Source organism: Castor canadensis, chromosome 3 (genome assembly GCF_047511655.1).
Source record: "Castor canadensis chromosome 3, mCasCan1.hap1v2, whole genome shotgun sequence".
NCBI lineage: Eukaryota > Metazoa > Chordata > Mammalia > Rodentia > Castoridae > Castor > Castor canadensis.
In genome coordinates this window covers 5,991,735-6,130,362 of record NC_133388.1, presented here as the reverse complement: position 1 = coordinate 6,130,362, position 138,628 = coordinate 5,991,735, and the positions used below count along the sequence as shown (strand labels likewise).

Sequence of the window (138,628 nt, the reverse complement as noted above, 5' to 3'; positions counted from 1 at the left end):
AACAAATATTAAATAGCCATCAGCTGCACCTCCACATCCACCACTGTGGTCACAGGGAATTTTGTCCTTCCAGAGGCCTCTGTTGGTCTGTGCTGTGCGCTGTAAGTAATCTCACAATGCAACTGCTGTGCTGTGGGTCCATCCAAATGTCATTATTTCTATCAAAACCAAAACATGATTGTATTTCCATGAGCTCTGCCACAATATTTTTAATAGCTACATGACATTAGACTGTATGCGTAAACCAAATTATTTTGGCGGCACTGGGGTTTGAACTCAGGACAATGAGCTTGCTAGGTCCACTTGAGCCATACCCCGAGTCCCCAATTCTTTTTTTCAACAAACCATCTACTGTTGGAAATTCGATCTTTCCAAGGTTGTAGATATCTGAGCAGCTTGAATTTCCAGCACCTTCTAAATGATTGCCTTGAAATGAAGTCTCAGGGCTGCTGCTGCAGGGGCAAAACACATCTTAAAGAGTTTTCAATTTTTTTCCTTAGTTAAATGCCTTCTGGGAAGCGGTGGTTCCAACGGCTTTCTGGTGTCACATTAACAACTGCAGAGGCTGGCAGACACCCAGCTGCAGGAGCATTTCCACTCTAATTCAGAAATAAGGTTATACTGGGTGTGACCCAAATGCAAACAGAATAAACCTCACAGTACGGAATAAATACTGGGCTTCTGCCTCCAGGAAAAGGTGGATCCCACAGCAAGCTCCCCCAGAACAGCCACTGGAGCCCAGCACTTCCTACTGCAGAGGCCACTGTGGCTCTAGGACTGAGCCCAGTGAGTGGAGAACTGTCCTGTGAGTGGTGACCCACAGAGTCTTTTGCCTCCAGGACATTATCCCAGTGGGGTACTAGGCTGAGGGTTGGGCTTGGTGCAGATGAGGTGATGAAGCTTTGGGGGAAAAGATGTTGAGCAATACTTTCCACAGTTACGGGGTGAAAGAGGCAAAGTTGAGCCTTTAGGGGCCTTAAACACAGAGTTGACCCCCTACCCCCAGCCCTAGACATTTGTTAACTGACACAGCACGCAGCAGGAGGGTGAAGCCCAGGGAAACAGAATACTTGCAAGTCTAGCTGCATTTCCTACAGCCTCAGCCCTGTGGAATCCTAGCTGCCTCATCCCTGGCCGAAATCTCAAAAGACAAATCCCCCAGAATTGGACAGGCCAAAGGAAGCCAAGTCTCCCTGAACTACATCCAGTCCTGCCCCCAGGCCTAATCACAGACCCGACCGGTGCACCTGTCTAATTGACTGAGGTTTTTATTCCCAGTAATGGCTCCAATTAGACTAACAGCTACAAATGCTACATGGAACACAAAACCAACTTCTGGATGGCATTAGAGAGTAAACAAACCATCCCATAGGGCTCTGCAGGGTGACTGTAGGATAACTGACCTAGAGACCCAAAGGACAGAGTTTGGGGTGACTACAGTAGCTGAGAAGTGAATGGTAAACCCAGAAAGTAGAGAGCCACATGGAGGGCTCCCCAAACACTGCATGACAAAACCTGCTCCAACATCCGCTGGTCCTGGGGCCGCACAGATCCAGGACAGTCCAAGCCATCCAAGTAGCCAAGCAGAGATTTTACCTGCCCACCACAGTGTTTACAGTCTGAGTTCAGTCAGGTTAATGGCAAAACCAAACAAGTTAATAATCTTAGGAGGAAGATAACAGAATCCCCAGTTTCTACATGTGTAGAATACACCCCAAAATCAATATGCAAAGAAGCAGAAAAGTATAGCCTACAGTCAAGAGGAAGGATTGATGGAGCCAGAGTGTTACTGAAAAGTCAGCCCTCATTTAGATGGCAATGCACAAATAACAGGAGCAGGAGATTTAGGTAAAAGGACATGAAAGATTATTAATTTGTCAGGCAAATAACTGACTACAGAGGACTTAGCATGACAAAGAACTGTAGTACCATCCCAGGGGGGGTGACAGTTCTTAAGGGAAAGCCCAGGAGTTTGGGGGTTCAATGTCTACTTACTTCCTGGCTTCTTGGCACCATTTTCTGAAGCTACAGCTTCCTGTGTCTGGAGCTGAGTGGCTCCAAGGGGAGCATGCTGTGTCCAAAGGTGAAAGAAAGCTAAAAGAGTGCTAAGCTTGAGCTTCCCAGCATGGGGGAAGGAAGAGAACAAAGGTGACAAGTTACTCCTAAGTCATTGAGCAAAGCAGGCTGGCTAGTGACATGACTTAGTTGCAGGATAAAATTACAGCTGTGAGCCTTTTGTAGGTGTCTTTTTCTGTTACATTCTGCCCCCCCCACCGCCTAAATTTTGCTTTCCATTTCTATGGGAAAGGGGTATCGTGGTTGTCTGCTACTTCCTGCTACAGGTGTTAGGGATTCTCCTGATGGAAGGCACGCACCCATCTTTGCCCACCATCCTGGTGGGTTTTAAGGCCCTCAGAGTGGTTTTGCATAGGTATGGTTTGTAACAGAGTGTTAAGTGAAAGAGTGGGCATATTGATCAATGTGAGAGTCGCACTAAAATGAGAGACACTGTAGAATAGATCTGAAATAATCAGGGAAAATAAACTTAAAAGCCAATCAAAGTGGCCCCCAGGAAATCTGAAAAAACAGACCGACTTGTGATGCTCTCGGATTTGCTGAAACCAAGTAGTTCATTGTCTCCTCCAGATGGTAATGGTCAGGTGACAGACATCCTCTGTGGACAAAGATTCTGTTGAGTACTGAATGCCTCTTAACTTCAGGGAGATGACTGTTGTTTTAAAGCAACTCCAGGCAGAGGCTTCTGGGAACCGGGATCGGGATGGTGTGTGTGTGAGATCCTCCGAGGCTGCTGCTGCGTCGGACCTCGGCTGAAAATAAAAGATGACAACAGCAGCAAGGCCAACTTTTGAACCTGCAAGAGGTGGGAGAGGAAAAGGAGAAGGTGACTTGAGCCAACTCTCAAAGCAGTATTCAAGCAGAGACCTTCCCTCTCACACAAAGATAAAATACAGACAAACTACTCAGGATGCCCCTGAAGAGGTTCGTAACCGTGACTTCAGGAGAGAATTGGAAGAGAGAGAGAGAGCTGCTGCACGAGAAAAAAATAGGGATCGTCCAACTCGAGAACATACAACTTCCTCTTCCGCGTCAAAGAAGCCTCGGTTAGACCAGATTCCTGCTGCCAACCTTGATGCAGATGATCCTCTAACAGACGAAGAAGATGAAGATTTTGAAGAAGAGAGTGATGATGATGACACTGCAGCTCTTCTTGCAGAATTGGAAAAGATTAAAAAAGAAAGAGCTGAGGAGCAGGCCAGAAAGGAACAGGAACAAAAAGCAGAAGAAGAGAGGATCCGTATGGAGAACATCCTGAGTGGAAACCCGCTCCTTAACCTCACTGGCCCAGCCCAGCCTCAGGCCAACTTCAAAGTGAAAAGAAGGTGGGATGATGACGTTGTCTTCAAGAACTGTGCAAAAGGTGTGGATGACCAGAAGAAAGACAAAAGATTTGTGAATGACACACTGCGATCTGAGTTTCACAAAAAGTTCATGGAAAAGTATATTAAGTAGTACAGTTTTATGTGCCTAACTAAAGACTGAAGTAGTAAGGTTCACTTGGACTTCTGTTGTTTTTTTCTTTCCCCCCCGTATAAATCGTGTATAGGTTCTCCTAATTTTAAGTTGTAACTTGTCTTCCTTTAGTGATACCGTATTTGATGGTGGACTTGAGAACAGGTTCCACAGTTTCCAGTCTCTGAATGTTTCCAGTTGTATCTTTTCTTATTAATACAGAAAAAGGAATCTGCTTACAATAAATATTTTAATCTAAATAACCAAAAAAATAAAAATAAAAAATAAAGCAACTCCAAATTCCTCACAGAAATAAGATTCTTCAGTTTTTGCTGAACCTGGTTGTTCCTGTTTTGTTGGAAGAACTCAAGAGAAATGGATTTTATTCTTGGAATGTGAATCTGAGAAGCAATCCTTGGATGTGACAGTATCACTGTTTTGAAAACTGAGTCAAGGGCCGAGAGATTTCACCTAATATTGAGTAAGAACATCTAATGCCGTGTCCTGCCTTTGGTTCCATATCGAATGAAAGGCTTGTGTAACTCTGGAATCCCAAGGGCCTGGACAGATGCTAGCAAATCTTTACAATTTTTGAGAGGCTTTGTGTGTGTCCCATCCACTCCTAGTGTTTGCGATCAGATCCTTGCATTGCTCCATAAATGGGGTTTAGCTACTACCCCAACACCAGGGACCTCAAACCTCCAGAACCCAGTCATTCCCAGGTAAATTCAGAGCTATTTTCCTTTTGCCTAAAATCTCTAGGTTTTAGTTATTTTTGGAAGGGTTGGCAAAAATGACTCCATGTCTGCTGTTGGTTTTGGGAGAGGGTTTCACTGTGTAATCCAGTCTACCCGGAACTTGCTACACAGTCCAGGCTGGCCTCAAACTCATGATCCTCCTGTTTCAGCCTCCAAAGTACTGAGATTAGAGGGTGGTGTCACCACACCTGGGGTGACTCCATTTTTATCCTGACAATTTCCCTCCTTATCTCTAGGCAATTTTCTCTAATGACATCACTGATTAATCACTTTGTGACATGGCTTTATTGGCCCCTCATCGGGATGAGTTCTGGTTGGTATGATCTGATAGAGGTTGGGGTGGGAGTGACAAGTAGCTGGGGGTCAGCACCAATGAAACCCTTTTGGCTCAATTTAAGCAACTAAAAGGTTTAGAAGGAATGGTTCTTAGACTGAGCTTACGTGGTCCATTTTTAAGCTTAATTCTGTCTGCTCTATAGACCCTAGCATCCCAAAAATTTGAGTAGGTGACTTTGTTAAAAAGTGTACTTGCAGCTCACACCTGTAATCCTAGCTACTTGGGAGGCTGAGATTGGGAAGTTCTTGGTTTGAGGTCAGGAAAATATTTTGCAAGACCCCATCTCCAAAATAACCAGAACAAAATGGACTGGAGGTGTAGCTCAAGCAATAGAGAGCCTGCTTTGCAAGCATGAAGCCCTGAGTTCAAATCCCAAGTCCCATACAAAAAAAGAAGAAATTGTACTTGCACAGAATGTTAACAGACAGTAAACAAAGTTTTACAAGGAAAATATAAACCAAAACCAACAAAGGCAAATTTTTTTTTAAAAAAACTAATTCATTTAACAAATTAGTACTTGCTGGAGTTGCTTTCATGATTTTGATTATAAATGCTTTAGAGAACTGCTGATGACAAAAGATCTAGGACAGCATGGTTAGAATTTTGAAAAGCAGTTTAGCAATTCACTATTTCCATTGCGTACGTCATTTTAGGATAATAATTATGATTGACAGCATTATCATAGTGCCAATAAATTCTTATCTTCTTAAAGATACATAAATCCCCATTTAATTTCAAGAGTAAATAATCTTTAAAGCAGATACAATGTACTTGTTTGCAGATGGGATCTGCAGTAACCAATGTCCAATCCTTTTCCTTATATGAATGGCATTGCTTTGAGTGCCATGTTTGGACATGTCTGAATGCTGTTGCTTAAACATTACAGTCATGATCCAATTTCCTAATTGCACCCAAGCCTGCAAGAGGCTGACACCACTAACAATCCTGGTTTGGAGGACACCAGCTTGGTGAAGTATTCTCCTAAGCTTCTATACTTGGAGAACATAAATACATTTAAATGTAAAGAAGCAAGCAACTATTAGTATCACAGCTAGAAAGATGTCATATAGAGGACTGGTGGAGTGATTCAAGTGGTAGATCACCTGCCTAGCAAGTGTGAGGCCCTGAGTTCAAACCCCACTACTGATACTGATACTGGATCGTTGATCCCAAGTTCGTCTCCTGGTGAAGCTGATGACTGAAGATACTGGACAAGGAGTTAAGAGTAATGCAAGTACAAAGTTTATTGAAAGGATATCAAGGCACCCTGTGGATGGGACTTAGTGAAAAGAACTAAGCTATAGAATAGCTGAAGTCTAGGGAATAATATAGGGCTCTGCCTGGCTTAGGTCCAACTACTGTACCTTGAAACTGCATTTGTGATTGATGGGTGCCCAGTCATCCTCTCACTGATCTCGGCAGCCTGTCTGTCCCTCTCTTTATTGAACAGAGCATTCCAGGAAGGTCTGGTTAGTTCATCGTGGACTTGAAAGTCTGCCCAACTCGTCCTGGCCACATTGTGCAGCTGCATTTTGTTATGTTGGTAAGGGGTTTGTTATTTATCTAAGAAGCCTGTTGTTTCCCATGCCTCTTTAGATGTCTGCTTTTAAATGCCACTCTTATCCAAAATGGAGTCACCTCTGCCATTGCTGCCCTTACACTCCCCCTCTGCAGAGGTAATGCTGACTTCTGTCAGGGAACGGCAACATTCTCCTGTAACTGCTTTGACCTGATGAGGGGCAATGTGGGGTCCCTGGATAGTAAGTCAGGGCTTCCTCTAAGGTGATGACAGAAGACTGTCCAGGGGTTCATGGTACCAGGACACGGTCTCCGGCATGTGTGGCTTTGCTCCATCACCATCTGGAGCTTGATTGTTTCCAACCTTGAAGAAACAAACTTAACAAGCAAATTAAGGATGCATGAGCCAAAAATCAATGAAGGATCACTTTAGTGTGGCAATGCACCTGTCCAGAGGTGTTGATGTACCTGTAGCAGGAAATGGGGGCTATAGCACATTTCCCAAACGTCTGACCCTGTGAATTCTCTTGTAATGAGTAGGATACCACGGCACTCATACTTTATTAGTAGACAACTCACTTATCTCACAACAGTCTAAATGAGGGGTCTATATGAGTCCAGGAAAAAACTGTTTTTTTAATTCGAAACTAAAAACTTCATTATAAACTAGAATTCAAGAAGGAGTAAAGAACTCCATAAGACTGAATGGACCTATCTGGAGCCAGTGGAAATAGCCAATTTTCCTGTATTTAGGTAGAGGGCCCTACCCAAAAATGTGAGTTTGTCTTCTGTCAGAGGAACCTGGAAGGGCTTTAATGCCAGATAGCCATACATGCATAAGAACCACTTCTTTAAATCTCTCGGCTTTGGTTACTTTTTGGGAGGTCTGGCACAAGTAACTCCATTTGAATTTTGACAGCTTTTCCCCTTGTGTCCAAAGTGTTTATCTTTAAGCAGTCTTCTCTGAAGATTTTTTTCCTTTCTGGTCCCTGTCACCAGGATTAGCTTTCCCCTGGATATTCTGATTCCATCCCACATGGGGTGGGGGAGCAAGTAATGAGCAGGTCAGGTGGGAGTTAGTGCCAACTGGACCCTTTAGCCAAATTTAAGCAACAAAGAGGCTTAGAAGGAGTGGCTCTTAGGTTATGGGTTTAGGATTTAGGACAATACAAAACAAAACTCAGCAAAAGTAGATATTTAAAAAGCTAACTCGGTTGACAGATAAGTACTTGTTAGAGTCATTTTTTATGGATTTGATTGCAAAAGCTTCAAAAGGATCAGAACTGTAATGATAAAATACAGCCAGGTTAGTCATTTTACATACAGAATTTTATAATAGTTATTACTATTGACAGCATTACATCAACACCATTAATTTTTCTTGTTACAGTTAGGAACACATGTCTAAAAACCTGTAAAAGGCTAACATTAAGTTTTAATTTGGAGGGCTGGTAGAGTGGCTCAAGTGGTAGCGTGCCTGCCTAGCAAGCGTGAACCCCTGAGTTCAAGCCCCAGTGCCACCCAAAAAAAGAAGCTTCAATTTGGAGGACACCAGCTTGGTGCAACATTTTTTTTAAGTTTTGTACTTTAGAAGAATTAACTTAGTTGTTACTCTTGGAGTAAAACCTTCAATCCTTTGATGGTAAGATAATAGGTGTATAATACTGACGAAATCCAAAAACCCTAGATTTTTTGTCAGCCAGGAGGCAGCATCAGTGACCCCAAATAGTCAGACACATACAGAGCACCCAAGAAAACTGTTGTTTAACCACAATTAGGAGGTTATCTAGAAGACGTGACATAAACAGACTCTTAGATTTTTATTTAGCTGTAACTTAGTTTTCTCAGTAGTCAAAGCCTTGGCAAAAATCAAGAGAAGAAAGTAAATATTTATGGGGACTAAGTGCAGAGTTAGGAAACCTAATGGCCAAGAGTTATGGCTCAGATATTGATAAGGGATCGCATCCCAGATTGTTGACATAAACAGATGGCTCCTGACATACAGCAGGGTCCTGTGACCTGCATCCTCAAAACTAACAGGCTGAGTCTGACCATTCAAGGCCAAAACATTTCTTCCATCCGTCATGTGGGAGGAGTTGATGATGCATAGCCCAGTGTTTGAGAGCTAGTGACACACACAACCCAGATTTTTTTTTTTTTTTTTTTTAGGAATAACCATTTTTATTTTGTAGACTTCGTGGAAGTCTCAAAACCTCAAGCATAGTGGGGTTTTTGTTTTGTTTTGTTTGTTTTTGTCTTTTTATTTTTTATTTATTTATTTTACAGTAGTAGGGCTTAAACTCGGGGGCCTATACCTTGAGTCACTCCACCAGTCCCTTTTTTATGATGGGTTTTTTTCGAGATAGGGTCTCTCAAACTACTTGTCCAGGCTGGCTTTGAACTGTGATCCTCCTGATCTCTGCCTCCTGAGTAGCTAGGATTATAGGCGTGAGACACCAGCACCAGGCTCTATTTTGTCTTTTTATAATCCCTGCCACAGAGTGTACTCTTGTTTTGTTTTTACTTTGTTTTACATAAATAAATTTGTCTCAACACTTGTATCAGTACAGCAGCACTTAAATTATATCTCAAATTTTATTTATGACAGAGTGAAACAGTCTAAGATCATTTTTTCAAATACCCAAATCCCAAGATTCCTGCTGCAGGCTGCCACCTGAGTTTAAAATGGCCCCTTTTTTTCTCCAGTCTGAACCCTGGTGTTAACCCCTGAATGACTGTAACTTAAGCAGACCTGATTGAAATAAGTTTGACAACTGCTTTTTTTTTTTTTTTAAGTAGCAGTAGAAGAGAGTGGAGAAAGAACGAATCAATAATTTTTTACATTAACTCTACAATAAGAATCATCCTAAAGATGTTTACGTGTGCATGGGCAAAGAAGGTAAGCAGTTTTCAGCAGAGATCTCCAACACAAACCCTGGGTTTTTTGGTAACTTACATTTTCTTTTGTCATTTGTGAGCATAAAATTCTCAAATTACCCCAAATGCTCAGAGAAGCATCTGAACAAAGAATCCAAAATTTCTTGTCAGACGGATGTTTATTTCTCTGTCTCACTAGATGATGGTAAAAAACAGCCATGCTGGCCAGAGTAGAAAGATAAAAAGAGGTCTCTGGAATAAAAGCAATTCCAGCAGCTACAGGGAGCTGATTTGTCTCCATCCAGCATCAATCAGCTGTGGGTGGCCGTCACCTAAATGGCGCATTTTCTCCTGGCGCAGCTCACCAAAGCTGAAACTGGAGTTTTGGAATCAAGGCCCAAACTCCTGAGATTCCATATGCCTGGTCCGGTCATTACCTGTACACCACATAGAGAGGCAGAGAGGTGATTTATTACATCACCCAGGGCACACCATTGAAGAGGCAGAGTAAGCTTTTAGCCCCATCTTTAGCCATCCTTGGGATACAGACATGGCCTATAGGTCTAAATAGACAAAAGAACTGGGGACAGAGACTAAAGCATGTGTGTAGTTAAACAGTCCAGCCACAGCTGTGGTCATTTGCAGTTTGGGGCCTTTACATGGTCACTTTTTCCTCAGTCTGAGAGTCAATTTCCAGTAAGCTTGATTGAAATGAGATACCCAGTTTTTACCTATTATTTTTACACACACACAAAGTTTTAGGCATGCCAAGACTGAAGCGTGAATAAAAATGAAAAAAAAAAACCTTGAAAATCGGCCTTAGTAATTAGTCACTTGTTTTCTGGAAATCCAGGAGCAAAAGAAATTTTTGCCCGGTGTTTGATAGACCAATACACACATTTACCTAATTTTATTAACTTAGATTACTCTTAAACAATTTAACCGTAGACTAGGTATATTTTTTCCTAGGGGGTAACAAGATAGTGAGACGCTCTGCTTTTGGTGAACTGTTGCTTGGATATTTTACTGATTTAAAGAATGTAATATCCCAGTGAAGGCTGGATAAGTTAACAAAACTTCAAAATGACCTTGAACAGCAAACCTTTCAGCACAAGCAAGAAAAAAACTGCAGACAGGAGGAAGAATATGCCAAGAGTCAAAAATCTTTGTTAACCTTCCCGTTGTCATTTTCCTTTTTTAATTTTTCCTCGAGTTTTCTCCAGGAGCTAAAGACTGCAAAGTAGCTAATGACCCCACATCTACATGATGTTTCTTACAGGGCTCAGAATTTCCCTTTAGGACAAAGAACATTTGAATGTAGGGGACCTCACACCATTTGTCTTTCCTCCTGCAAAGCAGGTGTAATGGTAAGGTGGTATAACTGACAGCCCCTCTGCAGGCCAAGCCTCTTCATTTCCCAACTGGAATTAGGCCAGGAGAAAAGCAGAGCTTTTTCTTGAGGGATTGATCAAAGATTTTCCAGTTGTTAAGAACACAACCCAGAGGGGTGTACGTTGTAGAGGTTGAGTCCTTTCCCTCCTGCAGAATTAAGAGAGGACAGATTTCTGTCCCTTGCTGTGCTGCCCCATTTATGTGGATATAGCCTGTCTGGAATTTATCTGCCTGCACCGGTATGGCCCCAACATGCTGTGAGTTCTTCTCCCATCTTTAGTCTTAGCTGCAAGCTCCTTGCCCACTGGGTCACTATGTTGCATTTCCCATTGAGCCAGAAGGCCAAAATTTCCGCCTGAAGGGAGAGAAATTTTGCTTCCATTTGTCCATGTGGGACTGTCAGTCTGCCCCAGCCTTAAAGTTCCAGGCAACCACATCTGTCTGTAAAGTCAAGCTGAGGGTGAGGGCTGAAATATTTTTTCTCCTGGAGTATGAAACATGAACTGTAAGAAATGGGTGAGTTCTTTCTTCTTGTCAAGGCCAGGAAGCGAAGCAGGTCCCTTGAACCAAAAGGTAACATTGAAAATGCCTGACAGCAATGGGGTCTGTCTCAGGAGGCAGAGGCCTCCCCTGAATTAAGTGTTCAAGAAATTGAATCATAAATTTTTGAGGTTCCTTTAGGGGTTTGTTCCACTGGGAAATATAGCCATCTCCAGGGGTGCATTTTATTTTCTTTCAAGTCACATGGAGGGGTGCCAGATTAGGCTCCATAACAGGACAATTCCCTACAGTCCTGCAGTCAGAGGAAACTGCTTGGTAACTATGGAGTTCCTTTTCTATCTCCCTGCTGTTAGGAAAAATGCCACTCACAAAGAAAGCTCACGAGAAAAGTCTCATGTCCAAGAGCAAGGTTTAATGGCAGGCTCCAGCTGCCAGGATGGCCGGGAATAGATGGCAGTGCTGAGTCTGGGCTAGTGGCTTTTATAGAAGAGGGAGCTTGAGGAAGTTAGTGAGTATGCGGGAGTCTCCATTAGGGGTGGAGCTGTCTTAGCGCTCAGCAATTTCTGTTAAGGGTGGAGCTGCCCTTGGGGTTGACGTTGCCTGGGGGGAAGGCTCCATTTTTCAAGTGAGGCCTGAGGATAAAATGGCCACAGATTCACAAAATGGCGACATTATTACTCTGTCACCTGCACCAAGGGCGAGGGGAGGACAAGGAGTGCTTCAAAAGCTTGAGAAGGAGGGTGGGTACCTTCCCTTTGCAATGACATGTAAACAGACAAGTGAGAAGGAGGGCTGTGAGGGCTCTATAGGGAGAGGGAGAGAGAGAGAGAGAGAGAGAGAGAGCTCTCGAGCCAGGAGAACTGTGAAGAAAGTGAGTGATCTGACTGTCTGTGAGGCTCGGGAATAACTCAAGGCGGTCCTACACTTGGTCATCTTTTGGGCTGCCAGGCAAGTGAGGAAGTCACAAGCCCAGTCTTCAGGTCCCACCTGGGAGTTGCCCTGGCCAGAGAGTCCTTCAGCTGTTGAGGGAAACTTTCCTTTTTCACCGATTGTTCTCAGAGCACCTCCTTAGTAAGTCAGATCAGAAGGAAAATCAGAAGTGAAATCAGACCGACAATCCCTCTGCCACACCAGGGGATTGAACTGCCCCATTCCAGAAGCCGCACGCGTTGTGATGAGTGGCAGAGGTTACCGACGTGCACAGTGTGAAATGCACCACAACTCTCTAAAATAATAGTTCTCTTCAACCACAGTTACAAAGTTCCATTTAAAATACTTAAACATAAATGGATATTTATTTATGTATTTATTTTTATTATTCATATGTGCATACAAGGCTTGGGTCATTTCTCCCCCCTGCCCCCATCCTCTCCCTTACCACCCACTCCGCCCCCTCCCTCTCCCCCCCCACCCCCTCAATACCCAGCAGAAACTATTTTGCCCTTATCTCTAATTTTGTTGTAGAGAGAGTATAAGCAATAATAGGAAGGAACAAGGGTTTTTGCTGGTTGAGATAAGGATAGCTATACAGGGCATTGACTCACATTGATTTCCTGTGCGTGGGTGTTACCATCTAGGTTAATTCTTTTTGATCTCACCTTTTCTCTAGTTCCTGGTCCCCTTTTCCTATTGGCTTCAGTTGCTTTTCAGGTATCTGCTTTAGTTTCTCTGCGTCAAGGGCAACAAATGCTAGCTAATGTTTTAGGTGTCTTACCTATCCTCACCCCTCCTTTGTGTGCACTCGCTTTTATCTTGTGATCAAAGTTCAATCCCCTTGTCCTGTTTGCCCTTGATCTAATGTCTGCATATGAGGGAGAACATACGATTTCTGGTCTTTTGGGCCAGGCTAACCTCACTCAGAATGATGTTCTCCAATTCCATCCATTTACCAGCGAATGATAACATTTTGTTCTTCTTCATGGCTGCATAAAATTCCATTGTGTATAGATACCACATTTTCTTAATCCATTCGTCGGTGGTGGGCATCTTGGCTGTTTCCCATAAATGGATATTTAAATGAACTCTGATTTCATTAACTCAGGTTCCTAAATAGTCAGAAGCCTGGTAAAATTAGCAGAAAACACAAAGCCATTATCTTGATAAGACACAAAATTTCAGTCTAAGTCTGGGTTTTTTGCAACTATTACTAAGAGCAGAACATTTTTAACATAGCCTTGTTGCTATAAACAGAGAATTAGCTTTTAGTTTTACATCAATGAATTAGATTGATCTCAAAGTCTTTAGATAACTCTTAAATCATAGTGAATTTAATTATATGCATAGCTTTTTATAAGCTCCATCTCTTATGTACGTTTTAAGACCCACTGAGGCCCTTTTAAGCTCTTTTTAATCCCTCTGGGTCTTAGTTCCTATCCTTTCTTTTCCATTTTGGAATAAACTTTAAGGACAAAAACCTTATTTTATAAAAATTTTTCCTCATTCAAAAGCATTTCTTGTTCCTTTTAATTTTTTTTTTTTTTTTTTTTTGGTGGCATTGGGGTTTTGAACTCTGGGCCTGTGTTTCATAAGCAGAAATTGTTCCACTTGAGCCACACACCCAGCCCTTTCTGCTTTAGTTATTTTTTTAATAGGATCTTGCATTTATGCCCAGGCTGGCCTTAGACACGATCCTCCTATTTATGCATCCCAAGTAGCTGGGATGACAGGCATGAACCAAATATTTGCGAGACCCAATCTCCAAAATAACCAGAGCAAATGGACTTGAGACATGGCTTAAGAACTACTGCTGGCTGGTGGAGTGGCTCAAGTGATACAGTGCCTGCCTAGCAAAGCCTAGCAAGCATGAGGTTCTGAGTTCAAGCCCCAGTACCACCAAAAAAAAAAAAAATTACTGCTTTACAAGCACAAAGACTGAATTCAAACCCAGTCCCACAAAAAAAAAAAAAAACCGAAAAAATAGTGAAATTGATAGCAAAGTGATACCACAGTGGCTCACGCCCAAATCTAGCTACTCAGGAAACAGTGATCAGGAGGATCTCGGTTCAAAGCCAGCCAGGGCAAATAGTTCGAAAGACCAATCTCCAAAACACCCATCACAAAAAAGGGCTGGTGGAGTGGCTCAAGGTGTCTGAGTTCAAGCCCAAGAATCTCAAAAAAAGAAAAGAAAAAAAGAAGAAGAAGAAACTTTACTAGAATAACCACTCTCAGAGGTTAAAGTGGGTTATCTCAGAAAGAGGTTAAGAGCAGTGTCCACCCCAGCACTGGCTGTTTTTGAAGTTTCAAGGGCTTGGAGCATCATGTCCATCCCCAAGACCAGCCTACAGGGAGTGATTGACCCAAAAGTTGTGAAAGATTAAGACGCGTCTCAAGAATCACTCTGTGCAAGGAGAAAATTTAAATGTACAATGAGATTATAATGATATGATAATGGGCAAAAGATAACTCTCAGTTGGTCAAAGTAGCCCACCTTAGCCGGTTTACACCTCGTCATTTGGACCAGGTGTAGGGAGAGACACATTCCAGAGCAAGGTCTACACCAGGCCACCCCTGTGGGTCATATTGGGGTCTCTTTTCTGTTTCACAGGTGCTCCACAAGGATGTGGAGACAAAAGCCTAGATCAAGAAAAGTTTAACTTGCAGCATATAAAGTAGCAGAGCATGGGAAAGACAGAGAGAGCAGGCTCCAACACGTACCAGCTGGGCCAAGGAGTCCCCGTTTCAGGTCACCTCTGCATATCTCCATGCTCGTGTCTAACTGCTACCTGCATTAGAACCATTCTGCAGGTGTTCACTCACCTATACACATATGCACACAACAAAAAATGTTTTGTGTTTGGTTGGGGTTTTGGGCAGTACTGGGAGTTGAACTCAGAGCCTCACGCTCGCTAAGTAGGTTCTCTACCACTTGAGCCAAGCCCCCAGCCCTGTTTTCTGTAGTTATTTTTGAAATAGGGTCTCAATTTAAACCCAGGCCAACTGCACCACAATCCTCCTATCTATGCCTCCTGCGTAGCTGGGATGGCAGGTGTATGTCACCAAGCCCAGCTTATATTGGTTGAGATGGGTTCTCATGAACTTTTTGCCCTGGCTGGCCTCAAATGGTGATTCCCCCTGAACTGTGCCTCCTGCGTAGCTAGGACTATAGGCATGAGGCACTGTGCCCAGGCTAAGAAAAAAAAGTTTTAAGTTAGGCAGGCCAAGAGTGCCAAATTAAGTGTGCATAAATGAGCTCAAAATGAAAACGTGAAGTCATTCTACAATGGGAGTTTTGTGTAGGACCAAGAGCCTCCACTTAACCTTGCTGGCTTAGGTATTTAGTCAGAAGGAGGGCTGGAGTTCCCGTGTCTTGTCTCACTCACAGCGTTGAAGAATGAACTTCACAAACAATGAGAGATAGTAAAGCAGGAGAGTTTTTGAGATAAAAAAGTGTAAAGTGGAAGAATTGAGCCTCCAGAGGTGTGGGGGGAGGGGTTGTCCAAGAGAGGGTGAAGAAAGGCAGAAGCTCTTGAGGCCTGGGAGGGGCCCAGAAAGACTGAGCCATGGCAACTATGTGTGTACAAGTTTTTATCTAGTTTTTGGGGGTTTTTGTTTGTTTGTTTGTTTTGACACGCTTTTTTGGCAGAATTTTCAAGCCCTGGATACAGCTTTCTGATAGGTGAGCCCCCAATTTTTTCCTTCTAGGGTCTTGGCATACTTTTTCTTCCCTTCCCCCTCAACTGTCTTTATCTTTCTCCCTGTCCTGGGCCCAGCTTTGAGGTTAGCTACTTAAAAGTTTAATTCACTCTTCACTTAAGAGTAATTTACATTTTAAGCATCAGCTAGGTCTGACAGGGAGAATTTACACAGGCAGATCTCTCGCTCTCTCAATCTCTCTCTCTCTTTCTCTCAATAAGACAGTGACCCAAACCTAAGAGCTAGATAGAGCAGAGGCTAGGAATTTCAAACAGACTCTCCATCAGTTAGAACAGGATTGGTAGTTTACATAAGCAATCTCTTTCTCATTTAACAAGACAATGACCCAAACCTAGACAACTGTCCCAGGAGCCAAATAAACCCAAAGTTCAAAAAATCTAAAGCCTAACCTATCCTCCTCTCCCTTGATGCCACCCCCCTCAGCCTGTATTCCTTTCCTAATTAACTTTACTATTACTTTTTTACAATCATTGTGTCTTGCTTGAATTTTTCTCCTGCCAGATGCAAAAAACAGATGCTATTTTTCCAGTAACACACTTGCTGGCTTCAATCGCTCCTTTGTGGCCCCTGGCCCTAACTACCTGAGATCATGCTGGCTCCTAACAGTCTGTTTACTGGAATTCCAGGGGCAGGCCAATTTTTGTCCAATGCTCATTAGACTAATACACAAAACAACACAAACAGTGACGTTAATTCCGATTGTACTCTCAGATAAATCTTTCAGCCACAGGTTTGAGTCAGAATTCTCCCTGGGTGTTCATTCCCATTGAGTCCCAGAGGGTGGATCGGCCTGGGCTGGCTTCAGGTACCGTTTCCTGTTTCTGTCTGCAGAGTTCTGGAGAGTTCATCTTGGATCAATGGACCCTGGGGCAGCCATTCCCAGCCTGGCTGGGCAGGCCTCTGGGAACAGCCCTCAGTCTACTCAGATTAACTAGCTGTTCTTTGATCTTTTCTTCCGGGGCGTGGCTATCCTTGCTCACCAGAGTGTTTGACTTTCTTTGGTCAACTTAGTTTCAGACTCTTGTGCAACTACATAAGTGTTTGCACAAAGGAATCTCATCTAATCGATCTGCTTTCTAACAGTGACTGTAAGAGTTAAAGTCATACAGTGACTCAAAGTTCCATTCCAGGACATCTCCCCTCACTTCCAAACATACACATAGGTCAGGCTGTTTTGCAATGAAAGGCTATCCTTTTCTTTACCTTTTTTTTTTTTTTTTTGAAGGGGAGTGCAGAACTAGGGTTTGAACTCAGTACATTGCTACTATTTAAGCCATTCCTCTAGCCCCTCCTCCCCCTTTTTACTTTAGTTATTTTTCAGTTAGAGCCTCACTTTTTTTTTTTTTTTTTGGTGGGACTGGGGTTTGAACTCAGGGCTTTGTGCTTGCAAAATAAGCGCTCTACCATTCAAACCACACCTCCAGTCCATTTTGCTCTGGTTATTTTGGAAGTGGGGTCTGGCTGGCCTCAACCCTCAGTCCTCTCAATTTCAGCCTCCCAAGTATCTAGGATTATAAGTGTGAGCCACAGGTGCCTGATAAAGGTCTCACATTTTTGTCTGGACCAGTTTAGAGTGTGATCCTCCTACTTAGCCTCCCATGTAGCTGGGATGACAGGCATGCAATACCAGGCCTAGCTTTTATCGGTTGAGATGAGTCTTGCTAACATTTTGGCCAGGCTGGCTTTGAACCTGAAGCCTCCCCATATCAGCTTCCCAAGTAGCTGAGAATACAGGCGTGAGACACTGTGCCTGGCTCTCATTCTTTTCTTTTTCACAGGTTTATAATCATCGTAGATGGCCTGCTCTGAAAAGGTTTGGCAAAGGGCTTTTAGATGGAAAAAATAAACATAGAACGCAACCACAAAGTACCCAAACAAACAAAAGGGAATTCCTCCAAATGAAAACTAACACATGAGAACCTTCCACACGCAAAATATAAGGAAGATGGATGTGGGGAAACCCTCTAAATTTTCTAATCCTGCTTAGCATGATGATTTCCAAATGGAAATGACTAGTGGTTTGCAAAAAAAGGGAAGCCCTTCCCACAGGAGCAGATCCATGAGGCCTTCGAACCTAAACTTGCCTGAGGTCATTGCAACTTTTCACCTTTCTCCAGTTATGCAAAAGTCATTACAGGAGCAGGAATCCTGCATCTGTGATCCGAGGGAGAAAAAATACGAGCTCCCTAGAGCTAATTTTAACTCCAGCAGCTGCTCAGATTGTTCCTTGGTCTCTCCCTGTTCTCACACACTGGCACCTCTGCTGGGGTGTCTCAAAGTTTCCGAGGAAGTGGTGCTTCCTACAAACCTCCACTTCACCGTGGCCAGTGCTTGTGAGTGTCCACTGCCCTACACCCTCAGCCTGAACAGGTAGGCCCTGAGAGGCTGCTATACTCCATAGTCCGGAGGAGTTAGAGCGCCAGGCCTATCCCAGGGATTCAGGTGAGGACTCCTGAGAGTCCTAAATTTGTTATGAAAATTCAGTCCCTGGTCTTTGGTGGCACTGGGCTTCATGCTTCCTCCACAGGTGCTCTTACTGCTTGAGCCACTCCACCAAGGCTTTTGGGAGGAATGTGTGATGAGTTTTTTCAACATAAGGTCTCACAAACTATTTGCCCAGGGCTGGCTTTGAACTACTGTCCTTCTGATCTCTGCCTCCTGAGTAGCTGGGATTACAGGCATGAGCACCAGCACTGGCTCTGTCCCAGGTCTAGATGGCAATTCACAAATAACGGGAGCAGGAGATTTGGAGAAAGGGACATATGAAGGATTATTAATTTTCCAGGCAAATAACTGACTTCAGAGGACCTAGCATGACGGTTTTAAGGGGAAGCCCAGGAGTTTGGGGTTCAGGGTATGCTTACTTCCTGGTTTCTTGGAGCCATTTTCTGAAGCTGCAGGTCCTATTGACAAAGGTTTTCTCCCTCCCTCGTGTGTCTGGAGATGAGGAGCCTGGTGGTGCAGCAGGTGGTTGAGTGGCCCCAAAATGGGTATGATGTGTCTGCAGGTGGCTGAAAGAGTGCTAAGCTTGAATGCCCCAGCATGGGAAAGGGAAGAAAACAAAGGTGACAAGTTAAGCCTAAGTCATTGAGCAGAGCAGGATGGCTAGTGAGATGACCTAGTTATAGGATAAAATTACAACATTTTGTAAGTGCCTTTTCCTGTTACAGGAAAAAGGACAAAGGAAAACATCTTCCTTTAAAGTGCTGAAAGAAAAATTCTATACCCAGCAAAAATATCCTTCAAAGGTGAAGTGAAATGAAAACTTCAGACAAACAGAAACCAAAGAGCTTGTCTCTGACAGATCTGGAGTGAAAGGAATACTCAAGGAAGTATATTTATTTTTAATCATTTTCACTATCATATTATTGTACTGGGGGTACACTGTGACATTTACAAAAATGCTTACAATCTATCATAGTAGAATTCACCCCCTCCTTCATTCTCCTTTACCCCCCTCCCTCCATTTCTGGAATCGTTTTAACAGGTCTCATTTTTCCATTTTCATACATGAGTATATATTTTCACTACATTCACCCTCCTTCCTCCCTCCCACTGGTTCCAACCCCCAGACAGGGCCTGTTTTACCTTCCTGTTCTCTATTTTTGAAAAAAGACATTTTTGTTGTGTAAGAGAGCTACACAGGGAATTTCACTGTGACATTTCCATGTACTATATATTTCTATGTATTATAACCCAAGTTGATTCATCCCTCTATTTTTCTTTGTTCTACCTTAGTCCCCTTCATATGGTGATTTCAATAGGTTTAAAATTTCTATATCCATTTCAAGGAAATATGTTTAGGCTAAAAGAAAATGATCCCAGTTATCAATATGAGGGTGAAAAAAATGGGGAATATCAGAAAGGGTAAAATAGGTGGTAAATGTAATTGAACATAAACTGTGCAAAACAATAGCTGTAATACCTTATAGAGTTGTAAATATAAGTAAAACTTCATGCACAACAAACAACAAGGTTGGGGGCATTTGTAATGCGTATGTGCAGCAAAGTGCAAAAGACTTATCCAGAATGTATACAAAGAATGCCTAAAATTGACAAGAAAAGAATAGACAGCTTCATAGAAAATGGGCAAAAAGACCTGAAGACACTTCACAAAAGAGGATGGTCCAGAAGTCAGCAAATATTTTAGAAGGCGCCCAATTTCATTAATTTCATGGAAATTAAAATAACATACTATCACAAAGATTGGTCAGTATGAAAAAGATAAACATTCCAATAATTGTAACAGGATTCATATATGTTGGTGGTGACAATAAAAATTGGCATAACCATCAGGGGAAGGTGTTGGGCAGAGCAAAAATGACAGGGAATAAATGGCAGAAATGACTCTGGGAATGTAAAGGAAACAAATGGCAGAAGTAGTTTTGTCTAAGATAAAGGAGACAGGAGGGCATCCTCAAAAGCAAACATCTAAGGAGAGATGAGGAACAGGCTTCTCACCCAGATAATGAAGTACAGCAGTGTTCCTCCTACAGAAGGGGGACAGATAAAGCTTTCTTAAAGAGAAACATCTAAAGAGATGAAATGTAGAGCCCCTTAGGGAAAGTAATACACAAACTTTCCCCAAATAGCAAAATAACAAGCAGTACTTTTAAAATGTAGATGACAGTTCCCAAGGACAGGATGGACTAACCAGACCCTTTTGGAATGTCCAGTCCAATAAGGATGGGGGGGTGGCCATCCAGATGGTCAGGTTCAACAAGAAGTTTATTTATTTTTTTATTTTATTATTCATATGTGCAAGAAGTTTATTACATAGCTAATTATAGAAGCAGCTTCAAAGTGGAGTAGAGGATGCCTAAGTTGGGCAGAGCCCTATATTATCTCCTAGACTTCAGTCATTCTTTGCCTTAGCTCTTTCACCAAGTCCCACCCATCAAGGTGCTTTGCTATCTTTCCAATAAACTTTGTGCTTGCTTACTCTGAACTTTTGGTCCAGTGTCTTTGATCGTGAACTACGCCAGGATGCAAACTCGGGAATAACACTTCAGTATCACAACTAAAGTTGAACACATGCAGGTCCACTCCTGAGAAGTCCCCAACAGGAACGGATAAGTGTGTGGTTCCCAAAACACATGTGTTGCATAAGGACTGTTTGGTCAATGATGGGGCACAGCAAGGATGGTGTTCCCATGAGATTACATCGCCTTACACTGTCACAGATAGATTCGTTTTTAGTGATAAAATCACCTAACAACACATTTCTCAGAATGCACCCAGTTGTTCAGGTGTACATAATGGTATTAGAAGGTTCAGCACAACACAAAGACAAAGGCTGGAAGCCTCTGGGATGGACAGACGGGACTGTCCATCTGTCCAGGGGACTGTGTGCAGCAATAGACTGGCACCCTCTCATGTCCAGTGCTGCTCCTGAGGACCTCACACGGAGCTGAGGACCCTCTCACTGAGGACACACAGTTTAAAGGGGAGGGGGCAAGTAGTATCCTGTTATCTTAGGTAAGGGACTGACTGGAAAGGGACACGAAGGACATGGAGGGCAAGGGTTGATGCTGGTCTGTGCCGTTTTCAGGAATCTTCACCTGGAGAAAAGCTTCCAGCTGGTGGCTTGTGTCAGATGCACATCTCTAACTTGAGTATACTTCAGTGAGAAGCTGGCCAGCGTGGTTGCTTAACCAGTGTCCTAGAGGATCTCAGAGCTGCGGAGGAAGCCAAGAGGCCCTTGCCAATCCACAAAGGACCAACTGGCCTTGGTGTCTGTGTAAACACAAGGACTCATCCCCTTAATGCCTTTCGGGGCCATTTTAGAAACCAGTATCCTTTGGTCCTGATGAAATATTCATCTGAGGGACTGGTGGAGTGATTCAAGCAGCAAAGCACCTTCCTAGCAAGTGTGAGGCCCTGAGTTCAAACCCCAGTACTGCAAAAAAAAAAATAAAATAAAATCATCTGAAATTCAGCAATCCCTTCCACTTAAATCCAAATGAAGTGCAAGTTGATACTTTATTTTCAAATAAAACATTACTGTGTCAGTCCATTCTGCTCTTCAATTATTTCCAACTCTCCTCTCTCTCTGGAATAAAGGTTTGGCAATTTAATGATCCTTCTTTCTTTCTTTTTTTTTCATTTTAATGATGTATTTTATTTAATCTTATAGGTACCATTATTCTTCAACATGTAATCAATGTAAAAGTTATAAATGAAGTATTTCAGATTCTTTTGCCATGCTAACTCTGAAATTCAATGTGAATGAATGTGAATGCTTACAAGTCCAGCTCAGCTTGGACCGAAATTCCTGAGCAATAGCTATTTAGGCTAGTGGCTACCATATTGGAGAATGGAGTGGTTGCTCAGTGAAGCCCAGACTTCAGTGTCCATCAGAGTCCCCTGAAAAGCTTGTTAAAACATGGATTGCTAGGCTCTAATCTCAGAGTTTCCAATGAAGCAAGTCTGGGATGTTGCCTGCGAATGTGCGTGTTTACCAAGTCCAGGTGATGATGTTGGTCCAGGGCCCACACTTTGAGAATCATTGGCCTAGCCATCCTCTGAGGCAAACAAAAATGTGCTTCCTAGTTTATATCTGCCATTACTATAAGCCTACCGTAATCAAGACAGTATGGTTCTGGCATAAAGACCAGTGGATGGATAGCATAACATCAGAAGTCCAGAAATAAACCTTTGCACATTGTCGATAGGTTTTTGACAAAGATACCAAGACAATTCAATGGGAGAAAAATAGTCTTTTCAACAATTGTTGCTGAGACAACCTGATGACCAAGGCTAAAGGAATGAATTTGGGCCCCTAGTTCACACCATGTAGAAAACTTCATTCAAAATGGATCAAAGACCTAAATGTAAGATCTAGAGCTACAGAACTTTTCAGAGAAAACATAAGTGTAAATCTTCATGACATTGGATTAGGCAATGGCTTCTTAGCTATGATACCCAAAACACATGCAACCAAAGGAAATATTGATCAGTTGGCCTTCATCAAAATGAAAAAGTTATGTGCTTCAAACGACAAGAAAGTGGGAGAAAAATACTTGCAAATCACAGATCTGATAATGGACTTGCACTTAGAATATACTTAGAACAACTCAAAAATAAAAAAGATAAATAATCCAATCTGCATAGACGCTTCTCCAAGGAAGATTATATATATATATAAATGACCAATAAGCATTAGTCATCTGAGAAATGCAAATCAGAGTCTCAATGAGATGCTATTTCATACTTACTGGGATAGCTAGAATAAAAGGATAGATTAGAACTTGTGTTGATAAGGATGTGAAGACTGGAACCCACATGCATTGCTCATGGGAACATAACATGGTATACTGGGTATGGAAAAACAGTTCAGCAGTTCTTTAGAAAATTTTTGTATTGTTTATACATTTATTCATACATATATACAGTGTTTGGGCCACTTCCCCCCCCCGCCCCCCGCCCGCCCCTCTCCTTCCACCACCACCGCCCCCCTGCCCGCACTTCCAGGCAGAACCTGTTCTGCCCTCTTCTCCAATTTTGTTGAAGAGAAAACATAAGAGATAATAAGAAAGACATAGCGCTTTTGCTAGTTTGAGATAAGGACAGCTATACAGAGAGATTGCTAGCACTGCTTCCATGCACAAGTGTGTTACAACCCTAATTGATTCATCTCTACCTGACCTCTTCCCTACTTCCCTGTCATCTTCCCATACTGGCCTCTGTCAGTTTAAGGTCACTTTATTCACTCCTGTGCAGTGGGCACGTCAACCACATTCAAGTTTTAGGTTTCCTTCCCTTTCCCTATTCCTCCTATACGCGTTCTCCCCTTAGTGTGGGACCCATGTCCAATAATATTACTGCATTAGTTTTAGGTCTATAATCTGCATATGAGGCCTTCTGAGCCTGGCTAACTCCGCTTAAGGTGAAGTTCTCCAGGTCCATCCATTTACTTGCTAATGACAAAATTTCACTCTTCTTTGTGGCTGAGTAAAATTCCATTGTGTATAAACACCACGTTTTCTTAATCCTTTCTTAGCTGTTTCCATAGCTTGGCTATTGTGAGTAGCGCTGCAATAAACATGGGTGTGCAGGAGCCTCTGGAATAACCTGAGTTGCATTCCTTTGGGTATATCCCTAGGACTGGTATTGCTGGAATGATCCTTTCTTCTTAATCTTCTTTCTTAATGGTTGAATTGAGTTTACATTAAAGTGACTTCTGGAACTGGAGGCATGGCTCAAGCTGTAGGGTACCTGTCTAGTAAGTGGAAAACCTTGAGTTTAAACCCCCGTACCACCAAAACAAGCAAAACCCAAAACATGAAAAAGTGACTTTTGAAGATTCATTTTTTGTACTTCTTTGCATTAATCAATTTTTCAAAATAATAAAGCTATCTTGTGATCCTGATTTGGTCAGCATTAACTAGGTAGCCTTGGGCAAGTCTTTTAACCTCTCTGAGCCTTGGGATTTACAACTAGAAAATGCAGACAATTCGATTTGTAGGATTTTCATGAGGATTAAATTAGATTATTTCTCAAAGTACCTACAGGGCAAGGAAGTTGTTATTAGTCACAAGACTCCGCCCCAGGACTCTGCACCAGCAGGGTGTGGGGTTCCAGTCAGTGGGGACAGGAGATTGTGGATGGCCAAGCATGTCACAGCCTCTGGGAGCAGGGAACAGCTGAGATGCAGCCAACACATGGGGGGCAGAGGGGTTGGCTTCCTGAGTGATGCTGAGCCAGGGGGAGCCCTGGAGTGTCTGGAACCCCTGAAGTGGGACAGGAGGGAGTCCCCAGAGGCCCCTTAGCTGGGAGTCCTAGTGTAGCCTGTGGGGCCTTAGAAGGCCCTCCTGTTGACTTGCAGGGGCCTCTCTAGAAGCTAGATAGCCTTGACCCCCCCATCCCTCCTTGCATCCCCTCCCTTTCTCCTCTCCTTTCCTTCCCCTCTTCCTCCTCCCTCTCATCTCCCTTCTTCCCTCCTCCCGTCCTCCTGCTTTTCCCAAGGAGGAGACAGCTGGTGGTGGAAACTCTACTTCCTTCATCTTCCGGAGCGTGACTCAGTCCTGCAGCTGTCTCCTCAGCCCCCGCACAGCGGCAGCGTGCAGCTTGTCCCCCTCCCTTGGGGCCCCCAGGGATCCGACCTCCTCCCCAGGAGCTTCCAGAGCTGCCCCCAGCCACTCCATTTGGGGAGCACAGGGCTGCACAGTTGAAAGCCCCTGCCAGGACCCCCAGATCTGTGTAGGAAAGAGTAACCTGAGCCCAGTCTATAAGACTCGTGCTGCCCTCTCAAGGGGACCCTGGAGCACTTCTCCCCCAACCCTAAGGACATCAGAATGCAGTAGGAGGGGCATGTTCAGGGAGGACAGTGTGCTGGCCATGGATGGGGACAGGCAGTGGGGATGCAGCTCCTTTTCTGGGACACAGATATGACATGGTGCTTCCGGTAGTCACTCCAGTACAGGAGAATAAAGGAAGCAGTCAGGCCTGGGAGGAAGCCTGGGGGAGGAACAGCCAGAAAACACAGGGAAACTGGAAAACAAAAGGATTCCAGAAGCAGGAGGTGTGGCCAGTGTGGAATGTTGCAGGAACCAGGCAGACAGGCCTCCACTCTAGTGGAATGTCCCAGGATGAGGACCCCAGGAGCCAGGGCCAGTGCTCCCTTTGCATGTAGACCCTGCCCCAGAGAGCCCCAGAGATCCTCTCAGCACAGGCTGGACCTGAAACCTCCCTCACTGCAGAGTCCACCAGCCTCCTCACTACCCTTCTCCTCCTTCCCTTTTCCCTGCTTGACCCAGGAGAGACCCCAGCCCGAAGCCGGAGTCAAGAGTGTTCCTAAGGTTCCAAGCAGCTGAGGGCCTGCCTCCCCTCCTATTTCCTCCCCCCACAAATCCTGAGTACATACCTCCTCGGGTGATGCACTGGAAGTCACTTCCCAGTCCTGGAAAGCGAGAACCTTCACTACCCTCCACAACCTGTTTCTCCTTCACTACCTTCCTTGCAACCATCAATGACAGCTGTGGAAACTGAGGCTCAGGTCAAGTCCCTTCACCCAGGACCACAGCAGGGTGAGTGGCAGGGTTGGGCAGTGACCAGGACACTGGATCACAGGCAGAGACTCCTGTCCCAACTCTAGAAAGCCTGTTTGTGTCAGGCCTGTGAGGGGACCCAGGGCCCAGGCCTTCTACCAGGAACCTCTGTGAGTGACCTGAACAAACCACCAGAGCTCACAGGTCCAAGTGGGTCCAAGGCCCCCCACCCTCCATTTTTCTTTTTGGCAGTGGCCCCTTTCGTTCCCCCCTGAGAAAGTTTCCCAACACCATGCCCAAGGCCTCATGGCCACACAACTGGACACACTCCAGCCATGTCACTGACTCCTTCCAGGCCTCCTACTTGTCAACTTCTCCCCACCATCAGCCTTGGTTTCTCCATCTGTAGGTTGGGAATAAGAAATCTCCTGCCAACCAGATGCTGGGAGGACTGGATGCAAAGTGAGCCTGATGCTGGCGAAAGCCCAGGTCAGCCAGATGCACTGACGTGGCTGAGGCCTAGAACAAGACCTCAGGCTTTTTAGGTGCCAGATCCAACTGTCCTTAGAGAAGTAACCACATCTGCCAGGCAGAGCTGAAGAAGCCAAGCTGCCTCACCAGGCACTAGCAAGACCCAGCAGCTCTACAATGAATGCTGAGTGCCTACTGAATGGCACTCAGTTCCTACTGAGTGCCTACTGCTGAGCACCCTTCAGGGATGAGGCTTGGAGCTCTGCCTTCTCTGGGAGCTGCCTGCTGCTCATTTTGGGCCAGGGGGAGCTGGCCCACAACCACGTGGGTGAGGGTGAACTACAAAGCCAGGCCCAGCTGAGCTGCCTGAGAGGGCCACAGGCAAACAAAGTTCCCAGTGTCTTAGGCCTGGCCTGGCCTGGCCCTGTGGCTCTGTCCTTTCAGCCTGGGGCCCAAAAAGAGCTGCAGGGGACCAGGCTGCTCTGAAGGGGTCCCAGCCACCTGGCTATGCTCCAGGGGACACAGGCTAAGTAGGGGACTGAAGTTGAAGAGGAAAACAACATTGTAGACAAGACTAGCCCCCAGGATCCCCAACCCTTTGTAAATTGCCAGCTGTCCCCATAAGCCCATGCTTACCTCATCCTCTGCCAAACACCTGCAAGGCTGGCTGCCTCCTCTGTGGGACCCAGCACAGCCAGGGTCTTCCAGGAAGTTGGGGAGCCCCGTGCTGCCCTTTGCAGGCAGCAAGAGAACTAGAATTGGCTCCCCAACTCCCTCCCAACCACAGTATTCAAGTTCATACTTAGACTCTCACTCACACACTACTCACACTCAACACTTAAGCAGTTCCCATTGCTCAACCTCCAGATCACAGCCTTGCAGGCCCTGCCTCCTGCCTCCCTCTTTGGATCCTTAGGCTCTGGCCGAGAGGATCTCAAGGCTACAAACAGCACCTTTCCTCACCTGCCCTGCTCTTGTAAGAATCCCCTCCTTCCCTATCCACTGCACCTCCTGCCCTCAGCCTGTGTGAGGAGCCTCCCTGAGCCCACCTGAAGTGATCCTGCCACTTCTGGCCAATGACCAGGCCATTGGCTGGGCCACCTGCCCATGCCTTGACATTCTGGTCATTTTTACTGACTGCAGCTGGGCACTGTTTGGAGGACTTCACACATCACCACCAATTCTACCCTCCAGCTGTACTCAGAGACTGGACTTATCACCTTTCCTGCTTTGCTAGGGCTGAGGGGCTGCAGCTGTCAGCCTCAAAGGTGCCTGCCCAAAATCAGACAGCTCATCAGGAGAAGAGTCATGGAATGGATCACTGGGCACTCTGCCTACAGGGCCCTTCCAGCCTCTAAGGGCTACACAGACAAGTCAGGCTCTGTGGGTGGAGCTCCAGCAGCACAGAGTGGTGCTCTCCGTGGTCAGTCTGCACCCTGCTCCCCCAGGATCTCCTCCTCCCCACCATGGCTGTAATTCCAGAGGTGGGTGATGACTCAGGCCCTGAGTCAGCAGCTGCAGTGTCCAGAGTGGAAGGCAGCCACTCCTTCGCCAAAACAGGAAGGACCCAGAGAGGCCCAGGCTCTGTGAGCTGATCAGTGGGGATTCCTGTCTTAAACTGACTGGTCACAGCACTGCCCAGGAACTGCAGCCTTGGAGCCACCATCCAGGAACTGCAGCCCTGGAGCCACCTGGCCTTCAGAGATAAAGGGGCTGAACCAACACCAAACTGGGGAAGAGAAACCAGAGCCAATGAGGTAGGGTCTCTGGCTAGGGGCTTACTCTCTGAACTCTACACTGAGGATCAGCTTCCCCACCTGAAGCTCCAGGCAGGCCAAGGCCACTCAGTTGCCACTGACTCACTCTCAGCAAACATCCCAGCTCCCTCTTGGCCCTGCAGGGAGCAAATACCACAAACTGCCACCTGAGGAAGAAATAGAACTGGGACAAGTCCTCCCCCACAAGCCACAGCTAGATGGTTGTCTCTCCACACGCCATTGTAGTGTGGACATTAACTGTGCCCATGTGTTCAATAGATAAGTGCTACCACGAAAACTGAAAGAAGGAAAGAGTGCTCTGGAGGGAGCCAGCCACACCTGGCCTGGTGCAGCCTTCCTCTCCACCTTCCATTCACAGCTGGGCTCCTGGAGCTCAAGCGAGGAGCATCTAGGAAGAACTCACCATGGCAGGTGCCACATGTCAAACCCAGTGGCTGTGCATGGTGATTCCCGGCCACCCAAAGCACCAACAACTGAGGCTCAGTTACAGACTAAGAGCATTGTGTTGACCATGCTCCACTGGGTCAGCCACACTCCTCAGCTAACCCTGTTGTCACGTGAAAGGAGAACTATCTTCTATTTCATTGTGCTAATATGGTCAAGGTAGTAAGGGGGCAGTATGCAGGTGTGGCTGCAAGGAGGATGCAGAGCAGGCATGTAGGAGATCCTGCACCCTGAATACTGGGATGGGAAGCTTGGCGTTGGTGGGGGTGGAGACCTGTCCGAAGGGTTTGGGGAGGATCACTGCTGGCCATAGCTTAAGGAGAACTTCCTCCCTCTCCCACCTGAAGTCGGGAAACTTCAACCAAGGAGAGCGAAGATACAAAAGCACTCTTTTCCCTGAAGGTACAGAAGCTCGAGGATGGCTGAGGTAGGGGTCATAGGTTCCCTGGGGTTGCAACTGCAACCAGACAGGAGTCTGGGGAGAGAAAGGGTTGATGGGAGAAGTGAAGGCCACTGCATAGAGACGGGCAGCAACCCCAAGAGGCACAGGGAAGTCCATTTCAGGCTACAGCGGGCTTCCAGGCCAGATAAGGAAAGAGGCAGACCAGAACTCATCCACAGACAAGGCTGCAGGTCCCATCAAGTCTGGAAACAAGCGTGATGAGGATCAGAGTCTCACCTCCCCCAGCCCAGCGCAAAGCTGAGGAAAGTTGCATAATAACCGGGTGTTCCTAACTCGATTCAGACTGCACATTGGGCAACCAACCAGGCCCTAGGGCATGGCCCAGGTGGCTGCTGACCAGCACCACACCCTTGGGGCATTGGTGGCCCTCCTCTCTTCCAAGTGAGGAACCTGGGATTAGCTCATATGCTGAGCAGGCGATGGTCCACACATACTTTGTACATACCAGTGAGCATCTGAAGCTGTGTGGGTTGGAGAGGTGTGGCATATGTATTGGTGGCTCAGAATCCTATAATGTGGTTGGGTCAGCACTAAAGGCCAGACCAGGAGGGACCATTCCTCCCCTGGGCCCCAGTATCCTGAGAAGAGTGGGGGTCTCAGTGCCCACCTTGCACAGCTGAGAGGGCCAAAGGAGTCAAGGTGTGCCAAGCGCTCAGGACCTCTGGGTGCCTTTGTGAAAGTTACTGTTGCCCCTGCAGATTGGCCACAGGTAACAAGTAGCTGATTTACATTTGTGATTTTAAGAGTAAAGGAATAAAATCACCACTTTTGTAGACTATTAGGATTCTTAAAAGAACTTGACAATCACTATATATAAAGGTTTGACCCATTAAATCCAAGGCTTGGAGTGCTGCTGAGAAAACCACGTGTGTCTCACTCACAAGAGCATTTGAAAACACAAGAGCGGGCCCTGGAATGTGGCCGTGAGAATTTACTAGGTTCATAAGCAGAACAATAAGACTGGTCAAATAAACCCAAATGTTTAAGGACTAAAATGTGACTCTGTGTTACTTTAATAAACTGAAAATTCAAGGCAAGTCCTGAAAGACCTTTGGGGGACAGGGAGAGCTGTGGGGATAGGGGACAGGGGTAGAAGTACCCCTGGGAAATATCATAAACCAGGGCACTTCAGCACCTCATGACCCCTTGGTGGCATCTTCTGGTTTGTTTGTTTGTTCGGTGGGTTTTTTTTTTTTTTTTTGGCAGTACTGGGACTCGAACTCAGGTCTTTGCATTTTGTGAGGCAGGTGCTCTACCACTTGAGCCATGCCTCCAGCTTTCTTGCTGACCTCCTGACAGCCACATGGAATCCAGCAGTACTGCTCGAGCACACCTCCTCCTGCCTCTCCACCCTGGTCCCAAAGACCTGGCTTCTCAGGGTTCCTGGGATATTGACCATGCATGGCAAGGTAGAGAGACAAGTCCCCGATGACCAGGGCCAGTGTGGCTTGTGGGGAGGGAGGGGTATTCAGGGAGACATGACAAGGGGAAACCAAGCTTGGAGGGATGGGGCAGATCACAAGGACTGGGATCTGCAGGGCTGGGTCATTTGGTTCAGTAACCTCATTTACCAATAGTGTGTCATCTCCTCCCCCAAAATGCCTTCCAAGACCTGGAAGCCCAGTCTTGTATGTGTCTACAAAGCAGCCCAGAGGCCAAAGACATGCAACAAGGAAGTCCAGGCTCCATTACATCTCTTGGAGAACATCAGGCAGGATCCAACGTCACAGCCTAAATGCCCTCCACCATTTGCCCCAACCCTCTCTTCATTCCCTGGTCCTGCCCCTGCAAGCCTTCAGGTTCAAGTCCAGGGCAGGGTGAGTAAGATCAGGGCTGGACTCCTCACAGGCTGGGGTTTGAGGCATGAGTGGGACTCAGGCTCAGATCCTCAAAGGAGCACCTCAGGGAATTCCTGTATACCTAGCCCTGCCCCAAATTCTCAGCACCAGGGCTGCAGGACCAGTTCCCACTTTTTTGAGCAAGACCTGATGGGACCCCAGCATAAAACAGCTCAAAGTTAAAGGGCTCTCTACCCTCATTGCACAGAGCAACCTGTGCAGAACCAAGGAGAGGAAGACTTCCAGTTCAGATTCTCAGGAGGCAACCAAAGCCACTTTGGGAGGGGACAGGTGATGGGGGCTCACTGAACGTCAACAGAAAGGCCCAGACTGCATCTCTGGCCATGGTCCCAAGTGCTCCCCAGGCCAGCCACGGCTTGGGGTGGGAAGAGCAGCCAAGGAGCTGGTGAATCCATACACACCCCATCCAGTCCAGAGTCTGGCTGTGAGGTGGCATTGGTAGCACAAGGGAAGAAACCAGGGTCAAAGGTGGCTATCTGGGTCTGTAACCCATGCCAGGCATCCACCCAAGAGCAGAGGTTGGCACCCACCTGGAGATATGTCTAACACCCACAACCACCAGCAAGCAGTACAACCACTGTGTGGGTTATGATATGTTTAGGTGACGGCATATTCACAGCAATGGAAAAGAACAAACTGGGGATACATGGAAGTGCACAATGTCTTCCGTGAAATTCTAGAACCAGCAGAAGGAATCAATAGTGCAGACGTGAGAGAAGAGGTTATCTCTCAGGGGAGGGTGGTGCAAGATGGGGACAGGTACACAATGGTGCTTTCTGGGCCCTGGAAGTATTCCATGGCTAGTCTGGGTGGTAGTTCCATAGGTATAGAAGAAGGTAAGATGCCATGTTACATAAGCAGATTTGGTTCCATGTAGCTAAGTACATACCCAGTGGCGTGTTATTCACAGCAGTTATGTTCCATAAAGCCACCAACTTAGTGAAGACTGAATCACCTTCTGGGGGAAACACAGGGTGAGATGCCTGCAAGCCTCTGGTCACATTTTCCAACAGCCAATCACTACACAACAACCTTGTCATAAGTGTGTTTCTGTTTAAAGACGCCTTATCCAGAACGAGTCTGCTCAGCCACACTGACTCAGGCCTACAGTGCCAGAACTCACAGCCCAGGTCAATCTTCTCCAATGCGTGGGGCGGGGGAGGGGGGGGGTTGTTTGTTTGCTTTTGTTTTGTTTTGTTTTTACAGCAACTGAGGGTTGGGGTGATGTAGCTCAATGGTACAGTCCTTGCCTAACATGTGCAAGTCCCCAACACAGAAAACAAAACAAACAAACAAACCCACAGCAGCTGACTTTTTCATAGTCTTTGCTGACCACTTTGAATTTCTGCCAGGTAGCGAGGGTTGGGGGGAGAGGGAGGAGCAGGGAGGAAGGGAGGGGATGGGGGGAAGGGGGGAGAAATGACCCAAACATTGTATGCACATATGAATAAATAAATAAAATAAAAATAAAAAGCATGCCCCCACAAAAAAAAAAAAAGAAAAGTTTAGATACTGCATACTGGATTGAGAGGAATTTCAGTAACAGCTACAGAAGTTAATAGCTACAAAGCACTGTCCATCCAGACACAATTCTAAGAAAAGAAAACATGAATTATGAATGAATTATATGTGTGCCTACATATACACACTTATTTAATCCTTATGACATATTTACTTTTCACCATTTACAGATGTGGACGCTAAGGAACAATGAAGGCAAATGACTTCATCAAGTCACACAGTAGGACAGCCAGGACTCAATCCAATTACGACTACACAAATTAGCAGGAGGAAAGTATAGAGCATCACATTAGTTATCCAAAGTCATTCAAATCTGGGCTGGTGGAGTGGCTCAAGTGGCAGAGCACCTGCCTAGCAATCGTGAAGCCAGTACTGTCACACTGTCACACACACAAAATCCTGGTGAAGTCATTCAAGCCTGTACATACATGAAAAAGCACATATATGAAGTCCCTACTTTATGCTTTTCAAGTAGCAGGACTAATTCCAGGCTTAGTTCACATTTAAAAATAATGGTTCACAACCCTGGCTGGACATAAAAACCTTCCCATGAGCCTTCTAAGGTCCAGAGGCCCGAGCTGCATCCAATTACCTGCAGCAGTATTTCTGAGAAGCAGGACCCTACAGGCCTCCTCTTTAAACTCCCTAGGGGATTCCAATATGTAGCCAACGTTGAAAAGGATGTTTCAGAAACAAGTGTTCAAAACAATGTACAGGTAAGTACTAATGGGTGATTTCCTACTCTGTCACTATTTTGCTACCTAATGAAAGCAAATGATACTGGACAAGATCAATTTAGGCCTTAGAAAGTTAAACACATAACATTACCAAATTGTCCAGCAATTTCACTCCTAAGTGTATAAAAAAGACCTGAAAACACACGTCCACGCAAAAAAGCATACACAAATTTTCACAGCAATATTATTCCAAATAGCCAAATGAGTGGAAAAAACTCATTGTCCCTACAATGAACTATTATTCCACCATGAAAAAGGAATCAAACGCCAGTGTGAGAGGGCATCCCTATAATCCTGGAAGGCTGGGGCTGGAGTATTGAGAGTTCAAGTCCAGCCTGGGCTACACAGTGAGTTCAAAGCCAGCCTGGACTACATAGCAAGACCTGTCTCTAACAAACAAATGAAAAAGAAATTAGGGAAGTTACATGGTGTATTATATGTTAGTACTGAAAGTATTATATTAAGTAAATGAAAACAGACACTTGAGCTGGTGGAGTGGCTCAAGAGGTAAGAGCACCTGCCTAGCAAGTGTGAGGCCCTGAGTTCAAACCCCAGTGCTGCCAATGAAAAAGAAAACAAACACATCAGATCATATATTGCATAACATCATTTATCTGAAATATTCAGAACAGGTTAAATTTAAATCCACAGAAACAGAAAGAGCAGCAATTGCCAAGAGATAGGGGAAGGGAGAGTTGGGCCCAGATATAACAGGTACAGGATTTCTTTTTGGATTGATGGAGACAGCCCACATCTTTCTCCATAAGTCACAGCATGGCATGACCCTTTGAAAGTAAAATCACCAACAGAAATTATGAAAATGTAAAAAAAAAAAAAAAAAAAGGCACCAAGGAGACAGAGAAAGGTCCCTCATTTACAGGATAAGAGCAGGGCCAAGAAGGCAGAGGGGCCCTTGTCCCATCTCGGCTGGACACCTGCCTATTGGTGAATCATGACTCTGAAAATGACTGTGAAAGTAGCTCAAGTATTGATCTTACAGCTATAGATAAGTTTTAGAGAGTAGGCAAATTCACAGACACAGAATCTACAATATTCAAATAAAGATGGCAGAGGCTTCTGCCTGACACAAGCCCCTGCCTCACCCACCCTCCCTCTGTCCCTTCTAAGAGTTCCTTCCTGGTCCCAGTTCTCACCATCCCTTTCCCAGACCAGGGATGGCCCTGACTGATGTCCACCTCCTACAGCCAGGCACAGACAGGCTGCCACCCTGGTGCTCCTCAGTGTGCATGGAGAAACACAGGAGAGGGGGGTAAATGCCCAGAACTGCCATTGAGGGTTGTCAAGGCTCCAGAAGTCCAGTTTGCCAAGCTACATAGCAGAGGCCAGATGTCAAGGGGCAGTGTCTGCTACTTGTCCAGAGGTGACTATACTGGTCCTGTCCTTTGCAGAATGCCTGCCTGTGGTGCCATAGCTGGATGGTGGCAGGTGGATGGGGAAGTGGGTGAGTGGGTGGGTAGGTAATAGGTAGATGGGCGGTGTGGGGGTAGATGAGTGGGTGGGCAGACACGTTTTCTCTGACTTTGTTCTGTAACAGAGGTCGTCTCAGGGCATCCCACTGGATGCAAAATGAAAAAGGTTTCAAATGGAAAAAGATAACAAGCATTTTAGGAGCTGAGCTGACAAAGAAAATGAAATCCAAGCTCGGCTGCTGCCTGGGGACCCTAGATAAAGTAGCCTCTCTCAGCCCACAGGTGGCCACAGGACACACTCAAGGTCCTCCAGGTTTTGGCACACAGCCCATTCCTGTGTCAGATTTCACTCCTGAAAATGCCCACGCCAGCCTGCCTGTTCCCAGCAGCTCAAGCTGGCAGCACAGAGGCCCACTCCCCCTCATGCCAGTCTCAGTCTCTGCTTCCCAACAAGAGGTAGTGGTGAGTTCTCTGCAGTCACGGCCCAAACATGTCGTTGTGGAGGTGCATGCTCCCCACATGGGTAAGTGTGTGGGCCTCTGCCTGGGTGTGGTGGGGGCCTACATGTACCTTCATGTCCTCAGGCATCTGGTGTCCAGAGCTGTGGGCAGGCATATATATACCTACAGCTCCAAGGACAGACCCAGTTCCCCAGGGTCTGAAAGAACTTTCTGAAGGACCCAGTCTGGGGATAAGGCTGCACTGAGGCCAGATCGGTCCTCCTTTCAACCTCAGGGGGAGGAAATAAACTCAGGATAGGGCTGGGAGTGCCTGGAGGTGCAAGGGTTAGCAGCAGAGTCACTAAAAGAAATGGGAGCTGGGTTTGGTGACCCATACACTTGAGAGGCACAGGCAGGAGGACCACAAGTTCCTGATCAGCCTGGGCTACATAGTGAGGCCCTGATCACAAAACAAATGCAATTAAAAGGGGCTTTACATGTCTCAGAAAGTCACTGATCAAGACAGGAGGAGTTCCAGGAGCTGAGACCCCCATTCCCTTGGCATGGTGAAGCCAAGCCCAAGACCCCAGGGAAAGTACCCTCTGGTTTCAGTATCTATAACCATCCCCTGCCTGACCTCTGACCCCTGACCTCTGAGCCCTGACTCCAGCTACTCATCACCCATCTCACACACACACAAACACACACACACACCCCAAGTCATCCCCATTCAGTGCCCAAGGCCCTCATCTGCTACTCCAAGGACTTCTCCAGCCTCCCCTGATCAAAAGACCCTGCCTCCTCACCCTGCCCTCCTCAACCTGCTCTGGCCCGCATGGTCTCACCCAACCCTGGAGTGCAGCTCTGATGGGTCTCTTCCCGGTTGCCAGTGGTGCCTGGATTGCAGCCTGACCCCTGAGCCGTGCCATCCCCAGGCAGAAGTGCAGGGGTGAAAGCCCTGGGCAGGAGCTAACCCTAGGGACACTGGCTCCTCTCCATCGGGCAGGGGTCCTCACACCTGAGTGTGCTGTGGAAGCACCTGGAAAGGTTAACCAAACACTGCTCCCCACCCAGCCCCTGTGCATTTCTAGGTGAGGCTCAGGTGCATGAAACCTGGAGGTCCAGCCAGTGGAGCAGAGGCTCCACCTAACACTGCTTTCCCAGTTGGGCTATCCTCTCTCCTGAGGTGAAAGGTCACATTCCTCTTTTTGGATCAACAAACACACCCACTGACTAGAGCAGGGCAGCTCAGGACAGAGATGAGATGCCACAGCCAAACAACTGCTGGACTCTGGAGACAGAGGGAGGCCCCAACCCTAGCTCAGAGGAGAGAAGGAAGGTTTCCTGCACTGAGGGTCAGGGAGAGGGGCCAGTAAGCAGGTGGGAGGACCTAGTGGCCTTCCAGGCACAGGCATACTCCTACAGGGACTCCATGCATTCCAAGAATGGCTGAGTCCTGTACAGGAGCAATTGCCCCATCCCAGACTGGAAAGTGTCCAAGAGCCAGTCAGCACAGCCTTGGCGGGCTCCACTGGGCACACCCCACATTCAGGAGCTCTCCTCTGGCACTGCGCTGGTTATTTGGTCCTGAGGCCTAGCCAAGATTTCAGGCCTAACAGTGGTGGGGCTGGGCAGGGGACACCACACAGGGTGTAGACATTTACAGGCCACGAATGGTGAGCTAATCCCACATACTGGAGGGCATTGAGTACCATGAGCACCTGCAGTTGGCCCGGGGCAGAAGTGCCTGCCAGCCTGGGAGGCCACCTGGGCTAAGATCTGAAGAGCCCTTCACTCTGCAAACGGCCACACCAGGCTCTCCATCCCTGGAGAATGGAAAGAGTGATTTCCCACGAAGGACTCGGGACAGGGGACACCAATCCCTTTAACTAGAGCAGGGTCCCTGTGTAGGGGGCCTCAGATGGCGCAGTGCCTACGGTGGTAACCCTGGAGGGTGCTAGGAGTGGTGGAAGGGAGATAGTGGGGATTGGGGTGGGGACTGAGTGAGACCAGAGGTTGGGGAACAGATTCCATCAGTCTCCTAGGCCCCCGGCCCGCATATGTCCCACTTCCCATCTGTACCTATTAGGAGCCAGACGGGCTGGATTGGGAAGGGACCAATGTCCCTAAGGTGCTGCAGGGTGTTCACAAGCGAGTGGAGACGCGTGAGGGCGCCCTCCCAGGCAGTCGGAATGGGAGGCGCCTCTCTGGAGACCCCTCCCCACCCCGCCCCGTCCCGCGCCCGCCCCCCCACAACGTGGCCGCCGGCGGGCGGGGCGGCGCCTCCCCTTCCTCCCGCGCGCCCCGCCCGAGCCGGCGCCAACCCTGTCGGACTCTTCGGAGCGCCGCGGTGGGGCCAGCACCCTGCAGCCCCTGCCCACCTCGGGCGAATCAGTGGCCGCACCATCACCCGGCTGCCGCCCCCCCGGCCCCTGGTAAGTCTGCGGCCTCGGGGCCCGCCAGGAACCCTGGGGGAAACTGAGTCTGGGAGAAGGCAGGGGAGCGTTTGGGGCTGGGGAGGGAACTCCCGGCGGCAGCATCAGGGCTCGGGTGGCAGCGAGCGGACCCGAGGCGCATGGCGGCTGGGGACCCAGTCCTCCGGCAGGCACCAGGGCGCCCCTGGCCCCGCCGGCTCCGCGCGCCCCGCCCTGGACTGCGGGCCCCGCGCAGAGACGCCGCCCGCCCGAGTGCGCACGCCCGCAGGGTGGTGGTTAAGGGTCTTCCGAGCCTCCACCGGAGCAGGCGGGAGTTCCCCGCCTCGCGGCTACCACATCCTGACCGTGAATCAGCCACAGTTAAGAAAATAAACTTCAACTTAGGGTCCGCCGCCCCAGTGGCACAGTGCCTGCCTGCGGCCCCGCCCTAACTGCTCGGTTTCTAGCGGCCCACGCAGGTGGGCGCGCACGGACCCTGGCCCCCCAACTGGCAGGCTCTGTTCCTGGGGCTGGAGCGGTTCTGTGCTCCCGCGGCCGCACCTGTCGATCCCCTTTTCCCGGAGTGGGGGGCGGGATTCAGGAGTGAGTGACCACCTATGCCTCCACTCACCCCCAGTCGCTTCTGGGGAGCACAGGCACGGGGGGGGGGTCTGCCCCCCTGGGCTTCCAACCACTCAGGGCTCCAGGCCACAGCCACAGCCAGACATACTAGGAATCAGAGTGGCAAAGATGGCCCTGACCCTGCCTGAGCCAGAGGTCAGGCACACCCACACCAAAGCCCGTTGCGAAGTTCTCTTCCCACCAGCTCTGTCCCACCCTCCGGCAATGGGATCTGGGCAGGACACTTGCCATCTCTTGCCTCAGTTTCCCCATCTGCACTTTGAAGGGTGGGACACAAGCACAGGCATTGAGGAAGGCAGGGACCCAGAGCAAACGCTTCAGGTTGCTAGCCAGGGCAGAGGACCTAAGAAGAGTGAATGCTTCCGCCCCTCCTAGCAATGTCGGTGTTTGTTCCAGGGCTGGGGCTGAGGCTTCACACCCCTCCCAGTGGATCAGAGCATCTTTTTCTATTTAAAGCCAGCAGGTCCTTCCTGGGACCAGGTTAGAGCTGACCACTGTCCAGGCCTGCCTTCCCCAAGAGCACCAAACTGTGGACATCATGAGCTCTGTTGGCAGACAAAGGGGACATCCCTGGACGGACTCGGGTGGCCAGGAGGGGCTGCCCTCCCATGTTGTCTGCTGTCAAGGGTTCTGAAGCTCCTGAACAGCAAAGAGTTAACCTTCAGGTGAGGCCCCCTACTTTGTGGGGGTGCTGACTGCTGTCGGAGTTAATTGCACACTCCTCACATTCTGGGACCTGGGAGCTCCTTCTTTAAATAGACTCCTTCGCCCTCTATCAAAGTGCAGTCATTCCCTGGATTGAAAAAGTTTTCAGGCTCAGGAAGGCTGCTGGAGGGATGGGGGATGGCTGGATAACAATGGGGGTGCCGCCACAGGTGCAGGCAGGACACTGCTGATCGGGGCAAGGGTAGTGGGTTCTCTGGAGTTGGCTTGAACTGGGCTCTGTGCGGCATCAGTGTCAAAGTCTCCATGGCCTAACTCTTGGCTGCCTGACCTCCTCCCTTACTTTGGTCTTGCATACAGTAGTTGTCTAATAGGCACATAGTTCCAGGCCCAGTGGGCACAGTGTGTTGGAGAGGGCATGCCCACATCTGTTTCTAGACTGTGTCTTAGGGAGATGAGGCAGGAGGGCTGGAAAGTAGAGACTAGGCAGAGCCAGGCCTGGGGCCACCCAATGTTGAAGACAAGAAGATGTCACTGGAAGTGTGAAGTTGGGGTCCAAACATGTAGCCTCCTGTTATGGAGGCCTCCACTCCCACCAGCCTCACTAATAAAGAGGGTCCTGCTCCTGAACACCCAGACACCCTTGTCCTGAGCCAGCATGGGGTCTGTCCACTTCTGTCCTGTCTACCCAGCACCCAGGCACAGGCCAGCCCATGGTGATCACCAGCTATGCAGGAACTAGGCAGGGAGCAGGCAGAGGCACAACTGAGCTTGTCCTCCCTTGCAGCTCCTCCCTTTTTTTTTTTTTGGCAGCACAAGGGTTTGAACTCAGAGCCTCATACTTGTTAGGCAGGCACTCTATCACTTGAGCTACTCTGCCAGCCCTTTTTTTGTGTGTGTGTTGGGGATTTTTGAAATAGGGTCTCTTGAACTGTTAGCCCGGGCTGGCCTCAAACTGTGTCTGCCTCCCAAGTAGCTTGGATTACAGGAATGCCCCACAGGTGACTGGCTTCTTACAGCCCTTTCTAAGCTGTGATTAAAGAAGGAATGGGGTGGAGGCTGCTTAGGGTCTCTCTGCCACTCAGGTCTCCCCTCTGCTAGGGCTACATCAGCCCCCAAGCACTGGCCCTGAGCCTGGCCTTTCTCTCAGCACTCCTGGCATCTGAGTGGTCTGTGTGCTCAGCATGGACAAACAAGGCACTGAACAGTGAATGTGGGTGCTGCAGTCCATTCAAGCAGGAGGACCTTACAAACCCCTCGCTGTAGGTATCTATTCTCCCACCCCTCACCCCTCTGGGGGACAGCACTCAGTACTGTGCCGGACACACATAGGGCACTTCCTAGATCTTCCCACCCACTCCCAGCATCCACACTGTTCCCACTGCTAGGTGGCTTGGGGCTGGACATCACAGCAGCTCTGGGAATACAGTGGCTTTTGTTTTGGTAAGATAGCCCCTTCTGGGGCTTGGGGCAAGGCAGGCCCCTTCTTTGGGCACCTCCTAGACCCTTGGAGCATCAGGCACTGGGGCATTGCCTGACGGGGAGGCCTGGAGCCTAGGCCTCTTTCTAGCACTATCTGAGGACAGAGTGTTAAAGCTGCCTTCCTGTCCTCCCTCTCTTCCCCCACCCCCAGCTTCTCACCCTATAGCTTTTCCTTGGTACAGGAAGCAGAGGGATGGGAGAGGGATGGGGGGAGACCAGAGAGGAGGATCAGGCAGGCCTTGCCAGCCTCCTACCTTCAGCTGGCTCCTGTGGTGTGTAGACACAGGCGGGGCAGGTGGGCATGAGAAGGCCTAGCTGGTCCCTACCTGGTGATGGAGGCCTTTGCAGGTCAGAGGGACCTGGGGAGAGTGCCCTGGGCCGTGTTCCCTGCCCTTACTACATAGCACTCCACCACCCTCTTCTCAGAGCTGGACTTGGTCTGAGCACCCCAGGTCCAAAGTGGGAGGAAGACAGACATGGAAAGGAGGGCCATCCTGCTCCCCTGGGCACTGCCTGGCCAGCCTTGTAGTAGAGGCAGAGGCCTCCCCAGGCAGTGTATATGGCCAGTGCCCAAGGGCTTCCATTGGTGAAAGGGAGGCCAGCCAGGAAACACACCTGGGGAGGTGGAGGCAGCCTCCCTTCCCATTTTGCAGTGCTGCTAAGGCCTGACATCACGGTCTAACACTGTGGACAGCCCAGAGCACCATGAGGCAGGGCAGAAGCCCTCCCAGCTAAGCATACCCTCTTGGGATGGGGGTGTGGCTACTCCATACCTCCTGCAGGGCCCCACTCAGTGCTGTGGGCAGAGGCCAGCCCAGCCGTGGTCTGCCAACACTCAGAGTCCCTACAGGTACTAGGACAGCAGGAGTTTCTCACTGCTGAGCTCAGTCTTAGCGCATGTCAGGTGGAGGGATAGTGGCTATGTTCTAGAAGCCAGCCTAAATGCTGGGGAGTTGTATGAGGTGGACTGGTATCTCCATGGCAGTTTCTCTGCCTGTGCCTGGTCCAGGTCTTAGGCCCTGGGCTGTGGCCTCCATGTGTAGCCCGCCTCCCCCATCATCACATCCCCGTGTCACCATTGTGTCCTCGTGTCCCTGTTTCTGCTCCAAGCACAGCTTGGCACTGCCGTCTGCACCCACAGCAGGAAAGCAGACATCTGCTCTAGCCCAGTCCAGCCTGGGAAGAGGGTGCTGCCCATCCCCCACCTGCCTCTGTCCCCCTGCATGCATAGGCATGAGTGACCGGAGAACAGAGCCCCTTGGGGACATCCACACTCATAGCACCCAGACTGTAGAGGTAGGGACAGGGAAATGGGGCCTGCCTGAAGCAGGTGGCATAGAGATGGGTGGACCCAGATGGTCACCTCTGAGTGGAGGCGAGGGGCAAGCCTCCTAGGTGGGTCCTTGCAGGCCTTTAGGCAGCGCTGCAGCCAACATGGGGTCAGAGCCAAATGAGTCTCTGGAGAACATCCTGGCTACTTTCAGAATGGGCTGGCTTTCTCCCACACCCTCACTTCCCAGCCAGGAATGCAAGTGTATATCGTGCGTGCCCAGGCTGAGGATCTTGCTTGCCCGGTTGGGCCTGACAGGCTCCCTGGTGCTGGCTGCCTGGGGCCAGGTGGCCGAGGAGCACTGAGTGGGGGCCAGGGAGACTCATGCACCGTTCCAGTTCAATCCCAGCCACTAAGCAGGTGGCAGGCCAACTGGACAGCAGCAGTCAGGGAACGGTCCTTTGCAGAAGTTGCGGGGCCTGGCATTACAGGTGACAGCTTGTTCTGACAACAGGTCATGGGTCTGGCATTGACATGCTCATCCTTATATGAAGACAGGAGATGCAGTGGGCTGTCCAAAGGACCTGCAGGCCAGCAACAGAGCCTCTTCCCACATGGAATCAGGCTTGTCCCCGACCCTGAGTACTGGCAACTGCCCCCACCCTGGCTGGAGTATGCAAGCACTGTCCTTTTTCCATTCTCAATCTATCTTTGTTCTCCCTGTCCCTGGAAAGGCAGTCTAGAACTGGGATACTGTGGAGGGCAGGGACTCTGGGCCTGGCATGTGGACAGGCAGAGGGCATCCTTCCTGTCCTGGGCTCAGACAGGGTGGAGGCCCAACTCCTTGAGGCATAGACAAGCACACAGCAGTCAGGACCTGAATCCTGAAGCCTGCCCTGTCCCTCCCAGGTTGAGAGAGGCCTTTCTGAGGACAGCAGAGGGACTGGGAGGGCCACAGGGGCGTCTTGGAGGAGGCATCTCCAAGTGCATCTGGTCTCAGGAAAAGGAGCCACACAAGGGCATTCTGGCGTGAGCCTGGGGTCTTTAGGACCACTAGTCCCCATCACCAAAGCAGCCCTGCTGCTAGAAGGAAGCTGTGGCTACACACTGGGGTATGCGGCACACCAGCCCAGGATCACAGCCCTACCCTGCTGCCTGGCAGGTGCCTTTGTCTTCCCCATTCCTAATCCCAGAATTGCACACCTCTCTCCCCTCTGTGTTTGCTGATAAGGCTCAGAAAACACCCTGACAGGCAGCTGCTGTCATGGTTGTTCCCCATGCTTCCTGGAGGATGTCAGGGGGGGCCAGACCTGAACTTGCTTTGTGTGGCCAGGGAGACCAAAGCCCAGAAGGGGTCCCTCTGGTAACCAGGGCAGTCCCAGTTCCTGTATTATCTCAGAGCAGGTGGAAGCGAAAGAAAGCCTGGCTTCCAGGTATGGGTGCCTCCACCCTTCCTGTCCTCCCCTTGTGTGAATGAGCTGGGAACTGGGGGAGGAGGAGACTCTGAGACCACCTCAGCCCGTTCACAGAATGCCAAATGCACAGTACCCCAGGGTAGGCTTCCCTGCACCAGAGCCTGCTCCTAGCAAGTGCGGGGCAGGGGCAGTGCCCACCGACCTCCAGCGGCAACAGGCATTTCCTGCTTACTAGTTCAGTTGGCATCTGGGCATGTGTCCTGGTGACAGGTCACACTGCGTGAGGTTGAAATCCTACACAATGCGCCCTGCTCCCATGTTTTTTGTTTTTTAATTTGACGCTGCCAAGAGTGCCTTTGTGCCCACACCTTCCAGGGCCCCCATCCTATGCCACGCATTGCAGTGGTCCAATGGAGCCATTGCCCTCTTTGCAACCAAGACAGTCCAAGTAGGACTTGGGAGGCAGGGGCCCTGCACTCCATCCTGAAGCCTGGATGTGGTGGGGGCTGGCGTGTTCCTTGAACGCTGCCACCATCAGGCCTGTATACTCCATGTCTGTGGACATGTGGACAGTACGTGGACTTATCTTTGCCCTGTGCTGTGCGCAGGACCCCTTTCCTGGGCTGAGCTTGCAGATGGCAACCTCCACAGGGTAGCTAAGTTTCTCTGGAGGGACTCTTAGCCTATTAGGGAGGTGGCATACTTGCTGGAGGCTGTAAGGAGTAAAATGGTAGGTGGGAGAGAAGGTAATAAGAGGGTCACAGTAGGACAGGCTGGGCTCCAGGGCTGCCCCTGAACTCTAGGGAGCTGCCAGGAATGCATGTAGCTCTGGAGAGCCAAGGGTTGCCAGGCAGTGGAAAAATTTGGGATCTTGCAGGAGCTAAAAATACAGTGTGGCAGCCCCTGCCTCCTAGTTCCGGAATCCTGCTCTTGCCATTTTACCCGCCCACCCATGTAAGACAAGCTCCCTCCTTTATGCCCCTCCCCCCCCCACACACACACTGGCTCTGGGCCCAGAAGCACCCCAGCCCCTGTACTGTGCTGGCAGATCCCCTCTAAGCTATATCCCTACCCCAGGCAGCAGCCCCCCTCTAGGTGCCAGTACCTAGCTGTGCCTGCCCTTGCCTGCCTCTGCTCCAAGCCCCTTGGGTGCAGAGAACCCCAGAACCCAAGCTCAAGGCCCAGCCTGTTCCTCATGGAAAGCCTGAACTGGAATATGTCTTAGAACCCCAGGTCCAGTGGAATTTGGGGTGGGCAGGATGCCCTTCCCTATACTGCATGCAGAGCCCTCAACTAGCTCCTGGAGGCAGTGGTTGGTGTTTTCCTTGGTGTACAGATGAGGGAGTTGAGGCATGGGGGTCAAATGGCTCACTCAGGTCTCCCAGTAAGTGGGGACCCCCCCCACCTCCACCTTGCTCCAGGGCCTCGAGGAGCCATGTAGAGCCCCAGCCACTGAGCATAGCTTGGTGCCCATCTGGGCAGACCCCCTCTCTGGCTCAGTTTCTCTGTGCACAGCAGAGGCTGAGTGAGTGGTCTCTGAGGTCTAGGGGGTGCAGCTTTGGCCCTGCCCCCCTCCAACTCAGCCAACAGATGACTACCAGGCAGGGGCAGTGGCCTCTGGAGTCCCGGTGAGTCAGCATAGCTACCCAGGCATGTGGGATGGAGATGCCAGCATCCCCACACCAGGCTGGCCAAGAGCCAGTGGAGGAGACAGGCAGCGTCTTACTGAGAGCTGTGTTCTCCTCCAGGGGACTAGGTGAGTGCTCAAATCTGGGAGTGAGGGGAGACCCCCACTTTCAGGATCCAGTTTGAACTGGAAGGTCTGGCCTTTTCCTGTGGAAACCCAGGTTGGTGATAGAAAAAGTGACCCATAAGTGCCATGGGGACATCCACTAACAGGTGGGGTATGAGCTGCTCCCACCCCCAGCTTTAGGGACCTCATCTGCAAAGGCCCTGCCCACTGGCTTTTGATAGATACTGGGCGGGGGAGATTACCCTGTAAGCACGTAGGACACTTCTTAGTGCCCCGGCTTCCCAACTGCCTGAGGCTGGGTCTGGCCATAGAGCCAGATGGTGGAGGTCCTGTTCCCACAGGAATGCAGGATGGGAAAAACTGCAAATATAAATTCCTACTCCAAGCCGTGCCCCAGAGGCCACACCCAACTCCGGCCTGAGCCTGGATGTCCCTGCCCAGCCCCATCTCCACTAGGCCTGCCCTGAGGGAGAAGGGACGTGTGTCCATGGCATTCTTGAGTGTGCGCTCTGTGCTCACTGCACCCACCGACTCCAGTTCCTCCATGTAGATCCCACTGCAGCCCCCTTTGCAGGTGAAAAGAGAAGCAGAGTAACTTGCCCAGGGTCACACAGCTGGTAAACCCAGCAGTGAGGCTTCAGCCCCCAGTCTGTTGACACCAGCACCTTCTGAGGTATTGTTTCACATGAGGCTCAAATCAGCAAACTGGATTCTCCAGTGCAGCATGGACAAGTGTGCAGCCACCTCCTCGTGGGGCAGGCAGGGGGTGTGTTGGAAGGTTGCTGTAACCAGGGATCAACCACCAGCCTTTGTGTTTGGCAGAGATCAAAGGCAGGCAGGGGGTGGGGAGAGCTTTATAGTTTTTAATAGAGAAAAGGCAGGTTCCCTGATGCTGTGACTGGAGGCCAACGGGAAGTGGAGTGTCTTACTGCTTAGAGGATTTGACTTTCTCTGTCTGGTCCTGAGTTAGAGACAAGGACAGAAGCTGTCAATCATTAATCCAGCCCCAGCTGTCAGGGCCGATCGCTGGGGTTTTGTTTGGCTTCCTGGCTGGTTGCTGTACACTGAGGGTTAGAGTGCTGTTCTGTGCTCAGCTAGCTGCTATCCATATGTGCTCAGTCTCATCCTGCAAAGAGGTGGACCAGCCCCGGCCCAGGCCATGGACCCTAAGTGAGGTTGGGCATCCAGGGCATAGCCAGCCAACTGCAAGGCTCTGCTCATAGACAGAAGGTCTCCTGCCAGTTGGGGCCTTTCAGGGAGTGAGCCTACAGCCCTGGGGCAGGGGTGCACAGTGCAGGCAGGACAGGGCAGTGCTGCAGGGGGCAGTCTTAGCATCAGTAAGCGTCTTCACCTCTGTCTGGGGGACCCCGGGGCCTGGGCACAACAGCTCCAGGCAGCTTTGTCTCAGAAAGGTTGGGTTCTTCTGCGTGGAAGGAGCCTGGGACTCCTGGCTGGACAGGACACTGTGGAAGCCAGAGATCTGGCCTGAGAGAGGTCAGTCCCCATCCACTCAGCCTGTGCCAAGGGGACAGGGCCTGTAGCCAATGGAGGCGGAGGGAGGGAGGGAGGCCAGTTCCAGGCACTTCTTTAGGCAGCACACAAGGTGGGGGAGTGCAGAGACCGGCGGCCTCGCTCTGCATGGTGGTGGAGCAGCCGTGCCTTACCACCAACAAAGGCTTTGGAGACTTGAGGCTGCCAGGGAAATACCAGGGCCTCAACTGGCAGCTCAGCCATCCGCAGTGATGAGAAGCCGAAGACAGGGTCCTGAATGGGTGGGCAGAGGTGGCCGGAAGGTCTTACGCATTTGGGTGAGTGGATGGTGGTGGCTGACTGAGAAGTCTGGGCCTGTGGATGGACTTAAAGCATAGGGACCAAGGTAGGTCCAGCTCGGGACCCAGGGTGGTCCACCTGGACATCCCCTCACCACGCAGGTGAGCTTGGCGTCCCCGCCCCAGTCCCTCAGGTGCTCCCAGAGACACAGGTGAGGAATTTGAGGCTGAGACAGGATGAGTGATTGGAGTGAGGGCTGCTGGAGGGGCCCAAGCTAGATCTACATAGAGAGGACAGCCCTCTTGTCCACCTACCAGGCTGCCACCAGAAGGACCCACTAGCCCCAAGGGCAGTTAGACTGGTGGAAGATGAGGGACTGGGCAGGCAGCTCATTCTGTGCTGCTGGCTGGGTGGGGCTGCTTCAAGACACGCGCCCAGAGCAGGGGCCCAGTGGGCCAGGGGTGAGGATGGTGGGCACTGGAGACCAAGAGCCAACTGGGAAGGCACCTGGGCTTTTGCACCCACTTGGCCATGTTCTCCTTGGGCAGGACTTGAAGCAAAGCCCCATTGCACACCCAGCGTTTAGCAGACTCGCAATGGATCCATTCACAGCTCAGTTTCCCCCAGCAGTGGAATTGTGGGCACATGACACAGCTTCCTGGGTGCTGCCTCCCACTCCCTATGTCCAGCGGGTTTGATGCCTGCCTTACAAGCAGTGGGGAGAGTAGGGGACTGGGCCCTCGGAAGGGTCTAGAGCACTGTGGAGTCAGGCCCGCGCAGCTCTGCCCCTCAGCGTTTCCCTCCTGCGGCTCCATGCTGCAGTTCTCAGATGCTAAATATAAGATCCCAGCCATACATGGTTGTGGGAGAGCTTGGGACGCCCCTGACCTTTGAGGCAGCCCCCAGGGACAGCGTTGCAGTCAGCTGAGCCCATGGGGGGCGGTGACAGCAGGGGTACAGTTTGCCTGTTCTGCGCTCCTGCTTTGGGGAAAAGCACATGTTTGCAAAACCTTCTGGACCAGGCTTGTCCTTCTTGTCCCCAGAGGACATTCCCTGGACTAGAGTCAGACCTGTTACCACTGAACCCAGGTGAACCTGCATGTGCCAAGGGCGTCAGCTTGTCTATGTGGGTCTCCCGCTCATCACTAGACAAGCTAAGGCCAAGGGCAGACAGGCAAGGCAGAGCTGCTGCCCACTCAGGTGAAACCTGGGATTTCATCACACAGCATCTTCAGTCCATAATCCACCCCTCCTCCTGCAGCAGTCCTGAGGCTGTGGGCATAGGGAAGCGCCTGGGGCAAGATAAGAAAGCCTCAGAGATGCTGTTTCTGTTGTGTCATCACCACTGTGACAGTGGTATTTCAGCCTGTGTAGCCGCCCTCACCGCCCCCAAGTCCTCTCCAAGCCCATCCAACCAGGGATTTGCAGGCACAGCGCAAGTCAGAACCTCGGGGTCCTCGTGCACATATAGGGACCTTCCTGCCTGTGATTTAGTTGGGTGGGCCCAGGGGGAGTCCTTTTCGAGGTCAGGACCTAAGTGCAGTACCCACCCTCTCGGCACAGGACATCTGCCATATCATGAGTGGAAGGCCTGCTAGAGAAACTGAGGCAGTGGGCAGTGCCACTGATGACCACACTGGGCCCTGGCTGACGACCCTGTCTCTCTCTGGTCCTGCAGTTCGGCAAGATGTCAGTGAAGGAGGGTGCCCAGCGCAAATGGGCGGCACTGAAGGAGAAGCTGGGGCCACAGGAGTCAGACCCCACCGAGGCCAACCTGGAGAGTGCCGACCCTGAGCTGTGCATCCGGCTGCTCCAGATACCCTCTGTGGTCAACTACTCGGGTCTGCGCAAGCGTCTGGAGAGCAGCGATGGCAGCTGGATGGTGCAGTTCCTGGAGCAGAGTGGCCTGGATCTGCTGCTGGAGGCACTGGCACGGCTGTCGGGCCGTGGCGTGGCCCGTATCTCAGATGCCCTGCTGCAGCTCACCTGCATCAGCTGTGTGCGTGCTGTCATGAACTCACAGCAGGGCATTGAGTACATCCTCAGCAACCAGGGCTACGTGCGCCAGCTGTCCCAGGGTGAGCCATGGGGCACAGTCTGAGGACCTAGGCACAAAGAGGAGGGGCGGAGAGGTCCTGGGGCTGTGCAGGAAGCCCAGCATTGCAGGCGAGCAGGACTCGGAGCAGGACAGGAGCCACATCACTCACCCCAGTCTGAGGCTTCCAGGCTGCCTAGGTCCTTCCACCTCCTGCACCTAGATGTCGCCTCTGTGCAGTGATTCCACCAGGTCTATGCTCGCTCCATCGTCTACCCTCAAGACTAGTCCACACCATGTCCACCTGAGTGACCCCCACATACACTGCCTGGCTCCAAGACCTTCAACCTTAGCCCAGCAACAGTCCTTCAGGTGTAGCCTACAACTCTATGGCATTAGCCCCCACCTCCAGCACTGTCCCCAGTGTTCCCTCACCTTGCCACATCCCTCTGTTTCCACCCCTAGAAGACATCTCTGTCCCCAGCCCCTGGCCTCCACTTCTTGCACCAGCTGCTTTCTACCTTTGCATGCCCCATGCTTTACGTCCGGTTCATGGTGGCTCCCCCAGGAAACCTCCCTGGCTGTGGTCAGAGTTGGTCTTGACCCCTTGTGAGACCTAGTGGACAGTGGTCTCTGTACTTCCCTTGCTTGCTGGCTGTGATGCTCCAAGCCAGCTACCAGGTCCCACTGAGGCTCCCGTGGGTGGGCAAGAAAGCCAGAAAACCAGAGGCTGCTGGGCTCTGGTGGCTCATGCCTGTAATCCTAGCTACTCAGGAGGCAGAGACCAGGAAGTTCACAGTTCAAAGCCAGCCCTGGGCAAATAGTTCACAAGACCCGATCTCAAAAAAACCCATCACAAAAAAGGGCTGGTGGAGTGACTCAAGTAATGAAAGAATTAGAGCGTCTGCCTAGCAAGCATGAGGCCCTGAGTTTGAACCCCAGTGCTGCCAAAAACAAAACAAAACAAAAAGCCAGAGGCCACCCTATTTCTGCCCTGCCTAGGACCCACACCAATCTCAGCCTGTTTTGATAGAGGGCCTGGCTGTGGCCCTCCATCAAGTCCTTTGTGGCCTGGTCTCAGCAGGGCCAGAGGAGAGGCACCCCCCCGCCCCCAAAACTTTCCCAGCTTAGGATAGAGGAGGCAAGGGTTAATGAAGATGAGGAGGCATCCCAGGCTGTTTCATGAATGCAGTTGGTGTTGAGTTTGGAGAAAATTGGGTTTTCTCCAAAAAGAGAATCCATAGCAGAGGCTGGACTGGGCTAGCCTCCGTGTACCCAGGTGACAAGGGTCACCTGTCCCTGTCTCTGAGCCCTTCCCTGCAGGGTCTGGCTTTGTGGTCCAGGAGGCAGTGTCAGGGCAGTAGGAGAGGTCAGCATGGTAGGCTTGCCCTGTGCCCAGCACCTGCTGTGGGCTGTGGGTAAGCAGAGGGTGCCCCCTAGTGTCCACCTGCCAGGCAGCACTCTGGATTCCAACCCTGAGCTCAGCGCACAGGTGTGCAGAATAATGGAGAGGGTGGATGGTGGGCCCACTGAGACCTCTACCCCTTGGCAGCCCTAGACACATCCAATGTGATGGTCAAGAAGCAGGTGTTTGAACTGCTGGCCGCCCTGTGCATCTACTCACCTGAGGGCCATGGGCTGACATTGGATGCCCTGGACCATTACAAGGTAAACAGTGGGGGCCTGGGCTGGGCTACGTGGAGCCTCCCACCTGGGCACACACTGACCCTACCCACCCTGCAGACCGTGTGCAACCAGCAGTACCGCTTCAGTGTCATCATGAATGAACTGTCGGACAGTGACAATGTGCCCTATGTTGTCACCCTGCTTAGCGTGATCAATGCCATCATCCTGGGCCCCGAGGACCTCCGAACCCGCACCCAGCTGCGGAGCGAGTTCATAGGTAACCACACTAGTCCTGCCTCTATGCTCCCAGGGCTGTAGAGTTCCCTGCTGCCAGGTAACTGGCAGACCTTCCCAGCTGCCTGCTGGGCCAGAGCAGCCCCAAGAAAGGCACTATCCCAGGGCCTGGGAGCCTCCTGCCACCACATGCTCCTGTAGTGGACACAGGCCTCAGAGCATCTGGATGTCAGACCTGAGGCTGGGTGGGTAGAGGAGAGAGGCTTGGTCCCCAATTCTAGCCCTGCACCCTCTCTCAGTGATTACTGATCAAGCACCACCATGTCTCTAGCACGTGCCCTCCTCTGGAACTTCAGAACCCCAGCATCCTGTGAGCTGGTGCTGTGTGTATACCAAGAGGAGGGTGAAGGAGTCAGATTCAGATGCAGGTGACGGTGATGCATAGCTATAATCCCAGCTTCTTGGGAGGCAGAGATAGGAGAATCTCAGTCCAAGGCCTTCCCAGGCAAAAGCATGAGACCCTATCAGAAAATCTAAAAGCAAAAGGACTGAGGGCATGGCTCAAGTGGCAAAGTGCCTGCCTGGCAAGTAGAAGGCCCCAAGTTCAAACCCCAGTGCCTCAAAAAAAAAAACAAGGTGCAAATGTCCCAGAGGCAGCCTCCAGACCTGACCCCTATCCCTACCTCCACAGGGCTCCAACTGCTGGACATTCTGACCCGGCTGCGGTGAGTCCCTGCTGTGGCTGGTCCTGCCAGCTGCCCCCGGCCCCCTTGCTCCCAAAACCAGAGCCACCTTCCCTGGGTCTCACTGCCTGGCCCAAGAAAGACCTCCAGATGGGTAGGAAGGTGGCTCCTTTGGGCCCACCTGAGGCCAGGTTTCAGGTTAGCCACCAGGCACAATACAAAACATTCAGTGTATTCAGATTTGACATACACAGTAATGTTTTGTACAAGTATATCGTAAAAATTGTGGGTCGTATTTAACACTCAGTTCCTAATCCTTTACCTGAAACTCAGGTGCAATGGATGTCTGTAGCTTTGGTTGTGAATATGGCAGGCAGAGAATTCACCTAGCTAAGGACCTCTATTCTCACCACAGTCAGGCATTCTGGGGGCTCCCACTCCAGGGAATTCAGTGTGAGGAGCCCTGCTAGCTCAGCTTTTGTGGGACTGGCTTGGGACAAAGCTTTGTGAGTGGGACCTGTACCCAGGGGGCACTGAAGGGGCCAGCCCTGCCTGCCAAGGGCTCTGTTCATTGGCCAGGCTGAGATGTATAGCAAGGTCTGGACCCAATGCATACTGAAGCCTTGTCATCCCCATGCCTCTGATGCCATGGTAGATAATCCTCCAGTGTGGTCTTAACCATGCTCTTCCATCCCCCAGAGGAGGGCCTGGCTCCATTCTGTGCCTGCCCCTCAGGAAAACCTCCCCTTCCCTCCCTTGGGGCTAGAGATGCCCAGGCGACTGCTGTGCAGCCTGGCAGGGAACAAGGCTCATATCTGTGAGCCTGCACTCAGAATGACAATCTGGTTGCAGTGCCATGTGCCAGCCATATAGCCAACCATGGGCATGTCCAGGAGTGCTGTCAAATGTCCTCAGGCAGCCTGGACAGGGGTGGATGTGCAGTAGGCCTTGGGCTGCCCCATCTTGCATCCAAGAAGAAGGTGGGGGTGGGGGTAGCTAGTGGGAACAGCAAGTGAGCCCCTTCCGCCTCAGGGATCTGGAAGACGCTGACCTGCTGATCCAGCTGGAGGCCTTCGAGGAGGCCAAGGCTGAGGATGAGGAGGAGCTGCAGCGCATCTGTGATGGTGTCAACATGAACAGCCACCAGGAGGTCTTTGCCTCCCTGTTTCACAAGGTAGGCCTGGGCAGGGCAGGGCCAGGCCCAAGATGGCCTCTTCTCTGCCTAGGTCAGACCCCACCATGATAGGACAACAGCACAGAGCTAGAGCCTCACTGGGTAGAAGGCGGCAAGGCAGGGGGCTGGGCTAATCTGTTCTAGAGATTCAGGACAGGATTCCATAGGCCCAGCGTGCCCATCTGGCCATGCCGGTACTCACCCCAGCTAGCTGACCACCATTGGAGACTTCAGGGTGATTAAGGCCAGGTGAGAGTCCAGGAAGCTGAGTTTGAGGAGTATCCAGGCCCTTCCTCTCAGTCACTGAACCTCGTGGCTCTCAGCCTGGGGTGATGTGTCCCCAGGTCATCTGACCATATCTATACACATTTTTGAGTGTGACAGCTGGGCAGGGTATGCTCCTGGCATTGAGTAGGTAGAGACCAGGGATACCACTCAACACCTCATAAAGCACAGGACTGTCCCCAGTGTCACCAGTAAAGCAGTCAAAGAGCCCTCCCTCTGAATCACTCATCATCACCAGGGTTTTGGCAAGGTGATAAGGGGCTATAGGGTTGGACACCCCAGCTCGTGGGCCAGTGGGTAACAGCCTACCCAGTGTGGGGACAGATGCTGACCTGCCCCTTATCACCCACCCAGGTGAGCTGCTCCCCAGCTTCAGCTCAGCTGCTGTCAGTGCTGCAGGGCCTCCTGCACTTAGAGCCTGCTGGCCGCTCCGGTCAGCTGCTCTGGGAGGCCCTGGAGAGCCTAGTGAACCGGGCTGTACTCCTGGCCAGTGATGGTGAGTGGCTAGGGTAGACAGGGCATATAGAGGGACATCTTTGGCCATGTGGGGGGCCCACCATGGACCCCTAACCTGCCCTTGCCCCAAGAAGGTGGCCTTCTTCTGCCCCTGTTCCCTTCCCTGGCCATCTTCCGCGACCCTGGCTATCTTCCTGATGCAGCCCAGGAGTGCACCCTGGAGGAGGTGGTGGAGCGACTGCTATCTGTCAAAGGGCGGCCCCGACCAAGCTCCCTGGACAAAGCCCACAAGAGTGTCCAAGCCAACCTAGGCCAAAGTCAGAGGGACAGTTCTCAAAACACAGCTGCCCTCACAGCTGCCATGGAGGACCAGCAGCCAACACTGGCTTCTGCCTGCCAACATGTGATCAACATCCAGAGCTCCAGTGTCAAAATGGCTCCACAGCCAACTGCACCCAGCCCACCCCCACCTGCACCACCACTCCCCTGCTCCACTGCTGGGCCCCCTCCATCCCCACCTCCCCTGCCAGGCATGGGAGCCACATTCCCTTCAGCACCCCCTCCACCTCCACCCCCACCCCTACCCCTGCCAGGCCCTGGAGCCGCGAATCTACCAGTATCCCCTCCATCCCCACCACCCCTGCCCGGCTCCTTCCGCACCCTGCCCCCACCCCCTCCACCACTCCCAGGCATGGGATGCCCACCTCCTCCACCTCCCCTACCACCAGGAATAGGGTGGGGACCCCCTCCACCTCCCCCTCTGCCTGGCACCTCCCTCCCCCCTGTGGCGGGTGGTGTGGAGGAGATCATTGTGGCCCAAGTGGACCACGGCCTGGGCTCAGCCTGGGTCCCCAGTCACCGGCGGGTGAATCCGCCTACGCTGCGCATGAAGAAGCTCAACTGGCAGAAGCTGCCATCCAATGTGGCCCAAGGTGAGGCTCTGTTCCTGTCCCCAAACTAGAGCAGCCGCCCCTTGAGAGGGGCAGATACACTCGTGACATATGCATTCACCTGCCTGTCTCAACTGTGTGTGTCCTGCCATGCATGTGCCTGCTTTTGCATGGCCTGGGCAGCCTGGTCCCTGCTCAGGGCTCAGTTAGGAGGAGCAGAGCAGAGGCCACTTCCAAGAACCATCTTATCCTGCACATGTCCCTGTGGGCAATGCGTGTCTCTGATGCCACAGTCCCTGCCCTTCCCTGCCAGGCCCCTTTGTGCGCAGAACCCAGGGTCCTGAGAGTGCTCTGGTGCTTAGCTAAGCCCAAGGCCAGCCAGAGACCAGGTTGCCTGCCAGGATGGACACATGCACGTGTGTCCACATGCATGCATATGGCAGGACAGTGGCTCGGCGGTTTCCTTGTCAGGTACTTGTTAAGTACCTGCTATACGCTCAACCCAGGCTGGACTCCAGGCAAAACATCCTTTACAGCCCTCAGAGAACTATGCCCACCAGACACAGGACCCCAGGCCCTGGCCAAAAATGAGCTTCATGGCAGTGCTCCTCACCTACCCCTCCCCTGCAGAACGCAACTCCATGTGGGCGACGCTGAGCAGCCCTGGCACTGAGGTGGTGGAGCTGGATTTCTCCAACATAGAGCGGCTCTTCTCCTTCCCCACGGCCAAGCCCAAGGAGCCCTCAGCTGCTCCAGCCAGGAAGGAGCCCAAGGAGGTGGGAAAGGGATGAACCTAGATCCAGGGAGTGGGGTCACCCTATGCTGCCCTCCAGGTAACAGCCAGGGGCGGGTTTTCCAGGTCACTTTTCTGGACTCCAAGAAGAGCCTGAATCTCAACATCTTCCTGAAGCAGTTTAAGTGGTGAGTGTCACAGCTGTCAAGCATTCACCTGAGCCTCTAGCTCTACCCAGCGGTGCCCTCTGCAGGCCTCCTTGGGCAGTGCATGCTCCATCCCCAAGGTGGAAATGGGTAATGGTCACAGACCACCACAGCCAGGGCCCCTAAAGGCCACCAGTCCAGGCTCCTGGGGAAAACTGGTGCCCAAAGAGCAGCTGTTGCAGACCCCAAGGCCACAGATAAGCCATGACCAAGTTAGGGTGAGGACTTGACCCTGCCTCTCAGTCCCCAAGGTCTTCCCTGCTTCAGGTATTAGGTACTGGGCTCTGCCAGGGAGTTTGCTGGCTGCCCCTGAGCTGGCCTCCCATCTCCTGGAGGTCTCTGGGAGGGAAGCAGACAAGGAGAGGTTGGGAAACTCACTCCCTCACACTTGTTCTCTCACCCTCCCCAGCTCCAATGAGGAGGTCACTGCCATGGTTCGGGCCGGTGACACAACCAAGTTTGACGTGGAGGTTCTCAAACAACTCTTGAAGCTCCTTCCGGAAAAGCATGAGGTGAGCCAGGGCCTGGCCCACCAAGGAAGCAGGGAAGGGGAGGGTCCCAGCACCACCCTTCGCTAGCAAAGAGCCCAGGAGGAGCTGTAGAGCCCTGCCAGTATGAGTGGGTGCAGGCCAGGTGAGCAGGTTGTGGCCTGCAGCAGTCCAGCAGGGCTTCCCGAGTTGGGGAGAGCTGGTGTGCTGTGTGTGGGATCCTACACATGGGCCTTCTTCTGGCAGATTGAGAACCTGCGTGCATTCAAAGAAGAGCGTGCCAAGCTGGCCAATGCCGACCAGTTCTACGTCCTCCTGCTGGACATTCCCTGGTGAGCATCGCAGCTCTAGGACCCAGAGTGCAGCCCACAGGGAAGGAAAGGTCAGGGAGAGCAAGGTGGGAGCTAAGCCCAGGTGTGGAGGAGAGGTGCCACGTGGACCTCGTTAGAGTTCCAGGAGGAATGAGGCAGTCATGCAGACCGGTTTCCAAATGTCACTCGTGCCTCTCATCTCAGCCCTTCCCCTCAAGGAAGGGGTCTGCTGAGGCTGTGATCTTACTGGGCAGCCCCCATGCCTCCAGGGCTGCGAAGGCTATTGGGTTTTCCTCTAGGTCCCTGCCCAGGCCCCTCTGTCCTGGGGGCAGGCCCAGGAGTGCCCTGCCCACCAAAGTCAGAGCTCCATGCCTGGCAGACTTCTGAGCCCTAGCACTGGGAGCCCAGGAGGCCTGGGGAAGCCTCTTGGCCCTGATCCCCTGCTGTACTGCCCAGCTACCAGCTGCGAGTGGAGTGCATGCTGCTTTGCGAAGGCACGGCCATCGTGCTGGACATGGTGCGGCCCAAGGCCCAGCTGTTGCTCACCGCCTGCAAGAGTGAGTGGGGCCCAGGAAGACCGAGGGGTCAGGCAGGAGGCGTGTGCAGGAGGGACAGGCGTGTGCGGGAGAAGATAGTTTGGGCCCCTGCTGCAGCCAGTGTCGTGATAGCCATTGAGCGTGCCTGAGTGTGCCAACCCTCACCCCCCCACACCAGAAGCCACCCTGTCACCACCATTGCTGCCACTTGAGGCACACGCATAGATACACATGCCTTCACACACACTGAGCCTCACGCACATGCCGTGCACACAGACACAAGCATGCATGCGTACTCACGCGCAATCACATACACGTGCACATATATTCAGATACACGTGTACACACACTGCTGTCTGTGAACAAAGAATGGCTGGGACTTGCATGGCCACAGGGCAGGGACTTAGGTCCACATGGCCTATGTGCAGCTCATTTCTGTTAGGCACACCCAGTGGATATTCATTCCCATCTCAGCTTCTCAGCCAGGAAGCCAGGCAGGTCCTCCTTACAGCCTCAAGGGATGGTCAGTTGAGAATCAAGGTGGCCACAGGTTCCAGAAGGTTCTTCTTAGCACCCTGGTGTCCTCACTCAGAGGACAGTGTGGTGACCATCATCTGCTGGAGTTGTGAGGGTTCAATGAACGCTGACTTTGGGGCGAGACTTCCAGAGCCCCTGAGCATGTTGGTGATGAAGAGGCCATACTCCACAGAGCCCTGCCCTTGCCCCTGTCCCTGCCCCTGTTCCATGTCCTTCCTAGTGCTGAGCTGAGCCTGGGGAGGGGGCCTCAGTCCTCGGTCCCCTCCCTCAGCCGTGCCTACCTGTCTATAGGCCTGCTCACCAGCCACCGGCTACCCATCTTCTGCCAGCTGATCCTGAAAATTGGGAATTTCCTCAACTATGTAAGTCGGGGCTGCTCTGTGGCCTGCCCAGTCCTCCTGGAAGCAGAACTCATTCCCCACCCCTCACAGGGCAGCCACACAGGTAACGCTGACGGCTTCAAGATCAGCACCCTGCTGAAGCTCACAGAGACCAAGTCCCAGCAGAACCGTGTGACACTACTGCATCATGTGCTAGAGGTGTGCCACTGGGGACCTGCAGGGTAGAGTGCCCCTGCCCCTGCCCCAGCCCCACTGCCCACTACTGGCCTCTGGCCAAGCAGCCTCAGCCTGAGCTGCCCTGCTGGATCTCCCTGGCATATCTCCCTCCTGCAGTTTCCAGGGGCCTCTCCAGGATACTTGCCCCAGTCTGGAGTGGGGCAGTATTTAAGAACAGGAAAAAAAAGCTTTAAGATCACAGCTACGCTCATGGGAAGGCTCAGAGGCCCCAGGCAGGCCCTAGGACTGAGGGTTTCCTGCCTTAGTTACCAAGGGTTAAAACTGGGTGGGGCATACCCAGATCCGGGGAGAAGCCAAGATGGGTCTCACAGAACACATCCTGTTGCAGGAAGTAGAAACAAGCCACCCAGATCTCCTGCAGCTGCCCCAGGACCTGGAGCAGCCCGCTCAAGCAGCAGGGTAGGTGCTTTCACCTGCCCACCTCCTCAGCAGCCCAAGGTCCTGACCTGTGTGGTCATACAGCTACTGCACAATCCGGTTTAGATAAGGACATGAGGCCTAGAGGGGGCAGGGTGACCTGGTCTGGCATGGCCTCTTTACAAGGCTACCCTTGCCTGTGAACAAGGCCATGCACCCTCATTGTGCAGATGAGGAAACTGAGGCTTCAGGAAGTGGTGTCACCTTCCTGGGGTCCCATCCCCTGCGGGAAGCTCTGAAAGGCAGCTGGACACCCGATTCCAGGGCTCCACTGGCTGGGAAGCTTTTTTGGTCTAAGAGCTGCTGGGCTTCAAGGCAAGGAGGGCTGGCTAACCACGAGGAGGAGTTGGGGTTCCAACACAGGCAGTGAGCACCCGTTGTATAGGGCACCTAGCCTCCTACACAGGGGCCTCAAAGCTGACTTGAGCCTGGCACCTGGAGTGTGCAAATTGCAAGGTACTCGGGGCTGTGGTGAGGGCTCCACCGTCCTGGGGGTGTGCAGGTGAGGGCCGTTCGTGGCTGTGTATCAGCTGCCCCTGACGTGGCCTTTCAGGATCAATTTGGAGATCATCCACTCAGAGGCCAGTGCCAACTTGAAGAAGCTTCTGGAAACGGAGCGGAAGGTGTCTGCCTCTGTCCCAGAGGTGCAGGAGCAGTATGCAGAGCGTCTTAAGGCAAGCTGGGCAAAGGGGACTCTGGGGCTGGCAGAAGAGGCCAAGGAGGCAGCACTGAGTCTAGGACCTGCCAGGTGAAAGAATGAGCCAGGGCAAGCAGCAGGTGAGCGTGGAGGCCAAGATAGGAGAAAGCACAGCAGAGGGGCTCCGAGGATGGCCTCACTATTTCCTGGCTCTACCGTTTCCTGAGCAAAGGGGTCTCTCTGATCCTGGGGCAAGACCCAGGGCACAGGTCCCATCCTGCACTGAGACTTCTGCCTGTGGGGCCTGTGCCTCTAGCCTTTACCTCCCACCCTGCCCTTGGGTCCCTAGCCAAGAATAACTGGGTAATGACAAAGTTCCATGCCCCCAGGCCAGCATCGAAGCTTCCAGGGCTCTGGATGAGGTGTTCGAGGCCATCGAGCAGAAGAAGCTGGAACTGGCCGACTACCTGTGTGAAGACCCCCAGAAACTGTCCCTGGAGGACACATTCAGCACCATGAAGACCTTCCGGGACCTCTTCACCCGTGCCCTAAAGGTGAGCCCAGGAAGGACAAAGGGCTGCCTAAGAGCAAAGTGGGTTCTCATGCCCCCTCGCCATGGAGAAGTCACCCCTCAACATGGAGGTGGTGGTGGATGCAGCTGTGTGAGCTGAATGCACCTGGTGCTGCTGGGGCAGGAACATGCCCACCATGCCCTAAACCCAGGCCTACTGGGCTGGCAGGGGGCTGGAGGACTGGGGTGAAAAGGCACCTGTCTGCCTGAGCAGGAAAACAAGGACCGGAAGGAGCAGATGATGAAGGCAGAGAGGAGGAAGCAGCAGTTGGCGGAGGAGGAGGCACGGAGGCCAAGGGGCGAGGATGGGAAGCCTGGTGAGGCTGGGGCAACATGGAGAAAGACAGGGCCTGGGACCCAGATGGGGACAGAGGGGAAGGCTTAGGTGGAACATCTGTCCTTCCTCCCCCAACTCTTACAGGGCTGCCCCCCTGGGGGCCAGGGGGTGGGCTCGAGGGCCACTGAGTGGCTTTCTGAGGCTCTCTGGCTCTGCAGTCAGGAAGGGGCCCGGGAGGCAGGAGGAGGTATGTGTCATCGATGCGCTGCTGGCGGACATCAGGAAAGGCTTCCAGCTGCGGAAGACAGCCCGTGGCCGGGGGGACACTGAAGGAGGCAGCAGGACAACCTCAGCAGACCCCCCGAGGGCCACAGAACCAGGTGAGACCCTGGCCTGCCTCTTCCCCACCTTCCCTCCCACCGTCCCCACCCTGTGGAGGAAGCCCTCTGGGACATCAGGAAAGCCCTCCCCCCTGCTGCCCTGGGGCACTAAGGGAGGGGACAACAGAGGGACTGACCAGGCAGGGGAAGCTCCGATGAAGCCTGGATAGAGGTCTCTGCTGCTGATGTGGACATTCAACCCCTGGGCCGCCAGGATCGACAAGGCCTGGTGGCCCATGGACAGATGCCCCTGGGGCTCAGAGACCCTGAGGTTGTGGGACAGGCAGACTGGGAGAGAGCATACCTGGTGGCATCCTTGGGGCTCCGCAGACAGGGGGAGCATATGTGTTCACTTGGACGTTTCCAGCTGTCCCATGTGTGAACAGAGCAAGGACACTGGGCCCAGTCCAGCCTATGGGAAGCCACACTGGGGGCATTAGACAAGTTTGGGAGATCAGGAAGCCTTCCAGGGCCAGGATGGCTCAGGATTGGGCTCTGCCCTTCACTGACACACCTTCCATCTACAGTGGCCACCAGTGACCCTGTACGAGGCCCAGTGAATGGCACAGGCCACCATGCCTCAGAGCCTGGTCCAAATGCTGCAGCCACTGGCAAGTCACAGGACTGGGATCTTATAGATGCTGTGGCCCCCAGTCCCCAGCCCTCCAAGGAGGAGGGTGGTCCCCCAGCCCTGGAGAGGTGTTCCTCCTGGTATGTTGATGCCAGCGATGTCCTGGTCTCTGAGGACAGCCTGGACCCCCAGCCCTCTGAGGGGGGTTGGCCAGTGACTCTGGGAGGCTCTCGGGCCCTGCAGCCCATCCAGTTCTCCGGAAACAAGCCCCCTGGGGAAGAGAGCTTATGCCAGAACACTAAGGACCCTGCAGCCTTGCACAGTGTCCACCAGGCTGAAGCAGACAGCACAAGTGAGGAACCAGAGTACACAACTGTCCACGGCCGCAGTGCCAGCCTCCCTACTACAGGCCTTGGTGGTGGTGATGAGGACGAGGAGGACACAGCCCCAGAATCTGCCCTGGACACATCCCTGGACAAGTCCTTCTCTGAGGATGCAGTGACGGACTCCTCAGGGTCTGGCACCCTCCCCAGGGCCCGAGCCTGGGCTTCGAAGGGGACAAGCAAGCGAAGGAAGAAGCGCCCCTCGAGGAGCCAGGAAGGTAACTTGGGGGGAGATCAGGGCATGCAAGCGGGGCTCGGGGAGTCTGGCCACATGGTCAAAGTTCACCATCCCACACCAGGGCCCTGGACCTCTTCCGGCCATCCAGCTGGTCTCTTTTCCCCATGGGGTGCTGCGGGCTCCACCAGCATCCAGGAGCAAGGGTGATTCTGGGCACACTGCATATTACACAGGAGAGCAGCTTTGGGGCCACCGCCTGTGTTGCTGCACCCTAACCACTAATTCTTGCCTTCACATCCATCCTGCAGGAAGCGGGTGGGGGCCCCTTAAGCCTTAGCTGCTGCAGTGTCAGATCTGGCACCAGGCCAGGTTATAGCTGCATTTGGCTCAGTGGCTAGAGAACTGGGGATATTGGTGTGGCTGGTCAGGCCCCAGTGGCCCTCACCAGCTCCAAGCTCAGGGTTGCTGGCCTGTGATAAGCTGCTGAGTGTGTTTCTTTTATTTGAAAGCAGAGGTTGCCCCTGATTCTGATGATAATAAAACAAAAAGGCTGTGTGTGATCCAGTGAGGTATGTACACAGCCCAGTGCTCTGTGTAAACTAACGGTGGCAGCGGGTGCTGGGGTCTGAGCCTGCTGCCTATCCTCCTGGACACTAACCCTGGCTTCTCTCCAGCCCACTAAGTGTGTCAGCATCCCCCTCCTGTGGCCCTCGGTGGTGGGCTCCTTCACTGTCCCTGCCCCTGCTGGGGAAGGTCACCAGCCAAGCCTTGCTTGCCCAGGGTCTCCTGTGTCATGGCCAGATGCAACCTTGGAGCTGGCCTCCAGGCAAATGGGCTCCAGAGAATGGAGTAGACAGAGCCAAACTGGGCTCCCTGTTGGAGTGGGACACCAGAGCCTCTGTGAGCACAGTGTGAGGTGTTTGGGGATGGCTCCATCTCCTGACCAGCAGGATGGGCTAAGGTTGCTTCTGTCTGTGTCTTAGCCCTAATCACAGCCCTGCCTACTCTGTGGCTTTACTGACCCCAGCTCCCCAGGGGATGGCTTCACTCTGAGTCTGTGCACAGGGCTAGGCGTGATAGGGCTACTCCAACTCTTCTGTCACCTAGATGCTGGCCAAGCACTTCCCCAGGAAGACTGGGAAGATAGGGATGGTCCCAAGGGTAGACACTGCCAGGGACAAGGGTGGATGGACCTCATCTGCTCCCTATGGCCAAGTACTAAAGACTGCAAGATAATTGTTTAGTTGCTGGCTCCGTAGGTCTTCTGGGACTTTGTACATGGGCAGGACATAACTGAGAAGCAAGAGATGTGGCAGGAGCAGCCTGGGCCCTGTTGGCCCCAGCCTGCACCAGATGGAGGAAGATTCAGCACAGAGGGTGGGAAAACCCAGCCCACACATGAGCTCCAAGGGCACAGGCTGAGAGAATCCTAGCACCTCCAGCCCTGGCACTGGGACCTGGTGACTGCTGGGCCAGTGGCTTGGATCAAGGCACATGAGTGAGGTCTACTGGTACAGTGGAGGCAAGACCAGAACTTTACACTTTGCCATCATTATAGGGCCCAGTCCTCAGGCTTGCTGGGTCCTTTGCTGCCCAGAGTTAGCATCTGAACCTGGCTCCTTGGACTGAAACACCAGCCTACTTTGTAGAAGAGCACTAGGATCCCACCAGAGCTAGACTGACCTTGTAGCCTCACCTCACCTGCTGTCCCATGTGGGGGTGGAGGGGGGAGAATGGTAGTGCAGCATGTGGTCATGGGTTTACAGAGCCAGAGTCCCCTGTAGCCACGGTCCAATGAGAGATCACTGTGCCAGGTGTCATGGCTGCTCCACTCCTGGGATCACTTGGGTCAGTGTGGGCATGACCCAACCTACCAGGAGCCCATTCCAGTGGCCTAGGGCAGGAGGAAGAGCCCACCTTCTCCCTCCCAGCCCTTTTGCTTTGAGTTTGTTTTTCAGATGGGGTCTCACACTTGTGCCAGGGCCAGTCTCAGACTACAGTCTTCCCAAGTAGCTCCCAAGTAGCTGCTATTGCAGGAGTGTGCCATCACACCTGGCCCTCCAGCAGTACCTTCTGTAGCCAATGCTTCTGAGTTCTTGGAGATGAGGTCCTATCCAGAAGCATACTGTTTGGTGGTCACAGCTCTTTGGTGTCCTCTGTTCTAGCACATTTCAGCCCCCTTTTGCCTTACTGAATGTGACACATTAGAAGATACCTTGACTTTGGGTGTGTCCCCCCAAGTATCCATTGAATTGGGGCACAAACTCACCAAGCACCAAGGAAGGGCTAGGGGTCCTGGGTCCCATTGTTCTTGATAGCTGCACTGGTCGCATGGCTAGAGGAGTCTCCATAGTCCTCCCCATGGTGCAGCCTGTAGTGATCCTGACAGCCAAGTGCCCTCTTCCTGACCCTATGGCACCACAGTTTGTACCAAGATTTCCTGTCCACCGTCCCTTCTAAACCTTTCCCTCTCCCCCTTCTGTCTGAGTTATGTGAGTCTTCAGTGGGCCCAACAGGCCAGCTCCTGTCCTGTTTCTCTAAGCAGCCCCTCTCCTTGGCACAGCCCATGGTTCCTGGATTTGCCATGGCCCTGCTTGACCATTCCAGGCCACCTGCAGTAGGGACTGCACTGAAGTCCTTCAGAGTAGTCTTTTGTCTCCTGAGCAGTAGTTCTCAAACCTGAGCCTGTCCCTGACCCTGGAAGCTCACCCAGCTCTGAGGTAGCAGAGAGGTCAGGCTTTTCAAACCAGATAGCACAAAGGGTGTTGGGGTCAGGGGTCTGCAGGGCCAGGTGAGGAGCTGCCACCTAAGTACTCACCTGGAGAAAGAGCAGGCAGGACCAAGTCTAGCACAAGAAGCCAGTGGGCAGTGATGGAGGGAGCTCCAGGTTAAGGTTCAGAAAAATGTAGGCAGTGTGCTACATGGACCCCACCACAGAGGAGGGAAGCAGGTTGAGGGTGCCAAGCCTCACTGAGATGCAGCCTGTGCAGGAGCCAGACTGTTGACCTCATCTTGCCACTCTCCACTTGGATGAGTTTTGCTGGCCCAGAGAGAGAGACTGGGGTCAGAGCAGACCTGAGATGGCACAGCCTTGGCAGTGGTGATGGAGGAGTGCAGGAAGCTCAGACCCAGAAGTGGGCACCAGAGCTGCTCCTGCAAGGCTGCTCCTAACTGTGTCATTTCTTCCTCCAACAGGCCTCAGGCCCAGGCCCAAAGCCAGGGGAGCTCCTGCTCTGGCCTCAGCACAGCAGTAGGTGCTGGACGTGCTTCGTAGCAAGACCCCTTGGGGCCAGGCTGGGACTGAGCCCTGCGAAACTGAAACTCTGTGCCTTCCCCTTGGGCCCGCCTTGGGCATCAGGGCTGAGCCTGGTCTGGCACCCCCTGGATCATCTGCACGCACACAGCCTCCTGGTCTGCTTTGTAAATCACAACCACAACCCCGCACTGTGCGTGCCACAGAGGCGGGGCCTCCTGTCTGTGGCTGCATTACCCCTTGGTCCTAGGGAGATGGAGCCCTCTGTTATGGGCCCAACTTCCTCAACCCTGCCTTCCATCAGCTTGGCTGGTTTTTAATTGAAATATGATTCTGTCGTTATTCTGAGGTGGCTGAGTTAGGGATGGTGAAAAAGCAGGCTAGTGCCATGAGCAGGCCAAGGCCCCTACCCTTGGAGTCTGGCCCCATCGCAGCATGCCAGACCAAGGGTGGGGCGGAGTCTGCCTCATGGCCATAGCTAGGCCCACCCACACTGGCCATTTTGTCAACAGAGAATGGCTGGCCCAGCCAGGGGGAATCTCAGGGGACAGGAAAGGTCCTTCTGAGGGTCTATAGGTTGACTGTAGCAGCTGCTGCCTTCCTTAGTGTCCACCCAGCAGGCAGTCTGCCCAGCCCCCTGCCCTCCAGGTGTACACTGCCAAGCCTGGAGGCCTGTGGGGGCATTGGCCATTAAAGAGCAGACTTAGCCTGACATGACTGCTGGGTTCAGAGACCACAGGCGTCAGGGGAGGGGTGGGGCAGGGGCTGGACAATGCTTGAAGGTCCTGGCTGTTCTGTTGCCGTCCCCTCACAGCACTGCAGGGTCATGGGGGATAGGCAAGGCGTGAACAGAATGGGCTGATGGAAGGGTGGGAAGTGGGTGAGTAGGCCAGAGTGTGCACTAGTGCCTGGGTAGTGGGTAGGCGAGTGGCCAGTGAGGCCTACTGCCCTGTAAAGTGGGGTAGGAGGAGCTGGTGTGGGGAAGCATTGTGTGGGTGGTGTGTACAGAGGGTAGGGCTTGTGCCCCATGCCAGGTCCAGGCTCTCTCCCTGGTCCACTGCACTCTTCTGGGTCTCCAGATCCTCCAGCACCCCATGTCTCCACCAGACAGCAGGTTGGGGCCAGAGGACAGGCACTGTCTGTCTCCCTCAGGGGGTCACCCCTGCTGCTGGCAGTGTGGGGGAGGGCAACACTGAGTGAAGGGGAAGAGTATACAACAAATACCTGTCACAGTTTTTTAAAGTCGGCCAAGCATAGTGGTTCATGCCTATAATCCTAGCTACTCGGGAGACAGCCGGGAAGATTAGGAGCTCAAGGCCAGCTTAGGCAAGGTTAGCAAGGCCCTATCTCAAAAAAAACTTTTTTTTTTTTAATTTTAAATGGGGTTGGGGTCGTGGCTCAAGTGGTAGAATGCTTGCTTGCCTGTCAAGTGTGAGGCCCTGGATTCAATCCCCAGTACAGCCAAAAAAATAATAAAAATCTAAAAAGTTGTGAGTGGGGGTCTGGCCCGTGTTTTTGTGGTCATGATCAGTATAATCCTAGAATCAAACCAGGCAACAGCCTTGAGTGGGGAACAGTGGTGAACTTAGAAGGTACTGGTGAAGGGCCCAGGCAGGGGAGCCCTGCTGGAAGGAGGGTTCCTTCCATCTGGGTAGCCTCAGCCCCGGAGGAAGCTGGGTACCACAGCAGGGGCCTTGCTTCCAACAGACAGGGAATGCTTCTCGCACCACTGCCTATGCCCAGACACCTCATGCACTAGCTAGCCCAGGCCTCCTGCCCTCTCTGGAAGCTGCCACCCACCCACCCCCTCTCCCAGCAGCCTGTGTTGGGCCAGATTATCCCCCCAGAATCTCCCTGAGCATTGGCCAGGGAGTCTGTGCACAAGGCAGGCATGAGGCCACACGAGGGCCACACCAGTTTAAGATCAGCACTGTAATTCTGCTTTCCCAAATGGTTCATAGCAGCCCTGTTTCCTGCATGTAAATACCCAGTCACTTAACAGGCATCTTCTGAGAGCCCTGGGGAAGGAAGGCAGGCTCACCTGTGCACCCTGTACACCAGGGCAGGGCACGTGGCGAGCAGCCCCCAACCACAGTTGCAAGACAGGCTAGCTGTCTTGCTAGTAAGGACCACACAGTGATTGTTCCCAGCCAATTCACAACAGTTACACGACCATCACAATCCAGGTGTAGAATATTTCTATTACCCTCAAACTCCCTCAGCAGCTACTTCCCTCCGCCTGCCTCACTAACGAGCTTTCTCTCCACGGATTTGCCTTCTCTAGGCATTTCATACCCACAGTCATTCAACATGTCTCTTTTTGTGGCTGGATTCTTTCAAGTATGTTTTTGAGGTTCACCCATGTGAGAGCATGGACCTGTTCCGGAGGGTCCTGGCTCGTGCGGGGGTAGGGAGAAGCCACATATTTCTGACCAGAGTGACCCAGTGGCTGTTGATGTCCACAAGAGGCCAGAGATAGGCTTTGTGTCCTGAGGACTCCCAGAGAGTCCTCTCAGCACCTGCGTCTGTTCTGACTGATACTGTAGGTATGCTCTTGGAGCCACTGCCCTGGTGTCCAGGGGTCCCTGCCCTTGTCCATGCTGGGCCTGCCAAGCTATCACCCCCTGTTTGAAGAAGGGCTTGGCCACACAAAGGGTTGCCTCCAAGCAGCCTTTCCTCGCTGCCCACCGGGAAGGCAGCTAATAGGCTAGCCCAAAAGAAACTGGAATGGCTGGCGTCTGCAGGTTCATGGATGCCAGCCTGTGTGGACATCTGACGGCATTTGGGTGTCTCCAGCCACCTTGATGACCTGGTCCCATGGTGGCTCCAGACCACAGTGACCACAGGTGGCTGAGCCCGTGCACCCCTGAGGGCCTTTTAGACCTGCTAAGCTTGCGGTCACCCAGCAGCAAAGCCCAGAGCCGCTGAGCTTGGTGATTTTCATGCTGCCCACCACTTTGATGGCAGGCTACACAGGGGTAGGGGTGTTCTAATTCAGGCTGGGCCATGTGACTGGCAGGGCCCCAGCTGTTGGGCCTGGATGGGGCTGTTTTTAGAAAAGCAACAACCCCCCCAATCCGGGCCCTCTGCTATTTATAGTCAGTCCCAAGGCCTGGGGAGTCAGTGCCCCAGGGCCAGCTTTTGGCCCTACAGTCGGTCTAAACCCCCACCGTGGGACCATCAAGTTACCTCCCTGGCACCTGTAAGCCTCAACTCACCGCTGGACCAGGACCCCAGGTCTCCCCAGGAAGAGGAGACGTGCCCCCTTCGCAGGCCTTGGGCACTACCCTGAGGGGACAACAGCAAGTACGCTTCCTGATGTGATATTCAAATTGGACATTCACAATGTTCAGTGTTATCTGGAAACAAAGCTCCAGTACCTCCTGAGTTTCTCCTGCTACGGTCCCTCCCCCTCCTCACCTTTACAGTAGCTGTCCCCACCCACCCCCAAACACCCAGGCTCACCAGGCCATATACATCTCCAGGCCTGAGGTTAGCCATCCTCAGCCTGCTCTATTTTCCAGGAATCAAACCTTAAACCAGGTTCTCCTGGCCCTGTCCCATCAGTTTCCCAGGGTGATGGTGGCCAGGGTTGTTCAGTCTACATTCCACCCCCATTTATCTCCCCTGGTGGCACTGAGGAAAGCAAAGAGGTATAGTCTGCACATAAAGGTTGTGGCTCTCCTCTTGGGATGTAGTCCTGAAGCTCAAGGCTCCCTGACTGCTGAGCCCAGGGGACGAGTTCCCCAAGTGAAACACAGGGGCCTAGAGGGTCAAGTGTCCTGCACAGTAATGAGGCTAGCTGAGGACAGCCCCTCTCTCCCAGGCTGAAGGAAGGGGAGGAAGGGAAAATGAGTAGAGAGGAGACAGCAGAGAGGGCAAGCCACAGAGGGAGTGGGCAGTACAGTCCTCTAATGCATTGGAGTCAGTAACTCTGCCATGACCTTTGCCAGTACAGCCCAGGACATTCTTTACAGTGAGTGTCCAGTCTCCCTGGTCTTCTTGTCACAGGCCTAGGAGCTTCACTCTGTGAACCCGGTTCAGAGGTCAGGTAACAGGCTCTGGGGACCTTTTGCACTGGGAGTTGCCCAGGGAGGGAAGGAAGGGCATCTTCTGAACCCAGGACCCTTCCTAGGTCCCCCCTCTCAACCACAGCTGGCCTCCTCCCAGCCCATATCCATTTGAGAATGGTGTGAGGGGTAGGCAAAGCTGTGCATCCAGCTCAGAGCCCAGGAGCTAGACACCCCACCACCTTCCTCTTCCAGCTTCCAGTCCACCCTTGGGCTGGGACTGGACGGAAGTCCGGAGTGTGGCCTCTTGGAAACCTGGGCCCCACCCTGCTGGTGCACATCAGGTGATCTAGAATGCACGAGTTTCTTTATCCCACACTTAGGCGCTAAGGGCTGCTGGAAGTCCTCTTTGGTGCTAGAGCCCACCGCTGGCTACGGCCATACAAGGGCCGCAGCAAGCCTTGAGTCAGCGGGGTGGGGCGGGAGGAGAGGAGAGGGGTGCGGAGTGAATGTGTGGGCTGATGGGGGGCACTCGGTCCTCAGATAGGGCAAGTGTTTCCGCGGCCCCCAGGGGGCGCGCGCCTGATCGGGACAAGGGTTCACGGGCGGTCAGGCGCATCCCCGAGCTAACCTTTCAGGAAGGTGAAGACGCAACTCCCCTTTTACAAACCGTAGCAGTTTCTGGAACCCCGAAGTCCCGGGCCCGGCGGGCGGGGGGGCGGGGTCCCAGCGCAGCGGACCTGGCTGCGGGCCGGCGAGCGCGCATCGGCCCGGATTCGCATTCTCGGTGCGCCCGGGCCATCTGTTTGCGCGGCCGTCGGTCAGTGCCTCCCTGCCCCAAGGGCCCGCCACCCGACGCGGCTCCCTGGCGACGGCGAGGGGCGGGGAGCTGCGGCCACCGGTCACCGAGGCGCGTCACCGCGCCCGCCCCCGGCCCGCCCTCTGGCCTGGGCGGCCGCATTTAATGGCGGGCGCGCGGGCTGCGGCGGGCTCCAGGGCGGCCCAGCGCAGCTGACGAGCAGAGCCAGCATGTCGGGGACCCGAGCTTCCAACGACCGGCCCCCCGGCGCGGGCGGCGTCAAGCGGGGGCGGCTGCAGCAGGAGGCGGCGGCGACCGGCTCCCGTGTGACCGTGGTGCTGGGCGCGCAGTGGGGGGACGAGGGCAAAGGCAAGGTGGTGGACCTGCTGGCCACGGACGCCGACATCATCAGCCGCTGCCAGGTGCGGGGCCGGGGCACCGGGTCCCTCCCCCACCCACCCAGCGAGCCCCTCCCTCTTCCCGGACCCAGACGGACCCTGTCCTCCCATGCCCTGACCAACCAGGTCACAGCCTCTTGGATTCCTTCCCTCCTGGAGCACCTTCCCCAGGGGCTGCCCTTCCCTCGCCCCCCGCCCCCCCGCACCTCACACACAAACCCCCCGTGCACTCACTCCCCTGCCTCCACCCAACACCCTGTCTGCTGCCCCCCACCCCCAGGCCGGTGGCTGGAGCCAGAGCTATAAATACAAGTGGCTGAGTTAGGGACACCTGATCCTTAGGGGGTGGAGTATGCCATGGGAGTGACACTGGGAGGGGGGGACCCAGCTCAGGGTGGCTTGAGGGTCCCTAAAACACCCCTGTTCCTCATTCTGAGGCTTTCATCTGAGGCCGTTTGGGGTCTGGGACAGGGCTGGCCCAGTACAGGCAGGGGACAGCGATTGGCTGAGGGGACCGAGAGCTGCTTGCTGGGCAGGGGGTGACCCTGGTAAATCAGCCAGGCAGAGGCAGAATGAGGGCTGGGCTGCTATGGGGTGGAGAGGCTGGGACAGGGGCCTGACTCAGAGTTCAGGAGGTCCTGGCTGGCCTTGGGGGGGAGGGAGGAGTCACATACTCTGGCTAGGGTGACCCAGTGGCTGGTGGTACCCACAGGAGGCCAGAGGGAGGCTGTGCTCTGAGAGCTGTGGCAGGGCCTAGGCTAGCTGCAGGCTGCTCTCAGCACCCACATGTATTCTGACACTGGACACTGTGGGAGTGTTCTTGGGGCCACTGCCTTGGTGTCCATGAGTGCTTGCCCCAGACCATGCTGGGCTTGCCATGCTGTGTGTGGGCTGTCTGTGGCCCCAGCACAACGGGATCAGCTTTGGGGTGCATAGGATGGGGCTATAGCCAAAAATGGGCAAAGGGTGGGAGTGGGACACTGGATGGAGCTCCTTCTTCCTGGTTCTGTGGTGGCCTCCTTGCTGAACTCCCAAGAGGACAGCTGCAGGCTACAACAGAGAATCAGCCCAGCAGGCTGCTGGCTCAGAGTTAGGGTTTCAGCAGACAGAGCTCAGCAACTCTCTTGGCCACACCTGTCCCACTGGGGATGAGGGATTTATGGAAAGATCTCCCTCCCTCTCTCCCTGCCCTAAAGCCCTGGCAAACAATTCCGTCCCTCTCTCCCAAGGACGCCCAGCCCTTAGGCCCCCACAACCTCCCCACTGCACATTCTGCCTGCTGTGTGTGTGGCAGGTCCTTGTGCCCTTGCTTCCAGGGTGTCCCAGTGCCGGGGCAGCCACAGCCCCTACCCTCCTTGGGTCTGTTTGCTCCAGTGGTGCCCAAAGCCCCTCTCTGGTCTGAGGCCAGACCTGCCAGCTCCAGGCAGTGTCAGGAGGACCCTGCAGACACTCTCTTAAGTGTCGGACTTAATGCTGCAGGGCTGTATCTCTAGCTGTGGAGCCAGTTCTGGGACAGTCCCTCCCTGCTCTTACCCAGGTCAGCAGACCAGTCCCGCTCACTCTCATTTGACAGGATCAGCAGAGGCCAGAGCAGGCTAGACCCAGTCACCCAAACTCGGGGCCCACCAGGCATGCTCTCCCCTACCCTGACTTCCCCAACTGAGAGCAAAACACGTCCCCACCTGAAAGACAGTGGAGCAAGGTACATCTCCCCTCCAGCCTCCTAAGGAGCCAGTGAGGCGGCACCCTCCCCTAGCGCTTCTTTACAGGTGGAGAAATTGAGGCTCAGAGAAGCTGAGGAATGAAAATACCTGCCCCTTTGGAAGCCTTGTGGCCCTTGGCACATGCCCACCATGATAGCCCTGGGTCTGCTCTCCTGCCCCTACCCCGTGGAGAAGGTAAGAGAGCTGGGATTCCAGAGCCGCCCGCTTGGGGCCCTGACTCAGCTCCTCTTTGCAAGCAAGGCCATGAGCCCTTTCTTCCTCAGCGCCCAGCCCCTGTCTTGAATGTTGGTCCCCAGATTCCCTGAGTAGGCTGCATATAGAGTGAGTCATATGAAGGGACCAGAAGCCAGAACTCCAGAGGCAGAGGCCAGACCTCACTGAGGACCCAAGGGGCTGAGCAGGACCAGAGCAGGGGGCCAAGAGAACCAGTGTTGAAAGTGGTAGCAGGGCTCCGGGGCCCGAGTCCCCTCTGGGACAGGCTGGCTAAGCAGGAGGCAGCCAGCCTGCTAGTTTCCTGGGCTCCTGAAGGATCACTGGGCCTGGCACCTGAGTAGCAGCTGTGGCCTCAGGGCTGCCCTAGCCTCTAGAGGGCATAGGTTCTGGCTGCCCTCTGCTAACCCCACCAGCAGGCAGTACCTATGTCCAGCCTTCATGTCGTCCTTGTCCCAAGTCTGTGCTCTACTAACCTTGGACTCTGACTCTTTGCCCAGCCCAGCAGTAGCCTGGTTCTTGCCCTCCCACCTTCCTTGTTTGGGGCCAGTGGTCAGAGTGCAGCCCAGGAAGCACCTCACCTTCAGCATCTCTGGCCTTGAGTCTGACGGATTTCTTTGCCTTCAGGTTCCTGCTCCCACTAATTCAATACTGTTTGTCCCCTGATTCCACTGCAGCCTAGCCTCCTCACACCTGGGTGGGTTCCCTGGGTCTGTTGGGGGCTGGGCTGTCTTCCTCCTCCCAGGCTCCCCTCAGCTGCTCCATTGCCCCCCACTTCCCTCCAGACAAAGTCTTTGAACCGGAGCTTCTTTCCTGCTCTAGACCATATCCCAGCTCAAAGTGGTCACCTGCCTCAGGGTACCTATTCTCTTTTCTCAGTCCATGGGACTGTGAGCTATTCCCATCCTTTGTCTAGGATCCCTTCCACCTGCCCCTCCTCCTTTTGTGTCCTCCATGTCCCCTCAGATAGGCCCCTAAGCTCCTAGCAAGTGCTCCCAGGATGGACAGCTTGTCCACCATCTTACCTAGCTACATCCTGTCGCTAGTCTGGAATCTGCTCCACACCTGCTGTCTCACCAGCTTCTTCCTCCATTCCCACAGTGTAGTCTTCCCGCCTGGGACAGCCAGGCTTCCACCCACACCTGAGGGACTTTTAATTCTCCTCCTTTTGACTGCAGTGAACCTAGGGGGCACTGGGGCTCTTCCTCCTGACAAAGTTGCTGTGGGGGCTCTCCCTTGGTTTCCACTGTGAGCTCAGTTGCAATTCCCACTCCCCCACCCCACCCTCACTCCAGCTGAGCTGGCATCCAGCTGGGATGGGAGTCACCCTTGAGGAAGGGACAGCTTCAGGCTGACAGGAGAGTCGTGGCCATGGGTATGGGGCATAAGACCCCAGGGATTTCTGTGGTGTGGCGCGGCTGTAAGAGCTGACACACCTGCCCTACAGTTTGTGGGTGCAGTTTCTGGAGCTTTCTCCAAGGAAACGCTAGACCTTGGGCCCCAGGCTGCTCCAAGGATTTCCTGGAGCACCACCTTGGGCCTGGAATGCCTGGTATTGCTACAGAAGTATGTCTTCCACAGCCTGTGCACCACTGGTGGCCTTGGTCAGGGAGCAGAGGTGCCAAGGGAGAGGGCTCCCAGGGTCACACAGCCTTGTGTTGCCCTGGACTGGTGGGAACTGCATACTAATGCCTGGACCAGTTCCTCCGCAGGCCTGGGGGAAGGAAGGAAGGAAGGAAGGAGTGGAAGATAGAAGCCTGTGAGCAGATACAAAAAGGAAGTGAAGCACTGCACAGGAATGCTGCATACTGGGAGCCAAGGGAGGGCAGTGCTTGCACCTCACAGCCACTGAGGATCCATCCAGAGCAGCATGAGGACCGTGTAGTGGTGGGGTCAGAGTCGGTTGGTAATGGCCGAGTGAGCCTGAGGGGAGGGACTCTGGCAAGTCAGAGGCCAGGAGAGCCTTCCCCTGCTCCCCCTCCCCGCAGCATGAAGTGCTCAGGGGCAGGAGTGGACAAGTGCAGGACAATAACTGGACAATGGAGCTAGGGATGTGTAGTTAATGCCTAGGCTCTGCAGGCACAGAGCACCTGCTCCATCCAGGACAAGCTGGAGACCAAACAGAGGGGGTGTGGAGGTAAGACGGGCACGGGTACAGCTTGTGGTATGGACAGACCCTTGCAGGTGGTGGAAGAGTGGGGCAGAATTTGAATGGGGTGGTCAGGAACCCAGAGGCAAGAAAGTAGGGGCAGAGGTCTCGGGGCCTCCAAGGCACACACATACATACACAGGAAGACCCACATGCAGCCTTACCCTGGATGGTACTAAGAAGGCAGTGGTCCTGGCCACTGAGGGGTCACTCCTGGCCAGCTCAGCCAGACCCTCACTGTTCCCAGGGCTTGTAGATGGCAGACCAGAATGGGGTGTGACCTGTGGCTGGAAGGACAAGCTATGGTTGTCTACCCAGAGGACTACAGGAAGGGTCCTGGCCTGAGCAGGCAGGTGGTTGGGAGAGGACAGGATAAGTCTGCTGGAGAGAGTGGCCTAGTAAGGCAGGAGGACTGGGGGCTTCTGGAGAAGGTGGGCACCAGGGAGGGGCAGCTGGAGCCCTGCTGGGCTGACTTAAGCAGACATAGGGAGAGACCAGAAGATGCTGCTCAGAGACCATCTCAGGTCTCCACTCTGCAGCACCCTGTGTCTGTCCTAGAAGTTGCTCACTGGAGCCCATGCTGGCTGTGTTCAGTCTCAGGCTTCTGTGTAGCTCAGGAGATGCTATGGGCTGATGGGCCTCCCTATGCAGGCAGAAAATCCTGTGTCCTGGATGCTGGGGTTGTTTTCAGGGCTTCCAGGGCCTTGGAGTGCTGAGGAGGGCATCAGGGGCTACACCCTACAATAAGGCGCTCTGACTGCAGGCTGGGTGGGCGAGATCAAGGAAGAGAAGGCTGGGTGTCCACATTATAGGACTCCAGCCATCACACACACAGCCCAGAGACAGGGTGTCCCTACAGGCCTGGCCCCTGAGCCCCAGGGAGGCCAGAGCTGGCTTCAGGGCCCCACCTTCCTTATCCCCGAGGGGTGGAACACACTTCAGGGACAAAGCAAAGATCAGTACTGCATCGATTCCAGAGCAAGATCTGGTTTGGCCCTGGTCCCTCCTCATTTGTCCAGGAAGGAGGGAGCCCCTTGTTTTAAACTCATGGCCACCAGGAAAAGGGCTTTGACCAAGCAGGCTGGGCAGAGTCCTGGGGGACTTCAATGTCCACAGGGGCCTTGGAGCTGTGCTGACTCGAGGCCCCTTCATGGGGGAGGAATCCTCTGGAGGAACCTGGAGGTGCCATTGTGTCCAGCAGCCTCCTTGATGCCCCTGACCTGGTCTGAACCTCTCACGGAGCAGGTGACTTAAGGCAGGTGCTCTGAGAATCAGGGACCATCTCCTGACCTGGTCAATGGTTAGAGGTGCTGTGGTGTGCCTCAGGACCATCATACCTCCAGGGGCATCATAGCTATGTTACAGCACCCTCTGGAGTTGTGCAGTGCACAGCATATATGACTATTTGTGGCAGCATACAGCAAGTAGCCTTACCTGTTGACCATGCAGGGTGCTCTTCTCCCAGGGCAGCAGGCCTGGGCTTCCTAATCCACATGTGGGAGCCACAGTGAGCATCAGGAAAACACAGGACTCTCCACAGCCTCCTAGAGGATCTTGCATTGTGCCCAAGAGTGTGGCCTTCCCTGAGCTCGGGTGCTTGGCTCCACTGAGCCATGGCTGTCCCCCTGCTTTCTGCAGCATACAGGGCAGGTGGCTGCTGATGCCTGTAGAAAGAGGGGCACGCTGGCCAGTGGGTGGAAGAGGCTGGAGCCTGACCCAGGAAGGGCTGTGTGTGGACATGCCTGAGTGGGCCATCCCAAGACTCAACCTGGCCCTTCTGGCCGTCAGTTACCTGAGCCGAAGGAGGAGCAGAATGAGGGCCACTGCCCTGCAGATCCAACCATTGGGAGGGTTGTGGGACTGGGTGCAGACACTAGAGGACAAGGCTGGGCTGAGGAGGGGCCTCCCACACAGGGGGAACCCATACATCCCGAGGGCAGACAGGGTCAAGGAAGGAGGGAAAGGCTGGGAGAAGCAGTGTTCCAATGGTGGAGGGGAAGTAGCCCGTGCAGATGAGGTCCTAAATGCTGTGCCCAGGTACCTGGCATCCGCCTGCAGCCAGGGCCGACCTGATATCAGGATCCCAATGGGCCTTCAGGGGAGGGCCCAAAGCAAGGGATCTACCCAGGTCTGGCCTCCTTAGTGGCTGGCTGAGTGCTCCCACAGAGCTGAAAGCTGAGTTCCCTGACCTCCATATGAGGGCCCTGCCTCTACCTAGCCCTCAGCCTGCGTTGGCCAGTGCCCCCTTGGGTGATACTGGCTCTTCATGTTATTGAGCCATCAGTGAGCCCTGGAGAAGCCTGAGGCTCACAAAGCCCTTCCCACAGGGCTGGGCTTATGTCAAATGGAGACAGCATTTGCTCCATCATGAAGAGCTCTGGGCACAGAGCCCTCCAGAGCCTGAGGAGAAAGCCGAGCATGTCAATCCCACCTCCTCTCTTTATGAACCAAATGGTTGCAGACCAGAGCCACCTGTACTGGGTAGGTCTGAATGCCTTCCTCTCCCTTTTGGTGACCTGTGTCTGGTTGACCCTTGATGGCCCCCTTTTCTTTTGTCCTGAGAAGCTCAGACCAAGTCCAAAAAAGGCTGAGGGGAAGTCTTGTACCAGTCCCACCAACTGCCCCCATGTGGCCTGCCATTCTAACACCTTGATGGGCAGAGGAAGACAGATTGAGTCTCTCCAAGGACCATCACTCTGGGCTCTCCAGGGCTGAAAGGCCCTGCCAGTCAGCAGGCCCTGGGGCTCAGTGTCCCAAGGTGGCTTGTGCCTCAGGAATGGCCTATGCCTGGTGCCTGGGCCCTGCAGCAGCTACTGGCCCTGGTGTCACCTGACACAGGCTGGCCCATGATGCCTGCGCCTGTTCCTAGGCTCCTATGTTTACCCCCAACACAGATGGGTGGTACTCACTGCCTATCTGTGTCCTTGGGCCAGCTGACGTGGGATTTGGGCACTTGAAGAAGAGGTGGGGACAGGACATCAGGGCTCCCTGGCAAGCAGTTTGACCATCTCATGGTCCCTGGGGGCCTGCCAGCCTGAGGGGGAGGAGCTGTATGTGACGAAGGCGCCAGTCCAGGCTCTGCTGCAAACTTACCTTCTCTCAGGACCTCAGTTTTCCCCATCTGTCCATGGAGACCTCACCCAAACTGAATCCCAGATGAAAAACACGATAGGTATGCCTGTGCTCCATGAACCGAGGAAAGGATTACTGCACATGCCCCAGTGAAGGCAGAGTACAAATGAGGTCTCCAAACTCTGGGTTTGTGAAGGCACCTCATGGGCCTGTCCTTACCCTGACAGACTGACCCCACAAGCTCAGGGGCAGGACACAGGTATCTTCTGAGTTCCACCATCATTCCAGGTCCTCAGCTTCCCCTTTCTCCTACACTGCCCACCAGGCCTCCATCTCCCAGTAGCCCCTTCCTGGTGTGTCCCCTCTAAGGTGGCCCATACTGTTAATCTCTGAGCATCCACCTGCCACTCTTCAGGTCCTTCCTCCTCCCCATAGGCTTCCCAGTGTCACCACCACCTATTCACAGAGCCATCACCTCCAGGTCTCCAGGTGCTGGCTCTAGGATACCTGGGGAGAAGGAGGCACCCTTGTGCAGCCAGACTCACATGTGGATCAAGGCTTCCTACAGTCTGTGTTGGGGGTCCAACTGGAGCAGAATGTCTCCTGGGCAGTTCCCAGGGCAGTGCTCGATATGGCCCAGCATAGTGATTCAGAGGCATGAAGGACAGACCCAAGACAAACTGTGACACGTGCTTTAAAACCCTAATGCTTCGATGCCTGGGAACTGGGTCATGGAATGGGGCCCTTAGCCAGCCCAGTGTAGGCATCTGGTGAAGGCTGCAGGTACTGGGCCCAGAGCTACAGGCCTCGCACAGGGCAGGCTATGGGCAAGGGCGTTAGTTGTGTAGGGCTCTGGCCCTGCTGTTTAACCATGAGTAAGGTGGGAGTTCTTGGAGGGAAAGCCCCTCACCTGGGATCTCCTGCCCTCTCTCTGACCTGGCTATGTGGGCGAGCTGGGAAACTGTGATTGCTCTGGCCGTTATGAGGGATGGGTGGCTGCGGGGAGGAGCGCCCTCACTGAAAGTTCTGCCTTGGGCGGTGAAGGAAGGATGTGTGGGAGGCCGCTCTGCTGCAGTTGTGTGGGTGGAGGGGAGCTGAGGCCCCTCAACTCCATCAGCTCCTTATCCCTTCTGCAAGGCAGAAGAAGTGGGGTGTCTCTGGGAGGAGACCCCAATGGACCGGTAAGCCAGACTCTAGAGCCAGAGCCCTGCCATCGTGTTTCTGCTGGGAAATGGAGAAGGAAGGTGAGCTAGGCTGGGATGGGCCAGCAAGGAGCAAGACTGGAGGAGGTCAAGACTAGTCCAGGATTCTGGGCATCTCTATATCCCAGGCTGTGGGGGCCGCAGTGCCATCTGGTGGCAGGAAGTGAGACTGGAGGCCCAGGCTCCCTCATTACAGAGTCCTGGCTCCCTTCCAAGTTTTGCTGGACTGGATCATATGAGTCTGTGGTAGTGGCCAGAAGGTACCGAAGGTTCTCAGGAGGCACCACACGTTGGGGGGTGTGGAGGGGTGGCTCAGAGACAGTGGGTCATCTCAGGAGATGTACTCTTGCTCCCTATGCCACCTGTGCTCATCTGCGAAAAAAAAAAAAAATCCATGCAGTGTGGCCCCCCTGCCTGCACATGGGCTACAGCTTTCCCCAGGTGGGGGTGTTCCCTGACCCCCTCTACCCAACTGCACTGTGAAGGATATGCTGGACAGGGCCTTGCTGACTTGTACCCTGATGTGGGTAACTGGTCACCCCAGTCAAAAGCAAGTACACTTTGGTAACACCCACCCCCGTGGACCCCTCTATTTCATCTGCCAGCACCAGAGGCCTATGTCATGAGCTTCTGGGAGCCTAAGAACATAGTGTCCAAGGTGTGGAGTGGTGCTTGGTCAGGTGGCCAGTCTGTGGCAAAAACGAGGCTGGAGCCTGCAGCCCAGTCATGGGCTGCAGTTGGGCCATGGGGTCCAACTCTGTACTTTCCCAAAGAGATGGGCCCTTATCCCTCAACAGTGGAAATCTTGGTGGGAGGGGCTCTGTGCAAGGCCCAGTTGCTGGGGCCTGTGCTGAACCGTCCCCTGGTGGCATTGGGACCACCTGGGTCAGAGCCTCTCCCACCCAGGCCCCTGGCCCTTGGAGGAACAGGATGCTAACCCAACCCAGACCCCTGAACCAGAATCCCAAGTCCAACCCATGGATGGTGCCAAGAAGCCTCCTGCATCCTACAGGGACAGAGCTTGCCCCTGAAGTGAGGCTAGGGTGTTGGGCAGATCCCAACAGTGCTCAGTGCTTGGGCACCAGCAGCTCAGTCCAGTCTTTCTTCCCAGGGGGGCAACAATGCTGGCCACACCGTGGTAGTGGATGGCAAGGAGTATGACTTTCACCTGCTGCCCAGCGGCATCATCAATACCAAGGCTGTGTCCTTCATTGGTGAGTGTCCCACCCAGCTAGCTGCCAGCCCCAGAGTGTGAGTGGACCGCCTGAGGTCATCAGACCAGGAAACCAACATGAAGAGGGGGTCTCATCGACATTGGGCAAGCACCTGGGCTGGGCCTCAGCCCACCCCCCGGCACTCATACTGGATCTTCTCCTCCTACGCCCCACCTCTGAGAGCAGACAAACCTGCAAACCAGAATGCAGCTCAGCCTGGGGTCTCCCCAGGGTTGCCAGAAGGAGGCTGTGCTGAGTGTGCAGAGCCCTCTGTATGTGTGTGTGTGTTGCTAACACATGTGCACATGCACACGCTCAAGCCAGGCCACCTTCCTGCTGTAAGCAGCCCCAGCCAGGTGGACAAGGCTGTGCTGTCTGACCCTGCCTGGGTCTTGAAGACATTACCCCTTGGGCTGCTGCTCCCTGACAGGCCTCCTTGGCCCTGCCCCCTCCAGTCCATGCTGCAGAGGACCTCCACCCCCAACACTGACCCCACTCCCCATCCAGGCTCCATGCCCCTGCCTGTTGTCCTGGCTGCAGTCATTGGTGACCTTATATGCCCCTAAGAGACAAAGCCATCTTCGTCTTGGGACTCTGTGGCTTCTCCCTCTTGGTCCCCTTCCCTCGCTCTTGATCACAGGGTTGCACTGCCTTCCTAGCCTCCGTCTTAGCTCCAGACTCCTGTGCTCAGGCAAGCTTTGCCTGGTACCTCAGGTAGGCCCAGCCACTTCTTGTCCTTGTCCTTCTGACTGCCCAACACACTTGTGACTCATCAGACCCCACCCCTACCCCAGTCAGGAAGTACAGACGTGGGCACTGCCTGATCGTGGCCAGTGGTTGGCACAGAATCTGGAAAATTGTATATGAGCAGAGGAAGGAAATCAGCCAAGACAATGGCTGTGAGTCGTCAGGGACCAAACCTGTCCCCTTGGTGCACACCTGTGTCTGGCCCTCCTAGCACAGGGCAAGGACAGGGTAGTGACAATCAAATTTCACACCGAATGGCCCAGCCAGTGAAGTAGCCTGCCCGACTGACCCTGAGCTCAGCCTGAGGCCCCAAGTGGCTGAGCCTTGGTGCTAGGGCGGTGCTTCAGGAAGTCAGTGTCAGTCTGATTCTGTTGTGCCCTGTGCCCCACTTGACCCAGATGGTACTCTGCCCAGCCGCCCAGGACAGGTCGGGACCAACGGTCAGAGCCCAGGCAGGGTACTCACTAGGGAACTCCAGTGAGCTGACAACTCCCCTGTGAAGCCTCTCAGCAAGGGGCAGACAGGCTTTCCACTTGCAACACTCCTCGCGTCTGCCACGTGGTTATTTTGAGATGCCATGGCATTTAGGTGACCTTTTGTGCTCACTGAGGCCTTGTGTAATCTCCGGTCATTCTGGTCTGGACTGATGTCCCGCCTCCCTTGGCCAAACCTGTGTCATGGCCAGCCCCACAAGACCAGCAAGGGGAGGGTTCATCCCGGGAGCAGCAGTAGTCTCTGCCGGGCTTCTGCCCTTAGAGAGACGAGCTGGAGTTCAGGCTCCCTTGAGCCCAGACCCCCCACACTAGCCATGCTGTGTGACCTTGGGTGAGGCACCTTCCCTCTCTGAGCCTCCCTGTCTGCGCATGCAGAGCATCTCTGAGGAGCCTCTTTAGGTTTATACAGATGGGGAAAGCACAGCTCCCAAGGTGCCACATGGGTCCTGGGGACTGCTTGGACCATGTCTCCAGGTCCTTCTTGCCTACTTTCATGTCAGTTCAACAGCTTTGCTGGCACATTCTTAAATATTATAAAATTTGCCCAATTGTGGGACCACCATAGTCCATTTCAGAAAACTGACTGGTCATCCAGATGTTGCCTGTGTGGTGCTGGCCATCACCCTTCCCCAGCATGGGCAGCCGCTGACCTGTTGTCTCTGCCGGTGTTTCTTCATTGCTCTGGGCTTGTTTTCACCGTTTTTTCTTGTGATAAAACATGCCAAACAAGATTTTCTTCTTAGCAACTAGGTATTTGGACTCAGGGCCTTGAGCTTGCTAGGCAGGCACTGTACCTCTTAAGCCATTCTGCCAGCCCTTTTTGCGTGAGTTATTTTTCAAGTAGGGTCTTGTGTTTTCACCCTGGCAGGTCCAGACCATAACCCTGCTACTTATGCGTCCCCCATAGCTGGGTTACAGGCAGGTTCCACCACACCTGGCTTTTCTTGTTGAGAAGGGGTCTCCATAACTTTTTTGCCTGGGCTGGCTGAAATCACGATCTTCTGGATCTCTGCCTCCCAAGTAGCTGGGATGACAGGCTTAAACAACTGTACCCAGTAAGAGCTACTATTTAGATCAAGTTTTCATGTGGGCTTTTGTTTTTTTGTTTTTTTTTTTTTTAGTAGACTTTATTTTTTGGAGCAGTTTCAGGTTCCAACAGCATGACTGTGAGGAAGACACGGGAATTCCCATGGTTCCCTGTCCCCATGCACAGCCTCCGACCCCCCATGTCAGTTGCTGTTGCTGAGCCACAATCTCATCACCATCTCGCAAAGGCCGCTGTGAATATGAGGATCGCCCCTATGTTGGATGTCCTGTGGGTTTGGACAAATGTGCAATGTCACGTGTCTACCACCATGGTGTCATATGGAGGAGTCTCACTGCCTAACCCCCTGGCTCCACCTGTTGGCCCCTCCCTCACCTTACCGCTGGCCATCCCTCATCTGTGCCAGTATCAAAAGATAAAATTACATCCAATTTAGTTTAAGATGTAATTGGCTGGCTTTTTGTTGGTTGGTTGGTTGGTTAGTTGGTTCTGAGATGTAGCCCAGGCTGGCCTCAAACTCACAATCCTCCCATCTCAACTGCCTGAGTGCTGGGATTACAGGTATGGCCAGATGCCCAGCAGTTTCTATTTAGCTTTTATTTGCCATTCTACAGTCAGGCAAGACGGTGTCATTCTAGAACAGGATGAGTTCTGATGTCCTGGGCAAGGGTGGTGGGTTCTGGGCACACGAGGGCTGAGGAGAGCAGAACAGAAGTGACTGGTGGTGTCAGCCTTTTCCTCACGGAGCTAGCAGAGAAGCCTCCTCACTGTGCTGGCTCCTGGGTTTGGGGAAATGGGTCCATTTCAAAATTGGTTGTTGTTAAGCCCTCAGCACAGCGCCTCTGTTCTGATCTGGTCTGGTGTGGTCAGGGTCTCACCCAAGACCACGGCTCCATGACCTTGCCTCACACCAGAATGCTGGGGAGTTGGAATCACAGCAGGAAGCCTCAGATGTTCCTTTTACATAGCAATCTGCATCTAAGTCTCCTCTGCGTCTTTTCATTTTTTTGAGGCTTGATGGCTCATTTCTCTCTCACCCTGAATAATAGCCCATTGTCGGATTGCCACAGCTTGCTTACCCGTTCACCCGCTGAAAGACGGCTTGCTTGCTTCCAAGCTCTGGCAGTTATGAATAAAGCTGGTGCAAGCACCCGCGGGCAGGCTTTTGTATGGATGTAAGTGTTCGGCTTTCCTGGGTAAATTTCCAGGCGCAGATTGTTGTGCAACCATCATCTACACAGTTCTCCATCTTCCCAAACTGACATGCGAGACCTTAACACCTGCCCACCCTCCCCAGCTCTTGGAAGCCACTATTCTGCTTTCCATCTCTCTGAGTTTGACGAGTCTGGGGACCTTGTGTAAGTGGGACCTATACTTCATGCTCCTTAATGTCTGGTTTATTTCACTGAGCAGTGTCCCCAAGCTTCACCCATGTTGCAGCATGTATCCGAATTTCCTTGCTTTTTAAAGCTGAATAGTCCATCGTATGGCTGGACCACCCATCCCTTATCTATTCGTCCTCAGATGGACACGTGGGCAGCTTCCAGCTCTTAGCTATTGTGAACATGGTCCTGCCCATCTCATGCTGTAGTAAACAAATTTTCAGGGCTGGTGAAGTGGCTCAAGTGGTAGAGTGCCTGCTTAGCAAGCACAAGGTTCTGAGTTCAACCCTCCAGTACCACCAAAAAACAAAAACAAAAACAAAACTTACAAGTTTTCAGATACCCCTGACACGTTTTCTGTCCCTCATGTTACAGGCAATGGTGTGGTCATCCACCTGCCAGGCTTGTTCGAAGAGGCAGAGAAGAATGAGAAGAAAGGTAGGCTGCCCTGCCTGCACGCAGAGGTGCCTGACGCTATTGGCTGAGAGGGTGGTGGCTTCTCAGGCAGGCTGTGGTGATTCTGAAGTGCATAAAGCAGGGTCCTATGGGCAGTGCTGGGAAGCCCAGAGGTCCAAGTTAGCTGCAGGCACTGCCTCAGTGTCAGTCTGGGTGGCCCCTGCAGCCTCAGGCTCAAGACTTCCAGAGTGAGACCAGCCTCAGTTTGTGGGCCTCCCCTGTGGTGTGAGTCTGAGAGCCTTAACCAGAGAACAAGCAATGAGGACATGGCTGCAATGCAGATGGCCCTTCTGGCCTCTCAGCCTCGTGCTTACCCCGACAGAGCTAGGTGAGCTGGCACACCTCACCCAAGAGTTCACATCTGTGAACTCTGCCCACCTGTGTATACCCTGTCCCTGCAGGTCTGAAGGACTGGGAGAAGCGGCTCATCATCTCTGACCGGGCCCACCTGGGTAAGGTTCATACCAGGGGGCTCGGGACGGCCCCTCCTCCCTTCTCCATGGCCATGGGGTCTGGAAAGCCCACAGGGCCTTCCTTGCTCCATGTGTACCTTACTCCTTACCCTTTTCAAATTGCTTCAAGGAAAGAGCTGGGTTGGAGTTCAGGGAAATTCCCAAGGCTCAGGGAAATTCTCAGTCAGGTCTGAGTGGGGTAGAGTGGCGCCTGGGACTCTGGAATCCCAGCGTCTGCTCCTGGCCAGGGCTCTGATGGCCACACTCCAAATCTCAACCACCCCTTCCTGGAGAAGCCTGCGTGTGGCAGATGAGCCCTCCTCGTAAACCTCCGTCCTCTGCTTCTCTCCTGCCCCTGCCTTGCCTGCGACAGTGTTTGACTTCCATCAAGCAGTGGATGGGCTACAGGAAGTGCAGCGTCAAGCTCAAGAGGGGAAGAAGTGAGTCACACTGCTACTCCCACTGGGGTCTTCCAGTCCTGGGTATGGGGAGAGGGGCACCAACTGACCCCGAGGCCTCGAGAATAGCACCTGCCAGAGCACAGGGTCACAGGCTACTCTCTCTCAAGGGTCACACGCGACCCTGGCTGACTGCCACAGCCTGGGCCACACTGACTTCGCACAGGGAAACATGAAAAGAACTGGAACGGCCTAGCTGCCCAGCCTGACAGCCACATTCTGCCCGCCTCACCCAATGGCCTCTCATTTGTTTACCCAGAGACATTTGTTAGAGCTGCAAATGTGCCAGGGACACAGGAGTGAAGCACACGAGTGCCCTGCATTGAGATAGGACAGTCTCATGCTTGCACAGTCACAATGAATATGTCTGCACAGGTGCACACACATGCACGGCACGCATACTTACACACGTGTGCACGTACGCACTTCCACGCAGGGAGACACGGGTAGCAGTTGCGACTGCCCTGAGCTTAGGGCCACCTGCGCAGACCATGTGGATACCAAAGCAGCAGCCAACGTATCGGCATCCTTGCTGCCAAGTGAGAGGGAAGCTGAGGCAGAAATGAAAGTGGGACACCTCCAGCAGAGGGCACTGCTGAAGGATGGGGGAGGACTAGGACTAGGGCTCAGAACTGTCCCCCAGCCCCTCGCCCTGGTGTTGCATGCTTACGGAGCCCAGGGATCCTCACGATGGCAGCCTCCAGAGCCAGGAGCCACTGCTGGCAGCCACCCTCACCCTTGCTTGCGCCAGCCTTTTTTCATGGCATGGACCTTGAGTCTGCAGGGGCCCCCAGCAGACTGGGAAAAGGATCCATGGGGCTCCTCACCAGCACCCATCTTTCAGTATTGGCACCACCAAGAAGGGAATTGGACCAACCTACTCCTCCAAAGCTGCCCGGACGGGCCTCCGCATCTGTGACCTGCTGTCAGATTTTGATGAGTTTTCTACCAGGTATCCAATCACAGCTCAGGGGCAGAGTGGGGTGAGGGCTGTGGGAGGCCAAGGCTGGAGAGGAGATACCAGGTACAGTAGGGATGAGGCTGCAGTTGACCATTAATAGTCACAGCAAGGCTTTTCTGTGCAGATTCAAGAACCTGGCCCACCAGCACCAGTCCATGTTCCCCAACCTGGAAATAGATGTCGAAGGCCAACTTAAAAGGCTCAAGGTAAACTGAGGGTGCATGGGATCAGGCACCGAGGGTGTGCAGGAGTGGGGCTGTCAGACATCTCTCCAGTGTGAAGGTCCTCCTAATGCTGGTTGAACACTATGGAGCACACCATGCCCAAGTATTATTCCAGGCTGGCTGTCCACGTGGGCAGCAGTGCCACCTGCCTCTCTGCAGCCTCACTCCACTGCCTGATCCTCCCAGGGCTTTGCTGAACGGATCAGACCCATGGTCCGAGATGGTGTCTACTTCATGTATGAGGCACTCCACGGCCCCCCTAAGAAGATTCTGGTGGAAGGTGCCAATGCAGCCCTCCTTGACATTGACTTTGGTATGTCCTCTGTTGAGCTGCTTGGGGGATGTGCTCACAGGTTGGCTGTAGAAAGCCATGCAGCAGGGTCACCTTTCGAGGCCGCAGTGCCATCCATGTCTACAAAAATAATCCTATTATCCTGTTTCCTAACTCCATCAGGGTGGGCTGAGCTAGGAATGAGGGAATTGGAGACAGAAGAGACCAGGAACAGGAGCAAGGAGCCTGGCAAGCCTGGGTATCTCCTGTCCACAACCCCACTGCATACTAGTCTACCCCATCTTTGGGGTGGCCACCTAAGTCTACACTGCAAACAGCCTTTCTCTCCCTCACCCCAGACTTCTATGTGAGCCATAAGCCTGGCACACAGTGCCCCATGCAGGCCACTGCCCCAGGATAACCCCTCAAACCACTGACCCTGGTGACCCCCACCAGGGTTAAAACTGCTCAACACCCTTTGCTAAGAAAGCCTCTCGGGTTCTGGGATCTACAGAGGGTGGCAGGCAGTCCCCAACCATTCTGTCCTGCAGGGACCTACCCCTTTGTGACGTCCTCCAACTGCACAGTGGGCGGTGTGTGCACGGGCCTGGGCATCCCCCCCCAGAACATAGGCGATGTGTATGGTGTGGTGAAAGCCTACACCACCCGCGTGGGCATCGGGGCCTTCCCCACTGAGCAGATCAATGTAAGTGCCCAGATTTGAGCTGCAGGAGGGCAGGACATGGGAGTTGGGGGTAGGGGCTGCTGCTGTGGGACCCTGCTCACCACTTCCCCTCCGGTGGGGCCCATCCTACTGTGTGGGTGGGGGGAAGGGAAAGGGTGTCAGTAAGGATCTTTGAAGGCCAGTCAGTTCCAATACAGCAGCAACACACGGGACACAGTGGGTGTATGCGTGTGTGTTTGTGTGTGCATGCATGCACATGTGACATATTCTGTTTACCCTGGGAAGTGTGTAAGCCCCACAGGCAAGGGGGGGGTGTCTTAAAGACCCTCCAAAACCCTTGTTTGGGGATAGATACCTTCACTCAGAAAGGTTGCTGATTGCCTTCTGCTGGCCCTAGCCCTGGGGTTGGGGTGAGCTATTGCTGTCCTTTGGGGGGTCTCATGTGGCCCGAGGGTCTCTGTCACCACCAAGCTAGAGTCAGGGCTGAAAGAAGAGTCCCCATCCCCTAACTGTCTAATGGAGTGGTTCATGGCCTTCCTTCCTCAGCTTTACCCTGCCTTGTTAGGGTGGGGTCATGACTCTTGTTCCAGAGCCAGGAGGTGCGTGAGAGAGCCAGGGATGGCGCTATGTCCAGAGAGGCATGCAGTTTCCACAGCTGACCACACAGGACAGGGGAGGAGATAAGCACACCCTGCCCCCTGCCCCACAGCCAAGCCGTAGGACCAGGCCCCACCCTAGTTTCCCATTCCTGAGCAGTAGGGAAGAAGGGAGTCCAGCTGCCCATGCCTCCATGCACAAAGCAATGCTGGGGTTCTGGAGTGTTTCAGAAGAGCTGCTGCCAGCTTAGAACTGCATGGAGAGTAGGGCCTGCCTTGTGCGCCTCAGCTGGGATATAGTTGCCAGACACAGGGGTGTGGGGATATAGGGAGAGTCCTGCCAGGGGACACATTTTCAAGGATTCCCATGCTAAGAAAGAAGAGGAGCGGAAAGGGCAGAGGAGGAGGGGGAGGAGAAGAAACCAGAAGCACAAAGGCCTGATGGCCTGTGGCAGGTCTTTGTTCACACAAAGGCCTGCAGGCATACATGGTTCCCACTGTAGCAGGTGTGGACAGTCCTCTCTTCTCACGTAGGAAATTGGAGACCTGCTACAGAACCGTGGCCATGAATGGGGGGTGACCACAGGCAGGAAGAGGCGCTGTGGCTGGCTAGACCTGATGATCCTAAGATACGCTCACATGGTCAATGGATTCACTGCGTAAGCAGCCCTACCGCATGCACATCGCCAAGTGGCCATTCCAGGGCCCATTCACACAGGGACTGTCCCTGACCCTGAGACCCACAGGGCAAGGGGTGTTCAATTCAGGGTCCAAGGGCCACAGAATCCTTGTGCAATCTAAACCCTTATCCATGGCGAGGCCAAACCCGGGTTCATGGCATGGAGGCCATGAACCAGCTGTCCAGGATGTATGGAGGACGGAGGGCGAGGGGCATCATGGTGTTTCTAAGAGGGTTGAAACAGGTCACATATATTTTGTGAAGTAACCCAGAACAAAGAGTCACACTTCCAATAGAGAATCCCTGTTAAGACCAGGTGAGAATTAGTGTGTGGTCTGGGCAGGTAGATCTCAACACAGTGTAGGACCGAGTGTCAGGCAAGAGTCCCCTGAGGTCAAGGTGCCTGGAGCCTGGGTAGAGCAGGCTCACAGAGGATGGCATTTCTGGTAAGAGTGGATGGTGTGTGCTCCATCATTCATTCCCTATCATGTACCCCAAAGTGCAGCCACTGACCTTGTCTCCAATGGACATCCTTCTGGAGGGGTGGGAGGGCTCAGGGACAGACAAGCTGGCAGGTGGGAAGCAGACATCCATTTACCCTTGGTGCCCAGGCTCTGGGTGGGGTTTCTGAGCCAGGGGAGGACCTGGCATTTTGAGAAGCTTCATCCCATAGACAGCACCCTGAGAGGCAGCTGGGGAGAAGGACAGATCCAGATGGGCAGGAACAAGAAGGCAGGCAGGTCTCTTGGTGCCTTTAGCAGTACAGGAGACAGCTCACAGCCCCACAGCTCCCTGGCCACCAAGAGCTGACTCAGGTTCCTAGGAAAGATGCAGAATCCCGATAAGGCAGGCCCCCACCAAGCACCTGAGGTTCTCCCCTGCAAAACAAACCCACAGAGGGGACAACAGAGGGAATGGAGCTTGGGTTAGGACCACCATGGGTTCCCACCTCTGTGAGCCCCGAGGAGAAAGTCCCTCCCCACACACCTGCTGTCAGCTGGCATCCTGGAGAGATTTCCTGTGGGGGTGAGCAGGGCGACCCTAGGGGTTTTTGCAGAGGACTTGGGTCTGGCTGTTCAGGACCCTCTCCTGGCGTAGAAAGAGGCTTTGTTGGACATGGGGTTTGCTGCTTCCTTTCCAGCTTGGTAACATGGGCTGAGAAGACAGTTCAAAGCTCTCCTGGGTGGGTACAGAGCTAGTCTGCCAATGGGAAGCTGACCATGTGTTATCTGAGGCCTCCCATCCTCAGTTTCCTTTGTGCAATGTGGGGTTCCTGGCACCAGTCCCACACATTACCAGAGCCAACTCAGCTAGGAGAGACCCATCATGAAACCTGCCACAGAGGAAGGAAAAACAAATAAAGGAAAGAAAACTTGGAACACAGGGTGGCACCGAGAAGGACCCACAAAAGGCAGCTGCCATGTTGCACTGGCTGTGTCTGTGGGGCAGCACACAGTGGGTGGGAGAATGAGAAGAATGTCATGCTCATTGTGCTAGGATCCACATGCAGCCATGCTGCAGGGCAAATGTGGCAGGAGCCACAGATGGGAGACTGGCAAGGGGAGAAAGCCAAGATTGTTGGAAAGAGGTTCCCAGAGAGGGCATTTGAAGTGGGGAACTTAGACAGCCAAGTTGGGGTGTAGGCCCAGAGGCAGACTTTCCTGCTCTTCACGCTGTTCTCCAATTGCATTTTTTAGGGGTCCTCTCATCTTTATTCCCAACCCACTGTAAATAATAGAAGAAACAAGAGGGTGAGAAACAAACCAAAAAAAAAAAAAATGGCAGCATGCTGACCGTTTCTCTGCTTATCACCTTTCTTGGTTTTGAGACAGGCTGGCCTTGACCAAGCTGGACATCCTGGACGTCCTGAGTGAGATTAAGGTTGGCATCTCATACAAACTGAATGGGAAGAGGATTCCCTACTTTCCAGGTACTTGACAGGAGCCCATGTTTTTTTCTGGTGGTTGAACTGCTTCTTTGGCATAGGAATAGAGGTGACCTGTGATTTTTAGAAAATGGGAAGGGTTTCATTCAGTCAGCACACAGAAGACAGCTGCTTGTCTCCAAAGTCCTGCCTTCTCCTGGCTTTGGTCTCTCACGGGTTCTTGAGGAGGTCTAACCGGTTCTCAGGGCACCTGCAGGTGCCTTCGGGTGGTTTGGAAATGGCTCAGGGGACAGGCCTGGGTGGGCAGCTAGGAGCCTGGTGACCTGGGGACCCTGGCCCACCTTGGCATAAAAGTCATCTGGAATATGCCCCTCAACTGCAGACAAGCATGTCTGACCTACTTCCTCCCTGGCAGCGATAGGCAGGCTGCCTCATGCTTGTCACCTCCAAGTAGACCTGGGTAGACCTAGAAGTGTTCCTTGGTCTGGGGAGCCATGTGCAACCTTGAGGCCCTACTGACCCCTGACCTTTGGAAGGGCACACTTTGAGACCCACAGAGCCTCCTGCTGGTGGTCTGGCTCTCCATGGTAGTGTGGAGCTCCCTGGGCAGGTACTGCCTGTCCCAGGCTCTAGAACCTTTACAGGTGCCATTCATTCCAGTGTCTTCCATCAGTAAGGGGGTGTCAGCATCCCTATAAGCCACAGGGTCCCAGCACAGTGCAGGGAGCATCCTCCAGTTATTGATGATCCCAGGCAGAGGGCATACATCCTTGGCTTCAGGATTCTGGAGTCTTAGCTTTCAAGCAGAGGCTTGGAGTTCCTCCGTTCGCGTCCCTGTGGATGCTCGAGCAGAGCAGTTATCAAGCACATATCCAGGGTGGATGTGCCCCTTGGTCTGGAAAGGACCCAACTAGTCTGAGCCCCACTGCTGTTCATTGCCCAATGTTCAGAAAACCAGTATGACCTCTGGCCCTCCTGGCTTCCTGCCTGCTGAGTCACTGTGTTAAGGAAAGTTCATGTCCCTGAGGTGGGACAAGTCTGTGGACCACCACTGATCCTGTGTGAACTCCCCAGCTAACCAGGAGATACTTCAGAAGGTAGAAGTGGAGTATGAAACACTGCCCGGCTGGAAAGCAGACACCACGGGCGCCAGGAAGTGGGAAGACCTGCCCCCACAAGCCCAGAACTACGTGCGGTTTGTGGAGAATCATGTGGGCGTGGCAGGTGGGTGCCCCAAGTCCTTCCCAAGGGGCCTACATTCCAGTAGGAGGCCTACAGAGTAATAAGAAACCCCTGGGGTAAATGTATCAGACCAGAGGTAAGAGGTCCAGAGCAGGGCACAACTGCCATCCAGGGAAGGCTATCGGCAGCAACTCTGGCCAGGGAGGGGTCCTTAGTGACCTCTCCAGAAACAGCAGCCACCCAGGATGCAGATGGCAGGCAGGATACATCTGCCGCTGTGTGCTCACTTCCATCCTAGGGCATTTGTACCTATAGAGGAGCCTCAGTGGCAGCTGGGTGCTTGTCCTGCTTCCTGCTGCATGTGGATGAGCCCCTCACCACGGACTACCTTTATTATTTAAAAATTAAAAACGCTTCCCCTTGAAGGAAAAAAATAGCCCCCTTTCCCAGATGAATTACATAAAAGCAATGTCATTAAGAACAATTTCCTTGGTGGTCTCTGCTCCCACGTGTTTTGTAACCATTCTCTGTTGCCCTTTCAGTCAAGTGGGTTGGTGTTGGCAAGTCCAGAGAGTCCATAATCCAGCTGTTTTAGATCCAATGGAGCCGAGACTGGCAGGCTACATCAGCATTCGGTCCCCAAACCAGCAGTGCAGACGTGTTCCTCAGCCCTCACAACCAGCACCATAAACAAAAAAAATGTAAAACTGATTTTCTGTACTTTTATTTTTCTATTTAAGCCTTCAGCTCAACCCATTGAATTCTACAATGATTTTAAACATCTGAAAGTCAGCACTATGTACATTTTTAAAAATTCTACTATTTAAAATGAGCCTACATGCTCAAAGCAGAGTCCTTCTGTGACACAGTGATTGTCATGTAGTGTGTGTCTGGTTGGAGCCATGTGGCAATAAACATATCCGGTAGCCACTGAGTAAGAATGGTCATTACGTGCTCGTCTTGACTTTGTCGTTGACGCTTTTAAATGCTAAAGGGCGACCACTCCCCATAGCCAGAGTCTGCATGAGGCAGCTTCCTAAGGAAAAAACCCACCCCAGTGTCTGAGAACCCGCTACTGCAGGCAGAAAGTGCCATGAGACCCAAGAGGCAGACAGATTTAGGACTGCACAAAGTGCCATTTATTGGGGACTTTCAGATAGCAGCCTGTGTTGGGCAGTAGCAAGACAGAAGATCCCACATCCCAAGGCCGGAGGAAGGGGTTTGTATACTAAGTTAGGTAAAAGTGGGCCACAGCCAGTTGAAATCTACCTGGCCTTTCTTAAAAACTATTAACATGGCCAACATCAGTTAGGAAGCATGTCACATGTCTGTGGCCAGCGTGTCACTCTTGGCTTGCAATCTTCATGAGGCTGTCCTGCAAGGTTTGGGATAGCTACAGGTCACCTGATAGGCAAAATGGGGGTTATGACCAAGATGGCTGTTGTCAGGTCAAGCTGGATCCTTGCATTTTGGTTTTACAAAGCCAAGATATGTATTTGCTCAGAAAATGAAATGGAGCAAGCCCATGTAGGACAGACAAGAGTATTAAATGTTTTTCAAAGCTAATCACTTTAGCAAATTACACTCTAGCCCTACTACCAGGTCGGACCTATGGGGTGATTCAAAGCAGCCCTTCCTGCCCCTAGGGATGGTGAGCCCATGGGCAGCCCCTCTTCATTCCAGTTGGGCACTCCGAACTTCATTTTATTTAATCAGCCACTCCTTTACTGACCAGTCTCATAGTGCCAACTATGGTCTTTGCTCACAGGGACACAGACTGGGCTCCTCGAATGATATTCTGGAGTTCGGGGAACATTTGGAAAAACTGGCTGCCCTCCATATTCTGTCAGAGAGGGAAGAAGACACACGGAGAAGTGTAATCTAGCTAGCTTTGACTTTTCACACTAAGTCAATCAGTCTCACCCTGCTGAAGTGCCAGGTGGACTTGCTTTCCCATGGACTCTGCCAGCCCCAAACATCCTGCACACTCAGCCTGGATGGCCACACCGGGGAGAAGCCAACTCAGGCAACAGTGCCCCAGGTGGGTGGGCTCAATGTGGAAACTCCGGTGACTGCACACCACACTCACTGGCAACTTTTCCAAATGGTCCAAGATGGGCCTTCAGAACTCGAGAGAAGATGGGACTGCATGGTGCAACCCCCTGAGGGGAACCCACTTCCTCTCTGAGCCCAAGGCTCAGCTTCCTGGGCCCTCATGCTCAGTGAACACCACGGTTCTTTGGGTTTTCTGGGAATTACTTCGTTCCATAATATAGCAAAAGAGGAGAAAAAAGAGAGTTTACCCTCTTTTCCTAGTGGCACTTTGCATGGACAACACAGCCCCAGGATAGAACAGGGCAGTAATGATGTCTAGTCAACATACAGGTAAAAGGCAAATGAGTGATTTGTAGTGAATTCTCATAATTTTTTTGCCTCCTGGACATCCATTCTGAGTGCACTGAACTTCCTCATACCAGAGGCAGGCTCAGTCACCTTTGACAGTTTTTGGCTCTACACCTCCTCCCAGTCTTCAAGGTGGTCTAGACAGGTGTCATGTACCGTTGCCTCTCCCTGTGGGGCAGCTGGAGACAACCTCACCCTACCCTCTGTGCTGTGTGGGCTGTGCATATGTGCCATGGTACCTGTCATCCATAGTAGGACCCCTGAGGCTCTGTACCCCACTAGAACTCCCTGTCAGAACCTCATGGAAAGCTCTGTCCTGCAGGTCTTTCTCATTTCCTCCCACTCCTCAGTCCTCACCCGATGCCTGGGCACCTGGGGCCTGAATTGCTCCCCCTCCCACCGTGGCCACTGTCTTCTCTCAGGTCTGTGACAAACTGCTTCTGTCATTCTGTGGGGTTTGCTGAGCTGTCGTTTCTGTTTCAAACCTGATTCACACCCAAACCTGACCTCCCATCAGAGCTGCCCTAGAATGCAGCTATCTAGGCAGGAATAAACTGAACACAAGTCAGACAAGAGCCTCAGGGCATCTGCCAGTGCAAACAGCTTCCTGCAAGAAAGAGAAACACTGGTCAGAGCCAGAGAGTCAGCATTAGGCTGCCCCCAGGATAAGAAAGTACACCACTGTATGAGTCAGTTTTCCTTGCTATGACAAAATACCTGAAAAAATAAGGGAGGAAGGATTTATTCTGACACAGTTTGAGGTTTCAGGCCATGGACAGGTGGCTGGCTTTGTTGCTCTGGGTCTACAGCAAGGCACAAACATCATGGCAGGAGGGCCTGGCAGAGGGAAGGTGCTTACCTTGTGGCAGCCTGGAGCAGAGAAAGGAAGACAGGAAGGAATCAGGAACAAGATATACCGTCAAAGGCTCACTCCAGTGACCTGCTTCATCCACCCGGGGCCCACCTTCTAATGGTCCATTCAGCATGAACTCACTGATGGACTAACCCACTGATAAAGTTAGCACCGTCATGCTGGGCACTGGTGGCTACACCTGTAATCTTACCAGAGGCAGAGATCAGGAGGGTCACAGTTCGAAGCCAGCCCAGGAAAATAACTCGAGAGACCCTATCTCGAAAAAACTCCTCATAAAAAAAGGGCTGGCTGTGTGGCTCAAGGTGTAGGCCCTGAGTTCAAACACCACTACTGCAAAATAAATAAAAAAATTAGGTTAACACCCTCATGATTCGATCACCTCTTAATATCACCACCAAATGGGGACCATGCCATCAACACATGAGTCTTTTAGGGAGACATTTTTTATCCAAACTAAAACATCCATGAAAGCTCGTGTGAACATCCTAGATCAAATCCCCTGGAGCCCCATCAGGCAGTGATAGAGATTATAGCTGCAATCCAGAGAGATATCGCAAAACCAAATTAGAGGAAAAATCACAAATACGTTACTTAATAAAGTGTATTTTTCCTAATACTTTGTAAAACTGCCAATTTGTTTAGAAGCTAAACATATATCTCCCTTCCACACTCACTGGGGCTTCCAACTCCCAGGTTCCGACCCATTACATGAACATGTATGTCAGAAAAGGCCTTAGACCAGACTGTCCAGAGAAAGCTGAGTTCATCACAGCCATTCTAACACTGGCTCAAATGCCTGACAGGGTGACCATCCAGGTAAGCAAACCGTAGTCTATCCAGACAGCTGAACATATAGCATCAGAAGGAAACAGCCACTGACAGGTGCAAGATGGAGTAGGAATCTGTGAGCTGAGAGAAGTAGCCAGACACAAGAACACGTACAGAATGAGACCACACACTGGAGATTCTAGAACAGGCATGCCACCCACAGGGACAGGAAACCGAACAGCAGCAGTCACTTCTGTCAGGATGTGGAGGGACCTGCAGGGTCACCAAGGTGTGTGTTTGTCATTAGAGCTCAGCCTGTACACCTACTTAGTGCTTGTTCTGAGCTAAATTGTGTTACCCTATTCATGCTGAAGTCCTAAACTCCAGGACCTCAGAATGTGACTGTATTTAGAGATGGAGTCTTTAAAAAGGTGACTAAGTTAAAATGGATTCTCAGGGTGGTCCTAACCCAACATACCAGGTATCCTTATAAGAGGAGGTGATCAGGACAAAGACATGCACAGAAGGACACAGTGAGGACACTGAGAAGATGCCAAGAAGAGAGACCTAGGAAGAACCCACCTCCAATACCTTGATCTCAGCCTTCTGACCTCCCCAAATCGCCAGGAATTAACGTTTGCTAAAAGTTTAAGCCGCTGCAGTGCTTAGTTTTGGCAACCTGAGCAGATGAATGCAAAGTTTCATGCACCCTCAACAAACAGTTCTTAATTTCAGGTTGGGTTGAAATACAAGAGGTGAGGTGAGAAGACCCTTTTAGCAGCGCCATGCTTTGCATGTGTTTACAGTGTGTTAAAAGATCCCAAGGCACTTACCTTCGCAGCATGTATTTACTCCATTATCTGATTTTTTTTCGGTGCCTTTTTTGCTTGTTTGGTTTTTGGTTTGGCAGTACTGGGAACTCAACTCACATTTGCTAGTCAGGAGCCCGACCACTGGAGCCACCTCTCCAGCCCCCCAAAGCACTTCAAAAAATCTGCTCTGATTAGGGAACCTAGAGACCACACCGTGCACCTGATCAGGGGCAGGAGGGCTGTGACGAGCGGACTCATAAGGGACACTGTGGACAGCACTGCCCGTGGGGCCGAGGCACACAAAGCAGCTGTAAGGAGTCTTTGGACCGAGGGCCGCGGGAGGATCCTAGCCCGGGCTCACTGGCTGTGGCCTGGCCTCGCGGCCACGGGGACAAACCCAGAAGAGAGGGATGAGCACTGAACTGCTTCCGGGGTGCCCGGATCGGCCACGATTGAAAATCAGGATGAGGCGCACTGCCCTCACACTTCGGGCACGTAAACAAGGAGTATCACCAATTTTCACAGTTGTTGAAGTATCAAAACAACAGACACTGCGCCTTTCCTGCGCTGCACAACCCAGGAGCCCCGCCCCCGACCTAGCCCCTACTTATCCCAAGCTGTGCCTCTTACAAGTGCAGCCCCGGATCTAACCTCCAAACTATCCTACACCGCACACAAATCATTCCCCCACCACTCCACGTGAACCCTTAGCCACGCCCTTGGCTTTTCCCGCGCCCCCGAGTCCCGCCCCCGACTTGGCCCGAAGCCTATCGCGCGCCGCTCCTCGAATAATCCCCGCCCCCTGCCTCTCCCCAGCCTATTCCTCGCCTCGCCTCGCCCCGCCCTCGCTCCACAGTTGGCGCGCGGCTGTGACGTTGAGGTCAGCGCGCGGTGCGCGCGGCGGTCTGCGTCCAGCGGCCCCGCGGCCATGCCCAAACGGGGCTGCCCGTTCGCGGACGCTGCCCCCCTGCAACTCAAGGTCCGCGTGGGCCCGAAGGAGCTGAGCCGCGGAGTGTTCGCCGAACGCTACTCGCGCGAGGTCTTCGGTGAGTGTGGGCCGTCGCAGCTTCCCGGTGGGCGGCGGCCAGAGCAGCTGGCCCGGGACGCTCCTGCCCCGCAGCGCCAGCTTCCTCTTCCCCACTTCTTCCCTTGGTCTATGCCAAGCCGGGACCTTGACCCACGGAGGTCGCGCAGGCACGAGAGGCTCGGGGAGGGACATCCTGGCAAGCCCAGGAGTCGAGGCGGCACGGGCTGGGTGGCAGGGACTGGCTCAGGGAGATGCAGTCGAAGCTGCGTCCTGCAGGGTGATCCAGCCAGCGGGGACAAGAGCGGGAGAGGGTAAGGTGGTGGGAACAGCAAGGATAGGCCGCAGGCCTCGTTCGGGAGAGACGAGACCGCCTAATGCAGAATTTCAGGCGTTGATGTTGCTGGGCATCACTTTGGAGTGTTTGACCCCCCCTGCTATGGAAGGTGCAGAGTGGCGCTTGCTTTACCAAGTGGTTAGGTAGTGAGTGCAGTTAGTGAAAGATCCCGAGTGTTTGTGCCCTTGGGATGTGGGAGAGAGCCCAGGCTTCCAAAAGACTCCTCTCAAGGCCCCAGCTCTCCCCTTGCAGCTTCTCACTCCGTGTCTGCTGCTGCTGTGCCCTTTCTCTTTCTCTTTCTGCGCCCTGGTGTTGTGAGCTTTCAGAGGCCATGAAATGAGGTGATGAAATATGTGAGACTGTGGACTGGCTGAACTGTGAAAATGTGACCTCAAAATTACAAACATTGTGCAGTCAAAAAGAAGAATTAAATCGAATTGGAGCCTACGTCTTTCTCTACCCTCTCTCTTGAGCACCCCATCCTGGAGCACTCGCAGGGGCATGTCACTGACAAGCCCAGGGCCGGGAGGGTGCTGTGTTCTGGGGTGTTCCCTAGTAAGTACAGAACACACACTTTGAAGTCACATGGAATGACTTCGGAACCCCAGCCCACACTCTGGTCTCTTTACCTCGAATCGACCAGGAGCCCTTGAGGACAAGGACTAGTCTCAGCATATGAGCCCTCCTCCCCCCAGTTCCCATCCTAAAGGTAGGAGATGGCCCTGGGTGTAGCTGGGTCAGCCACAATATTACCTTCAAGTTTCCCACAGTCATTGCCTCTACTGATTTCACAGCCCCCAGCTCGAGGGCCAGCATTTCTGGGACTATTACTGGGCATCTGATTTTGTGAGACTCCCTTGGTGCCTCCATGTAGGTGGAAAACCACTGTTCCTGGTGCTGAGCAAACACTTCAGGTTCTGGGGATGGGCAAGCATCTGAGGCCCACAGAGGCCTCCATTGTCTGGAGCCTGCTGCTGCTATGTCTCTCTTGCCCCACTGATCAGTGAAGAGGATGCTCACTGGCCTGGGGTTGTAGGCTCAGCTGTGAGCCTCTGGCTACTTCCTGCCTACTTGGGGGGCCACCTGCTTTTGAGAAATAATGTTTCAGGGTACAGTGCTGACTCTGCATATCATAAGGCCATCTTGCAGAACAGGGAGTGCTGGGAGGGAAGAGGCACAAGCTCAGTGAAGCTAGACCAGCTGTGGTTGCTGAAAATTAGCAGACTGATCAGAGAAGGAGCCCCTTATTGGACACAGGTGGGTCCAGAGGCTATCGGGGGAGATGGCAGCTGAGCTGGAGAAGGGAGAGAGGAAAGAGCATTTTCAGCATAAAGGCAGAGGAGGCCCTGGCTCACCAGGGAACATGATGGACCAGGGTTATAGTCACAAAGAGGGACTTACTGTGCCTCAGTGGTAAGGCCATGAAATAGCTGGACGAGAACTCTGTGGCTGCACAGTGTAAACTCAGGGAGTGGTCTGTCTCCCCAGAGAAGACCAAGCAGCTCCTTTTCCGCGGGGCCCAGGCCTGCAGGGACCATGTATGGGTCGAAGGCTGTGCCGTTGTTCACCTGCCAGAGTCCCCGAAGCCCGGCCCCACAGGGGTCCCTCGAACCACGAGGGGACAGATGCTGATCGGACCTGATGGCCGACTAATCAGGAGCTGTGCCCAAGCCTCTGAAGCTGGTGAGTGGCCACCAATGGCTCTTCCTGGCTATGGCACTGAGGGTGGATGGTGGCAACAGGGTCCTGCCAGAGCCTGACAAATTGGGAAAACGGCTGGCTTGGAGGCTCCTGTTGTTGGGAGGCCTGACCTTCACTGATGGCCAGGTCTGGAGGTTGTTAAACAGGTGGTGCCCCACCTAACCTGCAGCTCTCACATAATCCAATGTGGGTGGGAGCACACTGGTCAGTTGTCTGTATGGGGTGATGCTGAGATCATCAGCTGATGGCTAGTTAAAAACAGTTTCCTGCTTTATCCCTGAGTCCAGGAGACCAGGTACCTCCCGGTTAACCAGTGAAGCAGTGGGCCACACCTTGAAACATAGACGGGGACACAGAATTTTGATAAAGGGATCAAGAAAGACCTAGCCCTTCCAGTACGAGGTACTAGCAGTAGTGCTGATCTGGAGTCTTGTGTCTCACCAGTGCAGTTGAACCCTGGTGCTGAACTTGGCTGGTAGTTGTCAGAAGGATCCAGTGGTAGATGGGGCTGGGCCCTCTGCCCTCAGTTGCAGGAAGAGAGAGACAGGTAGTCCTACAGCCCCTCATTCTTCTAGTCTCCTTCCAGGGTTGACAACCTGGTGTTTCTTCCTCACAGACTTATCTGGGGCAGTGCCAATTGCCTGCTCCTCATGTGTGCGAGCTGTGGACGGGAAGGCGGTATGCAGTCAGTGCGAGCGGGCCCTGTGTGGTCAGTGTGTGCGCACCTGCTGGGGCTGTGGTGCTGTGGCCTGCACCCTGTGTGGCCTCGTGGAGTAAGTGCATGGGTCCATAGAGCTGCTGGAATCATGGTTCCTTCCCCCATGAGGGTGCTGGGGAGCCCTGGTGTGCCATGCAGGAGTTGGGAGGGTACTCCATGGCTGCCATCTGCCATTGACTAGCAGGATGGAAGTTGATGGTATTAAGTGCTTTGCCTGACATTTTTCCTGAAGATTTAATGATCCTTTCTAAAGGAAACCCGAATTTCACAAATGAACAGCTGTCTTTGGTTTCCTAAAAACAGCTTCTTATCTTAAGCAGCTTCCTGCTTTGGTTTCTTTCTTTTTTTTTTTTTTATTTTATTTTGTGGCACTGGGATGTGAACTCAGGGCCTACACCTTGAGCCACTCCACCAGTCCTTTTTTGTGATGGGTTTTTTTCGAGATAGGGTCTTGCGAACTATTTGCCTGGGCTGACTTTGAATCCAATCCTCCTTATCTCTGTCTCCTGAGTAGCTAGGATTACAGGCGTGAGCCTCTGGCACCTGGCTGAGCTTTGGTCTTCTAAGCCTTCCCATTAGGACTATAAGAGCCAGCACTTTCTCACAGCTCCATTTCCTGTGTCTGTAGAAACCCTCATGTGACAGCAAGTACACGCTGCAATCAAGTGTGTACCACTTTTGTTTATTGGGTTATCAGTGGTCTCTTAAGCAGAAAATGGAATGTTGCTTAGCTCTGTGTGTGTGTGTGTGCACGCGCCCAAAAGCATGTGTGCATACACATTCTTTCAATGAAGCTGACTGGTCTGCTACTTACTCTTGCCCTGCCCTTTAAGGAAGATGTGCTCCCCAAAACATACATAGAATCGGTTCTGATGATCCAAACAAGTTCAGACCCAACAACTTGTAAAACTAACCCAGTAAAATTGAAAAACACAGATGTGTGCCACTGGCTCATATATAATCTTATCTACTTGGGAGGCCGAAATTGGGAGGATCGTGGTTAAAGGCTAGCTGAAGCAAATAGTTCAAGAGACTCCATCTCCAAAATAACCAGAGCAAAATGAACTGGAGTTGTGGCTTAAGCGGTAGAGCACCTGCCTTGCAAATATGAAGCCCTACCCAAAAAAAAAAAAATTGAAAACCACTTATCACATGGAGAATGCTTTCCTTCAAGTCACTCTTCAGTTGGCGAGGCCAGGAAAACCCTGAAGGAGTGCTTCAGGAAGAAGTACCAGGCCCTGTGGTCAGGTGTGTGGGGTGACTCCCACCATCCAACTTGGGTTTGGGTGTTGGGTTGGTCACCAAGGTGGCACAGTCTTTCTGTAGTCTTCACAGCCTAATTCATCTCTTCTTGTTGACATAAGTCACAAAGGGCAGGGCCTTTCTGGTGTCCAGTGTATTCTCACCAGGGAAGATGTGAGCACAGCAGAGCAAGTTGAGGGGAGCCCGGGGGAGGGGGAGGAAGATTGGGAACCCTCATCCAGAGTCCTGTGCTGCCCTGTACATTGTCCTGCAAGGATACCCTAGTGCTCCTCCCAGCCTCTGCTTCCTCTTCCCTCAACAGCTGCAGAATGTACCCTGAGATGAAGTGGTGTGCCCAAGCTTGAATGCCAGGACTGCCCTCTATAGCCTTCTGCCCTCTCCCTCTGCAGCTTCAAACACAGCCCTGGATTCCTGGGTCAGGATAGCCAGCAGAAAACAAGGATTTCTCTCTAGCATGACTTGGGTTTAACTAAAATGAGGCCTGGCCAGCCACCAGCATCCTTTGGGTGGCTCTGTGCAGACCCAGCTGCTTTGTTCTCTGCGGGCTCCCATGCTGCTAGGTGCTGCTCTGTGGCTACCTGTGGTACTACCCACAAATCATCTGAGACATCATGTGGCCGGTAGTTGTGGCTCACAGTGTGTGTCTTTACTTATTTTGCTCAGTGTATTGCCAGCTTTCAGTGTCCCTCCTTACTAGCTGCTCCCTGTGATTGGCTGGCTCCCTCAGGGTCTTGGGCTATCAGAGGAAATCACTAACATGCTTCCGGGGTGACCCATTGTAGTCCATCGACTGCAAAGACTTGTGAGCAGTTTCTGGGAAGAGTCTTTGTGGCCCCGCAGCCTGGTCACTCCAGCACCATAACAAAGTGCCACAGACAGCAGCTTAGCAGAACTTACTCTCACAGTTCTGAGGCTGGAGGTCCAAGGTCAAGGTGCCAGCTGGAGTGGTTCTTGGGGCTGAGAGAATCTATGCCAGGCTTCTCTCCCAGCTGCTGGTGGCTATTAGCAACCCTTGGTGCTTCTCTGCCATGGCCACCTTCCTTCTCTGTCACCATGTTGTCTTCTTCATGTGTCTTTCTCTTTGCCTGACATTCTCTTTAGGACACTAGTCACTCTTCTCCTGGGTACCCTCATCTTAACTGATTATACCTGCTCACCCAGTTGAGCAACAGGGACAGCTGGAGCTCAGGTGTTTGACCTGTAATATGTCAGTGTGATACACCACCTTCCAAAGAGGGCAGTGTTCCCAAACTGTCCCTAAAATGCTACTGTCATATGAGCCAGTCTCCAAATAAGGTCACATAGTAAGGTGTCCTAGGGTTAGACTTCATTTGTTGGAGAGAGGCACAATCAGCCCCTAACACAGCTTTTCTGTATCTTCCCTGGTAATGGTGCAGCTACAGTGATGTTTGTGAGAAGGCGCTGTGCACCAGCTGCGCTATGTTCGAAGTCTGAGATGGCCATGGATGGCAGCCTCTCCTGGATGGCACACCGGGTGTTCGTGCTGAAGAGGGCAAGAGTGGCTTTTATACATTATGTTTTGTACCCTGATGTCAGAAATGAGTAAACCTCTTTATATTTGCATATGAGGACTCAAGTCTCTGTTAACCCTCCTTAGGGTAAAGTATGGGGCCTGCCTCGGGCTAGAGCCTGTCACCTGGGAAGGTGACAGTATTGGAGCCAGAAGAGCAGGCCTGGTTGCAGCACCTACCATCTGCTCAGCATGCATGGGAAGTCTCTGTTCATCATCCCACCTGACAGACAAGAAAGCCCACCCCTGAGTGTTCCTTTACAGCCTTGTCCAGGAGTTGGACTATCACCTGTGTGCTAGGCCACCTCTCATTCTGAAGTGCCACTATCACATGCCTGGCCTTTTGATACCTGCAGAGCTGGGGTCCCAGGTGACTTAACAGGAGCTCTGGTGTTATGGTGGGGGTGGAGGTGTCTGGTGGTGCTGGAAGATAACAATCCTTGCCTCATTTTGAGGGATGTACTTTGTGTAGAGCCTTGGGAGAGGTGCAGACAGAAGGGGTGAGGCAGCCTACTGGGCCAGAGCCAGACATCTGGCCAGTCCCTACACATGCATCCCTGAGGGGCCAACTTGGGTGAGGTGGGTCCCAGTCCTCTGGGGTGACTCTAACAGAGATGTAGGGGCTGTTGGCAAGGTGGCCTTGTGCCTGGGGAAAGCCTGCACTGCTAGAGACAGTGGGATGCACCAACCAGTTTTGAGGGGCAAGTAGTGCTGGTTCTTGAAGGAAAACCGGTGGTCTGGGGACAGTGGCCTAGAGCTGTGCCCAGAGTGGGTTTTATGGCCGGGCTGAGATGCTGCAGGCAGTGCAGGGTAGAGAAAGGGCCCATAGAGAGGTCATCAGCCAGCAAAGCTGCCAAGAATGGGATTTTATATACCGCCTGGGGTGTTCTCTGGACCAGGAACTCTGGACCATCTCAAATGGCTGCAGTGCTGTAGCTGACTGCCTGCCACTGTGTGCCAAAAGCTCCAGAAGCAAGGGTTTAGCCATGTGCTGGCTGTCCTTGTTCAGGCTCACCTGGCTTCCCAAGGAGGATCCAAAGCCTCCTTCCAGTGTCCACCTTCAGATCCCAAACCCAAGGCCCTCATTTCCATTGCCTCTGTTGCCACCTGTCCCCAGGCCTGCTCTCTCTGGCAGGCCCTGTCCATTCCCCATCCCCCAGCCAGCCCACCTGTGACATATAAAATGCCTACTGCCACCAGACTCCATTGTCAATCAGAGTCACTGCCTGCAGCCTGTCTACATACAGTGACCAAGTCCATCTCTCCTCTGCCCCAGTCTTCCAGTGGCTAGCCATGTCCCTAAAAATGAAAGCCAATGACCTCACCCCTCCCGCATCCCCTCCGTACATTCTCCCCAGTCTCCCCACCCCCAGTGCACTCAGTAAGTTTCTACCTCAGCACCCTTCACTTCCTGCTGGCGTCTTCTGGAGGAAGAGGGTGAGGGACAGGGCAGTCAGAGCTAGCACGCTGGCTCACTGGAGTGTAAAGTGACACAGAGCGTCCCTTCAAAGACCCGTGCATGAGGAAAGTCAGGAAAAGAACAGGTTCCCAGCAGGAGAGCCAGAGCTGCCTCCTTCACAGGGCTTAGCAGGGCATTTACTGCACGTTGAGGCCCCTCTAGCACCTGGCAGATAGCTCTGCCCCTTCCTGACTGGAAGCCAAGCCTGACAGAGGTGCCTGAACTTTAACAGCACCCCAGAACAAACCTCTTCTTGAGTACAACTCCCAAGAAGATAAAATTTACATTGTGTGGTGTCCAATAAAGACAAATATACAAAGAAACAGGAAAATATATGCCATGGTGAGGAACAAAACCAATCAGCAGAAACAGAAGTGACTCAAGTGGTTGAATAATTCCGTCTTACGTAGACAAGGACATCAAACAGCTTTCATGAGAGCATTCCTTGTGCTCAAGCACCAGGGAAATGGCATGCGAAGGAAGGGAATGGAAGTATAAAAATGGCCAGAACTGAACTCCTAGAGGGCTAACACAGTGTCTGAGGTGGAGAATACACTGTGGGACTAAAGCAAGATCAACACTGCAGAAGGAAAGGTCAGTGAGCCTGGGGAACACAACAGTAGCCTGTCCAGAAGGAGAAAGAAGTGGGAGGGCATGGGACATGGGAGGCTGAAGAAATAGCAGCTGGAAATATCCAAAATTGATGGAATATTAAGTCTACTGATCCAAGCTCAACCAACCCAAACAGAAACAAAGCATGATCAAATTCCTCAAAAGCAGTGAGGAGACTGGTGCAGTGGCTCAAATGGTAGAGGGTCTGCCTAGCAAGCATGAAGCCCTGAGTTCAAATGCCAGTACCACCAAAATAAATAAGTAAATAAAAATAAATAGCTAGAGGAAACAAAAGAGCAAAGATCAGGAACAGCAGACTAATCTCTAGGAATTAGGCAGACAGCGCTGCTAATTAAAAAGTTTTAAAAGAACCTAGGAAAGGCTGGGTTTGGGGGTACACATCTGCAATCCCAGCATTCAGGAGATGGCAGCGGGAGGCTCATGAGTTTGAAGCTACCCTTGGCTACATAGTGAGATCTAGAATTCAGTAGGCTGTGGCTTGAATATGGTGTGTCCCCTCCTTTACACCTTACCCAGACTGTCATACTGTGTTATTAGCAACAGAAAATGAACTAGGACCCTGTGAAAACACTTGCAAAGGAAGGGGGAAAGAAGACATCTCTAATGTGCAAAAAGCAGAAAGAATTGTAGGGAATGTCAGATAAAGCTTCCCAGGCAGAAGGAAAGTAATGCAGGTGGAAGCAGCCGGCAGGAAATGTAGAAGGCAGTTTTCTTATTTTTAAAATCCTGTTTTGTTTTGTTTTTTTTCAGTACTGATGTTGAACTCAGGGCCTTCACCTTGAGCCACTCCGCCAGCCCTTTTTTTTGTGATGGGTATTTTCGAGATAGGGTCTTGCAAACTATTTTCCTGAGCTGGCTTCGAACCGTGATCCTCCTGATCTCTGCCTCCGAGTAGCTAGGCTTACAGGTGTGAGCCACCAGTGCCCAGCTAAAATCCTTTTGAAAGACAATTGGAAATATATAGACCCCCCCAAAGTTCAACAACAAACCCAATTCAAAAATGGGCAAAGGACTTGAACTGACCTTTCTCCAAAGAAGACACAGATGGCCAATAAGTACATAATCCTTACCTCAAAGCATCATTTAGGATGCAAAACTGTTTCCAGAAGAGCTGTGGAAGTGACCATCCAGAGAACGTGGGCCACCCTGGAGGCGGCTGTGCTCAACTCCCAAAGCCCCAAACTGTCACTCCCACCTTGGGGAGGAACATCCACCAAACCTACAAGACCGCCAGCCACTGGGCTCTAAAAGTCTGCAGCTGCAGCAGTCCTGGCACCTAGTGGCTGCCAGAGTAGTCTTTGCTGGGCCACACCACCTTCAGACAGAACAGTACCACAAGGCAACCACCAGGTAGCGCCACCAGCACACTCTACAGCCTGCTTTGTCTCAGCAGATTCCTGGCACTCTGGAGGTGACCTCGGCCCATACCTGTCACTCTCACCCCTCCTACAGCCCTTGCTCCAGCTTGCTCCAGCTATGTGACCTAGACTGGCTACTCCCTCAGGTCTCCTGGGCCCTTGCATTGTGGCCCCAATGGTGTCCCAGTCCTCCCTGGTGGCTGGGTCTTGTTCGCTGATCTGTTGTGATGGACAGAAGCTGGGGCTGTGGGCAGCCTGGATAACTTCATTTGCGAGGGTCAGGGAAGAGAGTTGGGTCCAGGGGGGGCAGGGACAGCAGGACATTACACTGTGTATCCTGTTGAATAGGTATCTCCACTTGAAGACCATCCCTGGAGCCAGGGCACATGACCTTAGCCATACCCCTTCAACCTCCATGGTGGTGGTGCCAAAGGATGAGGGGCAGGGGAGAATCAGGTGCTCCCACGCCTCTCCCAAGCTACCCAGCAAAGCCAGCCAAAGCTTGAAAAGCAATTTTTATTGAAGAATTTGGAGGGAAAGTTTATTATAATAGTAAAAATGCTAAAGTTGAATGTTGTAAAAAACGGCATGGTGCAGCAGTGGCTGCAGCATCTGGCCAGGAGTGGGGACAGGCCAGGGCAACAGCCAAGAAGTAAAGCATCTAAAAGGATAAGTGCTAAGACAAGAAATCATCTGAGGTGGGGGCCCTCGATGGACACCACCAAGAGCCATGACACAGGAGGGGAACAGGCTTTCCTGTCACTAGATCAGAATCCCCGGAAATGCTCTAAACAGCGCAATCCACAGCTACACATTGAAATCCTGTTCCTCTGTCTTCTGGATGAGCCCTGCCCCCATCCCCAGGTCCTGTCTCTAGGGCCAATGCTGAGGAAGTCTGCCCTCAAGAGGCACAGCCCAAGGATGAGGACGGCTGAGTGCCAGCCAGCACATCACAATGAGGTTGCTCCAAGTGGACCCTGGAGACAAGTGACATCCGGGATAGATGGCCCAATGGGGGCAGTGACCCTCGGGCCTCACATTGCACGTAGCTGCAGGAGTCCTTAACATTTTCCTACATGAATCTGTAATTGTTCTGAGGGCCGAGGCCATGTCTGGAGAACAAGTTGGATGAAATAAATTAAGAAAATCCGCAGGATAATTTCCCTCCTGACCTGGCCGGGAAGCAGAATGCCACCCACAGTAGGAACATCCTCCCACCCGCCCGTCCCGTCCCGTCCCATCCCGGAGACAAGTGTGGTTCCTCCCAATGCATCCGGGAAATAAAACCATCAAACAGATCATCCAGAGGTTGCTGGACCCGGAGATGCAGCGGAGTGCACAGCCTCTGCCTGGTGCTCCTCAGGCCGTGCCACTAGCAGAGTAGGAGAACTGGGGGAAGTGCGGCCTCCGCTCACTGTCCACACACTCCATGTTGTCGTCTGCAGGCCACAGAAAATGGCTCAGACCCAGACTCCAGAAGAATCCAGCCCGCCCACCACAAAGCAGGGAAGAGGCAGGGCCCACATGTGGACAATAACCCTGACCCTCTGCATTCCAGTCCCCACCTTAGTCACCACCACCCTCCAAAGTGGGGCTTGTCAAACATCTGGAGTTTAAAGCATCTGGAGCCTGCAAAGGTTGACCAGTGCTGGCCTCCTGGGCAGGGCAGGGCAGCTGTCTACAGGACAGCTCCTCACCTTGGTCTGGTGGTGTGATCGTGATCATCTGAGCTGTGAACTCCTCATCAAAATACCTGGTATCAGTTTCTGAGGTGACCTGCGGCTTGAAAGGTGGGCTGAGCTGCAGCAGAGGATAGAAGGCACAGGTTACCACCCAGCTCAGCACCTCCCAGTGTGGTACAAGATCCTCACCAGGGCCATCTACAGCAGGACTGACCTCCCAGGTGGGGCAGTGGAGGGAGAACCCACAGCAAGCAGACCCTCCCATTCCCAAATGGCAGGGATGACCCTTGGTGACTTTCTTCCTTTCGGTTACTTTCTCTGCAGATTTTCTCATGAACGGGGAGGGCAAGGACAGAGATGTGACAAACAAGGTGCCTAGGGTTCCTCCTGTCTCATTCATAACCCAGGGAGCACACAGAAGTTTGGCCAGCATGACACAGACACAAAACTAACTATAAAATGTGCACACGCAGGGGATACCAAACAGCTCCTTGGTCCCACTGGACTCAAATGCTGTCTCCCGGAGTCTGGCCTGAGGGCTGTGCTGCCACTTATGGACTCATAGGCTGGGAAGAGGGGGAGGAACACTGTACACACACACACACACAGTCAGGGCCAGGGGCAACACTGTACACACACACACACACACAAGTCAGTCAGGGCCAGGGCACCCTATGCTGTGGGGAGGATAGAAGCCTAGGGTACTCAGTCCAGCTGGTGCCATGTGGCCTTTAACAAGCATTCAGGAGAGTAGGCTGCACACCAGCAAAGGTGTGCTTGATACAGGGCCTCTGGAACATCCAGGCACAGCCCTCTGAGCCCACTGGGCAGACCCCACCAGCCTGGTCCAGGACTGGGCTCCTGGGGCCTTGTAAAGACAAAGGGCAGTGAGTGCCCCACCATAGGGACATGTGCAGGGGAAGCTGCCTCTTCCTGGCCTCCATGGTGCCAGAAAGGCAGATTGCTAGCCAGAGTGGAGCAGGCTGCCCTTGCAACAGGAGGAACTGAGTTCAGACACTGGAGGAACTGGCAGAGAGCAGGGGTGGTACCTGCCTCTACCCTCAGCCAATCTTCACTCTGTGGCAATAGAGTACCCAATAGATTGGAGGTGTGGGAGCCTGTACACAGCACCTCCACAGGAGGACGGAGGCCCCTCCAGCTTCCAAATTCCACCGTGCAGGACCCTCGGTGCAGGTGTCAGAGGGGTGCAGCGAGGGCCTCCTGATTTGGGCCACAGCAGGCTCCAGACGGCATATGAGGCAGCACAATGACCCCTCGGTGTGAGTGGGTGTGTGAGAAGGCTGAGTGCATGCTGGTGTGTGGCTGTATGTGTGGATTAGCCCAGGACTGAATGTGGGCACACGAATGGGTACAAGAGTGAGGGACTGTAAGAATGGGTGTGTGTGTGATCCAAGGAGGCAGGGTGTGCGCAGGGTTCAGTGGGGAGCTCAGTGTGCACCTTCTTCTCGTACACGTCCTGCCACACGATGCTGGCAAAGAAGCGATGCTGCATTATCTCCTTGGCATCCTCGGAGCCCCCACCAAGCCTGCAGGCAGGAGACAGGCCCAGGGCTCAGTGATGCCCCGCTGCCCTCTACAGGGTGACAGGGCCATAGGGACAACACCCGCAAGGTGTGGCTTCCTCCCGGCCCTCTGCCTGCATGCAGCCCAGGAAGCAGTACGGGATTGTCCAGTGGAGGGTGGCAGCACAGCTCAGCAAGCAACCTGGGGTGGGCACAAGAGGCTGGAGCCTGTGGCTGCAGTCCTCACCTCTGTTTAGGGTCCTTCTTGAGCAGCCCAGCCAGCAGGGACTTGGCCTCAGGCCCAAGAGTGCGTGGGAAGCGGATCTCCTCCATGAGGATGAGCTCAAACAGCTTTTCATGGTCCTGGTTGTAGAAGGGCAGGCGGCCACACATCATCTCGTACATGACCACACCCAGCCCCCACCAGTCTACTGCTCGGCCGTAGTCATTGTCCTCCAGCACCTGGACAGGGGCCTTGGTGTCACTGTGTGCCTGGTACATGGGGAAGACGGGGGTAGGGGGAGCACAGGTGATGGCAGCGCACCTCAGGGGCCAGGTACTCGGGCGTCCCACAGAAGGTCTTCATGGTGGCCCCGTCCTTGATACCCTCCTTGCACAGCCCAAAGTCTGTGATCTTGATGTGTCCATCTTTGTCCAGCATGAGGTTCTCCAGCTGTGTGGGAAGGCCTAAGGTCAGCATGGCCAGCCCATCCCGCACCTGCCTCCCCAGACCGTGGCACATACCTTGAGGTCCCGGTACACCACGTTCTTCTCTGAATGCAGGTAGTCCAGGGCCGACACAATCTCAGCACCATAGAAGCGGGCCCGGTCCTCAGAGAATACGCGCTCACGGGACAGGTGGAAGAAGAGCTGCAGGAGGGGGGCCTGAGGCAAGGCGGCAGGGGAGCCCCCACCCCGCAACCCACAGGCACAGGGCAGGGAAGAGACCAGTCCCCAGGAGGCCTGGAATTCTGGAGACCCCAATTCAGTGGGAACAGCATCCTATAGTAGGCAGATACACACTGCAAGCGTAACACACCTGGGCAGGTAGGTCTGTCCTGTACCACAGATGGGGCCTGAGGTTCCCAATGGGATGCACCCAACCCACAAGGCTGCCTGGGCCTCGCCCTACCTCACCACCATTGGCGTATTCCATGACAAAGCACAGGCGGTCGTGGGTCTGGAAGGAGTACTTTAGGGCCTGAAATGGAAGCATAAGCACAGCCATAGCCCCTCAACATGGAAGGAATGAGCTGCCACCACACTACTGCCCAGCAGCCCCTACTTCCCAAGGGGCAGTGAGGCACATTAAAGGTAAGCGACGTGGGTCTGGGTTCAAGTGCAGGACAAAGTCCAGGGTCTCAGAAGTTGAATATGCCATCAGGTGGGAAGTAAGCAAGGACTTGAGAGTTTCCACCCTGGGGGTGCAAAGTTGCCCAGGTGGCCTTCACATCTGGTCCACAGGGGGCGTTGTTGGAAAGGAAAGGCCTGGTCAGTGGCCAGCTTACCCAAAATGCTGCCCTGGAACTAATCAAGCAGCTAGAGTTCAACTCCATGCACAGTAAACCCCTCCTGAACAGAGCCCTCCTGAGCAGAGCCTCCTGCCCAGGACAGGACCCCACCTGGGGACACGCCCCTCCTGGGCAGCGCCTCCTCCACAGAGAAACTAGCCAAGGACTGGTCTACAGGGGGACAGAGTGTGGGGAGCTCACTTTAGCAGAGTGGAATGAAGACCAGTCTCCTCTGTCCTCTGGGTACACTAGCACACTAGAGCCAGTACATGCAGCCCCAGCCCCACATCAGCCACTCCACACCTGACCCTTCATCAGCCTCATCTGAAACCCATGAAACATTTGCCCTGGAAGTCAGGACACTGTTTTTTAGAGGCAGCCCTGTGTGAATGACAACCTGACCCCTATCTCTCCATGACTTAGGGAGCCCCCAGTCTCACAGCCCCTACTTACTGTGAGGAAAGGGTGCCTGGAGTTCTGCAGGACACGGTTCTCAGTAAGCGTGTGGGCCACCTCGTCCTAGAAGGCAGGGGCAGGTGAGTGTTGCCCCACCTGCCCCCAGCCCTGCCCCACTCTCACCCGCCCTGTCCCTCACCTTGGCCACAATGACCTCTTTCTTAAGGATCTTCATGGCATAGTAGCGGCCCGTGGCCTTCTCCTTCACCAGGATCACCTTCCCAAACGTGCCCTTGCCCAGCAGCTTCAGGTACTCAAACTCGTTCATGGTCTGTGGACAGTAGGCAGAGCCCAGTCAGCACTCCTACTCACCATGGCCTGCCCATGGGGCTAAAGACCCCCAAACCACACCACAGCAGACTGGGCTGCAAAAAAGAGCAGGGCTTCCTCCTCACACCAACAAACCTATCGAGTTCAGTGGGAGTTCAGAGCTCATGACAGCACAGGCTGTGCTGCCCAGCTTGGAGCACTGGGGTTTGGGAGACCCTGCCACCTCCACTTCACCTCTGACACAGGGAGGGAACCAGGCCCTCATGGGGAGATGAGTGGGACTCCAGAACCTGCCAGGCCGCTCCAGGTGGCCTTAGCAGAGGTGGGGCTGGGCTCACCACACGATGCTTGGGCTTGGCCAGGGAAACTTCCATCTCCTCAGCCCCTGAGTTGTCACTGGGCGAGCCTGACCGGAAGTCCATCGTCTCTTCCTCCTGCCTCTTGAGTCCATCAGCCACAGTCTGGATGGCGGTTGTCCACTCTTCCCTGCAGGGAAAAGGTGAGGCCTCAGGCACCAGCAGAGGTTCAACCACAGCCATCACCCACCACCATCACCCATCGCCAGTGTAGCCACCTGGTACCTGGGCCTTCATACACTTTGGAGTGTACCAAAAAATCAGCATGCAGGAGCATGCTGGGGACACAAAGGTCTGGCCCCAGTAGGATGGGCCCCTCCCCACCCTGTTATCTCCTCCAACCTCAGTTTCCCCACTCACTCCACAAGCAGGACTGGGCTAGTTTCCAAGATGAGCACTGTGGGATCCCAGCACTAGGATTAAGGACAGCCCTGAGCAGAAAGCACACCTCACTGCCCTGGTGCCCATCTTTGGTACTGGTACTGGGCTGCCTCGCACCAGGCCCACGTACCGTTCCTCAGGCGTCTCCACATGGAAAGTGCGCTCAATAACTGTGGTCCACTGCAGGCAGCGGATGATGAAGGTGTTGGGCCTGGGCCGCTCTGTCTTCATCAGCTGGCATTCTGGGAGAGACCAGGGGAACATCTGTCTGCACATGGCCACCTGTTCCTCCCCACTACCCTCCCCACAGTTCTGAGCACCAGCCATATCCCATCAGACCCACCCACCCAGTCCCAGGAAGCCCCATCCCATCACCTCTCCAAACCTCAAGTTTCCCTAATGAAATGGGGCAAAGATCACCATTTTAGCTGGAATGCTCTGCTCTAAGAGTGTGTGACCCAAGAAGGTGTCTGAGGCTAGGTCACTCTGCCCCACACCATCACTGGCTCCTCCTTCCTTCCTTCTGTCTCAACCCCACCTTGGGCCTCAAAGGGTAAGGGGTGTGGAGGTCCCAGGGAGGGTCCTGGGAACACAGCCTGCCTGTTCCACCTGGTGCAAGAATATCTCACTGTTCTCCCAATTACAACTGAAGCAACTGGAAAATGCACCGACCTGATACACACACATATGCACATGCACACTGAAGCACACATACAAGTGAAGCAGGCACACTTGCAGTGAGTGGATGGTGAGAGTGGGCCCTAAGGGCTCTGTGCATTTGCAGAAGAACCTTCTCAGCAGGACTGTGTAAAGCAGGAGGGGTTGGGGGCGGGGGGGCCAGCGTCGGGGCCTCCTGCATTCCAGCGTTGAGGCCCTGGCAACATGAGGTCCAGCCAGGCTCTGCTGAGTGAGCAAGGGGGGGCGGTCTGCCAGGCCAGGCCGGGAAGGGGCTTGGGGCCCAGCCTTGGTGGGGGCCTGTGTCAACACAAGGCAGGGGAGGGTGGAAACCTGGCCTGGGTCTTGTTGTCCGCAGCACACAGCCTCCCGCTCACTCTCAGGCAGCCTGTCAGAGGCCTCTAGATGGGACCACCCCCAAGGAAAGGCGCCTGGACAAAGAGGCCCAGCACAGCCCACTACCCCATGTTCTGCTCCTTGCTGAGTGTGAGCCACCCATGGCCTTGTTTGGAGGCCCCAGCCTCACCCCTGCTGGGGAGCACCCTCCCCTCCATCCAGAGAGGCCCTCTCCTTCCTCCTCCTTGTCACACTGGCCTGGGCAGCACTCCAGGGTGCCTCCCAACAAGGCCCTGCCTCCTTACTGCTGGGCATGATGGATACAAGGTGCCTCCCAGCCCGGAAGGCCCCAGCCTGGACTGAAGGCCCAGGAGAGCCTGGGACAAAGGCTGCCAGAGCCCAGTGTCTCCTCCATGGCCCCAACTTTGTCAGACAGCCTTGGGCCTGCAGGGCCTAAAGCCAGAGGAGCAGGGAGGGGTTCAGGACCCAGAGGAAGCAGGTACAGAAAAGCCCTCCAGGGGACCCTCAGCCTCCCCATTGTAGCAAGGCTAGGCACACTGGGATGGAGAAGCCCGATGTCTACCTGGAGGCACTGAGGACAGAGTTGAGGAGGCATTGAGGTCAAGGAGCTGGACCCCAGAGCATATGGAAAAATGCTGGGGTGGAACCCAGGGCCAACACATGTGGGCAGCTCACTCTGCATCCCAGATTGCAGCCTGAGACAAACCCCAAGCCCACAGTCAGCAGTCCCCACCACTCAGACCCCACAGCCATTAGTAGTCCCTGCCACTCAAGATCCCAGGGCCCACGGTTAACCATCCCCACCACTCACAGGCATCCCACAAGGGGACTCTATTAGCCACTCAATTACAACCACACACCCAGCGGCATCCCGGCCAACCCTTGCAGAGCCAGGCTGCAGGACAGTGGCATGAGAACCTGGACAAGGTGGGAGGCTTGCTTGCCTCGGCATCCTACCCACCCAGGCTCTCATAGGTAAAGCTCTGTGGGATGCCCCAGCTGACCCTTTGGGTTAGCCTTATCACCCTTGTCCATCCCAAAGACAGGACAGACTCTCACATGCACACCGGCTAGTGGGGAATAGAGGGACCCCACAGGGGGACTCTGAAGACTTTGCAGGGAGCACCACAGACTCTTTCTGGACGTGACAGAGGCTGCTGGAGTTGGGGCCCTTTGTGCATCTTCCTCCTGCTTCCCCACCCAGGGGTGTTCCCAGGGAGAGCTCCTGTCTAGCTGTTTAGCCCCCCACTAGAGAAGGCCCTGGTCAGCATGTCTACCCCAAGCCCAGGCTCTGTCACCAGCCTTCCTAGCAAGAGCACAGGGAACACAGGGTCAGCTGGCCTGGAACCTGGCCCAGGAATCCAGACCTAGCTAGAGCTGGCTACCCATCAGTCCTAGCAGAGGTGACTCAGGAGCCAGTACTGCCTGCCTGCTCCCCAGGACATGGAGGCCCATGTCCTCACACTACCCGAGGTATCCAAAGGGACACTTACGTGCCACAGAGAAGTTGTTGAGTGGCGACTCACGCTGGTCCACATCCTGCGGCCGCTCCTTGTAGCCAATGAAGGTGCCGTCGTTCTTGAGGAGAAAGTATCGAGGCCTCCACGTTTTGATGTATTCCCCTGTGAGATGAGAGACCCTACTGAGTGGCCACAATGGCTGTTCTAAGAACACTGGGCATGGAGACAGGTGAGGGGCAGAGACAGCCCTGGGTCCATGGGAAGACAGCTCACAGAACTTAAGAGGGGGCCAGGCACCTGGATGCTGGGGAAAGTGCATGGTGAGGGGAGGGGGGTGGGGAAGAGGTCTGGGTCACCGACAAGTTCTTCCCAGATTTTGGGACCGTACCACTGTCCAGGGACTCAGAGCTCCACCTGTGGAGCAGAACCAGAATGCTCCACAGTTGGGCACCCACAGCCCTTGGCCCTAGCTGTGACCTGTGATGCAGCTGGCCAAGTCCCGCCCTGCGTCACCCAGGTACACAAGGACATTTTCCCTCAAGTTTTGCAACATCAGCCGTAAACAGGCGTTCACACTCAGGAATCAGAGCAGATGTCCTCTGTGATCTCCCGGCGACTGTCATTTTTCATACTGACACCCGGAAAAAAATATTTCATTTACATTTTGCCGAGCAAGGAGTCTGAACAACAGGGAACTAACTAATTAGGCAACTTCTTTATCTGAGGAGACACTGGGCAGAGGGCAGAGGTGCCCACCCATAGAGCTGGGGTCCCTGAGCTCTGGGGTCTGGTCCTCCTGCCATACTGAGTCCTAAACAAGGGCACCTGGAGGGACACGGGGGACAAGCAATGGCTTCCCACCAGGCCATACCACTGGGTCCTGTGGTATGACAGCAGATGCCTCAGCTCCCAATGTACACCAAGTCACAAGGTCTGGCACCCAGGGGCATGGGTACCAGCCCATGGGATTCCAGGGCAAAGCATTGTCTCCCACAGTCCCTGGGCACCAGGAACGGGCAGCACATGCCATTCCCTCTTCCTGCAGCCCCAGAACACCTAGCCAGCACCTCCCCCATTCTCAGCCCTCTTGTAGGCTGCACCAATCAGGTACAGACAAACTGTTTTGCTAGTGGGGTCAAGAAGCCCTGGACTATGAGTGGACCCCCATCAACTGGGCCCTTCCTCCCTGTACACAACCCCAGACCCCACCCCCAAGACTCTCAGGAGCCCAGTTCCACCCCCCAGGGTGTGGGCAGCAGAATCTCCGGGAAGCAGTTTACCTGCAAAGTCCCATCAATAACCCTGCTCCCCACCTCCTACCCCACAGCTCTCTGTTAACAGCTTCCAAAGGCCAGCCGTCCTCTGCAGGAGCCAGTGCCGGATCAATGTTAAGCGGCTGGCAGGGCCTGAGTGGTAGGGGAAAGCAACTGGGGGACACTAATACACTGGGGAGGGTCCTTCCCCATGCCATCACTGATCCACCAGACACCAGCACTGACATGGACCCCTAACCCACGAAGGCACAGGGAGGACTTGAGCACTGATTAGTGGGTATAAAGCAAGGTGCCCATCTGCCCCATGACACTGTGACAGGTGCCCAAATATGACAGAAGTTCCTCCAAGGGGACAGGCAAGATTCTGCCACTTCTCCCTGGCCTAGAGTTCAGATGTGGTCACCAAGGCACCTGCTTCCATGAACCGTTTCCCCAGCCCCAGCCACCTCCCATGACCAATGTCAATCCTCAGAGAGGATCCCTGTAACCCAAGAACATGGAATAGGGCCCCCATACAGAGTCTCCAAGCCCCATGGGCAGGTCTGCTGCACAGGCCACCCATGGACATCAATCCCAGCCACTGGCTCAGGCGCTGAAGGTACAGCTGGGACTTTGGGTGAGAGAGAACTGAGAAGGCTGGGGGATGCGAGGCCCACCCCATCCCATCCCAGGCCGCCTGCCGCGCATGCCCACCCGCCGGCGCCAGTCTGGAGCTGTCGGCCCCTGATGGAGTGCCTCCCATCTTGCCAGCTGCTGCTCCCCAGGATGCTAACTGAGCGGGGAGGCTGATGAGCACCGTATCCGCACCCCAGAAATCCATCTTGATCCACCACCTGCTGCCCGCCCCACTGCGCCCCCCAGCTCTGACCCCAAATCTGCCTCCTACCAGCTCTTACCCTACAAATCTCGTCCCCAGTCTGGATGGACCCCCAGACAGGACAAGCCAAAGGGCTGCTCTCACTTGGCAGAGGCTGAGATGGGCACCCAGCCACCATGAGCTCACAAGAGGCCTCTGAGTGCCCTTCCCTCACATGGCCCCCACAGACAAGGGCCACAAAGGCCCAAGGGACAGTGTGAACAAAGGAGCCAGGTAAGGCATCTAACCTGTGGTGGCCCAGCACAGAAAATCCTCCAGGAGGAAAGAAGGCCCTGGGGCCAAGCATACACACAGATCCTTCTTCATCTGCTGCCTCAAGGTCCAGCCAGTTGGTCACTCAGGAGTGCTAGCTGAGCCAGCCGTAGCCTGGGCCATGCCCTCATGTTAATGAGTTCAGCCCAGACAGGACACTGTTGGGTAGCCAGCCCAGTCAAGGGGCCCTAAGCCCCCAGCACCAGGGTGATACAGGACAGACAAGTGCAAGTAGTGGCTGCCCCTGGCCCCTAGTGGCCACAGGATGTGTGTGGGGCACACGTGTCCCACACAGGAGAGGAACAGACACTGGCCAGTACCCAGGCCCCCCCCTCCAATGACCCCTCACACTCCAACAGGAAGACACTGACCCTTGGAGCGCCCCCATCCTCAGTGCTGGATACTCACCCTGAACTTGGATACCTCATCCATTCTGTTCTTGCACTTGAGCTGGGAAACCAGGCCCACCCACCACATACACACGTGAAAGCCCACAGGGATGCACACAGACCCACACTGCTGGCCAGAGAGGCCAGGACCCCCTTAACAGGCCTAGGTACCTGTATGTTCAAAGGTGACACACAGCAAGGCCAAGCTTTACCTCTCAGCATGCTGTCCCTCAAATGTCCCCACTGTTCTCAAGCTCATGTCACAGCCAGGCGACCTCCTTACAGCAAACTCTCAGTGGGCAGCACAAGTCGGCACACATGACGCCCAGGAGCTGTCCCTTCCACCCCCAATGCTCACCCCAGTACCCAGCCCAGACTTCACCCAGGTCCTTGCTTTATACCTGGGAGCTGCAAACCACACAGAACACAGCACAGTCCTGGGACCAGGCCTTGGCCCCAACATCACAGTGTCCATAGCTCCCTCCAGGCACATGGGCAGTTCAGTCAGGGGGCCACACCTGTGGCAAAGTGTAGCTGGCACCCACCCTCTGGGCACAAAAGAGGCAGCAGCTGTTCTACCTCTAGGATTCCCTGAAACCCACCATGGAGGGAAAAGAGCTGGGGGAAGAAGTCCATGCTATACTCAACTCTCCAAGACCAGGTCCTATCCACCCCCCAAGGAAGGGGCACGTGTGCCTGGCAGACCCAGTCCCCCCACCTCCATCCATCTGACCCAGGATAAATGGATCTTCAGTCTCAGCCCTGAGCCCCTCAGAATTCATGTGGCTCAGCTTCCTGGGCTCCTCCACCAGGGGCCCCTCCATCCCCCATTCATCACAACAGAGAAGGGGGCCTCCTGGGCTAGATGCTGGTGTTCCAGCAGGACCCAGCCCCACAGAGCACTACATCACGGCCACACAGAAGTGCTTAAGGAGGAGACAGGCAAGGCCAAGACCTCCACGCCTGGAACCTTGGCCATGCCCTAGCAGACATGTCCTGAGCATCTGCATCCCAGGCCTGACCTAAGTCCTTCTGAGCTGCCCAAGAGTGTTGGCCCTGCAAGCCATGCTCACTCAGCCATCACATCCTGAGTCCCCAGTTCTCAGGGAAACTGCTGGATAAACACTTTGCAGCGGTAGTGGTGGCAGGCGGCAGCTGGCGGGGTGCCAGGCGGCACCGAGCTGTTTCTCCACAGTAAAGTGAGCCCCAGCAGGCCCGGAGAGCGGGCACCAGCTGACAGCGGCGACCGCACGGTCCCCTGCCGCCAGCACATCCATCGCGCCAACAGCTGCTGGGTGCCCATTTACCTTCTCCAGCACATTGAGCAAGTGGCCCGCTGACGGCAACCTACCGAGGCTGCGTGCGCCTAGCCCTCACCGCCTGCCAACAGCGGACAACACAGGTCATCTCCAAGGCTAAGCCCGCCAGGCCTCTGTCTGGGCCTGCAGAACCCATGTACAATTACCTAGCAGGGTGGTAGGCCACAGCTGACAGACACTGTGACCAAGAGCTGGATGAGGGTTGGGGGGAGGTAGAGCCCCAGGCCTGGGGGGTCACCCACTGCTCTGCACCAGCCCTTCTGAGGGTGTGTTCACCATCTGGGTCCTCCTGGGGCAGGGAATGCATGGGCAGCTTGGGCAAAGAGGTGTCCACGCCTGGCCCAGCAGAGGGCCTACGTTTGCTGAGCCTGTTTGGGCTTTTCTCTAGGCATGAGCCCATCCTGCCCTCTGGAAGGCAGAGAAGGCAGGGTCACTGTGCCCACCAGCTCCCTCAGGATACTGAGGCTTAGATGAAGGGGCCCTCAAGCTAACAACAGGGGAGATCATGACCAGAGCCACAGCCCCTGCCATGGCAGCAGCATGGCTGAGGTACCTGGACTGCTCATCTCTTTTTGGCTACTCCAGTCTCCCAGGACCCATAGGATACCACACCTCTCAACAACCACCACCTTCAGCCCACCTCCCGGAACCACACCTGCCTACCACCTATCTTCCCAGAAACAAGCTTCCTCCACATACTGACCCCCACCATACACCCATCCCATCTCCAGGCACTCTGTCCCAGAGAGTGTTCTGCTCAGCTGGCTCTGGCAGCCTCTGTGTTGGCCGAGCAGCCCCTCCCTGTGCCTGCTGCCTGGCTTCTAGTCTCTCCTATATGAACCCAACACCCCTCTGACCTGTCTCTGCCTACCCTGCTTCTTCAGATACCTCTTCAGATGTGGCTACAGCATAGTGCCTGGGTGTCACCTGCTCATCCACTGACCCACTGTCCTACGCGGGGCCCCAAAGACTATAGCCTCCTGTTACTCACCCACCTCCCTCCCATCTGCCATTTGGCACAACCTGTTATCATTTACTCAGCTCTCTACAACGGGGGGGGAGGTGCTCTCAGAAGCAGAGCCTTGGGTCCCAGACAGTTCCAGCCTGGTCTGCACATGAAGGGGCATCCCGAGGCCTCACCTTCTGGAGACGTACAGCCTCTACAGGGCAGCTGGACTACTGGCTGAGGGCCGGGACTGGCTGAAAGCATCCTGAGAGTAACGCTTGCCCTCCATCCTATGCCAAGAACCCAGATGGACCCAACCAAATAAGAAAGGTGTCAGGAAGTCAGGCATGGTGGTACATACCTGTAATCCCAGCACTTGGGAGGCTGAGGCAGGAAAATCATGAGTTCAATGCCAACCTAGGCTTAGTGAGACCCTGCCTCAGAAAAAAAAAAATGACAAAGGTATCGGATTCTTAGCAGAACCAAGGGGAGAAGGAAAGTAAGCTGGATAGAAAGCAAACACCTGCACCATTCTTGGAGGAGACACAGAATCGGCCAAAGTGGTCTCCTGTACGCAACCCCTTCAGCCTCCCCAAAGACACCCACGGGACACACAAGCAAAAATTCAGCATCCAAACAACCACACCTCTCCTAAGCCAAGGCCCTGCTGTAGGGTAAGGAGCCTGCTGCACACAGATGCAGGCAGCATTTCAACCACACATCACTGCACTGGGAGCCTGGTCCTCCATGATACCCTCTAGAGGAGCTGCCACCCTAATTTGACCCATACCTCGGGTGAGAGCCCTGAGGGCACCCAAGGTGGGTGTCATGCTGAGTCCTCTTCTGTTGTGATATCCCAGCACTGACACCTCGAGGCCCCACCCAGACCTGCAGTGGCCTTTTCCCCCCGTTCTCCCACCAAGCTGGTGTCCATTCAGGACCTGAGGGTCCTATGTCAGTACCCAATATGGGTTGCCTGCCTCTGTTCCCCAAAAGGTATCCATCCTCAAGTGCTCTGGAGGCCCCCAGCCCTGACCATGACAACCAGCTGAAGCCCCTGGGCATCTGGGCTGACTCTGGAAGTCGGTCAGGAATGCAAAGGTGGGGGCTGTGGTGCTAAGGCCCACCTGAAGTTTACAAACCAAAGTCAGCACCCTAGGACTCTACTAAAGCCCCTGGGCTGGCAGGTCAGTCACCAGCAAACCTTGCCCTTTCCATGACAACGTCTCCAAAAACACAGACTTGTTATTTCTTAAGTTTAAAAAATGTATCTGAAGGCAGGAAGAAAAGGGTAGCCTGTCCCACTGGGCACTGGGCGTGGAGTGTATGTCTCCCAGGACACAGTGCCAAACTGGCTAGAGCTCCAGGGCCCTCCGCCAACCTGCCCTGCCCAGGGCCCAGGTTTTGAGGGAGGGGTGGGGAGTCGCCTGGTGGGGAGCGCCAAGCAGGCAGAGCAGTGGTCTCAGCCATCATGGGGCAGCTCCTGCTATGGAAAAGCCTGAAGGCCAGTGCTGGCCCTGAACCCGACCCATGTGTGCCCGAGCAGAGGGGATGCCAGCCACGGGCCACCCCAGGGCACTTCTAGGAACCAGCCTGATGCAACCACGCAGGCCTGAAAAATGGCAGTGGGAACTGTCCACCCACACACTGGCCACATCTCAGTGTCCTTCCTGTACAACATACACTTTGCCACCCTGCAGGAGCTGACGGGGTCAAAAGGCAGCCCCAGGGCCCCAGCAGCTCAGTGAGTCCCACACCACCCCATCCTCCCACAGGACACCCTTGTCCAGAGAGGATGGGTAATCAGGAAGCAGAGAGGGAAGCACTGCCTGCTCGGGAGCCCCAGGCTCATAGATGCTGGGTCCAGACTGGGCCAGCAGTGACCCCTCACGCCCCCACTGCAAGGCCACCCTGCTTCCTCTTTTGTTGTTTGTTTTTGAAGAGAACTCAACATACTCACAAAACAGGAAACAGCCCAGCACTGTCCAAGCCTCACCACAGCCACGCACCACAGCCACCAGGCCCACACCTGTCCCCTCCACTGGTGGGTCTAAGGGTCCAGACTCCCACACCTTGCCATCTTACTGCAGTGTCACCTGTACACCTCTCTCGTAATCAGGGCCCTACCCTCAACACCTCCTCCTGCCCCCATGCATGGCCACCGCGCAAGGACCTGCCTACTGTATGTTCAGGACCCTCGGTGCCCCATAGGGGACGTACGCTTGGCCATCTGGATGCAGCCTGGAGGCAGCCCTTACCTGACAGCCAGGAAAAATGATACCCACAAGGGTTCAGCAGCTCTACCCACAAGGTGTGGACATGTGGAAGGTCTGTGGGAGCCTTGCTTCATGGTCCTGCTGAGCGCCCACCCCAGCAGTGAGGTCAGCAGCCTCCACTCACTGTCAACCCTGCAGGCCCTCCCTGTGCTCCAGGGTGGGGCAGCCCAGCCCCCATAAGGCCATTCCAAGTGGTGCTTGCTCAGCAGAGCCGAGGCCTCCTCAGAACAAAGGTGAGCTGGAGCAGCCCCTACCCCACACAGGGACTCTAGGGCTAGTCAAACAACAGGGGCCAGGCTATGACCAGAGACACACTGGGGGTCTATGCTGCAGTGAAGTGGGGCCACCCTCTATTTCAGAGTACACAGAGGGAGCAGCCTACACCAGGACCTCAACTGAGCAGGATGGCAGGGAAGCAGACAGGGGCCCCTCAGGGACAGGGTCTGGCCTCAGTGCTCTACACCAGGGTGCCTGAGGGACCTGGATCAGGGAGGGTCTATGCCAGAAATGGGGTGCAGGTGCAGTGTCCTGAACACAGGGCAGACCGTCTGGCAAGGCACACACCCCACACACACTAGGTGCATATGCCTTGAAAACCAATGCCAGTGACCACTTCCAGGCAGGATCCCAGGAACCCAACACCACCAACTTCCCTCCTTCCCTACCCATGCAACCTCAGCCTACCAGGTGATGGCCAGGGAGGACAGCCAAGCCATTCCTCCCCTGCTGGATCCTTTTTGGCCATCAGCTGACACATATCACCAGAGCCTACAGTCTCTTCACTCTGTGCCAGCATTCTAGCTGCCCTCCTCTGGCCTCTCCTGGCCCACCTGGTCCAGCTACCCACTGTGAGTCAGGGGTCACAAAGGACAGAGTGAACTTCCCAGCTGGAGGCTCTGCCAGGGCAGCTCTTATGGGACTGGGCTCAGCCAGGATGGGCACAGCCCAGCAGGCATTCAAATGGGCAGAAGTGTACCAGGCTTTAGAAGGATGACAGCCCAAAAGGGTGGCACAGATGGGCCCGTAGCCTCAGCACAGAGTTCATATACTATCTGAAGACTGAAATCACAGACCACCAGCCAAGTTCAGCCAGACCTGCCACCTGACCCTGAGGCTCTTTTTGGCCTGACCCCAGCCCTCTGAAAATGGGATGTCTGAGCAGCACTGGGCCCTGACCTGGCCACCCACTAGGGCTGTACTGCACTTCTCACCTCCACCCATCTGCCCACCTGGCAGATGTTAGCTCCGGTCCCCAGCAGCTCGGGCTCATTGCCCCAGAGATCAGCTGTTGGGCATATGGTTGGGCATATGGGGACATTAAGGCCCACTGGGCTTGTCCGGTCCAGCTGCAGGCTGTGAGCCACCAGGCCTCTTGCTCTGGTGTCAGCCACTTAGGCTAGGTACCTTCTGCCTCCTGCAGCACCTCTGGCCCAGAGCACAAATAGTCGGGAAGCAGCCGGGGCCACTGCCCAGACGTGGATGCCCTCCTCCCAGGGCAAGAGGAAGAGCCTGGCAGGGATCTGCAGATACACACTTGCCCCTAATGCACAGGGACCTCCACTCTATGTCCACGCCCACACAGCTCCAAAGGCACGGTCACCCTGTAGAGGCCAGCCAGAGCAGCCAGGGTGGGACTGTTGCCTACAAAGTTTAGCCAAGGTGGCCTGCAGGGTCGATGTCACCCTAGACTATACCCTCTTCCCCACCAGCTCTTCACCCACCACCACTCCCGTGCATAAATGGGGATGCTGAGGCCCAAGGAAATCAACAACCCTGCCCCAGAGGACACAGTAATAGGTTGCTCAGTTCACACCCAGCTTCTGAATGCCCCACTGGGCCTGATGTCCCCTTCAGAAGGCACAACCATAAGCAGCAACCTGGCACTCACCCAAGACTCAGAGGGGCACTGTGGTCTGAGCCTAGCTGGCCACTGAATGCCCCAGTAACTTGAGACCTACATAATGCCTGAGTTAGTCCTAAATCTTATAGTCATTCAATAAACATTTGCCAAAAAAGCAGACTGTATGCAGCATGAAGAACAGAGGTGTTTGGGGAGGGGTCCCCAATACCAAAGGACTACAAGGTGAGGCAGAGCAAGACATGACTCAGAAGCCTGGGTGACGGGACATCTGGGGAATAAGAGGGGAGCAGATGAGAAGACAGGTGGGGGCAGGAGGGCTGGAAGAACCAGGCAAGGTGCTTCCCACGGACCACAGACCAGCAACAGCCGAGCCCAAGTACTGTCCTCCCTGTAGCTACCAAACCGAGTTCTCTAGACACACAGTTGACCACATCCTCAATCCCTGCTTGAGCCCCTGAGGCCCAGCGCCTCACCTCGGTCAGCCCCCTGCCTTCCTCTCCCAAACCCTGCAGTTCCCAGGTCTATTCTGCTGAGGAGCTCCTGTACATCCCACAAAACCCAGTCTAGTGACACCTTTTCTCCTGCCTCCTGTCTGCTGTGTCTGGACACCCCCCCCACCTTACCAGCCCCCCTCCCCGCCCACCAGAAGATGTGGGATCCATGTGCTGGAGGGCCAGTATGAGGAGTGCTGAGCCACTGGCATGGGATCCCCAGAGCTTCTGGTAGGAGCAAGTCTGCCGGAAGAGGAACTCAGGAAGAACCAGCAAATGCCTGCGCTGGGACAGGGGGGAATGACTTGCCCAGGGGACCTGGACATGAAGCCCACCCCTGCCAGGATAGAGGAAAAAACAGCCTGTGGGCAGGCTGGAAGTTGAGGGGCCACGGCGATGCATGAGGAGATGAGGATTCTGCCAATTCTTCAGCTCCAATGCAAAGCCGCCCAGGCCCAGGCTACTGCTGCTGTGGAACCAAGAGTCCAGGCCTGAGGCAGGCACTGGGCCCTGCCAAGCAGCCCTGCCTTGCTGCCTTCAGGAACTCCTGGGCAGTGCTCTGGCTGCCAGCTTACCAGCCCTGGGCCAACCATGTCCTCAGTGCCTTCCTGGAAAGCCAGGAGGGAGGCAGGAGTAGCTTGCCCCGCCCACAGGCTGGCTAGGCAGCTGCCTACAACAGGCCCTGCACAGGGCCTCATCCTCCAGCCAGGAGGCCCCCGCAAGGCCATGACCTCCATGCTGTGGGGGGTGCTGGGCCAGTCCCAAAGCCTCAGGGAAGCAGCCCCTCCTGTCTAGCAGACCTGGGTGTAGCACTCTTGGACCAGGCCACCAAAGCACCCACCACCTGAGAGAAGCTTGCAGGCCAGCGTGGCCCCAGCCTGCTTCAGGACAACCGCCTGAGCAGACCCCATGACCACCCCCCACCCTCAGGCCCAGTCCCAACAGCAGCACGGACCTCGTTTGTGAAGCCAGCCTTCCTTCACAATGGCCACGTCATTCATGATGTCTGTGGTCCCTGGGGGCCGGCGTGGCCCAGGGATGCTCACAGTCTTCTCTTAGCAGGCCAAACCCAGTTGGCCTGGCCACAGCCTGTGGAAGAAGCAAGGAAATGTGAGTGAGCAGTATCCTGCTTGAGATCAGTTCCTCTGTGCTTGTAGTGGGCCCTGGCCAGCCCTGCTCTGTGGGATCTCACACTCTCTTCCTGTGACCGCCCTCCTCCCCACTCCCATCTTCACTCTCACTCTTCCTCCAGCCTTACTTCTCCCAAGACAATGCTGCCAGACAGACACTGCTCCCAGACCCAGGCCTATCACCAGCCTGGGCTTCAAGGCTGCCCCCGCCCTGCCCTCCTTGGGCCCCCTCCCACCTCTCTGACCTTGGTGCAAACCACCCGTTCCCAGAAGGCCTCACAGGGACCTGGCCCTCATGACATACCCAGCTGACAGCCCTGACTGCTTCGGCCCACCCTGGTGATGGGTGCCCATTTGCTCTCCCTGTCCATGGGGTTTCCACCTACAAGCTGGGATCCCTAACGCAGGGCACAGAGCTCCACCTCCCCACTCTCCTCACTGGGAAAGCAAAAACTCAAACATGAAGACAAGGCCAGGAGTACAGCCAGGAGTGCAGGCAGCTGGAGCAAAGAAAAGACCAGCGCCCTCCAGGGCAATATTAAAAACCACCCCACAAGAAACCCCAGGTCCCTCCAAAACCACAGCCTCTCCCACAACCCACCCCTTTGAATCTGGCTTATTCATTCAGCCAACATATACCAGGCATCTCTGGTTTTGCCAGGCCGTGCACTAGGCACCGGGGACAAAGAGAGGTTCAGACAGTTTGTCAGTGAGGAGCACCCTGAGCAGGGTGGGTACAGACCCACAATTACAGCATTCAGGAGGCCATAAATAGAGCGGGCACCATACAAGCCCTGGCCCTGCAGTGGTCCACCAGTGAGCCCTTGCCAAAGCACACTTTGTTCATTGATACTGAGGGGCCTCCCCCATTGCTTCCCTGCTGGAAGAACTCCTAGGCATCCCTCAAAACCCAGTTCCCACGTTACCAACTCTGGGCATTCTGAGAAAGAGCACTTGGACATTCTTCCTGTCAACAGGCCAGCATTCATGAACAGAAGCCCAGGAGAGACTCCTGAGGACCACTGTGGAATTGATCCCAACACAGGTTTTTCTATAGTCAGCCAATACTTCCTTCCATCAGACCACCTCTGTGGCCTCCTGAGACATAAGCTAGGCACTCAGAAAGTCACTGACATTTTGTCCTATCTTAAGCTAGAACTGGAACAGGAAGGCACCACTGCTTTGTGTCAAATGCCAGTACAGGGAAGACCATACCAGGCGCAAGGAGGAAAGTGCCCACAGGCCTACAGGCAGGCAGCGCGGGAAGTCAGAGTACAGGAAGAGGCTAAGGAGGGCTCTGAGTCCCTTGTAGGGTGGCCACAGGGGGCTCTATGTCACTGAGTAGGAGTGGCCTGGAGGCAGAGGGCTGGACCCAAGACTTCTGAATGCCCCCCACCCCCACCCTCAGGCCAAGGCTGAGGCCTGCTGTCCACACTCAAGACAGCTGTCCAGAGCTGTGTGTAAAAATACATCCGTGCACACATAGGATGGCGAGAAGTGTACATAGCAGTGTATGCACCAAACCACCCTGGCAGGGGACCCTGCTTCGCGCTGTTCTGTACTTAACATGAGAACATATTGTTATTTAAGTCACAGCTCTTCAAAAATATTTGAACTCTGAAGAGCTCCCCTTCTAGGACACTGGTCTGTGAGCTGGTATTCGTGGGACCCCACCAATATGGCTTGCTCTTCACTTGGGTGAGGGGCTCATAGAATCAAGCTGGCCACCTGGAGAAAGGTGGGAGGCCCAGGAGTGAAAGGGAGAGGGGGCTCTGGGCAGAGCCCAGGCTCAAGCCCACCTCAACGCCTCAGGTTCTACCAAGGCAGAACTCCGGAGCCAGTCCTACCCGGGACAGGTCTAGCAGCTGGCCCAGGATCCCCAGCCTAGAGGGCAAGCCCCAAGCGCCCTCCAGCTTGGAGGTGGGTGGGCGGCACCTCCAGCACCCACCCAGTAAAGGAAGCCCTTTTCAGGCCCAGAAGGACTAGCAGTCCTTTGCGGGCTAGCCTGGGCACCCTGCCACGGCGCCTAACTTTCTGACCATGGGAAATGAGGTCTCCTTCCCAGAGCCCTCCCACTGCCTGGAGGCCGCGGGGCCAGCCTCCGTCCCACTGAGCGCCCTCGGCCAGGGAGCCAGGGGGGGCCAGGCGCCCGGCTGCCCCAGGGCGCGGGGCCCCCGGTCCGCGCTCGCTGCACCCCTCTCCCCGCGCGGCCTTGCCACCGGGGCGGCCACCCAAGGTCACGAGGAGGCCGGGCGGCCCGCGCCCCGCGCCGGCGTGGGCCTCCTGCGAGGCCGGCGAGGCCCCGCGCGCTCCACGCCCAGGCCTTCGCTCGGCCACTTCCTGCTCCCCTCCACGTCCCAGCGGCGCCGCGGCCGGGCCGGGAACAAAGCGGCGGGCCCGGAGAAGGACCAGGCGGGGCGCGGGCACTCACCGGGCCGCCGCGTGCGGGCGACGGGGCCTAGCCGGGCCGCGGCCTCCGGCGCCCGCCGCTCCGCATCCCGCGGGCGGCGCTGGGCGGGGCCGGCTGGAGGCCGCGGCGGGCGGCGCGGGCGCGCGGGCGCTGCTGGCCGGGCCTCGGAGCCGTCGTCGGTGCCGGCCCGCTGCGCGCTGCTCGTCGCGGCCGCCTGTCCCGGGATTGGGTGCGCTGGGCAGGCCGCCCGCCGCCTCCGTCCTGCCGCTGCCGCCACCGCCGCCGCCGCCGGTCCGCCCTCTCCCCGCCCTGCGCCCGCCCCGCGCCGCGCCGCCCGCCCACATCCGCCTCCGCCGCCCCGGGCGCCCCCAGCGCGGCCCGCGGCCAAGGCGGAGGCGCCCCGAGAGCGGGTGGCGGGCAGGCGCGGCCCTTGGGTGGCCCCGGGCCAGGGCCTGGCCGCTAACGGAGCCCCGTCGGCCAGCCTGCCCTCGGGCCACGTCCTCTCTGGCCTCAGTTTCCCCGTTCGTAAAAGAAGCAAGCACTTCTCAGCCTTGCTCTGCCACTATCCTGTTAGAAGTGGTCCGAGGACCCGCTGAGTGGGATGAGGGGTAGGTTAGCTTGACTTCCAAAGGTGCTTCATGTGTGCTGCTCCCCAACCTAGAGGCACGGAGGGAGCTGCCACCAGTACCCTAAAATGACCCAAAGGAAGACTATGGAGCGCTCGGCTCATTATTTATCCCAGGGCGGGCAGTCACAAAAGCAGATGGAGAACTTCGCAGGTGACTGAGGGAGAAGGGGACATGCCTGGCCTGATTCCCATCTGAGCTGAGTTTGGACACCCAGATGAGGAACTGTGTGCATTGGGGACAGAGTCAAGGGTAGGGCTAAAGCAGCCCTGGACCCTGCTCCTGGAGTCACATGGGCCCCGCGCCCAGGCACTGGGGCTCCATATTGGAGAATGGATGCAGTCACAGGACCATGGGGGCTGCCCCCACCCTGCAGTCCAGTTCCAGCCCCTCCCGCCAGCCCCCGGGCGCGAAGTGGTAATAACCCTCTTGTGAAAGGAGGACTCTGAGTTTCCTTCCAGGGCTTGGTATTTTCTTGGGGAGGGGGGGGTTCATTTTGTTTTTCATCCAAAGGTTAGAGTTCACCTGAGGGTAGATAGGTGTAAACAGAGCCAGGTTCAGCCCAGCCTAGCACTCAGGATGAATTGAAGTCTGCAGCTAAAACTGGCTGACTAGGAGAAGAACATTCCCCAGAGAAGGACTGTCCCCCCGGACCAAGGGCACTCACTCCTCAGGCTGGTGACTCCAGTTGCTCCCTCCCCCCCCACCCCAGCACAACTGCCCCAGCTCCAACTGCCTAACCACAGGCAGGACCCTGACTCCAGGCGGCCAAGTCAGAGGCCTGGCTGGTCTATGCTGCCTGGGCTGGATGCCTGGCTGTGGATGCCTGGCAGTGTCCACAGACATCTATCCATCATTCAAACCTTCACCTTAGGTTTGGGCCCCCTGGGGCTGTTGCTGGGGCGTGGCCACTGACAGCCAGCAAGATGCCCTCTTGTGGAAGACATAGCAATTCCTGATTACACTCTGCAGGCCAGTCTCCAGGAGGCCTCCCCTTCCTGCCTCTGGGACCCCCTGATGCCCATGCCTGCACCCCTGTGTGCCCAGTCCTGCCTTCCTTCTGGCCCTCCCCTGAGCCTGGGCTCTCCCAGTGGGCAGGGCCACACCCTCTTCAGGAACATCCTCTCCCACCCCAAGACTGAATAGCAAGGAGAGGACCTAGCCCCAGGGCCTGTCCTGGCTGCTGCTGGGACTACTGAGGTGTTCCCAGCCAGATGTTTCTAACAAAAACTGCTGCCCCCGCCCCATTCCCCAAGCACTAGGGACTCCTGTCCTGTCACCTTCTGTAGCTGCTGGTGTTGGGCATGACAAGAGGGCTGGTGTCCAGGCTGTAAGGTCTGGGCAGCAGCTGCAGGGTGGAGCCTTGGGGCAGCTTCCAGGCCAGATGGTTGCCCTGAGTCTAGAGAAGCTCTGCCGCATCACCACCACCCTGACTGAGCTCTGTGACAGCCTCCTGTCATCCCTGTGTCTGAGACCACACTGGCCAGCAGGGAGGGATCCTAGGGCCAGAGGCCAGTAGGGCTCTGAGCACCAACTTTGGGCTGCCTGAACTAGCCTCTCCTCCCAGAACAGGGCAGGCAAGAGGAACTTGAACTCAGATCTTACAACCTGAGAGGAGGAGGGGATCTCTCTCCCACTGTTCCCTCTCTCTCCTCTGGCTCATCCCTAACTGGACAGACCTTCCAGGCCCCACAGGCAACTTGCTGACCTAACCAGCTCTGCATCCCACAACTTTTTTGTCTGACAGCCAGGCAGGGCAGGTAAGGGGCTGGGCTGGGGAGGCAATGCTGGCCAGCTGCTGTGGAGGATTGGATTAGGAATGGGGTGGGGGTATGGATATGACCAACCCTGGCCAAGGATTCACAGCAGCCTCGGCCCTGGCAAAGGGGGCCTGAGCCCCAGGCTGTGATGTGCTCTGAGTCCCATTTTGCAGATGAGGATTATTAAGGTTCATGGAGGCTCAGAGTTGCTCCCAGAGCTGAGAGGGGCAGAAGCAAGGCTCTGTGCTCCCAGGTAGGGATCCTCAGAGTTGGAGCAAGTAGGCATGGGGCCTTGCTGCCTCTTGAGTGTCTTAGTGACTGAGTGCAGTGTGACTCTAGGTTATAAGTTTCAGTTGCCAGATTGAGGAAATAAAAGTGCAAATGTCCAGTCAAATTTGAATTTCAGATAAACAAGGAATCACCTTTTAGTATAACACTGTGGCTTTCCTTCCCATAGACTTTAGATCCTGATTTTGGTGGGCTCTAGGGCCTCTGGCACCCACCTGATTTGCAACGGATCCCTGAGAGCTCTCCTCACGCCAGCAAGGAGTTCCCCATCCAACAACTGCATACTCTGTCCCCAAGTGTCTGAGGAGCAAGGCAGGGGAGCTCTCCGCTGAGCCTGCCTCAGACTACCTAGATATCTGTTCTCTGTAATGCAGCCCCTCCTCCAGCACCACCCCACCAGCTCAAGGCCTCCTTCATGCTCCCACCCTCCATCAGCTTTGGCTGTACCCATCCCCCACATCTTCCATCCCTGGGCTCCCTGGCATTGCAGGAAAGAAATGGAGAATGAGGCTAGCCAGGCTGGAACCCTGGCTCACCAATTTAGTGCCTGCTGTGTGCTCTTCCCCCACACACCTGCACATTACCTACCCTCCCTCACCCAAAAGGCATAAGAGCATTGACCCATGTCCAGGGTGACTGAAGCCTGCTCAGACAAGGAAGCCACTCACACTGTGACCTGGAAAAAGGCTTCCCAGACAGCAGAGGATGGGGAGTGGGGTGCTGGAGGACCCCAACTGCTGCAAAACCACTGCTCTATTTATTACTTTCTAGCTATTTCCTTAAACCCCCCCCCAAAGAACCAGGTGTCTCCTTTCACACCTTCATGCCCCTGCTTTTCCCCAGGAACATGTCTCAGGATCCCAGTGCTGACCCGCTCCATGTCTCCTGTTTGCTGCCTACCCCAGTTCGGAAGGGTTTCTGCCCTCTCCTTTGTGGCATGACATGCCCTATCCTGTGCACTGGGACACGGAGCAAGCCTGGCCTAGTCCAGGGTCTGCAAAGGGCAGAAATCCCCCGTGCTGGAGTCCAGAGTGGAGATCCTGCTTGCATCTGAAAGTGGGTCCAGCTAAGTTAACTTAAATTCAAAAGGAGGCTCCCAAGAAAAAAAGAGGGTGTTTGTTTTTTAAGATTTACCATCTCCCTCCGGCGCCCCTCGCCCATCCCAGAGCCTGTGCCTCCCCCAAGTGGTCCGCACTGTGCCCTCTGTGTTTGCCTCAGCGTCGGCCCCAGTCGAAGCCGGTGCTTCGGCACTGTCCCTTCGCAGACTGGCGCAGTCGCGACCCCGTTGGGGGGCACGGAGGCCCAGACTGTTAAGTATCGCGAGAGAGCCCTCACCCACCCCCAGCTGAGTCCCGCATCCCCTCCCACAGCAGCGTCCCGGTTAGTGGCACGCGGGACCCGCCGGGTGAGGCAGACAGGGAAGGGATGGCGAGGTGACCTCAGCGGTTCCGCCACTCCGGGAAGTCGCCTCGACCCGCCCCCTCCAGCCCCCGCCCCGAGTTTCGCTCTCTGGGGCGGGGCAAGCGGCGGGCGGTGCCGGGCCGGCCAAGTTGGAGCGCGCCCCGCCCGGCGCCGTCCGGGTTCCCGCGCCCTCCCCGCCGGGGCGCGCCTCCCGCCGCGCGGGGCTGCACCGGGAGGGCGCGCTGCGCGGACGGCGACCGGAGAGCTGCGCTGCGGCGGAGGTGAGCGCGGGGGCGGTCTCCCTGCTCCGCCCGCCCCGCCGGCCGCTCCCAGCGGCCGCGCTGCCATAAATGGGGCCGGCGGTGGCGGCGGCAGCTGGAGGCGGCGGGGTGGCGCGGGCGGGCGGCTGTGCTGCGACTTGAGGATCGGGGGACGTGGCGGGCGACGGTCCCTGAGTGAAGTTCAGGAGCGCGGACCCGGCCAGCTTAGGTTCGCGCGGCTGGGGCCTCTCCGCCGCGCCCCGAGCCCCGCCCCCGCGGCGGAGCCGCTTCTGTTTACTTTTGATCGAGTTTTTCCTGCTCCGGGCAGGTGCCCAGGGCGGCTCCGGGCAGGCGATTGCGCGCGTCACTCCCGCGCCGCTCTTTGCGCGCTGCCTGCACCCGGGAAGGGCGCGTCGGGGTGCCCGGCGGTCACGGCGCGCTGACAGGCGTCCCGTTTGTGCCCAGGTGATGACGGCAACGGCATGGAGTTCCCGGAGCACGGCGGGCGACTGCTGGGCCGTCTGAGGCAGCAGCGCGAACTGGGCTTCCTTTGCGACTGCACGGTGCTGGTGGGTGACGCGCGCTTTCCTGCCCACCGCGCGGTGCTGGCTGCGTGCAGCGTCTACTTCCATCTCTTCTACAGGGACCGGCCCGCGGGCAGCCGTGACACGGTACGACTCAACAGCGACATCGTTACGGCGCCCGCCTTCGGTCGCCTGCTGGACTTCATGTACGAGGGCCGCCTGGACCTGCGCAGCCTGCCTGTCGAGGACGTCCTGGCTGCTGCCAGCTACCTGCACATGTATGACATCGTCAAGGTCTGCAAGGGCAGGCTCAGAGAGAAGGATCAGGTTCTGGACCAGGGGACCCCCGCTCCTGGGGCAGAGCCACCTGACCAGCCACCATTCCCCTTGCCTACGTGGACCCCTGACTTCAGCCCAACCGCCCAGAAGGCCAAGCTACCCCCAGCAGGGGTCAAGACTGCTGCGCCTCTTCAAGCATGTGGGTCTCCTCCTTGGCAAGCCCCAGGAGAGTCGGATAGGGCCTTGGACCTGTCGCTGAAGCCTGGCCCAAGACAGAAGCCTGTTCACCCACCCTGTACCCTCCAGACACCCCTCTGCGGCTGGGTGCAGCAAAGAGTCCAGCCACTGGTGAAGGATGAGCAGGACTTGCTTTCTGAACAGGAAGATAGCAGCAGCACCCAGAGCCCCGGCAGCCTTCCACCTTCAGCCTGTGCTTCTGCAGCCCAGGGCCTGGCAGTGGGCTTGGAGCCACTACCCATCCATGGAGCTAGCAACCAGCAGCTTGAACTGGGTACAGAGCCAGTGGCAAGCATGGAGGAGTTGGGTACCGGCGGGCAACTCTGCATCTGCCCACTGTGCTGCAAGCTGTTCCCCAGTGCCCATGCACTGCAGCTGCATCTCAGCACCCACTTCCGAGAGCGGGATGGTGCTCGAGCTCAGTTCTCACCTGACGGCACGGTGCCCACCTGCCCACTCTGCAGCAAGACCTTCTCCTGCACTTACACACTGAAGAGGCACGAGCGGACACACTCAGGGGAGAAGCCCTACACGTGCGTGCAGTGTGGCAAGAGCTTCCAGTACTCACACAACCTGAGCCGGCATGCTGTGGTCCACACGCGGGAGAAGCCGCACGCCTGCCGCTGGTGTGATCGCCGGTTCACACAGTCTGGGGACCTGTATCGCCATGTCCGCAAGTTCCATTATGGCTTGGTCAAGTCCCTGCTGGTGTGATACATGGCTCTGAATTCCTGGGGTGGGGGAGGGGAGAGGGTAGGGCCTCTGGGGTGGAACTCTAGGATGATAAGGAAATTTGGCCAGGTGGAAGCCTCCAAGGTTGGATGGCTCCACCTGTTCACCTGAAGAATGCTGCTGCCGCTTAGAAAAACCCAGACTAGTGACTCAGGCTGCCTTCCTCTTGCTTTGCCTTCCTTCCACACTGCACTTCAGGTTGTGTCCTTCCCCAGGCTGGGCCAAACTCTCAGTGTCTCCTCTAGTCAAGTTCTGGAGGAATCTGACCCAAATGTACTGAGGACCTTGGTTCCTCAGTCTGAGGTGGCCCAGTTGTCTCTGTCCTGAGACTTCCCTGACTGCCCCTCTGGCATGTTCAGGGGTGTCCTTGTGAGCCTGGTGTCACCCTAAGAGAATGACTCACATATCAGGAAAGTTAAAGCTTGGAGGGAACAGACCACTCCTAGTGAGTGGCAGCGGGAACCCCTCTGGGAAGGCTTGGGGCACTGTGAGTACCAGCAGGGGCCATGAAGGCACAGCTGTTGTCACCGGGATCACAGCTCCGGCAGGGACCCTGAGGGTCTGCTAAGTCCAGGTGGCCCTGGAGATACTGTCAGTGGGGTGGAATGTAGGTCCTCCAGAGTGTGAGCTCCTGGTGCACCGTAACTTTGGGCAGAGAAGATGGAAATCTGGAAATGAATTCTCTTTAGGAAGAGACTGCAGGAAGTTGGCAAAGGACTGCTGGTGTGGGTGACAGGCCTGAGCACCGAGTCCAGGGCTTCTGAACATCCTGGGATGGGGCCAAGGGAGCTAGTAATGAGCCCCTGCCATGAGTGGAGCTCTGTGGGCTGCAGCCTGCTGCTGGGCCCCGGTGGGAACCCTGAGGGTCTCCCCTGCTAGGAATCTCCCTGACACTGTGGTCATTGCTACAGCACCAACCATAGGGCCAGAGGCTGCCCTAATTACCAGGCACAATGTTTGTGTGGGTGGGAGCGGCTGGTTACATGGGAAGGGGGAGGCAGGCATGTACCTGCTGGGCCAGAGTCACAGTCCCCACCTTCATCTGTAGCCTTAGGAGGCTGGTATCCCTAGAATGTGAAGGACACACCCCCTACCTTTGCAGCTGCTTCACCCACCCACTCACCAAGCAAGTCTTGCTGCCAGAACCTCTATTGTTGTGGGAAGGGGGTGAGGTAGAGCAGGGGTGGCCCCAGCCTGTGGAGGTCACCAGGTGGCAGGGCTGCCTGGACACCTGGCTTTCTGCAGATCATCAGGGCTGTTTCTGCAGATTGGAAGTGGCACTAAAGGCAGAGTTGAGCCAAGTCTAAGTTACTGTCTCTTCACCTGATAAAACTTGACATTCTATTTATTCATCTGCCTGGTCTGGAGTGAAGTGACAGTTGGTCTTCCCCATGGGTGGAAGGATCTGTAGTTCACCTCTCTAGGCTTTTGGCCCTCCTGGTGTATCTGCAGCTGGTCTGAGAGGCCAGTGCCTCTCAGTGATGCTCCAGGGTCTGTGGCCTTGGACTAGCCATAATGCAGAAAGAGTTATGGGAGGGGACTCCTGCTTCCAATTGTCCCTGGCTCCTGACTTCCACCTCTGGAAGGACTGGCAGGACTTTGTGTGATGTACGATATGCTCCAAAACCTGGGTTTTCTGTGTGTGCGTGTGTGTGTGTGTGTGTGTGTGTGTGTGTGTGTGTGTCACAGCTGGGCATCCCAGGATGGGCCCAGCTGGGCTAGTTACAAACCCAGATCTGTGTGCTGGAGACTGCTTCTGGGCCTCTGCGGGAACCGTGAAGGTCTCCTGCTTGTTCGAGGTCTCCCTAACAGGCACTTGGTTTTCCCCCAAGTGCTTTCTAAGGGAGGGAGAAAACCTATCTTGAGTACCAACACTGGACTCTGTTTTCTGTGCAGTTACTGTGAAGTTAATGTAAAAGAGAATCAGTTTTAACTTTATAACCAGCACGGTTCAGATGAAATGTGCACACTACTTGTGTGGGAGAGCATGGGAAAGGGGGATGAGGAGGAGGTCCAGGTGCCACCTGCCGTGTGGGGTCCCCAGGGCCTGCTCTGCCAGTGGTCTCACTGCTGCGCTGCCCCAGGAAGGTGATCCCAGAGGACAGCTCTTCCCACTTAGCGCTTGGCTGGGACATTTGTTTGCATGGCCAGCCTGTACACTACTAGCAATGCACGCTGTCTTCCTATTTCACACACCGTGGTCCTCACGATGACAGTGTAATAAAGCCTCCACAGGTGGAGAAGGCTGTGATTATTCCTAGGGACAGAAGGGCAGGGACTGGGGGGGGGCAGTGGGTATTTGGGACTCTGTCCCAGGTACCACCATATGTACATACCCCATGGGGTGGGCAGACTGGGATAGGGCTGATGACAGGTGACATCCCTCCTCTTTCCCCAGGATTGCCCCTACTGAAGGGACTATGGGAGAGGGAGTCCCAGGGAGACAGGGCATAGACTGGGAAGGCCGCCTGGGGTTGAGGTAGGGAGCAGCTGACCCTCAGGAGGGAACCTGAGCCGCCCCTCTTGAATCTGAGACTCAGTTGGTACCATCTTCCCAAAGGCAGCCATACATCGCTGCACCTCCACCCATCTTTGCCCTCATCTATACCTTCCTCAGGGTGGAGCTGGGCACCCAGAAGCAGAAGTTTGGGCAAGAAGTGGGCAAGGCATGAAGTCTGTGAGGCTGTTGTGCCTCCCCCACATCCTCAGGGCCCTCCCTAGTGGGTGTCTGGGCAGGCTTGGCCCCACGGCAGGAGGCTATGGTAAGGCAAAAAGCTTTCTTTCGGGTTTGTTTGGTTTTCTTGAGTATTACAAAAGTTTATTTTTTAAAAAAGTTTAATATGAAAACGCACATGACCCAGTTTTTACTTCATAGTGAAACAGGCCCTTCGGAGAGGGAATGTGGATTTCTCTGCTGAACAGTCATAATTTAAACTTGTTCCAAGGCTTCTAACATGATGGTACTATTTCCTCACATTACCACCATTCCAGTATTGCTCTGTTGCCCACTAGCTACCGTCTCCACACATTCATCTATTGCAAGATTCATGAAGGGATCACATCCCCGCAATATTCCTTGGACATGTCTGCCACCATTGAATTTCAGTGATAACTTCTTGTCCATACTTTTTATTAGCTCTGGAGGGAATACTTTACTCATGGTGTCTGCTCTGCGGGCTCCTGCACAGAGCTTTCTAGAGGCATGTTGGCTGAGCAGTTCCAGCTCCCCTCCCTGTGCCCCTCCCCCATGCTGGGGCATTAAGTCTGCCTGAGTCCTCTCTGTGGACTTCAGTTGTCTTCACCAGGCCCTCGGGCAGGTGAAGCAGAATGGCCTCCATATGTGCAGTCAGCTTCGTCCTGTCCATGCCAAAGCACCCACTCATCTTGGGAAAAGGCAAAATTGGGGCTACACTTCGTCAAAGGGGCCCTGAGGTCAGGCTGAGCTGGTACCAAAAGGGCCTGCCAGTTCTTGGGTCAGCATCCTCCTGTGGTCTTCCCAGTTCTGGTCCTCCCCTCCCCCCACCCTGCCTCCCACTGAGTCTGGATGGGAGCCACTGTCCTGCAGGGAGACCCTGTCATCTTCCCAGTTGGGCCCATGACTCAGCCCAGGCCTTCCCAGCCCAGGAGGAGGAGGCTGTTGCCATGTCAACCTACAGAGGAGAAAGGCGGTCTCCTGTCTCCTGGGAGAGGGGGCTTCCTGGGGCCCCTTCAGCCTGTTCAGCTCTGCCAAGCTGGGTTCACACTTGAGTGACTGCTGAAGTTTTCACCAAAGCTGCCAGCCCCATTCCTGGGCAGCACCTCCTGGCATCCTCCCTGGAGGCCATCCAGCCTGCCCTGTTGACTGGATGGTAAACTGAGGAACATGGAAAGACCTGGCAGTGGTCCATATTCTTACAGCCAAGTTGGTGGTAAATCCAGAACTACCCTTCCTTCCACAAACACCAGAAACCTCAGCTGTTTGCCCATAGTGCTGGGCACAGGGCCCTAATGCTTTCAGAGGCCTGGAGCCTCCCTTGGGACTGTGGCTCTGCAGGGCAGCAAGAACAATGCCAGAGGGAGTAAAAAAGTGTCCGAGAAGGCTCCCACAGGCAGTGACCTCTCAGGAGCCTCTGAGGGGACCACATTAGAAACAGGCACAAGACCAGGTTGGTCCAGTGCAAATGTGCACTGGGGTGAGAGGTCTTGCGAGCAGATGAGGACATGGGGTGGGCCAAGACAGCTCTGAGGAAGCCTGCCAGGTGTGAAGCAGCGACAGCCAAGAGCCAGCCCCTCTTCCCCCTGCCCCACCTTCCCAGACCTTGGCCTTGGGAGCACTGAGCTACCTACTTTAATGTCCATCTGCTCTGATCCCTTTCCAGTGTTCATAAATAGCACCAAATCCTTCCCGGGCACAGGCTGGTTCTACAGACACCCCCAAGGAACCTGGGACAAATGGAGTAGGTATGCCTCTACACCTGACCCTCACAAGTGTTAAGGGGTGAACATTAAGTCCCTTTGGAACTCTACCCTGGTCTTCCATAGCTTCTTTCCTCCCACCTCAGTCCCATCTTCCCTTCACCAGACAGCCCAGACGACATTGTCATTATCATGATCACCACCACCTTGACTTCTACATCCACCACTATCTCCATCACCTCCCTCATCACCATCACCTCCCTCATCACCATCAACTTCTACCATCACCTCCGTCACGACTTCCACCTTTTTCCCTACCTCCATCTCCACCACTTACATCTCTACCTACATCACCTCCACCTCCACCATCACAACAAATAACCATCACCTCTACATGCACCACCACCACCTCCATCACTACCTCCACCTCCACCCCTCCCTATACTGACAAAGCAGGTCTGCATCCCTGTGCAGCAGGCCTGTGCCTCTCCCTACTGATTCCCACTAGGACCAACTAGAACATGCTATGGAAAGAGGCCTCTGTTAGTCACAGTAGCTTCTATGGCTCATGGGACCTCCCAGTTGTATCCATCAGCCAGATGTAATGCCCTGATACGCTTTCCTGCTTCAGTGTTCTCACTTGTAAGATGGAATAAAAGGCCACCTGTGAGGAGTAGATATTGGAACACCAATGAGCACAGTCAGGGGCTCTAGGTATTGTCCACAAATGTTGCATCTGCTCCATTCCTTCCTCTGGGACCAACACAGGTCAGAACAGAGCCCAGGCTGGAAAGACTGGCAAGGGGCCTGTCAGGGCACACCAAGTCATCCCGGAGTGTTGGTTGTAGTAGGACTTACGGGACTACAGTGCAAGGACCACTGCTACTGGCCTGGCTTGGCTCATCCCATCACTTGGGAAGGCCGGCTTGTTGTCTCTCCCCTCTCTTCCCTGCAGCTGTTAAAAAGGATGATGGGGTATCCCATGACTGCAGCTCAGGGTCTAAGAACAGCTGGCTGGAGGGCTGGTGCAGCTCCAGTTCCAGAATGGCAGTGGCAGAAAGTGCTGTTTGTAGGGCTGCAGAGCTGGTGGCTGGGGCAGAGGAAGAGGTGGCTCAGAGACCCTGGGGTCACCAAGGACACCAGACCAGGATGCCATGGCCTGGAGCCCTACCCACCCACCCAGCTCCATACCTTAGTGACATGTGGCCCCTCAGAGAAACCAATAGGCCAGGAGTTCAGGGACTCCCCTCACTGAATTGTATCTACATACAGGGAAGCATTGTCCCTGCCTCCATCTTAAGCAGGTGGCCGGGCCTTGTTTCTGCATTGGCCATACTTGTCTACCCAGGCTCCATGACAAAGCCACAGGCAGGGCACTAGAAATGTATGAAATGTATGTCTCAGTTCTGGAGGCTCCAAGTCCCAGATCAAAGTGTTGGCAGGTTGGTTTCTCTGGAGTCTCTCCCTGTGTGGATTTCATCTTCTCCCTGTGCCTCACAGGGTCATT

General features: G+C 54.0%; 5 protein-coding genes and 2 pseudogenes across 11 annotated transcripts; 5 read left to right on the top strand and 2 right to left on the bottom strand.

Annotated features, from left to right (window-relative positions):
• Positions 1–2,757: 2,757 nt before the first annotated feature.
• LOC141410504 (spliceosome-associated protein CWC15 homolog pseudogene) lies at positions 2,758–3,818 on the top strand (annotated as a pseudogene).
• A 33,159-nt stretch (positions 3,819–36,977) lies between these two features.
• Inf2 (inverted formin 2) lies at positions 36,978–65,041 on the top strand. Of its 6 annotated transcripts, none has more exons than XM_074067039.1 (23): positions 36,989–37,134; positions 38,212–38,420; positions 47,787–48,186; positions 49,696–49,811; positions 49,887–50,046; positions 50,695–50,728; positions 51,719–51,860; positions 52,500–52,641; positions 52,805–53,533; positions 54,122–54,267; positions 54,351–54,412; positions 54,840–54,942; positions 55,165–55,250; positions 55,686–55,786; positions 56,594–56,664; positions 56,734–56,841; positions 57,209–57,279; positions 57,851–57,971; positions 58,324–58,488; positions 58,720–58,822; positions 59,001–59,162; positions 59,690–60,334; positions 60,416–60,776. In XM_074067039.1, exons 2-23 carry the CDS (start codon positions 38,364–38,366, stop codon positions 60,499–60,501), a joined length of 3,810 nt encoding a protein of 1,269 aa, XP_073923140.1. In that variant the 5' UTR covers positions 36,989–37,134; positions 38,212–38,363; the 3' UTR covers positions 60,502–60,776. The 6 variants fall into 6 exon arrangements, with proteins under 6 accessions (XP_073923141.1, XP_073923140.1, XP_073923139.1 ...); XM_074067038.1 differs by lacking the exons at positions 36,989–37,134; positions 38,212–38,420; positions 60,416–60,776 and adding exons at positions 45,954–46,146; positions 60,807–60,863; positions 63,490–65,041; XM_074067037.1 differs by lacking the exons at positions 36,989–37,134; positions 38,212–38,420; positions 60,416–60,776 and adding exons at positions 45,954–46,146; positions 60,804–60,863; positions 63,490–65,041.
• Positions 65,042–68,479: 3,438 nt separating this feature from the next.
• Positions 68,480–90,783, top strand: Adss1 (adenylosuccinate synthase 1). Of its 2 annotated transcripts, XM_074067041.1 has the most exons (14): positions 68,642–68,778; positions 70,524–70,652; positions 78,223–78,325; positions 82,369–82,431; positions 82,851–82,901; positions 83,275–83,341; positions 84,204–84,311; positions 84,445–84,526; positions 84,731–84,857; positions 85,367–85,521; positions 86,631–86,755; positions 88,608–88,705; positions 89,735–89,884; positions 90,385–90,783. In XM_074067041.1, exons 2-14 carry the CDS (start codon positions 70,599–70,601, stop codon positions 90,435–90,437), a joined length of 1,236 nt encoding a protein of 411 aa, XP_073923142.1. In that variant the 5' UTR covers positions 68,642–68,778; positions 70,524–70,598; the 3' UTR covers positions 90,438–90,783. The 2 variants fall into 2 exon arrangements, with proteins under 2 accessions (XP_020027598.2, XP_073923142.1); XM_020172009.2 differs by lacking the exon at positions 70,524–70,652 and having other exon boundaries at positions 68,480–68,778.
• A 4,782-nt stretch (positions 90,784–95,565) lies between these two features.
• Siva1 (SIVA1 apoptosis inducing factor) lies at positions 95,566–101,326 on the top strand. The gene is made up of 4 exons (XM_020172023.2): positions 95,566–95,745; positions 97,549–97,743; positions 98,378–98,534; positions 101,140–101,326. The coding sequence occupies exons 1-4, from the start codon at positions 95,628–95,630 to the stop codon at positions 101,195–101,197; spliced, it is 528 nt and encodes a 175-aa protein (XP_020027612.1). The 5' UTR covers positions 95,566–95,627; the 3' UTR covers positions 101,198–101,326.
• A 3,899-nt stretch (positions 101,327–105,225) lies between these two features.
• On the bottom strand, positions 105,226–126,727 carry Akt1 (AKT serine/threonine kinase 1). Its single transcript, XM_020172010.2, has 14 exons — positions 126,641–126,727; positions 124,035–124,168; positions 113,428–113,556; positions 111,033–111,144; positions 110,504–110,651; positions 110,035–110,166; positions 109,893–109,958; positions 109,061–109,129; positions 108,673–108,798; positions 108,473–108,601; positions 108,176–108,390; positions 107,865–107,952; positions 106,421–106,523; positions 105,226–106,162 (listed from the first exon to the last, which is right to left on the bottom strand). The coding sequence occupies exons 2-14, from the start codon at positions 124,078–124,080 to the stop codon at positions 106,083–106,085; spliced, it is 1,443 nt and encodes a 480-aa protein (XP_020027599.1). The 5' UTR covers positions 124,081–124,168; positions 126,641–126,727; the 3' UTR covers positions 105,226–106,082.
• A 4,143-nt stretch (positions 126,728–130,870) lies between these two features.
• Positions 130,871–134,074, top strand: Zbtb42 (zinc finger and BTB domain containing 42). Its single transcript, XM_020172012.2, has 2 exons — positions 130,871–130,975; positions 131,420–134,074. Exon 2 carries the CDS (start codon positions 131,437–131,439, stop codon positions 132,706–132,708), a length of 1,272 nt encoding a protein of 423 aa, XP_020027601.1. The 5' UTR covers positions 130,871–130,975; positions 131,420–131,436; the 3' UTR covers positions 132,709–134,074.
• Positions 134,075–134,988: 914 nt separating this feature from the next.
• Positions 134,989–136,969, bottom strand: LOC141421466 (small nuclear ribonucleoprotein G pseudogene; annotated as a pseudogene).
• Between the last annotated feature and the right edge of the window lie 1,659 nt (positions 136,970–138,628).

What these genes read in the sequence shown, in the direction of transcription:
- Inf2 (XM_074067035.1), top strand. Translation starts at nt 46,081, where the DNA reads ATGAGAAGCCGAAGACAGGGTCCTGAATGGGTGGGCAGAGGTGGCCGG. An exon ending in TGTACTCCTGGCCAGTGATG is followed by an intron (nt 52,642 to 52,804) that starts GTGAGTGGCTAG and finishes TTCCTGATGCAG; the next exon opens with CCCAGGAGTGCACCCTGGAG. An exon ending in TCCTTCCGGAAAAGCATGAG is followed by an intron (nt 54,943 to 55,164) that starts GTGAGCCAGGGC and finishes TTCTTCTGGCAG; the next exon opens with ATTGAGAACCTGCGTGCATT.
- Adss1 (XM_020172009.2), top strand. Translation starts at nt 68,587, where the DNA reads ATGTCGGGGACCCGAGCTTCCAACGACCGGCCCCCCGGCGCGGGCGGC. An exon ending in CTCTGACCGGGCCCACCTGG is followed by an intron (nt 82,902 to 83,274) that starts GTAAGGTTCATA and finishes TGCCTGCGACAG; the next exon opens with TGTTTGACTTCCATCAAGCA. An exon ending in GAGGATTCCCTACTTTCCAG is followed by an intron (nt 88,706 to 89,734) that starts GTACTTGACAGG and finishes TGAACTCCCCAG; the next exon opens with CTAACCAGGAGATACTTCAG.
- Siva1 (XM_020172023.2), top strand. Translation starts at nt 95,628, where the DNA reads ATGCCCAAACGGGGCTGCCCGTTCGCGGACGCTGCCCCCCTGCAACTC. An exon ending in CTACTCGCGCGAGGTCTTCG is followed by an intron (nt 95,746 to 97,548) that starts GTGAGTGTGGGC and finishes CTGTCTCCCCAG; the next exon opens with AGAAGACCAAGCAGCTCCTT. An exon ending in TGCCCAAGCCTCTGAAGCTG is followed by an intron (nt 97,744 to 98,377) that starts GTGAGTGGCCAC and finishes TCTTCCTCACAG; the next exon opens with ACTTATCTGGGGCAGTGCCA.
- Akt1 (XM_020172010.2), bottom strand. Translation starts at nt 124,080, where the DNA reads ATGAATGACGTGGCCATTGTGAAGGAAGGCTGGCTTCACAAACGAG. An exon ending in CCAGGCACCCTTTCCTCACA is followed by an intron (nt 109,130 to 109,892) that starts GTAAGTAGGGGC and finishes CTTCCATTTCAG; the next exon opens with GCCCTAAAGTACTCCTTCCA. An exon ending in TGGTGTACCGGGACCTCAAG is followed by an intron (nt 108,602 to 108,672) that starts GTATGTGCCACG and finishes CTTCCCACACAG; the next exon opens with CTGGAGAACCTCATGCTGGA.
- Zbtb42 (XM_020172012.2), top strand. Translation starts at nt 131,437, where the DNA reads ATGGAGTTCCCGGAGCACGGCGGGCGACTGCTGGGCCGTCTGAGGCAG.